Consider the following 119,444-nt stretch of genomic DNA (forward strand, 5'->3'; position numbering starts at 1 on the left):
ACTACGTTATTTTCTCATGTATTAATTTAAAATTCGAAGTCGTATAAGATATCGGGAAATTGTAAAATGGGTTCCAATAAAACCAAAATTGACCTTAGAACCAGACCCAAAAAATGTAATAAGTCGGGTATAGGATTCAATATAAACAAGGTTGAGTATAAGATCCAAAAAATAGGAATCGTTATAACAAGGTCGAATACAAGATTCAAGTCTAGACTCTATCCACCCTAGACCCAATCACCTCTATTGAATGAAGGTGCATGATTTAGGATTTGCTTTTAGCCTTTTATATTTTTCACTTTACTTTTGAACAGTTACTAAATGTATTCTTTTATTCAAAAATTATTCTCAAGAAAAAAAAAAAAAAACCTAAATTATTCCGAGAATACAAGTGTTACCAAACCTATCCTTAACCGGCAATAGTCCTATGAAGCCAAAAAGGGAATTGATTCCATTATCAGATTTCGTGTGGTTAAGTCGGGTTTTAGCTTTCGTGCAGAGTATCCACCCACTCACAAACATTCCCAAAGCAGCAGCACGAAATGAAAAAGTACCATCAGGACCAAAAGAAATTATTTCATTTCAAAGACAATCAATTTCCTTTTCCAATTTTATAGACGGCAAGAGATTAAGGGAAGACCAGCTCTGATCTTAGGTTCCCGCGAAACATTTGGTCAGCTTGGCCGAGCAGCTTTCTTAACGCCGACAGGAAGGCAACGGGCTTTTCTCTGAACGCCCTACAAATCTAACTATCTAGCACCTTCAAAATGTACGTCCTTTGTAAACCTTTGGTCGCTACACTTAAGACTTCCGAAGCTTTAGACCTAGACGGCTTCCACATAAACAAGCCACTTCCGGGCACGCTGCTAGACCGATAGAAAGCAAGTTTCAAGCCACAATTTTCTCAAAGCCTACATGATTCCTGCAATTAGCCAGGGACCCTTAAAAAAGTACCGTCATTGGCCATTAATTCCAAAATGCACTCTCAGAAGCTCGAAAACTTCCAGGCAAAGATGATGTGATTAAGCTGAGCTTTTTCTTTCATCATGCCATATACATAGAAAGCTGTCTTGATCAACATTGCCTGAACCGCCTGTTTTAAATTGAATAAAGATGTAGAGCTGAGCCTAGGAATCATCATCAGCCATGCGCTGGTGTGGTCAAAAAGAAATTGCAGGAGAAACCGACTGCTAAATTCATGAACTCAAAATTGAACACACTAAGGGAGTACGATGTCATGCACATACCTACCAAGTTGTTAGACGACCAATAAGCTTGATGGAAAAGCAAGGTAATCATTCAAAACTATCCTTAACAAAGTATGGAATGTGCCTATCGAGCTTTAGCTGACATCCCTCTCAGATACACAACAGCATTAATTGGACAACCCCGCTTAATACCCATAGTTGGCCCCATAGACCGAGCCATAAGCTCCACCATGTGCAGTGTGTCCTTGGTTCGATGCCGGAGATGCATAAACAGAACCGTGAGCTCCATAAGAATTATAACCTTGGTCCATGTGCCCAGCCGCTGGTGCCTGTGATTGTGTGGCTGCTGCTGCCTCCGCCATAAAATTCTGCAAAATGGATTTTTTTTGGCGTTAAAAGTGCAGAAGCCTACATCAAATGGTCATAAGGAAATGCAGCAACATCGACCATCTCTCCTCAGTTGAACCACTATTATAACTGTCTACCAAAAGATAGAATGTACACGGCAGTTGAGGCACTTTATATATGGGCATGCCATTACACCAACTTAACTACTTGAAACTAGAGCCAAATGGTAGCCGAGCCATTAACACCTGGAACATTTGAAAAGATATGCAAGGCTCTTTACCTGTATTAATTGCTGTGCAGTCTGAACTTGCGAAGCAGTTCCACTAATCTCGACCGTCATTTCTCCAGGAACGCCCCTAGTTTCTTGAATGGTAACAGTAGCTCCGCTGGTTCGTCGAATGTAGCTTATACTGGAACCAGCTGACCCAATGACAGCATCAGCATAAGAAAGCGGAATTTGCATCTGCTGTGTGATCTGCAAAATTAAAATGGCAGCAATGTTAGCAAAGCATCAAACGACCAAAGTTCAGCAAGCAAGATTGAGAGAGAGCCAGCCAAAGATTCTAAAAGAAATTTAAATTTAACAGTTGCCAATATCATGACAAGATGAAGGACAGACAAAACACAGGAATTACCTGCTTGATCATGGATGGTGCCGATTGGGCATTGGACGGTGCATGCATTCCCACTGGTACATCTCTTCCATAAGCAGATATGCCCTGATGAGACTGTGGTTCCACAGGAGGTGGCAATTCAGGAGGTGGATAGTAACTGTCAAGCTGCCGCGGAGGGGGCATATATTGAGAATTATGTCCAAAACCAGGACCCCCACCAGCATTCGGAGGAAGACCAGGTGGTGGACCCCAGGACTGGTGTGGTGGCATATGCTCCATTGGAGGATTCTTTGACATTTGCATCTGATTTGAAATTTTGTGTAAGGCCCTCACATGTCTTTTACTATTACATTAAACATACAAATCATTGCCAAGGGAAGGACAGGACTTACATGCATCTCAAACAATGGGATGATACTGCGGTCAACCAAAAATTTCCTCAAATGAGATGCAATTAGCTCCACAGCTTTGTGAACCCCTGTTGGCTCTCCAACAACCTCAACAACTCTATCATCTTGAAGAGCAAACACTGGCAGTTCTTCTGCACCATTTAGTTGAAGTACAATATGTTAAAGGACAAACAAACACAAATACTAAAATTACACCAAAAATACTAAACCTTTTGTACAAAATGTAATCAAGAACTAAATCTTTTTAATTTATGCAATGTAGTCTCAATCCTAAACCATTTTGAGGGGTTTCATTGCACTCATCTCATAGTGTCCCCAATGGTGATTACACGGTACTTGTCACATGAAGCCAGAGAGGGAAAATGGGGGACAAATGATTGAAAGACTACTTTGCACTCTTTCTAAAATTTAAGGACTTAATACGATATCCAAATTAAAATATTGGAGAGGTCCAACGAAATTCTCCTGATGCAGAAAGGGAGAATGTAAACCCACTGCACATGCATGATAGAGCATGCCTGCACAAGTTCGCTCATGATGCACCACAATAGCTAAGACTCATGCTCGAAATAAACACCAAATCCATAATGGATAGGAACAAACTCCACAATTTAGTGAACCCAAGTTTATACGCCCACAGACTACAGCTAAATTTCGATGATCTTAAAAACTAATAGAATGTCGATATTAAGCGCATAAGCCATATGATTGCATGACTGGATCATTGGGAAAAGAAGCTAATCATTTGGCATCTGAATTCGCGAAAATGCTAACTGCAAATGGAACCTTGGAGTAATATAGAACCAAATTAACACAAAAATGCAGTGTCAGACTAGCTTAGCAAACAAAGATGCACTAGCATTACTCTACTGCAGCATGCAATTGCAACTGGAAAAGGAAATAAGTTGTATATAGGAACCTGTGCCGAGAACTCTAACAATACAGTTTGATTCTTCCTGAATGGATTTTACTGTTCCTCCTTGTTTTCCGATTAAGCTTCCTGCCTGTGAGGCCGCCACCAGTAGCCTCGTTGAGATCTTTCCAGCTGTGCCGGAGGGAGGATTAGAGTCACCATCCAAACCATCAACAATGCGCTTGTGAACTCTCAAAAGGCCATCCACAGCAGGAGGAAGAGAAGAATCAGGCTCCTCCTTCGCAGACACCATTACCTTCAATAGATTACAGGCAGAGGCATCAGTTTTAGCAGTACATTGACTGGATCTTGCCAGCAAAAGATCATTCCTACATAGATTACTAGTCATCTGGCATATGATTCAAAAAAGGTCAGATTATGAAAGTTATTTAGCACAGCTAACTACGCACTACCAAAAGTCATACTGGATACCATTCAAGACTCAAATACAAGTTGAAAGAAATGGGCGCCAAAAAATAATATATTCTTAGCTCCTAATGTATTGATGGAGAGGAGACCCATAATCTTCTTCCCTACCATAAACAACAACAAAAATCCGATGATTGCCATCCATTGATTATATCTACTTGATAGCTCATATAAACAATTCAAGCTCCTTTAGCGAATCTCGATACGTCAACCAAAATTCCCAGATGAACAACTTGCTAAAATAAAAACATTTACTATGGTTATACTACATCTCTAATGACTCGGCATATATGGATGGCCAGAGCTACCAGAATTCATGAGATGACAATTGTCTTTCCATGTTTGGATCAGGTACATTTTGTCCTTAGCTTCTGAAGTAATCAAAGAAATGAGTCCAGAAACGTCCAAAGCAAACAAAAGACCAAGTTCTCAGGGTGTTACATATTCTTGATCAGCCATATTGCAAGTACACCATAACCTTTCCTTTAATTAACCCACCACTTCATCTTTTTTTAACTAATTCACGCTCTTCCTCTTGAAAGAGACAACACAGAGTCCAAGATTTGTATAATCCTACTCGTTCTAACTTCTAGTGGCGGTGCTGTACATTAACTAGTATAAAATGCATTTCCCAGTTGCTGCTCTCGTCATTGCATGGGGACAAGAGGGAGCAAGTGAACTTGCGGACTACAAAGGTACGTTCATATTTTTGTCAAAACTTAAGATTGCATTGTTGCTACTTTTCCTAAGGATTAGATGTCACTTTCCTATAAGATGCCCAATCATAAGAGTTAATATTTAACAATGAACAGGGCATCAAAGCATGCGCTATAGAAGTCCATACGACATTACTCTCACGACATTATAGAAGTCCATACAACGTTAATCTCACAACATTCTTTATTGACATTAGTGTGACGTTAGAAGTATTGTTAGCATTTTGTAAGTATCTCATAAGCACTCTACATCTAATGCTGCTTTTTATATCTTCACATGCTGATTAATAAGATAAGGCTCCCCCCCGCAGTGTTTAACACCTGCAGCAAATCAATCATCCAGGCTCTGAAGTTACCCGATAGCACGCAGGGCTTCTTGGTACAGTCGTTCGTACATGAGGTGACTGAAATTAATCAGGCCAGCTTATCAGCACTTTGTAATGCTCAAAGCTGATCCCTGCAATCTGGAACTTTGTTTCTGCATATTGGGGTCTTATTGAGGATAGATTCGTGGCCTTAAATTTGCCGATGGAACCTGCACAGATCCATTTTGGTTACTGAAGTAAAGGAAGTGCATTTCATATTCCATATTTCTTTCAGGGTTTCTTCCTTTTCACCTTCTTTTATGTATTCAGTTCGTATTATGAGTGCACTCCTAATGTCGAGCATCAATTAAGTCACTACTTTTCATTTCTCTTTATATAATGTGCTCTCAGTTTTCACAAATTTCAAATGACTATTTTTAGGATACAACTCCCATTACTTCAAACATTTTTGCCACGTTTTTACTTCATGAAGGACCAAATTCGTACTATATTATATCTACACCATCAACCCGGAGTTATTCATAGTTCCACTCATCTATATAGTGGTTATTAGGTTTTACCCCTCCACAAACCACAAAGAGTAGCATATCCTAGTTTGCACTGTTGGCTGCTAAATGTTGGAACCTTTCATATAATTAACCATTAGATTACTGCTGATATAATGGATTTTATGCCAACATTACTTTTAGTCTCCTTCTTGGCACCAAGCCACAGTTAGAAAGGATAAGCTACCTGGCCGTTCTGCATTAGCGCCAGTCCTGTCAATGGACTATGACAAGCCATTGTACTTGCCCCACGTAGAGAGAGCAGAACGCCAGAAATAACAAGCATATCAGAAATTCTAACAAAATTAGCCCACAGATTGTGTGATCATCTTGAACAAAAGTTCCTCCAGAACCACTTTGCAGCATTCTCCCTAATACGTTGTTTACAGAAACACGTGTAATAACAGATATACCATATATCCATTGAGCTGTTGGTTATTCTCCATATTGGAGTGAGCTTAATACTAAGATCTAATCCAAATCAGAATCTAGTAAAGATCATTAACTTTGAAAATTCATTTTCCAGTCAGCAAATATGTCCCACGAGAACTCCAAGACAGACCGAATGAGTAAGCCTCGAAAACAGCAAGCCATCAGAAAAGCGGGAAAGAGGACTCACAGCTCTTTCGGCAGTTCCAGGAGGACCGTCGAGAATCTTAATCCGAGCTCTCGTCTCTTCGACGATTTTCTTTATGAACTCCCCTTTGCGCCCGATGATACTGCCCACCTTCTGTGCCGGGACCAACATCCGGAAGACGCTATCCCCGGGCCATCCGGGCCACCTCTTCTCGGCGGCAGCAGCAGCTCCTCCGGCGGCGGCCGGAGGGCTCTCCTCCTGCGGCTTCTCCTCGGGCAGCTCCTCCGCCTCCTCCTCCACTTCCTCCTCCTCCTCCTCCTCGGGGGTCGGCTGGAGAGTCTCCTCCTCGATGGCCTGCTCGAGTGCCGTCTGCTCCTCGGGGCTCTGCTCGGCCTCGGCGGCCACGTCGTTCTGCTCCTCGAGGCTGTGCTCCTCGAGGTTCAGCTCCACTTCAGCCATGAGTCCTGCACGAAAGCGGAAAAAGCACATGAAACCCGCCCCCATCTCCACAGCAACTAGACGGGCAGCCGCCAATCTCTTCATCGACGAATCCAACACACGCAAAATCGCAACTTTCTCATCCGACGAAACGAAACGAAGAAACCCAAAACCCTAATCGACGCGAAACATCGATAGGGCACGTCGCGCGAAAAAACAGCACGCCCCCCCACCAACACGGGAAGAACGAAGAACGGCGCAAACAGAAGCGGGAGCTAACGCTACCGAGCTCGCCGGAGCAATTGGGGACGGCGGCCGGAACGATCCCTAATCGGGAACGATCGAAGCGACGGAACCCGAGAGAACGTGAACGGACGGTGAGCCCTAGACGGAGATTGATGATGCTCACCTGAGGGGGTGGAAAGGGGGGAATCTTGCTTCTAGGTTTTCGCTCGCAGAAGAGAGAGAAAGAGAGAAGATAGAGAGAGAGAGAGAGAGAGAAGGAGAAGGGGAGAGTAGATGGTGGTATCTGCGATGAGGTGCGGGGGAATTCGCGTTTTGTGGACGGAGATGATAAAGCTCGTAATTTCGCGTGGAGCCACCCCCGTTTTTGTTTGCCCAATGAAATGACGAAAATGGCCCTCCCGACCCGATTGATTTTTCTCTTTTGTTTTTTTGGGGGTGGGGGGCTTTGGGGAAATGCCATTTGAAGGGCGTTAGCTGTACAACTTTGGAAATACGGATATTCTTTATATTTTAAAGCACGCGAATCTTCGAAAATGCGTGGTTGGTCCGTCTTTATTAAATTATTACCGTTTTCGGCGATCTTAACAAATCTTCGAGGCACCGCTCGTTAACCAGTCGTTCGTAGAATTCAAAATTCAATTCATAAATTGGAAATGTTCGATTTGTTACCATTACGAAAGTTCACAAAATTTACATGTCTCCAGTCCCTGGGAGGGGAAGGGGGAGGATTTCCACCTCCATTTTTCTGGGCCTCCTTTGTAGCACTTTGAAGATTGTCGGGGACAAGTTTATCGACGAGGGCTAGCTTGCAGGCCTAGCAATGTTCTTGGGGGTAAAACCCCATCTAGAATAGTAAAGAAAGAAAATTTGTCTAAATTACGCAACAATCAATTTAATTATAATTGTGCAAATTTAATCATAAATCTTTTAACAATTTGTCAATATAATCATTTCAGCTAATTATCCAAATAATAGGTTTAGAACTAGACTGACAAAACTCAAAAGTTTTATAACTAAATTGGCAAATTACCAAACGATTTAAGACTAAATTAGCACATATCAGATTGCGTTTAGTTATATGGATTTATAATCATGATAGAATTGAATATGATATAATATGAATTTAGAGAGTATTGTTGTATCATATCCACTATTTAATGATTATAGTGATAAAGTTTAATATATTCACATGGTATCATATATATTGTTTGGTTAAAAGGTCAAATCAATATAAATTAACCATAAATTTTGCGAGATAAAGATAGTAAAAATCTATTGTCAATTTTATTTTTATTTTTTATTTCCCTTTCTTTTTCAATTAATTTTTATATTTCTTTATTCCCCTTCCATAATTCTCTAATGAAATTTTATTAATAAAAAGCGTACTAATATACCTAAAATAAGTAATAAATATAAAAAATTTAAAATTATTTTTTTATTTTGAATTCTTATATTAGAATGATATTATTTTTATTGAAAAACATAAATTTGTTAATTTAAGCATGTTTTTATTTGAGAAAAAAAAACTTTCATTTTATGAATATTATAAATCTCATCCCCTTTTTATCGCATCTCTCACGTGAGATAATTTTATCCAACTTACTTTATATTCAATTTTATCTTATCTTATGCATGCACCAAATGCAGAATAGGATAAATTTTATCTTGATCATCAAACTCATCTTAAAGGTTTAAACCTGAATTAGCCGTCGTACAATAGGTATAGGACTTTTTGAATGATTACCCCACATTTTCTTCCTTCCAAAGCTTGCCCCATTTTCAACATAAGTCCTCATCTAACGTAGTAATATTGAGGGAAGGGGGAGGGAGATATATAAAAATACAAATAAAAAAGATGTAGATAAAGGGGAAGATGCTGAGAAGGGGCCCAACATGGAAAGGAGGTTGGAGATGTACGTTGAGCCATTTATGGTGAATGGAGGTCAGGATGGGCTGCGACCGAGAACATATAGTTATTACTACATGCAGAAGGTCTTGCCGATGGGGAAGGGCAACAAAAGGTAGGAGAGGAGATTGAAAATGGGTGCAAAAACCAATGTGATGAGGACGGCAGGTGAAGATGGAAATTCATGGACTGATGGAGACTTATTTGGGGGGAACAGTGGCCATAAATGAAGGTGAAAAATATGTCATCTTAAGAGGTAAGGAGCACTCAGAGGGCGACATCTAACCCTAAATTCTAACCTTCATTATAAAAAAAGAAGAAAAAACATTGATTTTATACTTGATTTATATCGTATTTGAAAACTCGGGCGCCTATAAAAGGCCCAGAACTTTTCGACGACCAATTTGTCTAGGACGAGGTGATAATGATTCCTCCGACTTTTCAGGAGTGCTTTCCTTAGTTTCATTCCAAACATTGCTCCTACTTTTGCCGCTCATTTGACAATGTATCGTCGTAAGCTGGAAGCCATCTTCTGGCATCGTTTGATTATCGAGAGAGAGAGATGATGGGATGAGTTTTGCACACGACAGAACTATGCACGCCCAGAAAATAATATCAAGCCTCTAAAAAAGTACCTGCTTTGGATGTTCTGATGGATAGAAAAGGGGAGAGGATAGAAATTAGGAAAGTCAAAAGCAGAATACCCTTCAAACGTCCAGCACGTCAGCCAAAAAGCCAGGATTGAATTAGCAAAACTTTGTCAAACGGTACTTTACAACCCTGCATGCCGGGAAACGTACAACTGCAACTTCCCCTATTAACTTTATCATCCGTTACATGTTTCTTTTTTTCCATTCTTTTCAGCTTCACACACGATACCCAAATCCATCTTTGGTTCTGCAATTAAAAACGAAAACACTAGCCACAGAGTTGCTCCAGTAAAGGCGGGCAATGCCTAAATAGATTTTAGAAAGAATGACCTTATCGAGTAGAGATCGAAATTGACGTGACCCATCCTAATCGTCACTTCTTTTCATCGTCAGCTGTGGCGGCGGTGGGTTCTTTAGCTGAATCAGTCGTCGCCTTTTCTGTGTCTGTATCAGCTGTGGTTGGTTCTGTGCTTGTATCAGCCGCCTCTGGGGGGCTTTCGGCCTTATCAGATTTCTCTAGCACGATCTCGATCTAATGTCAAAATGGAGAAGGGTCAATAGCCTACAAGGATTCAAACTATTTCTAGATGGATTGCTATTGCAAAAAGAGAGGCGAAAAGAAAATGAAACCTTGGCCTTTTGGATCATCCGCCCCCTGTTCTCGTCCTTCATTCCAACCGATGATGTCAAAACCTCTGTTCCATCACAGGTAAATGAATGAAAGATATCAAACGGGATTGGTTAATGTCAAGCAACAAAAGTACTGCAAGAGGAGGCAAAGGCATACTCTTTTCGGTGGCAATGCCATTGTTCTTGAGTATCTCAGCGATTGTGACAACGGTCGTAATTGCTGCGATTATATGCACATCAGGTATTAGAATACTTTTAACGACTTGCGGTATCCAAAAATTAAGCGAGATGAGTAATTTGTTCACTCTTCCAATAGTTATGTGCTAACTTTAGGTGTGGCATAAAAGCTTTGTTCAACACAGACTTAAAATATCGACATTTCGCCATCCAAGTTTTATGCGGTCGTATGACGAGATTCAAATGGATATGCAAACAAATAATCGATTCCAAACGACAGGAAGTGGGAAAGTAAAATGAGAGAGCTGAAGATTACCCATGCCCAAAGCAGAAAGCTCAACCTCATTATGTTGTTGTATGTACCTCTGCATCGCAAAGACAGAAACTTTAGAACTTAGGAAAACTGCACACCCCGTCGGTAACTACTACTTTTCATCTTGCAACATTGCATCCATATGAAACCCAACTCGAGTCTTGATGCGGCATTAACTAGTAGATCTATAATTGAATGGAATCAGCTCATACTGCGCCAGATAAAGGAGAAAGCGACACACCTTGGCAAGGTTGACATAGAAAAAGAGGGGCTTCTTGGTATTGGACACCTGAATCCTGTTCTTCTTCGGGGCTAGAACATTCTCCGACGACGCCACGAGTGTCTCCACAGCCATTGTCATACAAATCTTCGAGTTCTCTCTTTATCTGTTTTATCACTTAATGGATCCGGCAAACGAAAACGAAGAAAGTTCCCCCATTATATATAAATATAGAGGTCATCCAGAGCCTAGAATGGTGGGAGTTTGCCAAGAAAAGGGAGTGACGACTTGTGTGGGGAAATCCGTTTTGGGATTGATGGCTGGGAGTGAAAATAGCGAAAGAGAAGGGAAAGAGCATTGATTTTGTGAGAGAAAACCGTGAGGCGACCCTTTGTTTGAGAATGCATGACCAAGTATTTAGTGATTATTGCACACCCTGAGATGGCCCGGTTTCAGGGTTGAGCAAGACCTGATTGTGGATTCTTCTAAACCAGACACCAGCGAGATATGTTCATCTGAAAACTTGACCAGAAAATGAGATGGACCCAGAAATGGGCCCTCCATGGACTTCTATGGGCCTGAGAGGTGTGCCCTATTTTGGTGTGGTCCATTTGCCCACCCCTTCCTCCTCTTTGTTGCTAGAAGATAAAGGTCTTGGCAAAGGGTGCTTGTTGAAGTAGGGAATAAGCAAGAATGAGCTATAAAGACTCATGAAATCTATTTCTTTAAGTTTATAGTAGACCCGATCACGAGCTCAGAGCCGGTTGGGTCTGTCGAGACACGCATGAGCCGACACTGTCTTAATTGCAAATCGGGCAAACCTAGGCAAGCAATTTTGGCCACATAGGCCCACCTAAACCCAATAATTTTGCGAGAAATTTACTGCCCTTTTAAATCATAGAGGGGTCCGGGTAAAGACCTTTAGACAGGATTGGACCCAACTTGTCCATTGATGTTCTGGAGCGAGGAAAAGGCAAGAAAAAGAGAAACTGAACTCATTGTGCAGTTCTTCAAAGCTTAAAAAACTCTTGGTTTAAGTTGCTACGCGCCTCATTGTCGTGACAGTAAATTGGGACATGGAATGCTGAAGCTCTTTCGCAAGGAAGGAAAACAGGACAAACGTAAAATGATTAAAACGAGAGACAAGCTGAACCGACAAATCGGAAACCCCACTGAAATGCTTTGGGCTCTGGTAAAAGGGGGAAGGGGATGGCATCCGGGAGTCTCAATCAGGAGCAACCCCTCTGATTAAGAACTGTGCCTCTGTATCCATCACCAGTAATTGCATCTAACAAATTAAAGTTGTCCTCCATTTGGCCTCTGCCCCTCTCTCTCTCTCTCTCTCTCTCTGTGTCTGAAAATGATTGGATTGCAGTGCTGCGCACTAATGGTGAGCAAACAGATCCGACTTGATGTGAGGGTGACAGTGCACTTAGAGAGAGGACTTTGTAAGCTTCAATTACGTGGAACGAGACCAAACGAAGATTATTGGGATACTCTCCCTTGCGAATGGTCCCATTCCAAGGGAAACTTCCTCCCTTGAATTTTCACTAACCGTGACACGAAAAGAGCACATCTTTTACCCCCTCTCGCCGGGCCAACATAAGTAACAATGATGGAACTTATGTAGCCACAATTGAGAGCTCCACACCTAATAGCAAGAGAGAAAGTCGCGCAATTAAAACAGCTTAACCTAACGCCATCTCTTCCTTTTTACAGGACTTGAAGATGCAGATCTAAATCCGCGATTTTCTCATAATGCATTTCCTTCGTTGGCCAGCGTGCCTTCCTTAGATCTGACCAACTCTCGTTTGATCCCTGTCTATTTACTACATTCATCCTGAAAGCACTGTGGAATTACAGAAAGTCGGATGATTGTTCACCCGAATCTCTCCCTCAGTCAAAAAAATAAAATTGGACACTTTCACGGAGGGGTCAAAGCCAGGAGCACGATGCTGCATCTGATGAGCAGGCCATCCCAACCAGCTCTGCCTTTTCTTCAACCGACATGACCATACGCCATGGCATCTCCAGAGGGTTCTTCCCAGTTCAGATCGGTCAACCTGCACCAAACAATTCTCGGGTGTTTTGTCCAATCAGTGTTCCTCCTTTTTAGGGGAGGCAGGAGAGGATAAGAGTAGGGAGAGGCTCCCGATTCATGGCCGCCGAGGGGTGCTTTAGGGACGGATTGGTCGGTGATTAAGATTTGCAAAATAGACCCAACAGGGGATGGGCCATGACTGTGTGTGTGCATACACATACAGCTTTTCATGCAGAATATGACGCGTTGGATTTAGACAAAAGGGCTTTTCGGTTCAATCCGGAGAGATTCCCACCCGTGCAAGGAAAAGCATAAAAATATTGTAGAAAAATGGGGAGGAAAAATTGATTTCGAGCATGCCCCAGATCTTAAATTCCATTGAAAATGGGCCCTGTAATGCAGTGGAACCTATGCTATTTTATTTTTATGCATGGAAACTTCGTGGGTGTCGTGTGCGCTTTCCACGCCCGCTTTGTCGTTCTGAGTCTTTTTTTGGGTATATGGAACTCAGCTCAGCAAGATCCGCAGGTCGGCAGATTCTTTCTTCGTTCGCTTTTTCTTTCTAGGATGCACGGATAGGTAGCATCCTAAAACATCCTAAACTAGCTTTTTCTTTCTAGGATGCACGGCACTTACGTCCCCGATCAAGATCACCGTCTTGCCGACCGAGTAAACGAACCAATATTGACAAATTTGAGGGAAACTACTCAAAAAGTCTTAAACGGATTTTATTTTTGTCAATTTAGTTCTAAACATTTTAATTTAGCCAATTTAGTCCTAAATCTTTTTGTTGAGGCTAAAATTTATAATTTCTTCAAGCACAATCCTCTTACTAATGTGAGCTCTCTTGGATCAAATAAGGTTGCAAAACCGCTGGACTTTACAAGTTCAATCTTAGAAGGATGTTGGGGAGAATACAAAATCCCTTCCTTCATTAAGATCAAGAAACATAATAATTTAGATTAGAGGTGAGTGGTTTCAAGTTCTACTTAGAATCTACCTATTGAAACAGGTTCATTATTTTTTAGAACTTATGACCTACCATACATACATTAGAACCTAGCACCTATCATGTCACGGGTTTTAGGGTCAATTAAAAATTTTACCCAAGTTCAATCTATAATGTTAATTGAACAATTATAGGTCATCATCTTTAATGACCGTCAACTGATGTTATAATCTGCTAACCACGAGTTATATCGGACACTATGATATACTGTAGTATTGTGCAAAAATATAAATCAAGAAAATCTCAAAACTTGTTTAAGGTTCCAAGTTCCAAGTTCACCTATCTAGACCCTAGAATCTACTTATCAAAATAGGTTATTTAATTTTTTGAATTTGAAACTTATCCTACATGCCTTTGAACATAGAATCAAACATGTTATCACAAATCCAATTATTCTATTTCAAGTTCTACTCTATAACTATGCTCACCCCTAATTTGGGTGAGACATGATGTACTAAGAAAGATACGCGAAAGTTATCCTCCACCAACCCTAAATAATCTTAATTTTTTCATACATTCAATGTCAAACAAGAAAGCCGATGAATCACACGAAATCTTAATAAAGTGTAGATTCACAGACCCACATGGCAGTAGATCTAAAATATCGAGATGAGATGCATCCTCTCTAATTGCCTTCACATGAAACTCAAAGTGACAATAAAGCTAGCACAGGCATTTTGGGAAGGGCGGGTCCAACATGGGGTTCTTGAACACGGCAAACCAAATTTGATTTCCCTTTTGTTTTGTCAAGACTTGCCGCCAATTTGCTACTTTCACAAATAGACTCTTTATGTTCAACTTCTACACTTACTTTTTGCTTTTTGTTCTCTTCATTTTATATTTTTTTCGGCGAAAGAATTCTTCTTTTTTAATTAATGCGGGGGAAGTATGGTGTCGAAGGAGGCAGGTGTGAGGCTGACATAAAGAAGTGTCCCCAGTACAAGACAAAGATCTAGAATTTACAGCACGAAGGGACCATCTTTGATCTCCCTTGAAGCCCCGGTGAGTCAGGCGGAAATTTCAAAAAGGTCATCGACTTAATAAAAACAGAGAGAGTCACCCAACTTTTACCAATATCACCTACTTCCAATTTGGGTCTCGTGTTTTGAGAGTCACTCCAACCTCAACACGTATATTATCTTACTATACTGATGAGAAAGATAACTACCTTTCGTGTTAGAAGAAAATTATTCTGACCAATGGGGTTCACATTAATGAATTTTCACCCTAAATAGGAAATTTGTAAAAGGGAAAATTTATGTAATTCCGTACACATTAAAGATATAGGAGATTCTTGAATGATATGCTACGGGCCTACATCATCAATTACAGTCAATCAGAAATGTGCATAATCAAGGGAAATATGTGTATGTAGAATCAAGGGTGAGATGTAAATCTCCAAAATAAATCTCTTAACAGCCGGCGAGCTCTATATACCAATTATACGAGTAAAAATTTCACAATTTTTTAATGCTGAGGTTGAGCCAGCTGCTAAAGAAAATGAAATCCGGGGTTGAATTTCGTCCCTCTGACTTTCTCCACCCCCAGCGTGGAGTGCGATGATGGCCCCTAACCATAGGATATATGGGAGTTTATGCAATGATTGTGGTGTGCCAATACAAGGAAAGCTTGAACGAAGCTCATCTTATCCCTTTGAATCTTTATTTAAAGAATGTTAAATTTTCAATAAACATGATGGAAGCTTTTTGACCGGCGCAAAATATTAGTTTTTGGGAGAAGTCACAAGTGGGAATAGTCAAAAGGCGGGGGGACATGGTGGGCACAAAGTCCACTGATTTTGAAAAGGGCGGTTCCTCAATTCTCCATCCATCATTCACTTTCTGCCTCTATGGCTACTCCAGCCGTGAAGGACGGTCAATGAACACCACCCCCAGACATTCACACACAGCCACACATTTCATTGACATTTACACATCTCCTAGGAAAGAAGGCAACATGGGAGGGCAGGTAGAATTTAAAAACACATTGATACAGGTTTTTAAGTGGACCTATCGATATCGATCATAAACTTATTTCTCAACCCATATTTAATGAACTGGATTGTTATGTGGATCAATTATATTCAACAAATGAATTTAGACCCAACTCTATAAATTGTAAACGGATTATATATGAGTGTAAAATAGATTCATATCTTATTTAGACAAAATCCATTTATATGACTCTCTCCTCTCTATGGTTCTCCATCTTGTACCCACTCACTTCATGTTTTCACCTTAGTTTAATTATGAGCTTTCTTAAATCGAGTTAGATATAAAAGTGTTTTAACAATAAGGGTCGAGTCGGATCGAATCAAGTATAGTGTTTATATAAAGGAAGGTTAATTTGGATCAAACCATTTTCAATTTGACTTAATATGGGTCGGGTCAAATCGAATCAAGTATATATCGTTAGATTTGTGTTGTATGAAATGAGGTCAATTCGAGTAAGATAATTTTCAACTTCACCTAATCTGATCTATCCGTTAGATAGGTCCTTTTCTAATGTCCTCACGGTTAATTGCAGTTGGGTCTGTTGCATTAGGTACGCAGAGATTTATGAGGTTCAGCTTCAGAACAGTGAAAGCATTCCCACCTCCCCCTAATTTTCACACTGGTCCTGTGCCTGACTTCGTAGTCTTCGCCAATCTTTTCAAACTTCTCTCCTTTTATTTCTTTTTCCCTATCTTATTTTAGAAAGGGTCCATTATGCCCAATAATCATTTTACAGCATGTATAACCTGTCATCATAAAAAGCTATTGTCTAATTAACACAATACTGAAGCCCCGCTTTTGTCTATTTCACATCAAATTATAATACAAACCCTTGTTTTTGTTTAGTCCTGAAAAATAGAAAAGAAAAAAAAGGAAAGAAAAAAAAGATGTCTAACTCATTCGCAATTGACTATGATCGACTTTGAAGCTAATAACCCGGCGTGAGAACCGTGATAGACATCATAGGAATAAATGAAAATTTCCAACTAAGCACGTACTATGCTTTCCTGTGAACATTAAATAGAATAGGAGAGAATACCTCCCATTAATTGTGCTTCTAATTCCTGTTCCTCTAAGTCCGCATATCAGAGATCTCATTCTATGTAAACTTCAACAACTCGAACAGCTCCAACTCATTCTTATCACCCGCGTCTCAATCCAGAGTTTAAAATTTTCGGTCCGATATAAAAATAAATCCCAAACTTGAATTGTGACTTTAAGGAACTGCTACAGCTGGGGGGCTTCAGGACTTCGTGTCCTGGTCTCTGAAAATGTTTCTAATTTGAAGGGGCCAAAACAAAGAATGTCTCCTGGTCTCATGTTGGACAGTTCACTGAAATTCTTGTCCAAAGTTCACTGAAATTCTTGTCCAAAGTCACTTGACTCTTCAGTCTCCAGTCTTGCCCACAACATCCTGGACCATGCCTTATTGTTCAAACTCTCACCAAGAAAGAAAAAAAAAAGAAAAAAAAGAGATCAAAAACACAGCCTTTGTAGCTAAGACTTTAGTGTTGTCACAGATATTGTCTGCACCGAGTGGAATCTTTCTTGAAGTTGAGTCATGGATGAGCTTCAAAAGAGCTGCAGATCTCATAACTGAGATAAGCATGTGAGGAGGAAAAAGACAGTGCCTCTCCCCTCCTTGGTCCCCAATGGATACAGAAGCACCAAATTTTGAAATGTATGCTGGTTGTTTAGAAAGGGTATCCAATCTAGAGTGTCCTAAAAGCCCAAAAAAATATAAATTAAAAACTAGTAGTAGAAATTGTAGAGCCACAGAGAAAAAAGTCAAGTGAAATTTCAAATTGGAGAAGCGGGTAAAGGAATAGTGAAGGGGGTAGTTATGCACTATATGTAAATTTTTTGTTTCGTGGGGGGTGCAAAGTTTAAAAATGGACAAAGCAGGGGGCTTTTTTAAGTACGGACGAGCACAAAAAAGCAAATTCCGCCTTTAGCAGATTGGGTGGATCGTTTGCATGCGCATTGGCTATTTAAGCTGTGACATTCAGCAATTTCATCTTTCTGAAGAAACAATTGAATGTGGCGAGCATTTTTGTGTTTATCATTGACTCATTAGCTTTGATTTTTTGCTTTCTTTTCGGATTTTTCGAGATTTGGTTGGACTGATATTTGCTTTCGAATTTTTATTTATTTTCCAAATCTTTCAGTGAGTGCATTATGATTTTTTTTAAAATTTTAAATCTTTAACATATAAATTTAGCATATATATATATATGTATGTATGTTGACATGCATGTCCTGGTATGCTCTTTCGTTCATTTTTTTTCAAAACTTTAAAAATATTTTAGACTCTAGTGAGAAATCAAAAGGTCACTTTAAACTTTCTTTTTAAGTTGCGACAAGCACGCTAGTTTCTTAAAAACTAACTATTATTGACTAAGATGCTCGAAATTTTTCAAAATGTAAGAATTCCAAAATATGGAATCATCTATAGTGTTTCGTGAATTTTTTAGAGTTAATTTTAAGTTCTATTGAGAAAATCAATAAATAATTTTTTAGAAAAAATGACATAATAGGTCATTAAATTTTGACCCAATATGTAATGTTATAATTTGGGAACCATATTATATATGTACAAAAAAATTATGAATTACATTAAATAAATTAAAATATCAAGGAAGACATTGCATATTATAATATTATTCAAATATTACATTGAGTATAATTGGAACTTTATTAATCACATTGTATATTACGTCAAAGTTTAAAGATTATTTATGTAATTACCCTCCTTTTTATGTAGAATAAGTTAAGTTAAATAATCCTTAAAGTAAAAAAAGTGCATTAGACTTTAAGAGCAATCATTGGTAAAGCAGGAAATTTTTTTTTACTGAATCGTTGAAAAAAATAAGAATAAAAAGAAAACAGGAGCAGGAAGCTTCCCTAGCAATTGGGTTGAAAAGGCACAGCAAGAACAGTAGACTGGACAAATCTTTCCCATCCTGTCTCGCTTGATCCAAGATTTTGGGGTCCCCAATATGATAACAAGGTCAATACGTGTAGTCCATAGATTTGATTAAATTGCGAGTGTTTTAAGCTCAAGATTTACGACCAACGAAAAGGCTCGGAGATTAGGACGCATTAGGTGGGCATAGCCTTTTCGGACATAGATGTTTTCTTGCTTATCGTTGAGTTAGTTTTCCATCACTATCCCTTAATTAAGATTGATGGGGCAACACTCACAAATAAATTATCGTTCATAATTCGTGGCTAATAATACCCTAATGACATTGTTGTTTGAGTTTCTCCGTAACGCTACTCCAATGACAACTTGAAAAATGCGCATTCGGGAAAGGTGGCACACCATGTGATTTAGAAGGTTTTCGATGGTTTTGAAGTAGATTATGAGGAAATTGCGAACGGATTAAATTTGGGCGTTTGGCCTATGCAAATGGCCCTAACCATGGGTGATCAACTCCCTAGTCTATAAAACTGAGAACCAAACATGTCCACTTTATAAGCTGACAAGTTATTCTTGATTCCAAAGTTTTGAAATAAAAAATCAAACAAAATCTCGTGAGAACCACCCAAATCTCACAAATGTAATTTGATTCTCAGGTTGGACTAGGACCAATGCGATTTGATTCTCTAGCCATAATCAATGATAGTTTGCATATAATTGATGGAATTTGAATGGATAATCTCTAGTTTTAGTGCTGGAAATAATCTCATGCCCCAACCAGCTAGGACAACCTGGAGAATAAAACTTTATGCCATATTTAGGGATATATAATCTCAATTACCAAAATGAAGAGAAGTTATGACTAATTTAATAAATTAAGGCATCTTTATAACGTGTGAGATATGACTCGGTGGAACATGGAATTAACAAGTTGCATTACATAAATCAAGTTGCCCAATTTGGATTATGCACGGGGAACAATGGTTAGATGAGGAGTCCATTATTGAGTTGGTTACACTTGCACAGAATCTGTCTGTTCTAAAAAAAATAAAAATAAAAACAAACACTTGCACAGAATCTTAAAACTAATTTAGTAAAAAATATGTCGGGGAGGCCATGATTGGAGACAACAACCAAATTAAAACTAACTTTCGCATGATTACAAAAGCCCAAAAATACAAATAAATAAATAAACGTGGAATGAAATTTCCCCCCTTTTTATACATTTTTCTGTTAATTATTTTTTTATGACTAATTATTCGCATTTGGCCGAGGCGTGCATCATGAGGAGCATTACCTACAATTTCGTTGAATGGACGTCATGAGAAGAAAAGGCCAGACAATGATGATTTGTGGGGGAAATTGCAAATCAATTTATAATGTGGGCCTTAATTTAGTGATTAACTGCTCAGCGATATGGACTTCACATTCGCGGCCATAGAATCTTCTCTTAATTATTCCCATTTAGACTAAAGTCATCGAAATTCCAAATAAAGTTTAAATAGATAGACATTTGAACGGCTATGAATTCACTTGATAAGTAATATCTTTTTCTCCAAATAATCTTAACATATAAATAATATAACTAAAAAAGGACCCTACTAAAGAGTAACTTTTATTTTCCTCGGCGGGCATTGGCCTACTTTTTTTTTTATAATTAATAAAAAATGAATAAATTTTATGACTCGTCAGACAAGATAGGCGACGTCGGCCGATAGCTTATTATTTTAAATTATTGTAAGCAAAGGTAATGTCATTACTGAGCAGATTCAGCTAAGACCCAAACTACAAATCAACTACCAAACACTTTCACATAATTAATTAATTATTTGTTTTTGTCGTTAATGCCGCTAAACCAAAATCTGTAAAAAGGGGTTATAGAGAAATGGCCGAATCTACAAATTAAAAAAAAAAAAAAAAAAAGCCCACGAGGAGTCCCTGACGTGGGACCTCGAAGAGGACAAAAATCGGTGAAAGGAAGACACGTCTCTGTGTCTGGCGTTCCGGAGAGGATCAAAATAAAAATAATACTACTAATTATAATAACGATAATAACAATGATAATAATGATGGTGATGATATAATAATACAGAAAAAATAAAATTAACCCAAAGCCACGTCTCGCTCGTCAGCCGACGGAGTCCCAACTTCAACTCTAAACGCCGGGAATCGTAATCTGCTGCTTTTTCGTTAATCCAACTTTTGCCTGCTAATTAATTGAAAAATTAGGAAGGTTTAACCGTCGACATGACGTGACTTGTAGTGTATTCTACGGAATTCATTTACTTAAGTTTGGTCTTTTCCTTTTTTTTTCAACCTCTTCTTTCTTGCAGCGTGCCCGGCGGTCGAAGCTTTTTCCACTACGGACAAGGAATGGATGTGGGGAAGTCTTAAAGACGTGATGGAGCAGGACCAGACGATGGACGATGATGATGACGATGATTAGGGCTTTTTTTCTCGAGATGTCTTTTCGCTAAATGCAAAGAGCTCAAAAGAGAGTAGGACAAGAAGAAAGGGCGTGGGGATTGAATACGCTCTCCCAACCGCTGATTTGGGAGATCCATGCTTGATCGTGAAGCAAAAGTAATTTATGATGAGTCGTTCAGATTGTGGAATGAATCCGATTCTTCGGTTAATTGGGAGATCGATTGATTTGATTCCAAGGAAGTTTTTGGGTCTAGCGAATTCAGTTTTATGGAATTGAGAGCTAACATTCCGAAACTGACCTATTTTGAAACTAATTAACTTTAGTGACACTTCACCGAATGTCACTTATTTATTTATTTTCTTTAAGAGGCCTCTTCAGCATTTTCAAATCCAAAAGACTAACCTAAAGTTGATTTTAAATCTATAGAGATGCTAAAACTAAGACCCTGAAAAATAATTCGGGTAAAAGAATAGTTAGATACTTTGAAAAATTGATTAGAAAAAAAAAGTTTTGAGAATGATTTCGAGGCTATAGAAGGCAGAATCTTTCGACTTGAATCAAATATGAAAGTAAAAGTAATAACAGTTGACTTGGTGTTCAATTGAACTCTAATAAACAAACAAATTTCCTCCAGTTGAGGTCTCCCCCTCAAGTGGTGGGTTAACAATTGTCAATTGTCAACTCTAATAAACAATTCTAATGGTAAGGACTGGGAATCAAATTGATCCTCCATGGTGGAAACTAACTAATCCAATTAGTAGGTCTCCCCCCTCGAGTATGAAAGTAATCGAGTGATGAATTTAACATTTGAGTTGGCCTGGTTGGTCCTACTGTCAACTCTAATAAACAATTCTAATGGTAAGGATTAGGAATCAAATTGATCCTCCATGGTGGAAACTAACTAATCCAATTAGTAGGTCTCCCCCCCTCAAGTATGAAAGTAATTGAGTGATGAATTTAACATTTGAGTTGGCCTGGTCGGTTCAATTGTCAACTCCAATAAACAATTCTAATGGTAAGCATTGGGAATCAAATTGATGCTCCATGATGGAAACTAACTAATCCAATCACTAGGTCTCCCCCCTCCAAAAAATAGTAGGTCTATACTAAGAAAAATGAATAATGACACAAAGCTCATAAAATTTTGTCCGATATGCAATTTGATTTATAAACTTTTAATCTATTAAATGTTGTCCATAAACTTTTGTCTAATATGCAATTTGATTTATAAAATTTAATCTATTCAATGTAGTCAATAAAATTTTGTCTAATATGTAATTTGATTTATGAACTTTTAAATTGTTCTACGTAGTTGTTGAATTTTTGGTATATGTCAAAGACAGACCTGAACCATATGAAAATACTCAACGTAGTCATTAGTCTTGAATAAATGAAAGGACTACATTAAAACATTTCATATAATACAGGAATTGTATCGAATATATACAAAAATTTGGGATTATATTGCACATCAGATTATAATTCACAGACTATCTGCGTCATTATCCAAAAAAAAGTATAGACTACCACTGTTACTTAACATTTCATCCTCACTAGTACAAATTTCAACAACAAATATGGTATCCTCCAATGGTTCATCCTCGGGGGAGGAGATGGATTCGAGATCATCATTGTCAAGATAAATCTCAATTATTTTCAAGAGTTTTCGAATCATATTTCCATGTACTTATTTCTTTCGACTCGCCTCGATACAGATAACCAAAACCCGCACTCGCCCTCTCCCGTTCAAAAAGTACAAACCCTCCGCGAGCACAAGAGTTTTTAACTCTCAATAAAATCAGTCCCTCCAAAAATTTGAATCCCACCAGTCACTTTTCCTGCGTGAGCGAAATGAAAGAAGAAGGAGCCAAACCAATTCAAAAAAGCCCGGACAGGGTCGAAAACGAAAAGAGACACCCGACCATTAATACCAAAAGGACCCCCTCTTCCCCCTTCCTCGCGCCGTTAATTCCGGCAAACGCCGTCAACCCCCGTCCGCACACCCGAAATTCTCCTTCTCCCCCACAGGATAGATAGAATCGAACTCGACAACGAGGTCAGCTAAAATTTAAATCTTTATTTAAAAAGAAAAGAAAGAAAGAGAGAGCAAATTACACCTACTGGAAAAAACCGCACTATATATAACCACCACCAACAGAGACAACGTTAAAAAAAAAAACTGTTTTTTTCTTTTCCCCTGTCTCTCTCTCTCTCTCTCTCTCTCTCTCCTTGGCTTGAGAAAAACCACAAAAAAAAAAAAAAAATGGAAATGCGTTCTTGTTAGTTTTCTGAGGAAAGAGAGGAGAAGAGGAGGAAAGGGTCGAAGGGTCGTCGGGAGATCTTGTCAGATCGGGGCGGGAGCCGGAGGGAATCGCCTGCATTCCATCCCTTTCAGGTCCTCATGAGGTTCTTGTTTCGGATTCGTGTCTAGTTCTTGCAATGCGGGTCAATCTCTTCCGCCTTGCCCCTCTTTTTGCTTCTCTTCTTCTGGTTCGGTTTTTTTGCGAAAGCTGTGGTCTTTTTCTAGTTTTTAATGAGATGGGGTGTTGGGTTTTCTGCCTTGTCATGAGTGGTTTGATTAGTGCATGCGAAATGTGCTCGAAAATGAGATTTTCTTGGTGTTCTTTCTCTATCTAAGCCTTCTGGGGTTTCTTTCAGTTAGATCCTCCAACGCTCAAACTTATTTTTTTTATTTGTTTCGCTCCATTTCTGTCCTGGGTCCTGCTGATTTTGCTTGCTTAAGTTTTTTCATGAATCAAGAATTTGTTTTTTTGGGGCCAATTTTTCTGCTTGTGTTGGTGCATCTTCTGCTTTTTGGTTTGTCCCTTTCTGCTGTTCAAGCAGAGAAAACGCTGAGAAGTCTAATCTGCGCGTCTTTATTAATGGTCTGGCATTTCTAGTTTTCCCCCAGTTCCCCCGAAATCTGTCCCTGTTTCTAACATCTTTTTCTGGTCCCGAAACTTGATTCTTGATCCTACTCAGGAACAACCGCCGTGCTGTTGCTTTTTCTGCTTTGTTGCTTTTGTTGCTTGAGTTAAACACGGAATTACCAGGTGATATTTGCACATGCTTAAGATTTTTGTGGTGGGGTGGGTTGCGAACTGAAATTGTCTGGCTAAGGTCGAGGCTCAGTCAACGTTGCGAGAGGAATTTTCAACGCTTCGCTTTTGAACTAGCTTTGTGGTGTGAAAAGGACATTCGGCCATTTTAAGTAGAATGGGCAATTAGCACGTCTCTCTGGGTTTGTCTTCCCTCGTGCAAGTGCTGGTTTTCCTTTTTCGTTTGCGTGCTTTGCAAATATTGTTTGGCCCTTCGGGAGCTTCATCACCACCTTTTCCAGCGATAGATTTGCAGTGATCCACGGTTTAAAGAGAGCTGTTAGGGGGAAAAGTATTAAGGGTTTTCTTCTTTTTGGCTTTGTCTTCGTGGGCTTTGACCGTAACTTGTGAAGGGAGAAAAGGTGTTCAGGGTTAGCTTCTCTTATGGAAGGATTAGCTTTGCTTGTGGAAGGAACTAGGTAAACACGATCAAGAACGGTTTAAATACCTGGGATGTAACTTGTTATAGAGCATGACCGGCAAAGTTGTTCTTCTGGGCTGGTTTCTTTCTTTGCCCTTTGCTGTTCTTTATTTCTGGGTTGTTTTGGGAGATATGTCGTGTGTAATTTTAGTCTGATGCATATGAGTAGATCGAATGAATTCGTTTACCTTTTGCTGGTTGCTATATGTTGCCTTTCCTTTTCTTAACTTTCTCATCTGCCGTTTTCAATTTTACCATGCAGTACCATGGGGAGGGAACTCAAAGATGTGGAGTTGGACAAGAAGGTTAATGGCCTTGCCATGATTGCAAATGGCGCTTCTTTTGAGAAAGTCCATGTTGCCCCCAGAATCCCAGAAGACAGCGTTGATAAGGAGTATGAGGTGAAGGAGTGCACAATAGAAAGTTCGGCGCTCGAAGAATGTCAAGAGAAGCAAGAGGTGCTGGGGGTTAAGAGCACGAACTTTGACGGTGATGTGGCTGATGAAAAGAACGAGAGGCTAGAGGATCAGAAGCTGAGCAACAATAGAAAGTCGAATCCTTCGGTGACGAAATCCAGTGCCAACGGCCGCACAAATCATACCGTTCCCCACCCATTCACGCTGGCTACTGAAAAGCGGAATAACTGTGTAACACGACATGTCGGAGCTGAATCTCCTGTCAGCATGAACTCACTGAATGCTAATAATATGAATTCACCTTTCAGAAGTCCCCAGGTAATTCCCGAGCGATCTTATATGCTTTTCATCTCTGCTCTGTAGAAGCAACTTATGGTTTGCCAGTAGTAAGGCAGTCTTTCATGTTAAAGGTAGGTATAAAGAACAATGATCCGAGCTTTACAAAAGTTCCAAGACACCCTTCGTAGTCCAAGTAGATAATATGGAGGAAATACCAGTGAAAAGGACTCTTTTTAAACTTATATTCCTGATAGATGACAATTTATTTTGTTCATGCCTGGAATGAAGAGATTGTGTCTGTGTTGATCGAGCACTAAAAGTTTGCTTAGTTTGGCATCATTCGATCCACTTAGTAAGCATCGTCGTTTTCCTTGCAAGCACGGATATACGCTTTTGTTGACAAATCCTGAATTTTTGTAGAACTACTTGATCTAACGAATATTCCTTCTTCTTTGGGTCATCCAGCCAAGCACACCTCCAATTTCAAGGAAGCCGCTGCAATCTAGTAATAAGAAGCATCAAGATGACGACGACAATTGGTCTGTCGCTTCCTCGTATCCTTTATGAACAGTATACTGATCGTCCAGTATGAGGAATGGCTAATATTTATTATATTAGTATAAACTCTGTTGTCCTTAACTTTGCATAGAGCTGCTGCATCTGTGCGAACAGTAAAATCAGTTAAATCCAAGATAACTGTTGGTTCAGCTCCGACATTTAGGTCCAGTGAACGTGCTGACAGAAGGAAGGAGGTAAGTTTCATGACACCTGTAATTTCCCTTTCATTGGCATCTATTGCCACATCCATTTTTTTTTTCCACCTATTCATTGCGTGTTTCTTCATATAGTTTTACATGAAATTGGAAGAAAAACACCGGGCTCTGGAGGCAGAGAAAAGTCAATGTGAAGCAAGGAACAAGGTATGTTCTTTTTCCGTACCTCTTGCTTTTGCTTGTGCATTTGTTCTGACTTTGCTCATGTCCTCTTCATTCTGACGATTAACTTCAATTTGAACTTTTTAAGAAATGGTTGATCAACTACTCTGATTTGTCCTTTGTATGATGAGTTTTTCAGGAAGAGCAAGAGGCTGCTATCAAGCAGCTCAGGAAGAACATGGTTGTTAAAGCGAAACCAGTGCCAAACTTCTATTATGAAGGGCCTCCTCCAAAAACTGAGCTTAAGAAGGTAATATTGATGGGTACTTATTGCACTCAGTATGGGAGAACTGTTGTGTCAAAAGTTGTGATTCTGGTAGGCATAGACTGTCAGGGATGTTAACCAGATATTCCTGTTTCTGTACTAGTTCTACATCTGGTAGGCGTGTAACAGGACTCCCGATACTTGAGCCTAGCCAGATATAAAATAGTTTGAATCTCTCTCTCTCTCCCTCTCCCTCTCAACACACACACACACACACATGCTGGTTAGTTGATTATGAAAAATTAGGATAAGAAGCCTGTTCAAGGGAATATCTTATATACTCTTAAGAGTACCACGGGACTTTTCATTTACTTATGAAAATCAACCAGCCCATGTACTGTTTGCGTCTCATTACTTCTTCACTGTCTAGTTTGAGTCATTATTAAATGAATTTCTCTGCTCTGGACTTTGACTTGAGGTGGGTCCTGTTATTTAAATTGATTCTACAACTACTATTTGAGCTTTTCTTGTGCCAGCTCTAATGAAAAGGATGGTTATACGTATTACAGCTGCCACTCACTCGGCCAAAGTCGCCAAAATTTGGCCGAAGAAAGAGCTGCAGCGATGCAGTCAACTCTGCACCAGAGGAAAAGGGCAAAGCCTGTGGCCGGGCACTCCGCCACAGCATTGGCAGTTGCAAACAAGAACCCAGCTCGGTCAATAGTCCCAAAACTCCAAAAACTAAGAATCAAGCGGGGATTCGATATGGTAACACCACGGCTAAAGTAAGAGAGCAGCCACATGAAGAAGAGACGGTGAACCCAACTTCTGCTCCTTGTAATATCCCGGAGCAAACAATTACCGATGTCGCAGTCCAATCGTGAGTGAAGCGTTTTCTCTCTCTTACATCTAACTTCAGTTGGGAAAATGAAGCAGACTACTCTCGAGTGTCTCGGTGCTGTTTAGGGCTCTTGCAAGGAAAATAGCCTGTTTTCTTGTCATCCGAAGACAGCTTATTTGTTGTGGTGAATTGTATATGTTTATTTAACTCTGTCGCATCGATGATGTTGTTGAGGGAAAAAGGAACTTGTTATATCATTACATATTCGGAGAGTTGGTGCCTTCCGTTGTGAACTGTACTAGTACTAGTGTTTCTGGGGAAGAAGAGTGACTATTTGTGTAGTTATAGAAACTATATAATCTTGGTCCTTTCCTTTTGATGCAAACTTCATGTTACATGTCGTGTTTGGAATGTCGAGGGAAGAGAAACGAAGCTTCTTCTGTGGCTGTCGTGATATGAACAAGTTGCCTGTAATGAAATGCCCTGTACAATGCTTTCCTCTAAGGTGAGAGGAAAGCTCAGCAGTGCCTTGTAGAAGCACTTGGGAGCAAGAGAAAAGGCTGGAAAGGATGAGCATATATAAGCAGGCGTTTGCCAGCGGGATAAGACGTGGACAACTCAATCGGCTCCAGTGTGGATGAAAATGTTTCCATCTAAGATTATATATCGAAGTCTGTTAGAATGAAAAGAATTTCCTTTTATCTTTCTAAGAAGCATACAATAGCGCCATCGCCATCTTGCTCTGGCTCTCCTCTTGTTAGAGACCACCGTAGCGGGGGTCGCCTGGACATCGGTGCTCTCCCTTTGTGCAGCATTGATGACTGGCAGGATAAACACAATAACCACGATGGTGGTCGACAATCATGATACGTGGCTGACTAACCTATAGTTCATCGGGTTTCGAAATTCGGTGTTATTTGTGTGATTTCTGCAACTTTTATTCATTGTTTTTTGAATCTATTCAGCGGTTTAAGCTAGAACTTGGTAAAAGGAGAAGAGTTTTGATGGCCGTCAATGCAACCTCGACTAAATTGGTAGTGAAAAATGGCAGTTAGAAAAGAAGGATATATAAAATAATGGGATAATAATGCAAATAATTCCTAAGTTTTGATTCAATGTATGATGTGATTTATGAACTTCTAAATTATTGAATATAATTTTTGAATTTTAGCCCAATGTTTAATGTAATTCTTGAACTTTTAATGCGTTCAATATAATTTGTAGACTTTTGATATGCATTTAACTTAGTTCTTGAATTATATAAAATTGTTGAATGTTATCTTTATTTAATTCAATTTCAGGAGCAATATTAAACGTTTTCATATAATTCAGGGTTTAAGTTGAATATATATTAAAAATTTATAAATCATATTAAACAAATTAAATATTCAAAAATTACATTATGCATTAAATTAAAAAATTAAAGTTTCAAAATCACCACACACATTCAAAGTTCATGCATCATTCATATCATTTTCCTAAAATCATTTGTCTGACAATTGCCTCTTGAAGGGTGGTGAGGTCTATCAAAGTGGGTCAAATAACCAGTTTTTTTCTCTCATTTGATGCTTAAAACATGCTAAAAAGTGGGTCAATTTACTGAAGTTTGGAGGGCAAAAGGGACCGGTTCTTCCTCTTCCCGCAATCGACCCTGCAAAAACCAGCATCCGAGAAAGGCAGAGAACTCTGGAAGATAAGCATCAAGCTCGGTTAAACTTTCCTCTCCAAGAGTCATGGCCACCACCACACTCTTTCCTTTCATCGCCTCCACTCCGTTCCTCCTCCAACCCCTCAAGGCTCGCCAAACCCACAAGCCACTCCCTCTCCTTCCAAGCCTTTCATACTCTGCACTTCCCAGAACAGACCCGGTTCAAGTTCCAAGAAGCATTCCATGAACGGCGGCAGACCCACCTCCAAGAACCGCAGAAGATCGTCTTACGGGACGTCCAGGAGGTCCATCCTCAAGAAAACGTTCAACCAGGAGCAGGTGGATTTCACTGCTCCAATCCCTGACGACCCTATCGTCGGAATCATTGGAGGAGGCATGTCTGGCTTGATTTGTGCCCTGAATTTGGAGAAGAGAGGGATCAAGTCCACGGTTTTCGACACGGTTGGTTAGTTTTTTCCCTCGCTCCTCGGAGTTTCGTCCTAATCTTGGGCAGCAACAAGCTGAAGTTCCGTACTTTCGTATTGCCTGAAGTTTCTGTGCTATATATCGTTTTACTCTTGCAACTCAACGATGAAATTTAAGTTTCAAACGCTTGACTCTGCTTAAGAAAACACGTTTGGTCGGAGAAGGATGTAACCGTGGATGACAACTTTCGGTGGGATACATTGTTTAGAGGTTTATTGTAGTGTTGTTGGTCTAGGGAATTCATGGTCTGGGAGGAAGGATGGGAACAAGAGTGATAGAACCTCAGCAGCTGGTATTTGACCATGCGGCGCAGTTTTTTATGGTGAGCGATGCTCGTTTTGCCGAGATTGTTAATGATTGGCGGGAAAAAGGCCTGGTTGAAGAGTGGCAGGGTACCGTTGGAGAGCTTGAAGCTGGTGGTCAGTTTGTTCCGCTACCTTCTTCTCCACCAAGGTACATTGGTGTGAATGGAATGCGGCCTCTAGCTGACTCATTGTTGATGGAGGTAACTCATGTGACATCAGGCATATGCTTGTGTCCTCTCTCCTCTTCCGCTGTTGTTGATGCTTTGTTAAAAATCTCACCTTGTTAAGAACATGATTGTGGACTAAGATGTCATGGTGCAATCTAGGGAAAAATTGAGAGCTATTTGTCAGAACTAATTGAATTTGACCTTGGCAAGTGCTTCAATTAGGCTATGCACGTTGTTATATTATGATGGTAGTTAACAATGCTCTAGTGATATTTCGAGAGTGGTTTTGCTAAGATATTGAGAAATGAGTTCTCATGATCTGCTAAGTGCTTTCTGGACAGTCAACCCTGCAGTCTCATTGGATAATATTTTGTGGAAGATATAACTCGATTTTCTTATTATTTTGGATGAACTCTATTGGCCATTTTTCTGGCCTTTTCCTTTCTTTTTGGGTTTTCTGGTGCTAACCAGCTAAAGTTTGAAACTTTATGCAGACATCTATGGTAAATGTGGTGAGACCTTGCTGGATAAGCAAACTGGAGCCATTTAATGGAATGTGGCATTTGAGTGAGAATGGAAAGCATTGTGGGCAGTTTGATGCTATTGTTATAGCACATAATGGTAAGCTTCAGTATCTCTTCAAATAGCCAATTTCTTATGGAATTAGTTAGTTAGTAACAATTCTGAGTTGATTTTCAAGATCCAGCTAAAATATAATGTGTTGATTTTCAAGATCCAGCTAAAATATAATGTGCACTTTCTTGGTCAGCAATAATTCCCACTTTGTATTTCAATTGATTTTGTTATTCATTATCCCCGTCTTGAGGACTGGTATATAATCGAATTCGTTCCTATTGTCGATGTTATGTTATGTATCTGGAGGGCTATCTGTGAAATGATGATGCATAGTTTTACTTTTTTTTTGCTCCACTTTGATGGCCATTGTCTCTTGGGTTCACCAAATTGTGTAGAGGAAGATACACCTGACTCTACACATTATGAGATTGCATATGCTGTACTCTTGAAACTGCTCATGTGCATGTTATAGAGTTTCAATTGAAGTGTTTGGAAGGAATTGGGGTACTTTATCTTGCTTATGGTGATGCATTCTCTGACAAACAGGCAAATGTGCGAATCGCCTCCTAGCTTCCTCAGGGTTGCCATTAATTGCTAGGCAAATGAAGGTACTTGAGTCTAATCATGTTATGAAATAGAGATTCTTGAGCTCTTATACTTAATGAGATGGCTGGTCCATTAACTGCAGAGACTGGAACTTAGTTCTATATGGGCTCTCCTTGCAGCATTTGAGGATCCACTTCCTCTTCCAAGTAACACAGTGACTCCACCTTTTGAAGGGGCCTTTGTGAAAGGTGTTGACTCTATCTCATGGATGGCCAATAATTCGAGAAAACTTCTGAAGTCTCCGGATAATGGCCCATACTGTTGGACCTTTTTCAGCACATCAGCTTATGGAAAACGAAACAAGGTCCCACAGGTTGGTTATGGCTTGTATATCTGAGTAGAGGGAAATTATCATGTCTTAAATAGTCAAGCTGTGCCACTTTATATTTTGCTTACTGCTGGTCCAAACAACTGTTGGCCGTGCTTGTTCCATAGAGAATGTACTGGCCATTAATCGATACCATAGAAAATGATTGGGATGCCAGTGCCAGAAATACTTGTCAATTGACTCCCAGTTATCGAATTGCTACTGAACATTCTGCCTGAAAAAATTAATGTGGGTTTGATATTAAACTGCATTGCTTCATCTATTAAGGATGCATGTTTGACTCGACGTGTATCACATAGGAAAATATTCCAGTTGCCACAGCTGAGAAGGTGAAAGCAGGTATGCTGGCGGGTGTCGAAATGGCTCTTGGACTGCCAGAAGGATTGCTTCCGAAACCAATTTATACACGTGTCCAGCTCTGGTGAGTAAATTACTTGCTCTTTCAACTTCGATTCACAATTCTGTTGAATGAAGATCAATATGAGGGCAAAAGGACACTGACCTGTATACCTGGTTAAACTACACGTTGTCCCGTCTTTTCAAGAACCTGAATTTCCGACAATAACACCATTGGACCTGTATCACCTAGCACTTCTCTAGAGATGGAGATAGTTTCGTTCCATCAATCGTAAAAGTTCCATGATTGATCCATCAAAATGAGAACCTGGCATGATCATGACTTGGTTTCTAGATACTTTTATGCAGTACAGATAGCTTTAGAAGCAAGATAATCAGATATACAGGCTAGCCTTCATCTCGTTTCTTTTAAGCTTCTACTTATATTGGTGATGCTTTTCAATAGCATATATAATCTGGTACAGGGGTGCCGCACTGCCTATGAACAGCCCCGGGATCCCCTGCATCTTTGACCCTCGTGGAAGAGCTGGGATATGTGGTGATTGGCTACTGGGTTCTAGCCTAGAGTCAGCAGCTTTAAGTGGCATTGCTCTTGCCAATCAGGTACGTGTTTTAGTGTCCCGCTTTTACCTTTTAACTTCACTGAAATTTTCTATCACTGGATACTAGATTTCCAGTTCTAGTATACATTTATTTAACTGTGTGCTGTAAAGAGAATTATCTCTATTTTGCTAGTCTATAGGATTTGTTTAGTCTTCCAATAGAAATAAAATTTTAATAATGTATGAATAATGTTAATTGCTATACTTTGAGATGCAGGTTGCTGACTACTTTCAAGGCGGTGGAGCTCGGCCCGAGGAGTTTGCTGTTGGGTTACACCAGGAGTTTCAACCACTGAAAGGCCATGACATCGGACAATTTCCTGGATTGGACTCAGAAACGCAAAAAGATGGAGTTCAGAATTATCAGTTTACTACATGAAGATGGGGCTCAGATGTGGTGAGTCTTAACTGCTGTCTTTGCACTCATGATCCCAGAAGCCGAACTTACTTGCAGATGCTGTCCGATGTCTAATCCGCGCTTGGCTCATGCATCGAGTGAACATCGTCAGATGTCACAAATTCAGTAAATTCTTGTGCAGTTGTACTGCTCAAGAATGGTTAGCCGACATTAATGAAAGTTGATAGTCAAGGGCCAAAATTTGATATCCACTGTAGCCAATGCATTGGCTCTTTGTAACGTGCGCGCACGACTTGGCAAGGGTCATTTTGTGTTTTCGTGCTCTCTATATTGAATGCAACAATGATTCAAAAAGGCCAAGTGGCTAACTGACGTGCTCTCTATGCTGGTTTCATCTTGAACCTATGCTTGTGTATAACTTGCATCATTCTTGTCTCGAGTCAGGTTGTTCGGTAGTAGGAAGAATGATACCGCGCTGGCGTGACTTCAAACATCTTACAAGGATATGTACTTCCTTAGACACCATTATCCTGCCAAAAACAATGAGTTGCTAAATATTAATTCAGACCGTGGTCCGTCCTTTGTTCCGCTTTGCAGGGATTGATTTGCTCGAGATTGATCAAATATGGTAGCAAATATGTACTAGGAAACCATACACAATCAGTGGTGCAAAGTCTACGCCATTCGGGCGTAAACAAATTGTCGTGCTAGAGCCGGCCTCGGTTGCGTGGAACACGCGCTCATCACCCGTCAGAAAACGAAGGCAATTCAGTTGACTCTGTGGGGAACTTGAATTCCAATCTTTCACTTTTGAAAAGAAAAATGACATCTCAATGTCCAAGACATCGAGTAATATATATATTTCTCTTCAGTGCCACGTTACCTGCTTGAACGAAAAACCCAAATGAAAACAATGCAGAATCACCATAAATCAGCAGTTCCTCCCGCGACCCATTCCAAGCTCTTGGCGGTTTTCGAATTTTTGAAAACGTAACCTTAGAGAGCTTCGAAGGGGAGATTGTACTTTCAGAAAAGCAAATCTGGCTCCAGTTAAGTTCAAAAAAGTTACTCATTTTTCCCCCCGTTTTTTCTCCGCTGCAAAATTTGGATGCGAAAGCGATAATTCCTTGTTTTCTATGGCTGGGAAAACTGCTGCAAACGAGAGCTGCAGAGAGCATCGATACGGACGAACCACATGGGGGACCCACTTTCGTACGGTCCACTAGAGACCACTACCCATCTCGACTTTTTCATCGGAATCCTTACGTAAGACTAATCAATGCCTCTGCTCATTCTGCATCGCTGAGAATGGCTGGAACACTTTCGCTTTCGGTGAGAAAGAAATGGAACGACGCCGGAACCAGAAGAAGAAGAAACCTCCATTAGAGCGCCCCGAAGTCAGAGCTTTTTCGATTCCCTCACTATCAAACACAAACCCATCTACTAATAATCATCTCTCCTAGAAAAGCTTACATAGAATAGAAACATGGGGCTAACAAGAATAGAGTTAGCACGATTCGAAAACCAAAAGGAAAAAGAAAGGAAGAAAGAAAAGGGCTGCTGCTATGTCAACTGTCGCCAAACCATCTTCTTCTATACACAACCAAATCCTCAACTCTAAAATCCCGTCCCCTACGCTAGAGTAAAGAACAGAGCGCCAGCGGCTCACTTCTTCGCCTTCTTCACCGGCGTCTTCACGCTCTTGGGCTTCTTCACGGGCGTCTTCTTCGGCTTCGCCGCGGCCACCTTCTTCACGGCCTTCTTCGTCGGCGTCGCCTTCGCGGAGGTCTTCGCCGCCTTGGCCACGGGCTTCAACTTCGGCTTCTCGGCCGCCTTCCTCTTCGCACCCGCCGCGGCTTTCGGCTTCGCGGCTGCCTTGGGCTTGGCAGCGGCGGCTTTCGCCTTGGGAGCAGCCGCCTTCGGCTTCGCGACGGTCTTCGGCTTGGACTTGGGCTTGGCAGCAGCAGCAGCAGCCGGCTTCGCCTTGGGCTTGGCCACGGCGGCGGCGGGGGCCGCCTTGGCAGCGGCGGGGGGCAGCTTGAACGAGTTCTTGACCTTGACGAGCTTCCCGGAGGCGACCTGCCGCCGCAGCTGGACCAGCAGGAGCTTCCTGAAGTTGGCCGGCAGCTTCTTGTGCTTCTCCTCCACGAACTTCTGGATGGCGTACTGGCTCGACCCGGTGCGCTCCTTCAGCGTCACGATGGCGTCCGTTATCATCTGCAAAACGACACCAATAAGCAATAACCCACCAAATCAAGACCCGCGAATTGGCCACGAAATGCGCGGAAAAATCAGGACTTGCTAGCGACCCAGAATTCCGCATACCTCGAAGAATGGAGGGTGCGAGGACGGGGATCGAGACTTCTTCGCAGCCACGGCAGCCATTGGAGAGAGCTTGCGTTTGCGTGAGACGATGTTCGGAGAGGTAGAGAGAGAGAGAAGGCGCTGGCGAGTTATGAGAGAGAAGGCGCTGGCGAGCTGGGAGTTTATATAGCAGGAGAGAGAATGGAGCGGAGAGTTCTGATTGGACGACGCGAGGGCGACGAGGATCGAGGCGGTTTGGGGGTTTGAATGCGGGCCGTCGGATGAGCTGGGGTATCTAAGGTGGGGAGGACGCCACTTGGCGGTTAGGCTTTCGGATTAGTGCGGCTTGCCTCCGTTTTGGATAGTGGCAAAAGTTTGGGGGGAGGCGGTGAGGCTTAGGAAGGAGGGGGTGTGCTTTTGGGTTTGATTTGGGATGAAAGAGGGTGGAGATGGAGTGGATGGAATTTAATGGGATTTGATGGGGGGATAGACTGAGATGTGTGCTTTGCAATGGTGGTTTTTGCATGGTGAATTTGGTTGGGTGGGATGGGAGAAATCGATCGGGAATACGGTGAGGTTCGCAGGAGCTGAGCGTGGTTTTTTTCGTAGTAAGTTTTTTTTTTCTCTCGAGGAGTTGGTGTGATTTTTGAAGGAGACGACGCCGTGGCTGTTCGGGAAGTTGGGAATGGTGATCTGGGCGGACATGATAGGATTTGAGAATTTATGACTAGTCACGTTAAAGATGTATCGAGAATATTTGGTTGCCGATCTATCATATTCACAATTATTAGGGATAAAATTGAATGGGATGCCGTGAATACTTTTGATGTTTATTGAAAGACACTTTATTTCTTGTATATGATTAAAAAAAGGGTTAAACGGTTTACATTTTTGAATCGAGAAAAAAACGACAACTTCAAAATGGTTATTATTGATGAAAATCATGTCTCTAATACTTGGAACTATTGGGAATGAAGTCAAGTGAGATATTATGGACACTTTTGGCATTTCTTGAACGACGCTTTACTTGTTTATGATTAACAACTTATATTTCAAGATTAAGAAAATATGATGACGCTTAAATGGTTATTATTAATCAAAATCGAGTATTTGCTCCAAATTTAATGGGATGTTATGAAACTGATGAGCATTGTTGCTATAAAAAAACCCCTTTGAATGCCTCGAAGAAGGAATCTCTCTTTGGAGATCTGCATAATTGGATGTGATTGGAATGTCGACGGTTTATTGAACGTTTTGTTTATTTCCATAAAATCAAACATTGACTTTCCAAATCAAGAAGCAACAGCGATGTATGGAAAACGCTCGTTGCAGAAAGAAAATCAACTTCGCCATCAAATCATGCGATATCAAGAAATCTTTTCGAGCAACTGTTTTAGGTTACGAGAAAATCTAAATTACTTTCATCGAGGGAAGAGTTTATTCCCAGTGAGTGTGTTTGTTTCCTTGATTTATTTACCTTTACGACTACGGATGATTGTGACAATATCGATTCGCTTGATAGGCAAAGAAAAGAATCACTTCCACGTGAAATTCCTGCCATCATAGTAGCATGTTTAGAAGGAAAAAAGGACCTCGAATAATGGATACCGTTCATGAAACATGCTATCGGCCAATCGAATCTAGCTTAAATAGATGGAAAATGCACCACGGATGTAGTATGTCATGAGACGAACGAATTAGATAAATCAAAGATGATCAAAAAGCCTTCGATTTGTTGTAACAATTGTTTGTTTTCAAAGAGTTGACTGTTAGCTTTTTCGAATCAAGAAAACATGACCATTTTGAAGCACTAGTCCCGAAGAGAATAATTAAAACCTTATGTAATGAATCCAATCGAAATTTAAGTCTTTGTCAAATAAGTGCAGTCAAATCATATTGATTTTGATTATTTAGGCATATGCCGATCAATACAAACATGAGAAATGAATCTAACTTATCATGGTCAGACACCAGTTGAAATGTTGCTATGTAGTTGATCTCCGATCTTCTCTAAATGTTTGAATTTGAGAGCTCATCATGCCTCGCCACGAAAGATAAATATGTTTGTTTCTTTGAAAATTTCATGATGAAGAAATATATATTTCAAGAAAATCAATTTTTTTAAAAATGATTAATTTTTATTTGTTTAGTGGTTCACGGAAAATGATTTCCTTCTCGTTAGAAGGGAAGTTGTTTTCCTTAATCTAAGTATGTTAATTTTAGACCATGGAAAATGTTTGTTTAAATCAATTAGATTTTCATTATCCAAACATTGGAAAATAGGAAACAATATTTTGAAAACAATTTCCACAAATTTTTTTGTTAAAAGCATTCTCCTCATTTTTCAATGTTTGGATTGCTTGGGGAAACAAGTCAATAGAATTTTTTCGTGATCAACAAAAAAATTTGTGTTTAATTTCAAGATTATGATTTCCTTTTTTAAAAATTAGAAATCATTTCTCAAAATATGACTAAATATTGACATTTGGATTAAAGACCTCAACACTCGAGCATGGTCCATGATGCTCATGCATGGGTCCTTGACAATCGACCTTAGGCCCAAAGGCTAGGCTTGAGACCTTGATGCCTATGCCTGAGTCATCGACACTCATGCTCAAGTAACTAGCTCTTGGGCTCGGGTTAATTGAGGTTGTATTTAGTTCCTTAACAGTTGGGCCCAAGTCCACAAAAAGGTTGAGCCTAAATTCCTAAAGGCTAGGCCCAAGACCTTGATGCTCATGCTTGTGATCATGATTGTGTTTGGGTACCTGACTCCTACATCAAGTCATTGATGCTTGAGCTTATGTCCATAGAGACCAAGGCCAAAACCCCCAATGCTCGTGCTCGTCTCCATAGAGGTTGACTATAGGACCCTAGTGCCTATACCTAGGTCTTAGGAGTCCATGTTTGGGTACCTAACTCCTGCACCCAAGTTATTGGCGCTTGGGCCCAAGTCTCACAAGCCATGTATGGGTGTTTGACTCTTGTCCTCGAGTCATTGACACCTTGACTTGAGTCTCTTGAGGCTAGGCTTGGGATCCTCATCCAGTGTTTTTGTTCACGTTCCCAACTCTTGTGCTCGAGTCTCTGGTGCTTGTATTTGAGTCATTAGTGCTCATACCTAGGTCCTTGATAGGCATACATAGGTATCGGACTTTTGCACTTGATTTTTCACTAAAAATTGCGCTCAAGTCTCTTGAGGCCAGGCTGGGGATCTTGATGCCTGTGCTAGAGTCCTTAATTGACATGCTCAAATACTAGTTCTCGCGTCTAAGACATCAACTCCCATGCTCAAGTCTTGGGGGCTTGTATTTGAGTCATTAGGGCTCATACCTTGGTCCTCAATACGCATGCATGGGTACAAGACTTTTGCGCTCGATTCAATTGCACTTGAGTCTCTTGAGGGTAGGCTCGGGATCTTGATGCCCATGCTAGAGTCCTCAACCGAGGTGCTCAAATACCCAATTATAGACATCAACACCCAGCCTAGGTCCATAGACATTGGGCTTCAGACTCTTGAGATTAGGCTTGGGACCACAATACTCATGCTTGAGTCCTCAGTGGCTATGCTTGAGTACTTGACTCCCATGCCCAAGTCAAGACCCTAGTAAGGGGACGTAGTGCTTGTGCTTGGGTGCCTAGTGGCCATGCTTAGGTAGCTAGCTACTGTACCCAAGTCATTAGTGCTCGCTCAAGACTAGTTCCTTGGTGACTAGGTGCAAGTCCATAGAGGTTGGACTCAAGTCTCTTGAGGTCGTGCCCTAGACCTCAACGGTTGTGCTTGGATACCCAACTTTCACACCCAAGTCATCGGCATCTCGGCCTAGGTCCACCAAGGTAAGGGAATCAAGTCCCTGGTGCCCATGCCTAGGATCCCATGTTAAGATTTGAGAAACCTCAGCTCCTATGATGGAGCTTAGGAGCTCCCAGCGGCTGGGCATCTCTTATATTGCACGAATGGTGCAATTCTCCTTAAAAAATAGAAACAAGTTTTTCTTTCCAAAATAAGGAGCCATTGAGATATACTCTCGCTCGATCAACAAAGCCACATAATATTTGACCAAGTCATAATAAAAATTCAAAATAAAGAGGACAACATCAGCATTAGCAAACAAGAAATGATCGAGATCCTCGAAAAACCAAAATCGAAAACTAATAAAGAAAAACGTAAAAATTAAACACAGTGGCCGGGCCGTGGGCGGAGGCCCGACGAGGATCCGACCGGAATAACGATTCAGGCCCCGGAACTCGACCAAAACCGACCCGAACCGGATCCGCGTAGCCGAGGACCCCATATAAAAGCTCGCTAACGGGAAAAATCGACGGCCATCTCGTCTCCGAAAAAAAACCCTAATCTCTCCACAGTCAGCTGCACCACCGCCAGCTTGCTCGCTCGACCGCGGCTCTCTGCATCGAACATGGTGAATTCTCGCTCCGGCCGCCGCCGCCTCCTCCTCTTCTCGATTTCTCCGATTCCGGCGGGGTCTTGACCGGAAAAGTTTGGTCTTTTAACCTTCGTCTCATGGCGCCTCTTTTGGGTTTTCGCAGGCGGACGTGGAGGTAGAAGTTGCGGCGGGGCAGCCGAAGAAGAGGACGTTCAAGAAGTTCAGCTTCAAGGGCGTCGACCTCGACGCGCTCCTCGACATGTCCACCGACGAGCTCGTCAAGCTCTTCGGCGCCCGCGCTCGCAGAAGGTATGCCTGGGCGCGAAGCGTCTGCTTTCGCATTCGGTGTCGTTTTCTTATTTTTCTCGTGCGCTCTGGAAATGATTTGGGCTGAGGTCGGGTTTTGGTTTTGTTTTGCGGAATTGGGTAGGTTTCAGAGAGGCTTGAAGCGAAAGCCGATGGCTTTGATCAAGAAGCTGCGCAAGGCGGTAAGATCTGTTCTTTTTTATTTCTATTTTTATTTTTATAATCTCTTTTGGATGTATGCAATGCTATGTGATGTGATTTTATAGAATTGGTTTATGTGGAATTGAAGATCTCTGAGATTTGGAAAACATGGGTTCGGTTAGTATGGTCGATTAGGCTGTGTAAGGTGATCAGCTCAGATGGACTTTTCTCTCTCTTGGTTATTGAAATAGCTGTCAAAACTCACCCTGCTGATTTTGGCGGTCATTGGATGTGCATTTGTGTTATGGCTAGTAAAGCTTTGGCTTGGATTTAAGGGATGATATCATGGCTTCAAAGGAATTCCATCGGTGTACATCTTCGAATGGCAAAAAGAAGTCTTGTTGAACTGATATAAGACCTGCTTGCGATGGCTAGGACCCCGCAATATTTTATTGCCATGACTATCGAGCTGTGCTGGCATCGCTCCTCCTCACCCTCGACTGCCGTGGGCCATGCCATGGCGTGACTGTATATCGTCTTATTTTGTGAATAATATAACCTTCTGTGATCTTCTGATCCTGATTGCTGTGTTGGTCTGATGTTGCATCTGTTGAAAAGTTTTTAGGTAAGTGAGTTTTTTATGGCTAGCAGTTGAGTAGGTTCAACTTACTTTTGCAATGGCATTTGCCCTACACTTAGTTCCCGAGTTTTGAGGTCCGATGTATTTCATGACCAGATATTGTTAGTTGTGATGAAAAGCTTGGTTCTTTCATTGATTTTATACATTTGAATGAGCTGATAGACATTCACGTTTCTTTGCATTGTGCTTCTATCAATGCTGTTACTTAGTATGCCATTAATTTGGTTCTTTCTTTGAACCTTGTTACAGAAACGGGAGGCTCCTGCTGGTGAGAAGCCTGAACCAGTAAGGACCCACCTGCGGAACATGATCATCGTTCCCGAGATGATTGGAAGCATCATCGGAGTTTACAATGGCAAGACTTTCAATCAAGTTGAGATCAAACCTGAGATGATTGGCCACTATCTTGCTGAGTTCTCCATCTCGTATAAACCCGTCAAGCATGGAAGACCCGGTATTGGTGCTACCCATTCCTCTCGCTTCATTCCCCTCAAGTAAAAACACACTGTGTTCCGTGACATTTTTTCTTATTGTCCGTCCTTTTTGAAGCAGTTGTTGGAGACACTAGATTTTGATACTCAATTTTGATGTCCTTCTAGTTAAGTTTGCAGTGCTTTTATTGCCAGCGAACCTGAAATTTAAATTTTGAACTTCACCGAGTTTCCTGGTTTACATCTACTACCTTATATGTAGTTTTTCGTTGGATGCTTTGGGAGTAATTGAGCAAGGAAATGGAAAGGTGGGGGAAAAGAGAGGCTGCAAATGTTTAGGTTTGTTAATGTCGATCGGATAGCAACCGTTCGTTTTTCCAAGGTTGTTACCTTACGATCTTACAGTATGTCGTAAGGCCCGATACAATCTTATGGAATATGTTATGTTACAATCTCGGTTGCCACCCTCACAGCCCTAGAGCTGGGGTCGCCCAATGGTCGGGCTCGTGTTTGGCGTCAGCCATGGCTAAAGGTAGAGGTTGTGACCACAAACTAGCGATAGTTGAAACTGCAGTCCAATGCTTGGAGGTCGCCACCACGAACTAGCGTTCGTTGATACTAGAGTCCGTGACCAACGCTTGGAGGTGGCCTGAGGGTGGGCCTCCTCGGATCAGTCATGTCGGTGGCCTTGACGATGTTCCCCTTGCTGAGAAACGCTGGAACTTATAGCTCCAGTTAGCATAGAGGAAAGATCAGTAAAATGGTAATTGAGCGCGCCTATATTCGTGTTTTATCTGGTACCTGTCAAACCTTGTATAAGGTAATATTGAATTCTGTTGCTATCTTATTCTATCTTTATCTTATCCGATTTTATTCTATCCGACAAAAGATTCTGTATGACGGAACGTAGCCTAGATGTGCGGGATCAAGTGGTAGATGAGATAAGTACTAGCTAGTCTCGAATATCTGGGGGAATAAACCACGCATATTGGCGATGGAGCGGTCTTGACTTTGCTGGATCTCCGTTACGTAAGCTCACCGGAGAATATGAGTTGACAAAGCTTGGATGTCATAGGTCGACGGATGATCCGAGAGGGTGAGAACACAAAAAGTATTAGCGGTAATAAGTAATGCCAATTTATAGATTATTTTGCAAGAAAAACCCCCCAACAATTGTCAATTCAGTCTGAACGTCACAAGTACAGATGCAGCTTCACCTGGTGTTACCTTCAACATGCATCCCACTTAATGTTACTATAAGAAAAACCAGAAAATAAAGTCAGAATCATCTAGGTAAATTGGCGAATCGGGATGGTAACGGCGTCCTTATCGGCCTTTCTGATTGACTATCTGTGAGAAAATAGCGTTCGGGTCGTCCGAATCTTGGGTCAGCTCGTGCTCGCTGCCGATGCTCAGGCTGTTCACGTCCAGTCGTGGAGCGACTTCTTCGGAAACATTGCTTCCTGCTCGGCGAGAGGAATGGCTAGAACCATCCGCGTTCTCCTGCAACTGGAGAGCGAATTCGAGATTCCACAGCACGTCGCCCATGGTAGGACGCTCAAGTCCGTGCTCGCACAAGCACTTCTCAGCGGTCTCCGCGAACTTCTTCAAGCACTCGGGGTTGATCTTGCCCTTGAGCTGAGCATCAATGATCTCCTCGAGGATTCCCCTTCTTTGACAGTTCAGAGCCCAATCTGCAAGACTGACTTGCTCCTTTGGGAGGCTAGGGTTCAATGCAGGTCTTGCACACAAAACTTCAAACAAGACGACCCCGAAGGAGTAGACGTCGGATTTCTCGGTCAGCTGTTGCCGGCGGAAGTACTCGGGATCCAAGTACCCAAAGCTTCCTTTCACCACAGTGCTAACATGGCCTTTATCCATGTTAGGACCGGTCTTTGAGAGCCCGAAATCTGAAACCTTCGCTACCCAGTTCTCGTCCAGGAGAATGTTGGTGGTCTTGACATCCCTGTGAATGATGGTGTACCTTGCCCCTGTATGAAGGTAGTGAAGTCCTCTCGCTGCGCCGATACAGATCTCCAACCTCTGCTTCCAGGAGAGCGGAGTGTTGTTTCCTTTGTAGATGTGTTCCCTCATCGTTCCGCGCGCCATGTAGTCGTAAACCAAGCACATCTCGTTTTCTTCCTCGCAGTATCCGATCAGCGACACCAAGTGCTTATGTCTCAACTTGGAAAGCATCTCCACTTCAGTCTGGAACTCATTGACTCCCTGTTCTGAGGAAGGGTTTGACCTCTTGATGGCCACCTTCATGGTCTTATCAAGGACTCCTTTGTAGACCTTGCCGAAGCCTCCGACCCCAATGACATAAGACTCGTCGAAGTTCCTCGTCGCCTGTTTGATTTCAGCTAACGAGAAACGTCGGCTGAGACACTGAGCCTCTGACGAGAGGTGGCTAGCAGCAGAGGCATGCGATTTGCTTCCCGCCGTATGGGAGAAACCCGAGATAGGCAACCAGCTAGTTGTATGCGATTCGGTTCCGAGGACTCTCTTCTTTTTAACGTAGACTGTGATGCATATTGCTGCCAAGGCACCAAATACAGCGGCTCCTCCAGCCGCCCCGCTGATCAACTTGACATTGCTTGTTGATGAAGTGAAAGCCTTTGCTTCACTAGCCTTAGCCGCGGCCTCGGCCTCAGCCTTGACTAGCATCTCCGATGGCTCCGGGTTGGGACCCGCCAAGTTTCCGGTCGCATCGCTTATCTTAAATATCTCCAGCCCATTTAGGAGAGCGTCGTAGTACTCCGGGGGAGGATCTGCAGTGACAGAGGGTTGCATCATTATCGAGATTTGCTCATCCCCCTTCCCGTCGCTGACAAAAATCGCATAATCCTTATAGACCGGCACCCCCTCCGCACTTGCCCATCCGATCACGTCGGCCGCTTCCTGGGCAATCTGATTGTTGATGTAGATAGTGAAAACTCTCTGGTTGACCTTAGTGCAGAAGTAATCACAGAAGTGCATCCTCACAAGGTAGGTGAAATTTGCATCCACCTGGAACTGCCAAGTCAGATTATAGTTCTTGTTTAAATTCTTATCGTACCCCATGGATCTTGCGGTTCTGTAAACATCAACCGGCGCAACATAGTCAGGCAAATCATTGTACTGGATCTTGACTTTTTTGTCGGCCTCGTTTGTGACTCCCGCCACTGCTCCATACAAATAAGGCGTATCATCGTACCATGTTCGAGTGAGCGAACCGGAGTCATTGCTCGGAGGAATGTACTGCCCTCCAACATTTAACCTATACATCGTCTGTAGATTTGCAGCCTTGGCATCGACAGGTTGGTCTGAGAACCCGACCATCTGTGCCGAGTCGAACAAGTCCGGGATCGGAATCAGCTCAATGCCATTCACAAAGGCAAATGCTCCACTGTGCTTATCTGAAGGCGTGAAAGTGATGTTCACAAAATCCGAGTCCGAGGGCACCAGAGAATATTCCTTCACGAGGTAGGCCTGTGTGAGAGCTTGAGCCGTGACCGAGGCGCTGAAATTCTTCAAGAGGGTGACGCTGCCGGCGACCACCGAGAAGTATGCGTCTGCAGGATCAAGGGATCCATATGAGGACGGGTAAAAGTGGAGCCTGACCCAGTAGCGGTTGCCGGATTTCACGGGCAGCTGATATGTCCCTACGGAGGTGAAGATCCGGGCGGACATGTATGGGACATCGGAGGGGAGCGAGGGGTCTTGAAACATGGCTTTCTCCGACGTTGAGTTGTTGGAAGTGAAGTACTTAGAATCCGAATCCCATTTTTGCCCGTCGGCATCCTTCCCGCCGCCAGTCGACCCACAGCTAAGGATCAACGGAGCCGGGTCCGCACTTGACGCGTAGAGGCAATTGAAAAGAACGGATACAGATATAATAGAAAGCAAAATCTGGATGTTTTTGTACATGTTTACTCAACAAAGAGAGGACCTTGGCGTACAGGAAAGCAATTCAGGATTGGGTTAATCAGTCGTAATTCATTCAAAGAAAGGGAAAGGAAAGAGAGGGACTCCTGTACGCCAAACCGAACGATTAGCGGATTCTGGGTTCTCTCTCTTCTGTTCTAGAGATCATGGCGAACGTCTTTAATCAGCCATGGAAGCTCAAAACATGCTTTGCCCTCACCTGGAGCGGAACCAGGCAAGAAAACACGGCAGGGTTTTCTTGGTTTGCTTTTGTATGATGAATGGAACACCTCTCTCTCTCTCTCTCTCCCTCCTTCTCTCTCTGCTTGCTCCTATTTTCTGCTACCCATTTTTGGGGGTTCACCCGATGATCGATCCGAAGGTCGGAGTCGGTTAAGAATCGATGAAGGCGAGGGACATCCGACACATTGTTTTGTCGCGCGAAGGCAGGTACTTTTCCTGGAAGAGGGATCCAGAAAAAAAAACTAGAAGCCTAAATTTAGCAGTGCCCTCCCGAAAACTCTCCAGGGATAGAACAGAACACAGTTGCACAAGGTTGTTGGCATAACTGAAGTACGTGCAAGAATAGAATCGAACTCAAAAGCATCGGATCTTCTCGAAAGGCCCTTTAAAATGCTGTTGAAGGTATCCTGAGATCGAGTTCTGTCATTCTACAACAACCCACCGGACGTGCATAAAACATTTATTACATCTTTAACTGATGAATCCGAGCGGTTACCCATAATAATTAGAAGTCCTCTGCTTAAACCCTCTAAAATCTCTCCACTAAGCAGATTCGGAAGATGGTTTCTAACTTCAAAGTTTTCTTGATAAAACCATAAAAACCACCGTCGTGAATTATAATAGCATAATATCACATCAGGGGGCAAATAATCATAAATCAAAATTAAACTGAACTAAGGGTGTATTTATTTCGAAGAAAGTTTCATGACAAAGGAAAATATTTTCCTGGAAATTATCTTTCAAGAAAATGCTTTCCCTTTTTTAGGGTAAGGATTCCATTTTCTGAACTTTAAGCATGTCGTAAATGGTTTTCCTTTAACTAGTCACTTTTGGCAAGCCAAATGTGCGAAAAGTCCAATTTACTAATTTGTGGAAAACTCTTTTGCTCGTATAAATACGCCATAGCTCCTCAATTCTTTTAAGTCTCGTTCGAAGCGTGAGATCCGTTAAGATTGTCAAGTTGCGGACATGACTCATCCAAAGCGGCCATTTCTAGGTTTCGTTGTTAACTGGTCACGACCGGGGAAAAGATTAATCAAACATGTTCTTGTTAATCACCGGGGAGAAGATTCTGATGCCACCATCTTTCACCATTTTTTTTTCATATTTAACCCCTGAAATGTAGCATTCCATAGACTGTTCTCTTTCTGGTTACAGATGGACGGTGCCAGAATGACGCAAACCTTCTGATGGATGGGCGCGACTGGCGCCTCTTCCTAACCATTTTTAGGTTTTACACTGTTGTCCTCCATTAAAGCTCTCTTCATCACCTTCTTCTCGTTCTGAGCTGGTCGGGCTGGTGCTGTATCGTCGAATTCAGCCCGATAATAACAGAAAATAACATCGTCCTCTCTTCTTCTGAGTACAAATTAGTTTTAACCCGCATTTTCGACTCACCGCCACTCCCCGATATCCCACCCCTGGCGGTGGTGGCCCATGCTGTTCCAGGCCTCAACATGTGCAGTACGGAAGAGGTAAACACGTTACAGCAGCAGCAGCAGCCTCTCGGCATGGAGGACGCCGACCAAGGTAATGAAGAGAAGCAGGCCTTGCCCTTGTCTTCCAGCTCGTCGACGGACCGGTCCTCGTCGTCGCGGTCCCCGCACAGCTCGTCTGACCTGGAGGAGCTGCAGCGCATGCCGCTGGTGCCGCCACGGTGGAAGAACCGGAAGCGGCTGACGAAGCAGCTGTCCATGTGCGAGACCCCCCGCGACATCGCGTGGGAGAAGCGACGGCGCCAGATCCTCAGGAAGAGCGGCCTCGGCGACATCACGGATGAGGACCTGAACGAGCTCAAGGGGAGCATCGAGCTTGGGTTCGGCTTCAAGGAGGAGGACGGGCAGAAGCTGTGCAACACGCTGCCGGCTCTCGACCTCTACTTTGCGGTGAACCGGCAGCTCTCCCTGAGCCCCGTGTCGACGCCGCAGAGCCAAGGGCTGTCATCGCCAACCTCGCCCGGCGGGCGGTCCTCGTCCTTTGATAGCCCCATGAGCGACCCCGACGCTTGGAAGATCTGTAACCCAGGCAAGACTTTCGAAGATGCATGTATTCATTGATTGAATACATGTCATAGTTAGAAATTATTCTCATGAAAATGCTTTCGTTTTGCAAAAAATATGAGAAAAATGATTCATCTACAAAACTTTATAAATGGCGAGCACCTTCATCGAAACCTTTGACATTCCATTCATCAACTACTACAATCTAATCTCTGTCATCTTCTTCAATGGTCTTGAACAATTTCAATTCATTTGCATTCCAAAAGCTTTCAAAATTAGCCCACATGCCCAAGCCAGAGATCAACCTACTATATTAATGTAACAAATTCAACCCATTACTATACATGACAAAACACACACGTTGTTTCTTGTTATCTTTGCATTTTGGTCAAAGTCATTTCATTATATGAATATTAATGTGAAGTACTTTGCTGTTTTTGAACTACAGGTGATGATCCTCAGCATGTGAAGACCAAACTGAGGCACTGGGCTCAAGCCGTGGCGTGCTCTCTAATGCAATCATCCTGAGAAATCGATTTGGGTGTGTGTGGTGCGTGGGACTACTAGCTTGTACAGGAAACGAAAAGAAGAAGAAGGAAGGAAAAAAAAAAAAAACCGAGGAGGAACGAGAGAAAGGGAGAGAAGCTTTTAACTGAAAAAAAAATTAGGGTTTCGTTTGATGATCCGTGAAGCAGCCAGAACGAGGGCTGATGGATAATGATGGCTTTTGATCTTTGTATAAATGCAGAGCCAATATAAACCGAGAAGACAGATGTCTTCTTAACCTTCTCAATGACTCGTCGCTCCAAGACAACATATTTTGCTCTTTTTTCTCTTTGCTTCCAGCCCCTGCTTCATGAGTAATTTTGCGTTACTTGATTTAGAAGATGGCGAAAAGGGTTTTGACTTTCGATCGACTAGCTTTACAACTGCTAAACGTAATTCTTCGTGGCGAATGTTATATTGAGGTTTTAGATTATACATTAAAGTTAATAATCGAATTGGGCCTTATCGAAACAGTTTGAGTGATGAATTGACTAATTAGAAAGAATTTGTGGGATTTTGGGAAAATTATCGATCCTGCCTAGATTATCAAGAAAACTTATTGCTCACATGACTCAACTAAGTAGTCTCAATATAAGTGAGGACGAATCATCGGAGGAGTTGTGAGAATAAGCTTGAATTGAATGTGATGATTTGTTATTTAAAAGTTATGCTTTTGAATTACTAAAGTAGAAGAATGTCGTTACCATCAGCAGAGAACGTGCAACGTTTTTGAGCTGTCGTTAAAGGCATTCAATTTCCATTCCTCAAACTTGTTAGCGACGGCATGTTCCCTAGTGCGGCGTTTTGCCTTTTAAAGTTAATGACGGAAAAAAAGGATTGATCAAATTCTGTTGCTGTGTTTGGCTCCATAGATTGTATTTGCTTCTTTTCTTCTTCCTTTACTAGGCAATAATTAAAGTTCTTATTATACTCGCACATTGCTTTAAGACTAAATTTATTCAGAATGGAATATCAAATAAGCCCATATGATTTTCGACATAAATATGATCAACATAAATAAAAAAATTGATAATTTCTTGTTGGGGTCGAGCCATGATCTGTAATTAGACTTATTATGGCAGATAATTAGGCATGGCCACTTTAATAGTTTGGGTAATCACAGGCAGATTATTTGAATTTGGGATCATTAAGTTCGATTAAATTACAAAAAGCAGACTCCAAAAGGAAAAGCCTAGCGTTTCCTTTACCCAAACCCGACCCGGTCCGGCCGAAGGGGATTCCGGCTCAGCCCGAGCCGGACCGCCCTCGAACCGGAATCAACTCGGATTCGCTGACCCGAGTTGACTCACCGCACGGAGGGGTTGTCTCTGTCGTGTAACCTGAAACCCGGAAGAGTCCTCGCATTCTTTATTGCTCCAGAAGCGTGCGCAGAGACCCACCTGCGAACTGTCGAGCAAGCTCGAATTTTTCGTCCTTCGTTGCAAGAAGCAGGCCGAGACTGGTCGGATTTCCGCAGCTGCCGCGGGTTAATCGACCATGGCTCCCGATGCATCTGATGCCCTCGCAGGTCTCTGTCTCTGTCTCTCTCTGAATGGGCGCGTCTTGCGGATGAAGAAATGCTCTTTTTCTTTCATATGTCATGCTGGGTAACTTCGTTCATGTGCTGATGATTGCAGTGAGGCAGAAAGTTCAGCTTTTTCTGAATGCCGCCCAAACTGGGAATCTTGATTTGCTCAAGAGTACGTCTTGGCAACTTCTGTTGTTTTGGGTTTTTTTTTTTTCTCTGTGTTGTGCACTGCATCTTGTTTTTGAATTGCTGGGTTTATGGGGCGCAGAGCTAGCGTCGCAGCTCGATGATGGGAAAGGGATGGCGACGACAATAGCGGATGTTAAGGACGCGAACAAGCGCGGCGCGCTGCATTTCGCCGCGAGAGAGGGCAAGACTGAGGTGTGCAGGTACTTGCTGGAGGAATTGAAGCTCGACGTCGATACGAAGGACGATGATGGTATCCTGTTTTTAGCTGTTTGTTATTTGTTTATCTGTTTTTGACTATTTATGACCTTGTTGATTTCGGGCGGCGGTGCGTGTAATGGTTAATCTCTCTAGCTGTGTGAGGTTCATGATATTTGCTGGAGCTGAGCCTGAAATTTGTTATGGCTAGTAGCTACTGCATGTTGTGTCTATGTACTGAATTCGTTGAGTTTCTTGTACTAAGACATTGGCATTCTGATGTTGTAGAATTTAAGTTTGCAATGAAAATTTTTGAGTCTCTTTGAGCGTCTATTTGATCACAAATCTTTTCTCGCATCTGGTCGGCCTTGGTTATACTGGCTAATAGTTCAGTATCTGTTTCAGGAAAAAGCTTATCAATTTACTGGAATCTTTTTTTCCATTGTAGGCGAGACTCCTCTTATTCATGCGGCTCGCCAAGGGCATACTGATACTGCCAAATATTTACTAGAGCGAGGTGCCAATCCTGATATTCCTAGTGACTTAGGTGTGACAGCGCTACACCATTCTGCTGGAATAGGTAAGTTGGTTTCTGTATCTTTGGAGACTGCTATGTTTGAGCATGTATGGTTCCTCACACAATCTTGTTATGTTATCTTTTGAGGATAGATATGCTTATCTGTGCTTACTTGATTTCAGGTGACATTGAATTGCTGAAGTTTATACTTTCTAAAGGTGTTGATATTGATTCTCAAAGTGATGCTGGCACCCCTCTAATTTGGGCTGCTGGTCATGCTCAACCAGATGCTGTAAAGGTTCTCTTGGAACATCATGCTAATGTAAGCTTGTTGAAGTTGTTACTTCTTATACTTATATCTCTTTTTTAAAAAAAAAGGTACTTTCAGAAGAGAGGGAGGAGGATTTAGTCTGGCATTTGCCTGTAGAGTTACTAGACAGAAGTATTGTGATGTGGCGTGATTATTTTGTATTTAACTTTGATATCTTGTTTTGCAGCCCAATGCTGAAACTGATGATAACATCACTCCACTCTTGTCATCTGTGGCTGCCGGTTCTGTTGAATGCTTGAAGCTGTTGATTCAGGTTTTAGAGTTTCTTGGCCTTTAAGATTTAAGTCATGTCTTGGATATACTGTTGTTGTTGCTCTTTTATTTATTTATTTTAAAATAAAATTCAGTTTTCATGGAGGCTTTTCTCTCCTTATCTATGTGTGTAAGACCTTTGACATTTTACTGCTATATTCAAGGTTCAATCAGAACCTTCCATTGAAACTTCCTTGATACTTGTCTTTCCTTTTTTCTTTTTATCTCCCTTGTTAGTTCTGTAAACTATGCTATTATTGCTTATTTCTTGTGCTAACACTGGTTACATTTTCTCTTATCTTTGTTTAACTAGCAGATGAAGAAATCAACGTCCATTTTCTTGCAAAATTTTCATCATAAACTTTGTTTAATTCTGGATATTTAACTAGGACTTCCATCTGAATGCTTCTTTTGATTTTTGGAAACTACAGTTTATACTCATCTGAAGTTGATGCTGTGGATGCCATGAATCTTTTTTCCTTTTGTATTTGTGCTTGCTTTTATGGGCATATATTTCCACTACTACCCAGAAGTAACTTAAGTTTATCTCTTGTAATGATTCTTGTGATTTTGCCTTCCATTCAGGCTGGTGCTAGTGTGAATATTAGTGCTGGAGGAGCGACACCTTTGCACATTGCTGCTGATAATGGGAACCCAGAAATCATAAACTGCTTATTAGATGCTGGAGCTGATCCCAATATCATGGAGGAGGTTGAGAACTTTAAAAGGCTTTAATTTGCTAAAAATGTTTGTATCTAATGTTAGCATTTTATCGATTTGCATTTTCTTAAAGCTTGCTTGTTTTGTATATCATTAAATTAAGTTAAGATGGTTGATAAAGAGTTCCTTTTATATTAAAGATGGGAAAGAGATGTTTATGATTGCTTAGAGTTTTGCTTGGTTTGGTGCCTTATCATAAAAATAAGGTCATATCTGAATAAATTTTTACTTTTTGCTTGATCTAAATCTTGCGACAGATGCAGTTTGATTTTTTTCTTTTTTTTTGAAACCCAGATGCCTGAAGCTATCACAATATACAAATGTTGACATGTAGGTTCTCATTTTTTTTTTCAATAATTCTCTCAATTTCAATAACATTTTAAATTTTGTCAGGAAAAAAATTCCTTTTACTTAAACTTAATTCTAAACATACAGGTCCAAGATTTATTTTACTTAACCAATAATGCTGAAGGCATTAACCACAATAGGTCTCGGGATGAATTTCTGAAGCAGTAGTATGATTTCACTTTCACAGGGTTGTCATTGAAAATGGTTTATGATACAGCATGCAAGTGTAATTTTGCTTCTCGTCATCACAGGATGGGCTGAAGCCTATACAGGTTGCAGCATTAAGAGGCAATCGTGCAGCTGTGGAGATTCTTTTTTCAAAGACTACCCAAGTTCACAGTATTCCCAAATGGAGTGTGGATGGAATCATTGAGTATATGCAGACTGAAGCTGGTAATGCACAGGTAGGTGCTGTGACTTAAATCGTTTGTTTTTGGTGTTTTTTTCCTCAATTGCTTCACTGGACTAGACGGAGTTGCCCAGAAAAGATCACATGTCAAATGCTTTGCATTTACTTGTGCTTTTGCTTGATCACATAATTTAGATGTTCATTGTAATTAAGGGGGAATTTTGGAAGAGAATATGCTAATCAAACATGAAGATATTTCATTTAATATTCTTTTATTCTGACCTTAAGAAAGAGCCTTTTCGTACAATCTCCTTTTCAATTTCTAATTGTTGTACTAAGGCATCCACAAGTTCATCATCTGGAGTGAGTCCTTCAGTTGGAACGAACGTTTATTGATGATAGCGCAGATTTTCTAGCATTTATCTGATATGAAATCAGATTCTTGTGATTCTTGTATTGTGTTCTAGCTCAAAAGTACAATCTGCAGGAAGAAGTCAAGGCAACTGGTGGAGAGAAGGATACCGCAACGAAAATCCGAAACCTTCCCGAGGTGATGCTTCATTGGACTTTTCACTTCTCGTTGATCGTGTTCTCTTTTATCTTATAGTAGTCTATTTATAGTTTGTGATTTCCTTCTTCTATTGGTCAGGTGTACTAGATGATTTTTGATTTGCTTATCTTGTAATGATGTTTTCTTTCTTGATGCATTTAAATGGATAGTTAATGAAAATACAAGCAGTTTTTATTATCACTCTGCCATTCATTTGCAAGTAACTCATGGAGGAAGAAATTTTGATAGCATAATGAATTGAAGAGGAAATTCTAGGTGGGCGATTAACAATACCTGATGTTATTTGTAAAAGTTTGCCTATGGTTGTTGAGATTGTGGAAAGTTCGTTGAAAGTTTAATAATGGACTAATTGTCTTCTTGTTTTCTATGAAATTATTAGTGTTAGGGGTGAGCGGTTACAAGTTTCATCTAAGTTCCTCCATTTTTTAGAATCTAAAACCTACCTTGGAATCTAAAAGCTAAAACCTAACTTGTCACAGGTTCCGGGGTCTACTTGAGAACTGCCCAATTTTTTTTTTTTCGTTTTATTTTTAGTTAGCCTAATTTATCCTTTTATTTTTTTATTTTTGTTTTTGTTTTTTTGATTTTGACATGAAAAATGGTTTGAAATTACCTCGTTTTGTAGACTTTTTAAGTGCGCCACAACTAAAGAGGACTCGGTGGCTATATCCAGCTGTTGATAGTCCATAGCTTTGCTTTGGCTTTGGCAAACCAATTCAGGTTTAAGTAGCAAAAAAATACTTGTAAATAGGGGTGAGCGGTTCCACGTTCTGTCCAAGTTTCAAATGAAACCTAGAACCTACCCATCGGAATAAGTTCCTCATTTTGGAACTTGGAACATATCTTCTACACACCCTAGAACCTGGAACCATGCTCACCTCTAATTGGTGTTATAGCTTTCACTCACCAATTTACGCCTTTGGATGTGGATATACCTGTGATCCATCACATTTATGCTTGTAGCTCACTCACCTTAGGTGTGATGTTTGATTTGGACATGTTGCATGCACAAATTTCTATCAATTTAATCTTGTGATATATTTGCTTTCTCAGGTAAGTGGAGAAGCAAAACAGAAAGCTGCAGAAGCAAAATCAAGGGGAGATGATGCTTTTCGAAGACAAGACTATCAAGCAGCTTTAGACGCTTACACACAAGTATTCCTTCCAAATGCATTGTCATTTAGTCAACTTGTGTCTCCAGTATAACAAAGATCGAAACTTTTTTTGGCTAATATATGAAATGTGGATCTAAATGTGATGTGCTCTCAATCCGACTCAAATGAAACACTCTTTTGGTTTGGTTATTACAGGCAATAGACTTTGATCCAAATGATGCGACTTTGCTTTCCAACCGAAGTCTTTGTTGGATTCGCTTGGGACAAGCTGAACATGCTCTTGTTGATGCAAAGGCCTGTAGGGAACTTAGACCAGACTGGCCCAAAGCCTGCTATAGGGAAGGCGCAGCATTAAGTCTTTTGCAGGCATGTGTTCTCTTAATCTCTAGTCCATTAGTCCATCATCGGCATTAGTGTTTGTGCCTTTGTGCACCTATATATGACTGGGAAATCTACTGCAGAGGTTTGACGAAGCAGCTAATTCTTTCTATGAGGGTGTCCAGCTTGACCCTGAAAATAAGGAGCTTGTAAACGCTTTCAGGTTAGGCTGAGAAGACTTATCCAATCTGAATTACGACATACTAGATTTTTGTTTTGGTATTGTCTGTGACTAAAGAAAAGGTTGAAGCTAAAAGTTTGGGTGTGCCTAACGCTAAAGCCTCTGAAAACTGGCTGTAATTGTGAGATAGAGTAATAGTGTCAAAGAGTTGAGGGACACTACCATATCCTGCTTCTTCTGTCCGTGGAGAAGATTTCATGGTCTAAAATGCAAAGTATCTGTTCCTGTTAAGTGCATTTTCAGCTGTTGCTTTTCACATAAGTAGAATTTGCATGAAATATGAGTTTAGCCTTTTGACATGTTTTCTGGTCTTTGCAGAGAAGCTGTCGAAGCTGGAAGGAAGTTCCATGGTACGGACAAAAAGAGTTCATGACTTGAAATGCTTGAGATGCTGTGAGAAAAAAACTTGATGCTCGAGTTGAGGGGACATTGCTTGTGATAGCCATGCGCCATTTTTCCCGAGAAAGACTATATGCCCGTGCCAAATTTTGCTGTAAAATCAGTAAAAGAAGAATTGTAGCATGTGAGGGGAGGCCATTTGAGTGAGAATGACGGCATTAACCTTTTTTTTTTTGGGTTTTCCTTTTTGAGCTTGTTCGAATTTTGTCCATCAGTTGCATATCATGTTCTTGGTAACGAGCTTTATGCATTTTTGTCCGAGTGAGGCCTGCTGTTGTAAAGATTTCGCCATCCACCGAGAATGGTATGCTCGGCCTTGGTTGTTGAGCTGTGTGACTGATCTGTTCGGTCTTGGCTCGTTGATGGACCGAAAAAAGAAATGATCTTGTTTCGACCATCATAGTTGAAGTTTTCCATTTCTTCTCCGATGGTCTCTTGAGTCAAAACCAGATTAATTTGATCTTTTTCCCTTTTCAGCAAAGCCATGACTAAAAAGAGAATGCTCATCCACTTCCATGCAGACACTCATCTGTTGTTTCATAATTTATCAGACAACGTCAACAAGGAAACTGGAGTCTCCATCTGATGATATTTCATCGTTCATTTAATTCCATTTCTGTTTTACATGGGCCATTTCATTTCATTACTAAATCAGGTCGTGTAAGGCAATTCGGTGTTTATCTATCTCTTTTGTTGTTTGGCCACAGGTGTGTTATCTAGTTTTGATTGCGCCTTTTAGCATTTTGATTTTGCGTTTTGCTCAGCTTAACTTACTGATTATAAATATCTTATTTAATGACAGAAATATAATCGCTCGAAGTATTCTCAATTTCGAATATATTAAATTCTATTTTTTAAGTGAAAAATTGAAGTGTGGTTTTTGACAAAGTGAATTGTAAGCCAAGAGCAGCCAAAAACACCAAATCCGCCTGAAATATAAACGAATGACACCACAAGTCCTAAATCTTGTGAGAAATCGTGTATGTTGTAAATAGAAAAACCATTTGATCGTTTTGCTTAAGTCATAAATCTTTATCAAAAAGTATAGTCGAGTTCTAAACTTATGTTACAAAGTGCAATTTCAAGCCTTTGCATAGGTAATTTTTGGATGTCGCGTGCGCTGATTTAGGAGCCATTTGCTAAAACAACTCGATTGTACTTTTTTTTATAATAAAAAAAGAAATCAAATGCTTGATTGCGCTCCGTACGTATAAGTCTTAAGACTTTCAATGTACTTTTGCTCCGTGGAATTCAGTTAAGTACCGAACAAACTCAAGTCAGCAACGTCTAACTGTCAACTACCACAACTGTCACTTACCAGCATAACCGCTCTTCGCACTGAGATTTTGCGCGGGGTTTGGCCATGCGGAACCGTTAAAAGGCATGCCCCTTTCAAGATTCTGCCACACCTGATCTACCAATCATACTTCGTCCTCTTTGAGCTCTGTGAAAGCTTTGGCCATGGCGTCTCCTGCGTCCACTCCCCTCAAAGGTCTCTCTCTCTCTCTCTCTCTCTCTGTATGTGCATTTGTAATGGCGGGGAGAAAGAGGAGTACGTATCATCACCGTTTGAACGGGAAATCGAGTACATTTTCACCATTTCAGTTTGCAGTGATTCTAAGCGTGCTTCTTGATGATGATCCGATGTTCTTAACTTCATTCTTGAACCGAACTTTGCAGTGTGCCCGAAAGTCCTGAGTTTTCTGAATGCAGTTCGTGCCGGAATCTCGGCTTACTCAAGGGTACATCTTGGCTTCTTCTTCTTCTCGCATCTTTTTCTTGGTCCGAGTTCGATTTCTTTCCTTTGGATTTCTGCATAATGAGATGCATCTGTCGGATAACGTGGTGAAACAGAGGTGGCTTCGCAACTCGATGATGGGAGAGGGATGGCGAGAACCATTGCGGATGCTAAGGACCATGACGGACGTGGGGCGCTTCATTTAGCCGCGATACAGGGCGAAATTGAAGTGTGCAAGTACTTGTTGGAGGAGTTGAAGCTTGATGTGGACCCAAAGGATGTTGCGGGTATCCCCGCTTTTAGCCATATCTATTTTGCCCTGTTATTTCTTTAGATTTTTGTCAAAGTGTGGAAGCCTGGTTTTGCGAAACTTGAGTCTTTTCGGGCTACTGCTTTCATGGGGTTGTGGCTACCCTGCTATGGTTCACTATCAGTAATTACCTGCAAGTAGGAGACGCATAATCTTCCGAAAAAAATTGTTTCTTTTTCAGGTGAGACTCCTCTTCATCTTGCTGCCGGAGCGAAGCATTTGAAACAACGAAGTATCTAATAGATCGAGGTGCCGATTCTGCTATACCCAATGATGATGGTCTGACAGTATTGCATTACGCAGCTGGGTCCGGTAAGTCATTTCTGTAACTTTGGTAAGCATCTCCGTTTACCAATTGCCGCAATTGCTTTCCAAGATAAAGCTAACCTTTATGATTTTTCATACTAAGTTAGCGATCTCTCTCTCTCTCTGTCACACACACACACACACACAAACACACGCAAAAACATGAGCGCATGCACATTGCATCTTGTCCTGATCAACTGAAGATGGACATGCTTCTCTGTGCTTATTTCTTTGCAGGGAACATCGAATTGATGGACTTTCTACTTTCTAAAGGGGCCGACGTTGAGTGTCAAAGCTCTCTTGGCAGCCCTTTATATTTTGCTGCTGGCTGTGCTCAGCAAGATGCTGTGAAATTTCTCTTGGAACATCATGCTAACGTAAGCTTGATAAATACGTAATCTCTTAATTTTCTCTCTTTCATTGCAGACTTTTGTGACTTTGAATATCTGTATCCATATATATATATATATATATATATATATATAGAGAGAGAGAGAGAGAGAGAGAGAGAGAGAGAGAGTTGCAACTTCGTGCATATGCCTTCTGCAAGTGCACTTTTCTTCATGAGCAAAATGCAAGAAATATATTCCTCTATAATCAATGATAGAGAGACAGAGAAAGGTGGAAATGGTTGCCTGGTTGGAGGAATTTAGCTGTTCTGTGATGATGCTATAGTAGTAAGCATGTGGAACCGCGCAATGTATGGGGTTAACTTTTATGTTCTAATTTCACTGCATGTATTAAAATTATCTAGTTCAGGTATTTTTTATATGCGCTAACATTCAAAATGCATTGCCATTGTATATATGTTTGGTTGGTAGTTGTTGTAGTGGCTTTTCATTAGTAGATGTATTTCCATTGTCAAGTTCCCTACAGATTATGGTGGATTCTCCTTAATTTGTTTGATGATAGGGAAAAATCTGAGAATTGTTTAATCAACTTTGAGCATGTGCTGTATTCCAAGTAAAGTCTTATTGACAAACATATTTTCATCGTGGACGCATCCTCATCTTTGGATGCATTAACGACGAAGTGGATGGGTGGATTGAAAGTTGAGGTATTACATTATGATTGCTATGGTACTGCTGGAGTAGTTTCAACAAGACCTTGAAAATTGGACGTAATTGATGATTTTAACAAACAGACACCCATGACAGCACTGTGATTTGAGATGGCAAGGTGCATACATTTTTGGCAACGAAAGAGAGAAAACAATGGCGGAACATTTGAGAATCATTTATTTGTTGGCCTACCACATTGTTAAATTGCTATTTCATGTCTCTTCTCCATTTATATCAGCGTCGTGCTGAGATTATTCCATAAGCAGTGACAGAAAAGGAGTTTTGGGATGTGGTGGAGCAGTTGGCATTTAATTTTGTTTTTTCTGTTTTGCAGCCTAATGCGGAAACTATTGATCATTCAACTCCGCTCTTTGCATCTGTCACTATCGGTTCGCTTGAATGCTTAAAGCTGTTAATTCAGGTTTGTATAATTTTTAGACATTTAGGAGTTAATATCATCCTGAATATACAGTTGTTTGATTACTTTCATTTTCTTGTACTCCAAGCTGTCTTTCTGTCTCCATCATACCCATTTATCTTTTAACAATTTGCATAGGTTAGTTGACGCTATAATGCTTTACTCAAGTTTTGGTCAGTCAGAGTCTCCACTGTCATTTATGCTTGCTTATTTGTATCCTTTAGTCGTGCCTTCTTAAATGCCGTGTGCTATTCTCTGAATAAAACTCTGATAATAGAGTAGCGCATAGTGTAATCAGCATTCCTTGCTTGCTAACATTCAAGTTCCATGGGAGACTCAATTTAATCACGAAGATTTACAGGAGGGTTATGCTTGTTTACCACTTTTTATTGTTTAGAAGTATCATTTATACTCGATTTGAAAAAAAGTACTGTGGCTGCTTGGAACTCCGACTAATGCTCTTGCTTGCTTTTACGTGCTTATGTATAGCGTTATATCTCTCATGTGCACATAATTTTAATGTCCATACAGTGGGGTGCAAAGGTGAATGTTTCTTTTCCTGGAGGAGGAACACCTCTGCATGTTGCTGCTTACATCGGGAACCTCGATGTCATAAATTGCTTACTCGAAGCTGAAGCCGATCCCAATGTCAGAGATGAGGTCGAACTTTAAACCTTTAGTGCTCCCTAATTTTTAATTTCATGTTCATAGAACTTCTTTCTCTGCCCCCTTCTTCTGAAGCTTGTTTAATTGCAAATGCAGTAACTTGCAGAGAAAAAGGAACAGTTCCTTTGATTGATGATTGCTTCATATTTTTGCATGGTCCACGCTCCATCACAAATTATTAACGTGTTATTTGTTTGAACTAAAAACAATCACATTATGCTTTCACCTCAAAATCTGAAAATCAAACACATTTAAAATCTAAAGATTATGAAAAATTTCTAAATGACTAAACTTCATACGTTTGGGAAAGGGCTTTGACATTGAACGAAGGTAGAATTCAAACAATACAAAAAAGGAAAAAGAAATTCACTCTAAACACTTAACTTAAATTCCTAATCGCTGATCTTGTTTATTATTGTCTTCGCCTTCATTGAAATAGATTCATGGAAGGTCTTTCGGGGACTTCAAGATTATTTTGTTGCTCTTACTTGCAGTGGATCATTCATTAAAGATCATGATTTGTTCCTGTCATCACAGGCTGGCAAAACACCCATACAACTTGCAGCACAAAAAGGCAATCTTGCAGCCGTGGAGATTCTTTTTTCAAAGACTTCAAAAATCAAAACTATTCCGTGGAGTATGGATGGTATCATGGTGCATATGCAGGCTGAATGTGGTGATAAGCAGGTAATGAGGTCTCTGCTGTATGTGGCTTTTTCTTATTTCATCTTGCTTCATGTGAATGTTGTTCAAATTTCCAAATTTTGATGGATTTGTTAGTCTCTGTTTTTGGTGTCTCTTGCTTTTATCTGATATAAAAATTGGAATATTTGTGCGCCTTCTATTGTGTTCTTGCTCAAAAGTCAAATTTACAGGAAGAAGCCGGGGAAGCAGAGGAAACACGGAAGGAGGAGGACAACTTGTTGACAAAGCAAAAGCTCTCTGAGGTAAAGGTCCCCTGTAGTTTTACTTAATTTTCATCATCTTCTTTTCCTTAACATAATCTACATTTGTCAGTTCATTGAAAATATGCTGCTTATCTTGTATGTTCCCTTATTCTCTTTTATAAGAAGACTAGTTGATCTTTGAATTTCTGACCTTTTTAAATTAGTCCATCTGAAGGGAGTCTCCAGTTGGGATATAATATTTGGTAGTAAATTCACAAGTGTTCTCGCATTGTTTGCTTTGAACGTGGCCTCCTAGTGCTTCTTTACTGTGTTCTAGCTCAAAAGTTCGATTTGCAGGAAGAAATTGGCAAAGCAAAGGAAACTCGTGAGGAGGACATCTTATCGACAAAGGAAAAGCTTTCTGAGGTAACAGTTCGTTGTAGTTTTATATGAAATGCAGAGGGAGAGTAAGAATTAATAGAATGGTTTGCGTATAGTCTCTATAGATGTGGAGATAATGTCTGTCATGGTCTTGTAAGAAATTGTTTGGAGGTTTCTCAAAGAGAACGGAGCAGTGTTGGCTATATGCAAGCGACAAAGGATATGTGTGATGATGTTGATGCTTCATTAGGAGATATGGAGGAGAAACAGATAGTCTCCTATAACCATAGGGTTGCACCAATGGTCTTCCTTTGTCTTTCATTCCTTCTTCCTTGATGACATATCGTCCACTCTGCATTTTAGACACTCTGAACCTTAGCAAATATCAGTTGGGGATATAGCTACTTTTTGTCTCAATGGTCATTCAACCATATTGTGGGTGAAGCGCATCGAAAACAGGAAACACTTCGAATGTGGATATGTACATTGATCCATGATGTGACCAATTTGTAAGGGATTGCAGATTGCTCAACTCCTGTGAATACACTGATGTGGAGATATTGAATGCATAAGTTTCCACTGTTTTGTGTTGTGACATCCTCACTTTCTCAGGAAAGTGAAGAAGCAAAACAGAAAGCTGCAGAAGCCAAATTAAGAGGAGATGCAGCGGTTAAAAGAAATGACTATCATGCAGCTTTAAATGCTTATACGCAAGTAAATTCTTCTGTCATCAGTTCTTCTTGACATTGTCCATGATAACTTTTTTCACCAATGAAGATATCAGACCTTGTCTTAAAAAGGTTCACCAAGAAAACCTGATTTAGGTACTCTCGATCTGACTGGACTAAACTACTCGTCTGGTTTGGAAATTACAGGCAAGAGGCTTTGACCCAAACGACCCAGGTCTGCTTTTCAATAGAAGTCTTTGCTGGATTTGCTTGGGGGAAGCAGAACATGCTCTAGTTGATGTAAGGGCCTGTAGAGCACTAAGACCAGATTGGGCAGAAGCTTGCTGTCGGGAAGGTGCAGCTCTGCAATTACTGCAGGCATGCTTTCACTTCTTCTGTGGTCCATTGCTATCGGGAAGGTTTAATTAACTACTGACCGTATAGACTCTGAAACGTGCTGCAGAGGTTTGATGAAGCTGCGGATTCTTTCTTTGAGGCCGTCAAACTTGACCCTGAGAGTTGGGAATTCGTAAATGCTTTCAGGTTAGGCTGAACTCTTTCCAGTTTGCTATTAAAAACTAATATGTAGCTATCTCGTTCTTATGTCATCATCCTTAACTTCTCTGGTCTTCTGTCAAGTCCTAGTTGTGGATTTAACTAGAAAGACATCGTGAGTCTTTGATACCAACGATGGAAGTTTTTCTCTCCAGCTAAATAATGGGGCTAGGTTCTGTGAAATAATGAAAGGCTTTTGGAGAAAAGAGCGCAAAGATTAAAACTAGAAGCTAAACATTTTTTGGGGAACTCAGCATCAGATTTGCCTGATCAAAGATGTAGAATTTGAATATCGCACCCTGCTTTCATAGAGCAATTAACCTAGAACATATGGTCTTGCACATTTGACTTTAAGATGCTAAATAAATCATATCTTGCATGGAATTCGAGTTTTACACCCTTTCTTCATATGTGCTTTGTCGTCTTCGTAGAGAAGCTTTCAAAGATTCAACAAAGTTTGGCGGTAAGGACCAAAAGAGTTTGACTTCGAGCAAGGTGAAGACTGATGATCTCGATGCTTGAGCTGGAGAGAAGGCACTTGGGATGGCCATGCACCACTGCCCGAGAGAAAGAGAACACAAGCCTCATGGTGACTTTCCGCTGGAAAATCAGGAAAGGAGTGAAGAACATCATTAAAGCTAAAAACAGGAGACATCATGGCTCTTTCTTGTAGGTTTCATGGATTCTGCATTCCGGTACCTATCATATTTTGATGTGAGCCTGCACTGTTCTTTGCTGTTTCATATGTTTTGTTCATGGACCAAAACAAGAATTTTTTCTTTTCAGTCAGTGTTGAAATCCACGGACACTCCTATAGTCAATCTCTTTGTGTCTTCTGATCCTTTACTGCGAACATTGAACGTCGTGGTACATTGTGCAGCAACCCAAGACGAGGATAGTGCGATCCTCTCCAATGCTGCCAGCCACGACTCCTCAATCTTCCTCCTAACCCCAATGCATTCACCATATATAGGTCATGCATGGCCGCCAGACAAAGCTTAGAGAATGTTTAGATATCTGTGTAGTAGCCTGACTTGGGGTCGGCTTGGTGTAATGGTGACAGTATCGCTGGTTTGAAAGGCTAAACTATTCCCGAACCTGAACCTGAACCTGAACCGAACTCAACCATCGTTGTTGATTATCCTGATTGAAACTCGAGTGGAAGTGATGTCAAAATGCACCTGGATTGCAGTATTCATGTTCCTATACTCGTTTAAGATGGTAGCTAAAATGAGCCTCTAACGGTCAAAACCCATTCCCTGGTCTAACAAATTTTGGCTAAAATGGAGAAGGCCAATCTTCTCTATGATCTTGACCAGCAAAAGTTCTGGCGAATCGGGTACCGGATTTAACCGACGCGGTTGCCTTCCCTCCTGGGTCCAGTTGACCGGTATGGTGCCAATGATCGAACACTCGGCCCAGCCCGGCCCGCTCCGCTCGCACGAAATGCGCGGGAGTTTCCCTGCATGGCGGAAAGCCGGAAAGACGTGGCCCTTCTTTTCCAAGTTCTCTGCAGCGTCATTTATTTCGTTCTTCATCGTCTCGAAGCAAGACTCTTGCGGTTTGCGGTTCACGGACCTCTCGGTCATGGGCCCTCGGGGCTTCTCGTCTTTCTCTCTCCATCTCTCTCAGTAGTAATGGATGAAGATAGGTTACCATCAGATCACTCGGCTGGAGCCAAGGATCCTTGTATATTACGTGCTATTTGTTGTCAAAAGCTTTTCTATATCTACGCTTGCGTGCCCATTTGCAGTGAGGAGAGTAGTTCTGCGTCTTCTAATTGCAGCCTGTACTAGGAATCTTCATCTGCTCGAGGGTATGTCTTGGCGTCTTTCTTCTTTTTTTTTGTCCTTTTCATTTGGGTGCTTTAAATCCTATTTGTTGGCTTTTCTGGCCTTTTGGGTTCCTGCATTATGCACGGGCCAGGGACGGCGGTAAGGACTTCAGAAATTGCGGGGCGCTTCGCTTTGCTGCGCTGCCGGGGAAAATTGAAGTGTGCAAGTACTTGTTGGAGGAATTAGAGCTTGATGTTGACCCGATCGATATGGATGGTACCACACTTAAAGCCATTTATTGCTTTGTCGATTTTGAGGTGTGAATGATTCTTAGTCTCTGAATGTGTGGAGTTTATGCATCTTGATTTGTCAATTCTAAAATGTAGATTATGGTCGAAACATATGTCATAAAAAACAAGAAGAAGAAGCAGCAGCAAGTAAAGCTTTAACATTGAGAGCCAAACTCGGTTTTGACACAAACGAGGCTACTTCACTAGGATATGATGGTTTTTGCACAAAGCTAGATCCTCGAGACTAATTCCAAGACCCAATTTTAGCAAAGTACTCGCAAAATATTTACACAACTTTTGCTCTCTCTCCATTATATGCTTTTTTCAATTAATTTAGCACGAGCATCCTTTATTGTTTTACGTAGCTCTTTCAGAAGCTCTAAGACTGCTGTGTTTTGAATATTAACGGTATCTTTACCCGATAATATCATTGTGCCGATCACATCTATCTAATTTCTTCTTATATTTCGATCACTCGATTAAGATTTTATCAGAGTTGATGTTTCTCAGAATTTTAAGGAGAATCTAGCGGAAAAAAAGATTTTTTCAGATACGTGAAAAAATTCTTTCCCGAAAGTCCACATTGGAGAGGTTTCTCTTTGCTCCGATTGCAAGCAAAAATAGTTAATAGCCCTAACGTTCAGGTGTCCATTCCAATTTATATATAATTATTATATATAAATTAAGAAAATATATATTATTCAATTGTTCCTGTTAGGCTTTATGAGGTTTCTTCACACGGGTTGTTGATTTGAGGGCTTGGATTTTGAGAGTGGGTGTAGGTAATTTTTTGTATCTATGCTGTTTCGTAGATGGATCTTGATGGGATTCATGCTTTGAGAAGAGAAGAGGACAGGCTTCATTGCTGGTAGGATGTGGTTGGGAAACTTTGATTTAGATTTGTTGGATTGCTTCGGTTGGAGAATAAGGTTGATCCTGCAAAATGACTTTGTGATTTGGTTTAACAATGACTCGGATATATGCATGTGTATGTTATGGGTCAATTGATCGATGTAGCGTTTTTTAACTTGTACGGTTTTAATTTCTCCCAATATATTGATCTAGAACCTCTATGGTCTTAGCATTTTTCCCAAGTCAACCTTATTTGTACTTGACTCACAAGGATACAAGAGAGAAAAGATAAAGAAGTTCGTTAGTGTATTTTGGCTTGTGAATGAGATAATATAATTTAGGGGATGGAGTTATATGATTAATCATATATCTCCTCTTTATAAGACTAATCATGACTAATCATGACATAAATCTCCTCTATGATTTAGGGGAAGGAATCTCTTTTATATATATATAAAAGTACATGACTAATTATAACCGTAAATCTCATCTTTGATTTAAGGGAATGAATCCCTTATATATATAAGTACAAGATTAATTATAACTGTAAATCTCATCTTTGATCTAACGGTAGAATTTAAATCTCCTGCAATCATTACGTAAATGTATAATTACCACATTACCCCTTTTATAGGAATATTCTAGAACACCTTAAAGAAAACCCCTTCACTTTAGAAAGTTGTAGGGTCACTTGCTCATGGATAGGTCCATGACCCTTTCAGAACGCATTAATATATTGAGTTGTAGGGTCACTTGCTCATGAATAGGCCATGACTCTTTTGGAACGCATCAATATATTGGGCCGTGACATTTACCCAAGACTATTCAAATTCAGCTGGCACAAAATTGATATGGTATAATGATTTCAGCAAAAATTAGATCTTGATTGGGATGGTACTGGCTTTCCTAGTTTTGTTTCATAGGGTCCTATTTGTACGGCTCATTAGTGCAGCTTAAAAATTTTCTAGTGTAGGTGTAGTTTTGTATGAATGATTTTGTTTAAACTTATTATACAATCAAGTCTGTGAAAATTGCTTTTTAAAGAGTGAAATCATTGTGGAGTCTGTAAAATCAAAGTAGAAGATTGAATTTTGAACTCATGATGCATCAACTGAAATTAAAATCTACAAAATAGGTCACGTCCAGCATCTTTTTATCAAATTCTAGATGTAGATTATGGTTGAAATATATATCACAAAAAAGAATGAGGAGAAGCAAGCAAAGCTTTAATATGGAGAGCCAAACTCGTTTTTGACATGAAGGAGGCTTCTCCACTTCGATCTGATGGTTTTTACACAAAGCCAGATCCCTTAGACAAATTCCAAGACGTAGTTTTAGCTAACTACTCGCAAAAACTTGTCACCCTTTGTATTTCACACCACTATTTCTCTCTTTCATTCATTTCTTTTCCTCCTCAATTATATGCTTGTTTTCATTAATTTGGCTCGAATATTCTTTATTATTTTATATAGCTCTTTCGAAAATTCTAAAACCAGCCAATTTTGAAAAAAGATTATGGGTTTAGGATATCGACAAGTTTCGTTATGTCAATCAAACTTATCTAACTTTCCGATGTTATGATTGAGATATTTCGATCGCTCAATTAAGATTTCATTGGATGTCGACGGCTTCTTAGAATTTCGAGGAGAAATTAGCGGAAAAGTCATGATTTTTTTAAGTAATGTGTGTGAACAGATGCTTTCCCCACAGTCCACAGGTTGCTCTTTGCTCCAATTGCAAGCAAAAATAGTTAATAGCCGTCACGTTCATGGGTTGGATCCAATCTCTATATAATTATTCATTTCAATTCTTTTATACGAAAAAGGGGTCGAAATGGAATACAAAAATTACTTATTATATCAATCAATTAATAAAATTATTATAATTTTTAATCTACAAAAAAAAGTTAAAAATAGCAAAAAGAACAACTTTCCTCTCCATGTTTCCCTCTCTCTTTAGATCTGTCAACTGCGTTCCCTTCTTCTCCTCTCTCTTCTCTCTCTCTCTTCCGTCGACGATGAAGCCGCCGGCGGTCCCCAACTACGGCACCGCCACGACGACGACCACCGCCTCCCCGCCTCCTCCGCCACCTCCGCCAGGCCGTCCGCCGCGCTCTTCTACACGTCGCGGGCCACCACCGCCTTCCCCACGCGCCGCCCCTGGCGGGAGTTCCTCGACCTCTCCTCCTTCTCCCTCCCCTACAGCCTCGCCGACGCCGCCTCCCGCGTGGCCAAGAACGTCAGCCACTTCCGCCTGAACTACGCGGTCTTGACGCTCTTCGTCCTCTTCCTCAGCCTCCTGTGGCACCCGATCGCGCTCATCGTCCTCACCGCCGCCCTCTTCGCTTGGTACGGCCTCTACTTCTCAGTCGACCAGCCCCTCGTGGTGCTTGGCCGCAGCTTCGACGACAGGGTCGTGCTCGCGGGGCTGAGCGTGGTGACCGCAGTCGCGCTGGTCTTGACCGGGGTGGGGTTGAACGTCTTGATCTCGCTGGCGATTGGGGCGGTCGTGGTCGGATTGCATGCCGTGTTCAGGAATTCGGAGGATTTGTATGTGGATGAAGAAGAGAGCGGGCTCTTCTCCGTTGTTAGCAACCAGTCATTGAGACCCACTTCTTATTCTCGGACGTGAAGCTTTGTTTGTGATTCGGATGGGGAATTTCGGAATTGGAAGGTTTAGTAAAGTTGGTATCTTTTTGGTGTTGGAAGTTGGAGGTGTCCTTCGTTTTTAGTAGTGTGTTCTTGCTCCTTTTTTCTGATAGATTATATGAGGTTTCTTCACACGGGTTGTCGATTTGAGTAGCTTGGATTTTGAAAGTGGGTGTAGGTAATTTTTTGGATCTGATCCGTTGATGGATCTTGATTGGATATATGGTCATGCTTTGAGAAGTGAAGAGAAGAGAAGAGAAGAGGACAGGCTTCATTGCTGCTAGAATGTAGTTGGGAAACTTTGGTTTAGGTTCATTGGATTGCTTTAGTTGGTATATGGTTCATCCTGCGAAATGACTATTGTGTTTTGGTTTAGCATTGACTCGAATTTGGGGATAATTTGCCCCGAGTGGCGAGAGTAGATGACCTTGGTCGGATCATTCAGTTTAGCCATGACTTCTATTGTTTCGATTGTGCTGAGACAGTGCATCCTTCTCTCTTTCTCTCTCTGGTCAGACATTCTTCTTGCCTGCTGCGGTAAATGCAAGCTGAAGACCTTGCAAGCTGGGAACAGTGCCGAAGTTGGCGACCGTACTTGGCTTTTCATCGTCTCAGCTAATGTCCATATATTACATCTCTTGGCCACCACAATTCAGAACCAGCTTATATTGCCAGAAGTACAGGTCTTGGTCAAGTTCAATATGAAGGACCGATTGCATATTTGAAGAGGGTCGGGCTATGTCTTGAGTGACACCTTCCTCAAATCCTTTCTTTGAATCAACCATTCTTTCGCTTTTCATCTAAAATGCTGTAGATATTTGTAATTCCTATCTCTCTCAATACTTGAACATTTGGAAATTTACGCCTTTGAATAGATGTTTCAATACTTGTCATGGTTTAATTATGATAGTCCTGAATGTTAGAAGACTGCTTGCATATCCTTCTGTCGGATATTTGAAGTGCCTCATGAGTGCCCCTTCATCCGTTAACCATCAAAAGTTCTTTCCTGCCTTTTCTACATGTGAAAAGGGTGCGGCGTGTGAAGATGGTTCTGTTACAGCTACTAAGATCTTGAAAATTTTGCTGTATCGAAATGCTCCGATTTAGAAAATTGGTTCTATTCCAGCTACTAAGATCTTGAAAATTTTGCTATAAGGAAATGCTCTGATTGAAAAAAGCACTTCGTTTCTTTCTTTTGTTAATTCAAAACAAACATGATCGAAATTGAAAGGCTTGAACTGTGACAGGGTGAAGCCCACACGAATCATTCAATGAACTCTCTCATCGCACGTTCATGAGTCGTGTCTTAATCCTCTCCTCACTTCCCACCTTGCTGATTTGTTTCTTTAAAGGAAATATGTCGTTCAAAAACTACAACTACAGTACCAATTTAATTTCGTATCGAGCTTGATACTCCTATGCTGCACATTGCGACGCTACATAACTGTCGGAGTATGCGTTTGGAAAGAAAGATTAGGGGGAATAACATTCGCAAGAAAGAGGAAAGCCCAGAAATATAGAAAACAGTCTAATGCCGCAGCTTTAGATTAAAAGGTAGAATGACAAATTCAGGTGATTGTAATCAGGAAGGGGACCAAGTAAGCCTTAAGAACATAAAAACCATAATAGCAGCTGGCAGATCACAGACCAGGCAATTGTATTGATCTTACAGCAGGCATTCTAAATTTCCTAAAGCCGGCAAGACTAATGAGAAATGATTCAATCAACAGAAACCAAAAGAAACCAGCATTACGGCTACGTTAATCCTCTTCCAAATTGATGGAATCCCTGAACTTCCCATACAAAATCTTCTTCAACTCGGCCATCTGCGCAAGCACAGAATCTTTCTCCTCTTCCAATTTCTCCAAGTTTTTCGTAGTTACTTCTTTCATATCTTCGATTCGGCTCTCCACTTCATCCTTTGGCACGTGAGCAAAAACCTCCCCTATCTGGAAGCGCACTACCTCCTCATCAGTAAGAATTAACTCATTGCTCGCGTCCTCAAGATTGTCGTTTGTTTCCTGAAAAAAGTTGAGTATTGAGAGGAGATAAGCAGGTGATATGGGCTAGATGGATACGGGGTGAGAAGAGTCAGTTGTAACTTCTTCAATCCTTCTAGCACATGGTTAGATCTAAATCAGCTCACAGAAAGGAAAAAGAGAACTCATAAGCCTCTTTCCCAAAATAGGTGTTCTGAAGAAGCCAAGTAAATACTAGAGAGCAAGAAAAGTAAACACTTGCGAGAAGCCACAAACTCAAGCACCCACAAGTTCACCAGAAAGTAGCATCATGGAAATATCCATTGGCTGGTCATAGAAGATAGATCGATATGCTTCCATGACTGCAGCATGATTTTAACCAGCATAGAAATATCCCAAATTCTTAATATGTTACGGATCTGTTTGTATCGTAAGTTCAAAGACATGAAATCAGAACTCCCGTTCATCCAGTAATGCCATCAAATGTGTACATACTACCATTCTCTAATAAGACATCCATCCATCTCTCAGATTTGCTAGTTAATTTATTTGCCAAAGAAAATAAAAAGTCATTAGCAAACAGCATAATCAGTTCACTAACCCCAGTGCATGAAAAGGTCAGATGTCAAATATGCTCACTCACTCAACCTTCTACCAAATGTGGATAAAAGATGAAGGCCCTTAAAAATTTGAATCCCAAAATTTTGGAGTGTTCCAAATATAAGGATTTGCCAATTCCATTTCCCAAGGGCCTACCAAAAAACCACTTATCGCACATTGCTGTAAACAGGTAGAGGCTAAGCAGAACTCACACAGAAATCATCAAAACCAGCTTCTTGGTCAAGCATTTTCATCGTATAACAAAAGATTCATAAAAAATGCTCCCCCATTAATTACCCAATCCCATGAGTAACAGGTTTTAATCTCGTCCAAAATCCCAAAAACAGATATTTCACACTCTACTTCAAGAAAGCCGCTTTTTGAATCCCGTCTTCAACGATATAACAATTTCTAATGCCGGATTTTGCTAAGCTGAAGCTGACAAAAAGCTCATCAAGAAACAAAGAACGCAGACTTAACTGGAGCATCGAATCCAACCCCAGCAACACTATCAGCTTACTTTCGATTTCTACTAAAAGATTAACCCCCGATCAACAACAACCACCGCCAATTTTCAGCAGCAAATCATCTCAACCGAAGGAGAATAACATCCAACGAAAAAAATTGGAGCAACCCATCTAACCCATCAACAGAAAAACAGACAGACGAAAGATCGACTGAAGACCAGCTTTCTTCATCGACGGCACGGGAAAAAGGCGGTACCTTGGCGATCCTGATCTCGTCCTCGAGCTCGTGGAACCGGTTGTTGAGCTTGGAGAACCTGTTGATGTTCTGCTGGTCCTCCCAGGTGACCTCCGTCTCCGATCCCCCGCTCTCCATGAATCAAAAGTTTCCGAGCATCGTTAGGAAGAATTCAAATTCTAGGGTTTCGAAATCGATCGATTTAGCTTGGAAGACGATTTTTACCTGTTGCATGGTGGATCGATGGGGGCAATTGCAGTAGAAAAAACAGGGCTTCTCCTCAAGGTGTTTAGGGCTTCAGCAGAGAGGGATTGGTTTCCTTTCATACTTTTGAAGTCCCATTTCCTTTTCTTTTCTTATTTTTTTTAATTGTGCTCTCTATTGGAATTTTTTTTTAATCCTTACATGTTTAATTGATATTTGGGTGAGATTGCAAGTTACATAAAATATGATAACACTAATTCATAAGATTATTATTGGATATGTGATGGATTGTAAGTAACCATTGATCTTGTGTTAGTTTTGTTTATAATTTAGATTGATAGGTGAAAAATGAACCCATCAAAATATTTTTATATTTGAATCATTAATTATATTTTCCTCGTGACATAACCCTCAAAAGGGTTTGGATAGGATTAGATTATTTGCACATTTCCACGATTTAGCACTTGCTAGTCCCCTTTTATAATGGATTTGAATTTTTATCTTACGGAGATAGGTTTTTCATTTTAAAGAAACGTGATAACAAATGAAAAAAAATGATTGAACAAACAACTTGAAAATTAAAAATGCCAACGACGAGTCATTTAGCAATTAAATGGAGAAAATTATTGGAAAATCATGAATATTATTGTCCTCCGATTAACAAAACTATGTATCTTCGACTTTTCAATTTAGACTACACTTTATACTCTCAGAATTTTAAATTTTTTAAGAAAACACCCTAGGTGTGTTTATTTAAATGAAGAATTTTCCACAATTTAATTTTCTGAATCTTCACAAATTTAGCTTGCTAAAAATCATCTGTTAATGACAATTATTTACAGCCAAAAGAAATAAACTTACATAAAGTTAGGAAAATAAATTCTTTAACTTGACAATAAAAAAAATTCCAAAATATAATTTCTCAAAAACATTTTCATTATAATGAAATTTATCCGAAAACAAACACATCCACCAGCGTCCTTTGCTTTTCATAACCTCTGACAATCCGAAAACAAACCCAAAACTATATTTTCCAAGATTGCTCTATGCTTCCACAAAATGAGCTGCAATATTTATTCCAATGGAAGCTTTCACTCGTTTTGATTAGGAAAACACTATAGTGTCAACAAAACTTGTGATTTTATCAAAAGAGCTTAGTCATATGAAAAGTTCTTTACATGTGTGATTCGATAGACACGTGTCGTGTGTTAAATGAAGTATCTTATTGCTAAATTAACAATACCATCTACTTAATATTTTCTCCGAATTCATGGCAGAAAAAGCAAAGGAACACTATTTTAGGTTTTGTTGATCAAAAGTACTTGTTTTTATTTGTATTACTGGCACTAAGTCCACCCGTCGATTGGCTTCGTCTGCGCCATTGACAGTTAAAATGACAAAACAACCCAAGCCGTGGCCGCGAGTTCCACGGTCCCCGGAGCCCCCGCTTCTTCGATGCTCGCCATCCTTGTCATCCTTGGCATGATCACCCTGTCGGGACGTGGTACGTGGTCACGAGCAGTAGGGCCGAGCGTCGCCAGCATCACCCTCGTCATCCTGTTGCTCGGCTTCTTCGCTTTAACTTACGTGTGGCCATGGTGATTAGAGAGAAACTGGGACTGGAGAGCTCTCAGCTTCTGAGCTATGGCGGCTGATGCTGCTGCATCTTCTTGCTTCAGCCGTGCATTGTTTCCAATGGGGGGGGGGAGGGGGGGAGAGAGAGAGAGAGACAAAGTTTGAAATTTGGACGAAGTACGGATTAAGGAAGCTGTTAAACTTGAATCTGATTCTATTGACTAGACAAAAGTGAGGGAGACTCGGAGGGTGTGAATGAAATCGTTGAACTTGAAAGAAGTGGGGCTGCCGGGACGGTGGAACTCGCGGTTTCAGTTGTCTAGTCATTTTAAGGGAGTAGATAAGCCAATGAAGGGGTGGATCTAGCGCCGCCCTCATCATCATCATCATGCGGTACACAGATTGCAAGAACTCTTGAAATGGTTGGGTTCTGCATGAGCTTTCAGCAAGCGACAAACCGATAGTTCACAACAAGATGGCCCTAAGCGTTGCCATTCCCGTCGGTGTCCAACCTGCGAAAAACGCCCGCATCCAGATCCAACCCTCCGTTGCTGCACTGGTCGATGATCCTCGCGGTTGCCTGAGCTCCGGTCCTCGTGTTGGTCACCTGTGCATGCCAAAGACATGAACCTTTACGTAAGCAGTTTGCTACGAAGTGCGCATATGATTGCATCATCCTCGTGCATCTTTAGGGGTCCTTAGTTCTTACCCTTAAGCACCGGCCGCAAGAGGCCTGCCCGCGAGGCCCGACTGGGCCGTAGAAAGAGGTCCAGCCGTACTTCTTGCGCCATGCAAGGGGCTTATTCGCATCCCAGGTCGAGCAATAAGCACGTTGGGGTTCAAGTCCCAGCCGCTCTGCTCGGGGTAGTAGTAATGGTACGTTGCCTTGACATTGGAAGCGCTATGAGCAAGAGCGGCGCCATGGCAGAAACTGAAACTACCATGAAAGTGCCGATAAGCCTCCCCATGTCATATGATGTTTTTCTGATGTGTTCTTGTGTAAGATTGTGCTTCAAGAGGAGGTTTGATTTATAGGGGACGAGAGAGAGAGAGAGAGAGAGCTCCTGAGCGGTAAACATGAACATATGTCTATGCATTTATCTCGACTGGATGCCGTTGCCTTCGGTATTATCGTGCTATGAATGTTGATGGGAGATCCAGGTTAAACCGAAACAATAAGGACATTCACAAGCATATGCGCAAGTAGCACCATGGCATGAAACAAACTAAGCAATCTATTGGTTGCGTAGCCAAAACAAGGCACACCAAGGTTTTTGTCCATTGTAGCTGTATTGTACTCCAGACTATCCTCATATGAAAAGATTCTTTCCCAGTCCATTAGGACTGACTATCATCGCCCCTGCATGAAATTGCATCCGAGCTTAACGGTGCCAATGTCAGCACCACCACTTTCTAAGTATTTTTAAGATCGTTAAGCGAGTCAGTAAGGTTAGCTCAAAACTTCTTGTGTTACTGCAACATTGAGCTATGAATCCTACAGCCATTTCATTTTCTCTATTCTTGATGATACATTTTCATGTCAAGTCTCCACTATATTTTCATGAATGGATGTGGGTTAATTCCAACATGTCTTATTTTTATTTGTGTGAGATTGCATGGTGTATAACACATACTAAAACTAATTCATAAAATTGATTATCAAATGTGTAACTAGACCATAATTAAACATCAATTCGGCGAATCAATCTAGCTATACCTTCCATCCGTAGGTGAAAAACCAATCTATCAAAATCCTCTTATCTTTTTAAATCATGAATTATGTCTCTCTTGCGAGCTAGCACAGGTGTTGGACAGGGTTGAATTATCTGTACAGTTTCAAGACTTAGAACCTACCAATATATTTAAGGGAAATTATTTTTTCCCTAGACAAGATTGATTTTTCATCCAAAGAAGTATGATAATAAATGACACAATGATTGAACATTTAAAATGACAATAATAATAGTAAATTAGGGCATGTTTGGTAAAAACTATTTCTATTTTCTGGAACAACTATTTCTCTTCTTTTGCTCCAATGAATGAAAAAAGAATAGAAATGTGTTTGGTAAAGTTTTTGTTCTTTGGAATAGTTTTGGAAAAGAAATAAGGAGTAGAAAAAAGTAACTTATTGTTTCTGGGAACATTTTTTCTTTTTTCTTCTTTTCTCTTCTCTTTTCTTAGATTTTCTCTTTCCTTTCATTCTTCTTCCTTTTGGTGGGTCGTCGGCCTCGGCTATGGCCGGCGATTGGCCGACGAGGACCACATACCTCGTTGGAGAGGCTTTGGCGAGCTTGCTGGCCCTCGCCCTGGCCTAGCGAGGCTCGATGAGCTCGTTGGACCTTGCCCAGCTGGTCGCCGGGCCCGCCTTGTTGTGGTTGGCGACTAGCCATAAAGGAGGAAGGAGAGAAAAAAAAGAAAAAAATTAAAAGAAAAGAAAAGTTATAATAAAAATATTAAAAAATTAAAAGAAACGACAAAATTATATAATACTACCAAATGTATTTCTATCCCAAAAATAGAAATTTGGTGCAATTACCAATCACATTTTTATAGTCAGAAATTGTTTCCGGAAATAGAAATAAAAAAAAACCATTTTTGATAAAAAATTGTTCATTGGGACAAAATCATTAACAAACGCGCTCTTAACAACTAATTGAGAAAATTATTGGAGCTGTCGTGAAAACCATTGTAAACGTTGTCTCAATTGCACAATGCATCTTCGATTTTTAAATCTATTATGAGACTCTCTAGTCTCAAAATTTGATATTTTGCACCGTCTATTTGGAAAAAAAAAAAAACAACTTAACCTAGTGTTGTTCACTATTTATATTTCTTGCATTCGAAGTATAGTTTCAAAAAAGCCCAATATTGTGAAATGTATATTTTCGGGCGAGGTCGCACAGTTTTAAGAAGTTGTTCACTATTTATATTTCTTGCATTCGAAGTATAGCTTTAAAAAAAGCCCAATATTGTGAAATGTATATTTTCGGGCGAGGTCACACAGTTTAAAGAAAATTGAAGAAATTTTCTAATGTTTCTATTAAGCTGTTGACTTTTACAAAAGATTCTTTTGAGATTATTCCACATTTCCACCAATGAGTTGTGGCATTTATTCCAATTTTTTACTAAGGAACGCAGGACAAAATCAACGACACGTTTGGTCTTGCTAAATGAAGATTAGGAATCGGTTTTGCTCATTAAGAGCTCTTGTAATTATTGTTATTGTTGCTGTTATGATCTTCATCACGTACACATACTATACACTTCTTGTATTTCACATGCGTTTCTAGCAAGTGACAAACTGATAGGTCACAGTAAGATGGCCCACACCGTTCCTAGGTTATATGTATATGGATGTATATTTTTTTTGGATATTTCTACTCTTTCTACATCACTTGGATCCAAGTTTACAAAGGGTGCGAATCCCAATGGTTTGGATCCAAGTTTACAAATGTGCATATGGTTACATCATCCTCGTGCATTTTTTAAGGGTACTTAGTCTTACCCTTAACCACCGGCCGCAAGAGGCCTGCTCGTGACGCCTGATAGGGCCACAAAAGGCGGTCCAACCGTCCTTCTTGCGCCAGGCGAGGGGCTTATTCGCATCCCACGTTGAGCAAAAAGTGTGGTTGGCGTTCAAGTCCCACCCGTTCGTTCTGCTCGGAATTGTAGTAATTGTACGTTGCCCTGACATGGGATGCGCTTTGAGCAAGAGCAGCGGCCGTGACAGAAGCTAAAACTATCATGAAAATGCTAATATGCCTCCCCATATCATGTGATGTTTTTTATGCGTTCTTCTGTAAGGTCGTCGTTCAAGAGGAGGGTTGGTACACGGGACACGAGAGAGAGAGAGAGAGAGAGAGAGAGAGAGAGCTCCTCAGAAACTATCAGAAAGTTGACTTCTTGAAAGAATTCTCAGCACCCATATGAATACGTCTATGTCTTTTTTATTTATTTATTGATAAAAGGTAATCATATTAAGCTAATAAATATTTACAACAAAAACGGCACCAAAACATACACTCATAATGAGGCATAGTGAGTGGAAGGACGCCGAAGGGAGAAGAAAAGGGAAGCCAACAAGGCACAAAATGTGGATAAGCCGCACAACTACGGCCACATTGAAAAGACGGACCAAACAAAAGAAGGCGACCAATTGGCCAAACAATGGCAACCCAAGCTAAAACCAAACAAAATGTCATTACCCAAATGGAAAGGACGAGACTACCAGCAGGAATCAAGGCTAGCATCGAAAGCAGACCCTCCTGCACCACCACTCCAATCTGGAAAAATTACGGATGTGCTAGAGTAAAAGAAAAGATGTAGGGGTCTATCCCCCAGCTACGTTGAAATCTCCTGTTTCTTGGGTTATCTTCAACATTCGAGAAGGTTAGAGCCTTATCTTTAACCACTTTAATACGTTTATGTCTTTAACTTGACTGGATACATTTTCCTAAGATATTATCGACCTGATCACGATGATTGGAACTCCAGTGGCTACACTGATACGATAACGACATTCAAAAGTGAACGTGCAAACACAACGACATGAAACAAGTTAAGTGCTCTGGATATTCCAGTTGTTTCCGCTCGTTGGGAGGTTACTTGCCAAACATAGCAGACTAGGGTTTCGTCCATTGTAGCCGGATTGTACGCCAGACGATGCTCATATAGACAAATTCTTTCGAAGTTCATTAGGATTGACAATCATCGCGCCCGCATAAAATTGCATACAAGCTTAACTGGGTCAATTCAGTACCACTAGACTTCTAGTCTTTTTAAAATCGAGTGTTTAGGCTCAATCTTCTTGTGTTGCTGCCACATCGAGCTATGAAAAATTTGGTTCTGGGCAACAAATATCGGATGTTCTTCGAAATAGATCAATGTTAAGATTATAATCGATGAGCCCTTTAAATAAATGCTAGGCAATCAAATACGGTCAATTTGCAGCTATAAACTAATTTTCTCATGTCAACATGGTAAACTTAACATCAAGTTAACAAAAATTATGGCCACGTGAGCTAATGATAATGGAATTTTTAGCGGAAGGACTGCATTGATTGGACTTGGAAAATACAAGGGTTAAATTAAATGCGAAAAGTTCAATCGCTACATTCAACATTGAAGAAAAGTTTGAGGATTACCTCATGTTATCTCTTTATAAAAATAAAGTGTATTGAAGAGTAGGGGAGGGAATCAACAAGAAGAATGAGCACGAGAGATCATTATAAATGATGAGACGTATAAGTGGTCTTCGACTCTTTGAGGAATCAATCCATCGTCATAACTAATTATATTTAAGTGTACCGTGTCGTATATTTTACACCAAATGTTGCTACACATAGATAATTAACTAGTTTTCAACGAATGGGTAAGATTTGTTAATTTGCAATCTAGCGATGATCAATTTCTCTAGTAACAATTTCCTAACGAACTGAATCGAAGCCCTCGGTAATAACCGGTTTCTCTGGTATCTTGTTTTTATGTCATCCGATCATAAAGCTGGCCCATCACAAATTAATTACAATTCGAGGAAAACGAAATCCAAGTAATTTTAGTTTTGATGTCGAAAGATCAAACGTTTTACTGAAAAAAGGACCATGTATTTCGTGGAAAAGAACAAAATATTCCCAAGATATTCCCATGGCATCATATCATAACCGCATCAACAATTATTTTCCACGTGATATAAAAGATCGAGGCATTTTTCAAGGAAAGAGATTAGTGGTAGGTTTTGCTGATTAAAAGCACTTATTGGTGTTATTATCATTGCGATCTTCATGCGGTACACATACTATAAAGAACTTTTGAGATGGTTGCATTTTGCATGTGCTTTTAGCAAGTGACAAACTGATAGTCCACGATAAGATGGTCTTGAGCGTTGCCACTTCCGTCGGTGTCCAACGCTTGAAACACACCGGCGTCCAGGTCCAATCCTCCATTGCTGCACTGGTCGATGATCCTCACTGTCGCCTGAGCTCCGGTCCTCGTGTTGGTCACCTGTGCATGCCGAAGACATATATCTATGCTTAAAAAGTCCGTTAAATATGGTTTTCTAGAATACTAATATATGCATCAGACACTTGGATCGAAGTTACAGATGTGCAAATGATTGCATCATCCCGGTGGATCTTTAAGGCTTCCTAGTTCTTACGCTTAAGCACTGGCCACAAGAGGCCTCTCCGTGAGGCCCAACCGGGCCACAGAAGGCGGTCCAACCGTATTCCTCGCGCCACGCGAGGGGCATGCTCGCATCCCAAGTCGAGCAAAAAGCATGGACCGCGTTTAAGTCCCAGTGGTTCTGCTCGGGATTGTAGTCATTGTAAGTTGCCAGGACATTGGAAGCGCTCTGAGCAAGAGCAGCGGCCTTGACAGAGACCAAAACTATCATGAAAATGCTGATGAACCTCCCCATATCTTCTGATGTTTCTGTTGTGTTCTTGTTTGAGATCTTTGTTCAGGAGAAGGGTTGATAAATAGGGGACGAGAGAGAGAGAGAGAGAGAGAGAGAGAGAGAGAGAGAGAGAACTCTTCAGAAACTACCAAATAGTTGACCTCTTGAAAGAATTCGAAGCAGCCGTATGAAAATATGTCTATGTCTTTATCTTGACCTGGATACATTTTCTTCGATATTATCGTGCTGATCACAATGATCGGAACTCCATTGGCTAAATTGATGCGATAACGACATTCAAAAGTGCACGTGCAAATAGCACCAAGACATGAAACAAATTAAGTGCTCCGGATACTCCAGTAGTTTCCGCTCATTGGTTGTTTACTTAGCCAAACAAAGCATCCTAGGTATTTGTCCATCGTAGCCGGATGGTACTCCAGACAATGCTCATATAGACAAATTCTTTCGAAGATCATTAGGATTGACAATCATCGCTGCAGCATGAAGTTGCATACGAGCTCAACCGGGTCAATGTCTGCACCAGTAGCCCTGCAAAAGTAGCCTCCAAGTCTTTTTAGCAATCGACATGTTTAGCTCGTACTTCTTGTGTTGCTGCAACATTGAGCTATGAACACTTGGTTCTGGGAAAATATAGCATGTTCTACCAAATAGATCGATGTTGAGATTTTTCTCAATGAGCGCTTCAGATAATCGCTAAGCAATTAAATTGGGTCAGTTTGCAGATTTTAATACACTACTTTTCCCATGTGATTTGAAAACAGAAACATTTTCTATCATGTGTATGCTACTCACAGGTACATTGAGAGCAATACACATGTAAGCCACGTGGATGCCTACGTGGTAAATCTAATGTCAAGTTAACAAAAACTATAGCCACATCCGCTAACAATGTTGCGAATTTTAGCGGTGGGCTACATCGATTGAATTTGGAAAGTTTAAAAATTCGATTGAACAAGAAAATTCTACAATGTAGTCCTTTCCTTTGCTTAGACAGCAAAATAGATGTTATTTTAATGACATGAATTATTATATACTGAGTTGAAAGTCAAAATATCCATCATATTATTTATCTTCTCTAGACAAGGCAAAATAAATTAGGCATTAACGTGTCTAACGTTATTTGATAACATGGACTATTATTTTCATGATTTGAGGTGAATAACTTATATGGAAAATCCATGTATAATATTCACCGTTTGAACATAATTGATTAGAAGCCACATCAGCAGATTTCGTTAATTTGAATTAAAAGAAGAATGGCATTGAATATTTTCGTATAGTTCATGGAATACAAATTATTTAGTAATCACATTGAATAAATTAAAAATTAAGAAATCATAATTTACATTGGATCAAAATTCATGGATCTTTCGTGTAATTTTCCATCTAAAGTCCTATAGAAAATGTCATGGTACTGACAAAGGCATCCTGTTGTTTTGTCATCTCATCTGATCATAAGGCTTGCCCCTCGCAAATTAATGACTATTTTAGGAAAAAGGAGTCCAAATAATTTTATTTTACTGTCCAAGATCAAATATGATAAGAGGAAAGGGACTCGTCTGTCTATTTCGTGGGAAAGAACAAAATATTCCCAAGATATTCCCATAGGATCATATCATAAGCAACATCAACATCTTCTGGTATAAAAAATGGAAATATTTTTCAAGGGAAGAGATTAGCAGCAGGTTTTGCCTATTGAAAGCACTTATTGTCATTATTATCATTATGATCTCCATGCGGTACACACATTATGGAGAACTCTCGAAATGGTTGCACTTTGCGAGTGCTCTTAGCAACTGATGAACTGATAGTCTCCGATAAGATGGCCCTGAGCGTTAGCCACTTCCGTCCGTGTCCAAACTTTGGAACACGCCAGTGTCCAAATCCAACCCTCCGTTGCTGCACCGGTCGATGATCCTCACTGTCGCCTGAGCTCCGGTCCTTGTGTTGGTCACCTGCGCCATGCCAAATGAATAAATCTTTAACCTAAAAGGTCTGTTAAATATCTTTCTAGAATTCTAGGACTGCATATATGGATCAAACGCTTGGATCGTAGTTATAGACGGGCAAATGATTGCATCATCCCCGTGCATCTTTAAGGCTTCTTAGTTCTTACCCTTAAGCACTGGCCGCAAGAGGCCTGCCCGCAAGGCCCGACCGGGCCACAGAAGGCGGTCCAACCATACTCCCTGTTACGAAATCGCACGTCGATTCCAGAAAAAATAGTGCTCGCAAACAATTCACCGGACAGAATATAGTAATAAAAGAGCAGAATCAGATGAACACGCCAGAAAATTTGTTATCGAAGTTCACCCAAACTTGAGCTACGTCTCCGCGCAGAGGCACTCGCGAATCCACTAGACTTCGAAAAGTTGGAATACAACAACGATCTTCTCTCAAGATCGGGCACAAAGAGATTGAGAACTCTCATCAAGAAAAACTCACTTTTTTCTTCTCTCTTTTTCTTGCCTCTCTATTTCATTTTTCAGTGTCTTGACGGTTAGGGTTTTGTCATCACTAATATATAGGTACCACTTTTAACCTAAAAGGAAATCTAATAGAAAAGACAAAAAAGCCCCTAAAAACAAATATTTGGCTTTATCTATAACAATCTCCCACTTGAAGACAAATATACCCAAGCACCAAGCAACTTTGCATTTATCTTCTTCAAAAAATAGTAGTTGAAAAACTTGTGCCTCTGTGATACTCCTCATCAGTCAACATGGAGTAATATCAATGGTAGTAGTACAGAAAATATGCTTCTCTTTGTCTACTACCTTGGTCATCATGTCAGCTGGATTCTTCGAGCCATCAATCTTTTGTAACTTTAATTCATTATCTTTCAATGCTGACCTGATAAAGTGATAACGCTTCTTGATATGTCTAGTTCTTGAGTGATAAGCTACATTCTTTGCTAAGTGCACTGCACTTTGACTATCACTCCACAAGATATCGATTGTTTGTTTTTCGATGTAACTCCTCCATATAATCTTGTAACCACATGATTTCCTTGGAGGCTTCAATCGCTACATATTCTGCCTCCGTCGTCGATAAAGTCATTATCTTTTGTAGTTGAGATACCCAACTCACTGCTGTACCTGCAACTGTAAAGACATATCCAATGCTACTCTTACCACTATCTCGATCACCCGAATGACCTGCATCTACATAACCCTGCAACTCTAGAGATGTACCACCATAACAAAGTGAGTAATTGGAAGTACCTGCTAGATATCTCAATATCCATTTAATTGCATTCCAATGCTCTCTGCCTGGGTTCTGCATATATTGACTCACAACTCCCACTGCTTGTGCAATGTCTGGTCTCGTGCTCACCATGGCATACGTCAAACTCCCCACTGTTGATGCATATGGAACTACCGCCATCTCATCTTTCAAAAGTTGAGTGTTTGGACACATATCCTTGGAAAGTTTGAAGTGACTCGCTAGAGGATTTGCAACCGGTTTTGCCTTGTCCATGTTAAATCTCTTTAACACCTTGTTCACATAGTCTTCCTACGACAACCATAATTTCTTATTTTCCCTGTCTTGCCTAAAATATTCTTGGCCTCTCCCAAGTCTTTCATAGCAAACTGTGATGATAACATCTTCTTCACTTCTACGATTCTCTTCATATTGGAACTAGCCACAAGCATGTCATCCACATATAAAGATAGATACACAATATCACCATCATCATATTTGCGAAAATAAACACAGTGATCAGACTCACGGTGTGCAAATCCTTTTTCTTGCATGAAACCATCAAATTTTAGGTACCATTGCCGTGGAGCTTGTTTCAAGCCATACAAGCTTTTTTTCAAGCGACATACCATGTGCTCCTTACCTTTAACTTCAAAACCCTTAGGTTGTGCCATGTATAATTCTTCATCTAAGTCACCATGTAAAAACGCTATTTTTACGTCTAACTGCTCAAGATGAAGATCCTCCACTGCAACTATACTTAGCAGAACTCTAATTGATGTCATTTTCACTACAGGTGAAAATATCTCGGAGTAGTCGATCCCTTCTTTTTGAGAAAAGCCCTTGACTACAAGTCTCGCCTTGTATCTAATACTACCATCTGCTTCATTCTTAACCCTGTACACCCATTTGTTTAATAAAGCTTTTTTACCTGTGGGCAACTTGGTAAACTCCCAAGTTTTGTTATGAAGTAACGAGTTCATCTCGTCTTTCATAGCACACTCCCACTGCAAGTGAGACGTGTCTGCCTTTACCTCATCATAAGTCTCCGATTCCCCGAATCGTATATAAGACATGGCTCGTAAAGTATTAGCTGATGGATCAAAAAATTACCTTTGGCTTTCTCACACGTGTAGATCTTCTTAAGACAGGTACTTCGGGGTCATTCGTTTTGCTCCGAATCACTACGTTCTTCTTGAACTACCTCTTCACTGATAATAGGCTCATCTTGAACCTCTCTTTCAGGTGAACTTTGATCTACTGGAAACATCTTCACGGGCATTATGTCTAATTCAACATACTCTGGTTGTACTACCTTCTCATGCTCTGTCTCTGTCTGACGATCCTTGTACATCTTTTCTTCATGGAATACCACATTGCGACTGCGGATGACTTTGTTATTCTCATAATCCCAAAGTCTATAGCCATACTCGTCGCCACCGTATCCGATAAAGACGCACTTCTGGGACTTAGCATCAAGCTTTTTTCTATCCTCCCTGTCAATTAAAGCATATGCAATACAACCAAACACCTTTAGATGTGAATAATTAATCTTCTTACCTGACCATCGCTCTTGTGGTATTTCTCCATCCAACGCACTAGATGGACTTCTGTTGATAAGATAAACAGCTGCATCAATTGTAGCGGCCCATAAGTGTAGCGGGAGACCCGCGTGTAGTCTCATGCATCTCGCACGTTCTAGAATAGTTTTGTTCATTCTTTCAGCTACACCGTTCTCTTGAGGAGTTCTAGGAACAGTTTTTAGCCCGTGTATGCCTTCTCGGCTCAAATAATTTGCAAATTCTTTACTTGTGTATTCACCACCATTATCAGATTTCAAAGCTTTAATCGATAACCCGTTTCTTTTTCTACCATGGTCTTCCACATTCGAACATCCCGAATACTTCTAATTTTTCTTTAAGAGCATAGACCCAAGTCTTTCTTGTTGCATCATCGATGAATGTGACAAAATATCTCTTACCACCATAAGAGAGTTCTTGAGCAGGTCCCCATACATCAGTATGAACCAACTCTAGCTTCTGGCCTTTATTTTGTCGCCCATTCAATTGAAAACTAACAGCCTTTTGTTTTCCATAAATGCAACTCTCACAAAAATCTAACTCAACTTTTTGTAGACCTGGAAGTAATTTTCTCGAGTGTAATTGCTTTACACCTTTTTCACCAAGATGTCCTAAACGATAATGCCAAAGAGTAGATAAATTACCTGTAGCCATTGTAGTTGCAACCATATCAGCGATATTGTCTCCTTGGAGAAGGTAAAGTGTACCCGTACGCTTTCCCTTTGCTACTACTCTTACCCCTGAGGTTATCTTCCACTCTCCGCAGTCAAAGGTTATTACCAAACCTTCTTGGTCAAGTTTACTGGTTGAAATCATATTTTTCTTTAATTCCGGAATATGCCTAGTTTCACGCAAAACTAGACGTCCTCCACCGAGATGCTCACAAAGCCACGGTTCCTTTCCCAACAATTGGACACATGTGGCCGTTTCCACAACCACTTGTCCAAAATCTCCATTAGCATAATCATCAAATATGTCTCTTTGCGAGGTGCAATGAAAAGAAGCGCTAGAATCAATAAACCATTTATCTGTTGTCAAGTCAAACCCTGTAGACAAACACAAGTTATCTAGTAAAGATTTATCGCTAACTACATTAGCACCTTGATTCTCATCTTGCTGCTTCTTTTTGTAGGCTTCACACTGAAACCTCTGGTGTTCGGTTTTGTGACAAAACCGACACTCATCTTTTGCAACCTGTCTCTTATCCCTTGATTGTGATCTGCCACGACCACTGAAATTTCCTCTACTTTTACTTCTTCCACGGTTCTCCACTGCAAGTGCCGTTGAAGATGTAGATGCAGAAAAATTATCTCCACCTGAGACTTTCCTTCGCATCTCTTCATCCATGATACTACTCACAGCATCATCAAGAGTTAAATCATCCTTCATGGTGCTCGAAATTCCGCACCGCGGTATTGTAGCTCGGAAGAGAACATAAAAATAATAAAGCTTGAAGTTTCATATCTAAATTTATGCCTGCGGATTCCAATTGACCCGTGACTGCGTGAAACTATTAATATGCTCTACCACAGAACCTCTATCGATAACTTCATATTAACCAATTTCTTCAGAAAATACCTGATTTGATGTGGATGGCTTCTCAAAAATATTCGTTAGAATATCCATGGCTTTTTTGCAGTTTTGCTTTCTCGATGTGATACCCCGTCTTTTTCGTCAACCCTAGACGAATCGCACCTAACGCCTTTCGATCAAGAATTTTCCATCTAGCTTCTGCTGTCGGATCCACTTTCGCCATCTCGGGTTTCCAACCCTCAAGTGGTGCATTGAGATCTTTTTGATAAAGATAATCCTCTATTTGTAATTTCCACCATCCGAAATCCTCTCCATTGAACTTATCGATTCTGATTTTATCTTCGCCATCCTGTTTGCTTTCAATCGAACGTCATCGAAAAACCTCGATGTTCTCGATTAGCCAACCTAGGCTCGATACCGCTTGTTCCGAAATCGCACGTCGATTCTAGAAAATAGTGGTCGCAAACAATTCACTGTACATAATATAGTAATAAAAGAGCGTAATCGATGAACACGCTAGAAAATTTGTTATCGGTTCACCCAAACTTGGGCTACGTCTCCTCGCAGAGGCACTTTGCGAATCCACTAGACTTCGAAAAAGTTGGAATACAACGACGATCTTCTCTCAAGATCGGGCGCAAAGAGATTGAGAACTCTCATCAAGAAAAAAAAAAACTCACTTTTCTTCTCTCTTTTTCTTGCCTCTCTATTTCATTTTCAGCGTGCCTTGACGGCTAGGGTTTTGCCATTGCTAATATATATGTACCACTTTTTTAACCTAAAAGGAAATCTAATAGAAAAGACAAAAAAGCCCCTAAAAACAAATATTTGGCTTTATCTATAACAACTCCTTGCGCCATGCAAGGCTCATTCGTGTCCCAAGTCGAACAATAAGCGTGGACCGCATTCGAGTCCCACCCGTTCTGCTCGGGATTGTAGTCATTGTAAGTTGCCAAGACATTGGAAGCGCTATGAGCAAGAACAGCGGCCACGACAAAAACCAGGAATATTAATACGCGGAAACGATAAGATTTTTTAATTTACGTCAACGCGAAATTACTAAAGAAATAAATGCGAAATAATAAGGACATCAGAAATTTACGTGATTCAATTCGAATATTGGTACCTACGTCACGAATATCGGTACCTACGTCCACGAGAAGAGCTAGCGGCAAATAATCCACTATAATTGAAGAATCAGAGTTTACAATTGTTTATAAGCTCGAGTGTTTTCCGCACCTAAATTTAACCACAAACCCAAAGTGTTCATAAATAAATAACTCACTTGGACATAAACTCACTGCACAAATCACCACGCGTTCAAACTTACAACAGAAACGCTCTACGTACGCCAAAATCAAAAACTTCAACGTCACCAAAATCAGGAACTTCAGTGTTCGTCTTTGGTCCACGTATGTAGGTCTTCACGTTCCTTTTCCAAGCTTCGCGTGGCTTCAAGGACTTGCGGCTTCAGAAATCTCACGGATCGTGGACATGTAGAGGAGACCACTTTCTTTCTTTCGTAGTTTTTATATTGTGTGTGCCACGAAGATAACATCTTTCAGCTTCTGCAGGCTTCCGTAGATATATATGAAGAAACTTTGCTCCCTTTTTTTATTTTATTTTATTTCCTCTTTTGTAATCCTTCATGGAGTCTAACGAAATCTCCTTCTGTTAACTCAAGACATTCAAGACCCAGAAAAAAAAAATTCAAATTTCTTTTCTTGTGCGTAATCTTGAATATTATTTAATCGGAAAAATATCGTTATGATCAAATAATACAAATTTTATCCAAGCGAATCGTGTTTTGCAAACGCTCAAATTCGAGATATAATTTAACAAAAATCATGAATATTATCTTTATCGGAAAAATATCTTCACGATCAAATAATAAAAATTTTATCCAAGCGAATCGCGTTTTGTAAACGCTCAAACTCGAGATATAATTTAACAAAAATCATTAAAATGCTAATAAGCCTACCCATATCATGTGATGTTTTTTATGTGTTATTCTGTGAAATCGTTGTTCAAGAGGAGAATTAATATATATAGAGCACGAGAGGGGAGAGAGAGAGAGAGAGAGAGAGAGAGAGATCTTCAGAAACTCCCAAATGGTTGACTTCTTGAAAGAATTCTCACCAACCATGCGATTATATCTCGATGACTTCATCTTGACCTGGACACATTTTCCTTAGATATCATCGTGCTGATCACAATGATTGGAAATGCAGTGGCTGCACTGATACGACAAACTCGTGGAAATAGCACGACGACATAAAACAAGTTAAATAATCTGGATACTCCAGCTGTTTGCGCTCGTTGGTTGGTTACATGTCAAACAAAGCACCCTAGGGTTTTTGTCCGTTGTAGCTTGATTGTACTCCAGACAATCATCGCCTCCGGATGGAATTGCAGACGAGCTTAACCGTGTCAGTGTCTGCACCACCAGCCCCTCAGTATTTTTAAAGACGATCAGGGAGTCAACTGAAGTTTAGCTCAAATTTCTTGTGTTGCTGCAAGATTGAACAATGGAAAATTGATTCTGGGCAGCAAATATAGCATGTTGCACAGGATAGACCATTGTTAAGATTTTCATTACGAGCGCCTTTAGGATGATCATCAAGCAGTAAAATAAGGTCAGTTTGCAACTTTTAATGCACGAATTTGCTCGGGTCATTTCAAAATAGAAACATTTTCTATCATGTGTATGCTACTAACAGGAGGATCAATACACTTATCAACGAAATTATGAGAGAGCTATACACATATGAGCCAAGTGAATACCTACACGGTAAATCTAAAGTCAAGTTAACAAAAACAATGGTCTCGTCGGTTGACAATGTTGGAACTTTTAGCGGAAGGACTATATTGATTGCATCTAGAAAGTTAGAATTATGTTGAACAAGAAAAGTTCAATGGTTACATTGAACAGTGAAGAAAAATTCAAGTATTAACCCATGTCATTATCCATTAGAGGTGTCAAACTGGGTTAAAGGCCCATCATAAACCCATTTATGATAGGTTGCGTCATATATGAGTTAGCTAAATTTTTTTAATTGAGTTGGTATTGATTTTAATAAAATCCGATAAAAATGTGGGTTTTTAATAGGTCTAAAGCCCAACCCACTTGTAGTCCCTCTTCACTTGTCTTCGTGTTCGGGTTTGGGGTTTTCAAGTGGGGGCAACTCTAGTTTTATCTTCTACTTATGATCTTCCTTTTTTATTTTTGAAATAAATGTACTAGAAGTCCCAAAACTTGTCATAAAAGTGCAATTAAGTTTTAAAACTTTCAAAAGTATAATTAAGTTCTAAAACTTATTAAATTGGTTCAATCTAAAATCCGTCAACTCCATCCAATTAGACTAATGGAAAATGCGAAAATATCTTATTTTATTACTTTTTAAGACACGTGGCGACGATGTGGTGCTCACCAAGCGGCACATCAGAATAAAGTTTTTAAAAAAAAAAAAACATACATTGTAAAAAGTAATTTTTGACACTCAAAAATACCTTAGAAATCACATGCTGGTCATGAGGGTAGAAACCTTAAAATCACCCTTGTGACCACATGTAGACTGTGATTTACATCGGTCCAACCCATAATGATCATAAAAATGAAGGTTAGCCAAGGATTTTGAGAATCCTTAGGCTAGATTTCGATGGACCTACAAGTGAAGATACATAATTTTATGATGAAGCAGTTGGTTGCCACATGTCGAAGCCACGAGACGCTGTTGAAGACATAACATTAACGGCAAATTTATGTGGGAATGGTTAAAAGGGTGCCAAACTCAAGAAGAGTAGTTAATACTTGTTGGGCAAACCATGCGAGTATTGTTGAACAAGTCAAAAAGTAACCATATGTGGATAAAGCGGTTTAGCATAGAATGTGAAGCGACTGTTGAGGAGGAAGCAACCGGCCATTGATAGTTACCAAATTAACCTATAAATGCCGTAGGCAATCCAATAGAGGAACCCTCCCTCCCCCTCCCGAACAGCATATAAAAGTACTTTATCTTACTTTTATCCCTGCTTAGTCTAGCTTAGTTGTAGTTTAATATTCCCATCATAGATTCAATTCTAGCAAGCCTTTACATCCCGAACAATATTGTTAATTAGATTTTAGTGCTAACCCATTGTCCATCATCATCAATTAGATTCCAATGTTGTGTTCTCATACTCATCTAGGAGCGGTGTCTGCTAGGTGTTGCTACCACTATCTAGCGTCATCGATTAGATTATAATATTGTGTCCTTGTACTCATCTAGGAGTAGTGTGTATTAGGTTTTGTTACCACTGTCTAGCGTCGTTGATTAGATTCCAACGTTATGTTCTCATATCCATCTAGGAACAATGTCTACTAGGTGTTATTCTTATTGTCTAGCGTCGTCAATTAGATTCTAACCTTGTATCCTTGAACTTATTAGATGGTAATGCTTTCCGGACGCTTTTGTTCATATCCAGTGTTGTAGAATCATTTTCGATATTGTATAAATTTCTTTAATTTTAACAAGCTTTCATTATTATGTTGAAGTGAGTTTAGATGACACCATTAATTAGATTTTGACATTGATTATCGTTGGTATTAAGTTGGTGTTAAGTGTATTAAGTGACCTCTTTAGATTTGGGATTATATAATATAGTCTCGTTTGCATTTGACCCTCTCTATCTAAAGTTAACACAGAACCCAAGTCTCCTTTAATAAAAATCAAAATATAACACTTAGTGAAAGATATTTTGTTGTGGGATCTAAAACCAGCGAAACAGTAATAAAATAAGATATTTTCGCATTTTTCCGACATTATTATTTTTATGTCATCTAATCATAAAACTAGCCCATCACAAATCAATGAATATTCGAGGAAAAACATTCAAAATAATAATAACTTTAATGTTGAAAGATCAAATGTTTTATCAGGAAAGGACTCTTCTATTTCGTGGAAAAGAACAAAACATTCCCATTGCATCATATTATAATGGACATCAACATTTATTTTCACATGATATAAAAGATGGAAGTAATTTTCAAGGGAGGAGATTATTACGTTTGCTAATTAAAACCACTTATTGTTGCTATTATTATTGCGATCTTCATGCGGTAAATGTACTTTAGAGAACTTTTGAGATGGTTGCATTTTGCATGTGCTTTTAGCAAGCGACGAACTGATAGTTCACGATGAGATGGCCTTGAGCGTTGCCACTTCCGTCGGTGTCCAACCTTTGAAACACGCCGGCATCCAAATCCAACCCTCCGTTGCTGCACTGGTCGATGATCCTCACCGTCGCCTGAGCTCCGGTCCCCGTGTTGGTTACCTGTGCATGCCAACGAATAAATCTTTACATAAGAAGTCCGTTAAATAGGATTTTCTCGAATATTAAGACTATATGTATATGGATCATACACTCGGACCAAACTTATAAATGTGCATATGATTTCATCATCCTTGTGCATTTTTAAGGATACTTAGTCTTACCCTTAAGCACTGGCCGCAAGAGGCCTGCCCGCAAGGCCCGGCCAGGCCAGACAAGGCGGTTCAACCGTACTTCTTGCACCATGCAAGGCGCTTGTTCGCGTCCCAGGTCGCGCAGTAAGCGCTGGCCGCGTTCAAGTCCCACCCGATCTGCTCGGGGTTGTAGTAATTGTATGTTGCCCAGACATGGGAAGCGCTGTGAACAATAGCACTGGCCACAACAGAAACCAGAGCTCCCATGAACAAGCTAAAAAGCCTCCCCATGCCATGGGGTGTTTCTGATGTTTCTGATGCATTCTTGTGTGAGATTGTGCTTCAAGAAAGAGGGAGCTCTTTCGAAATCACCAAGTCGCCCGTCGGTAGAATTTCTGAGCAAGCCGTATGGACGTGTGTGCCTGTTCTTTATCTTGACTGGAAGCAGTTTTTTCTCAGTGGACATGCTCTCATGGAGTCCACCATAACCAAGATTGGTGGGAGAAGCAGACATATTCAACATGCGAAGACTGATTCAGTTGGATTAACTCGGTCATACTTTTCAAGGAAAGTCCCCCCACGCACAGTTTCCCCACATTAATCTTATGTATGACCGATTTTGTTTAACAATTATCTAGAAATATAAGTGACCGTTCGACAAAGCCAGGTTCAAGATTCAGGTCTGATGTATTGTCCAGTGAGTCTACCCATAGCATAGAAATGTGTATATAAGCGTTCGGGCTGGCCTGATTCAGGGTCAGGCAAGCTGAGTTTTCTCATGTAAAGACATTGCCCAAACTCACCCATTTACCTTTCGGGTCGCGAGGGCTGCCCAGTGCGAGGCCGCCCTCGCGACCACTAGTGAGGTGGCCAGCGAGGTCCGGCGAGGTTGGCCTCGTCGGTCGTTGCCTCTGGCCGGTCGCTTAGGTCCAGTGACTGGTTGGAGGAGGGGAAGGAAAAAAGAAAAAAGAAAAAAAGAAAAAATTCTAAAATATAAAAATATTATTAAAAGTTGTCAATGTTAGCATCGATTAGGCCACGTCAACCGATCGGCATCCAGTAAGAAAATCCGGCCAAAATTGACCGAAAAAAAGACCTGAATCGACACTAAATAAAAAGAATACAACGAAAATTATTATTGAAATTCAACTAAACTAGCGTTACAACACCCTGCGAATTCATTAAATTTTGAAGAAAGCAAGAATACAATGATAATTTTCTCTTAAGATCATGATACAAAAATATTGAGAATACTTACAAAGAAAAAAATTATTTTTCTTTTTCTCTTTACTACACTCATTCGCGTTTTTTCCTCCTTTTGGCAGTCACAGCCTCTCCTTTTCTTTTCTCTCTACTTTCTTCTCAGCCAATTCGCTGTTGCTGCCGCTCTCTAAAGTTGATATGTGAGGTGTAACTCTTAATATAAAAGCAAAAGTAAAAGAAGAGATTTTAAAAACCCTCAATAAAAAAGTGCGGCTTCCCCCCTAGACCAACAAATGAAATGACCATCAGTTTAAAGGGCACCAGATCTGCAAAGACGAAACAGAGCTGGCCCCATCACCAATCGATATCGTCTTTTCCAGTCATGCCATGGAAAGGGGCTCGTGCATATCGTGGAAAATGGACCGAATATCCCTAATATATTCCCATGGCATCACATCATAACCAGCATCCACATTTTCTACATAATAAGAAAGACGGAAATATCGGGAATCCCGAGGCTCAATCTGGAGTTCAAATTTTGAAGAGAAGTAGTAAATCGAATGGAACTAATTTTACTAGAAAAAATGCAAGTCATCGAGTAGTGTACACAGCAAAAAGAGTTACCGGGCCGAGCAAACTATCAAGGATTACCGTAACCTAAAAATCTCATCTCGAAACCCTAATTCTTAATAATACGTCGGACCTCGCAAAAGCTCGGATAAATTTAAGTAATAAATCATATCCGCACGAGAATGTGGATAACGTATTTAAAGATAACATCCCTAATGTCATAGGAAGGAAAAGAAAAATCATACTTGAGCATTATTATAATGGACAAACCAGGCAAGCTTCCGAAAAATCGCTTTCACATGAATAATGCTACTTTCCTGAACCATGTCGACTCCACCATCTAGTAGAATCGTACGATGGCTCTATTTATTTACCGCGTGAACTTTATCTTTTCTCACCATCAATAATGCAACTTCATCTTTCCAGACGGCCAATGATGCACTTGCACGTACCATACTTTTTTGTTTTGATTGGTAACTTTGGGAACAATAATGCACTTCAGTACAATTATTTGTACCCCAGTCATCTCAATTCGATCTCCACAAAACCATTAGACACAGCTTCAATGGGAAAAGAGTTACCTAGAAGACGCTAAGAAAAGCGCCCATCTTTTTATTACAAGATCAGTCGACGATCGTAAGTAAGTACACGCAAGGCATAGCAACTAGAACTCTCTATCGATCACACACTGATTCGGATTACGAAAATCCCCTAAATCAGCAGGTCACGAACACGTAGTTAACCGTAATATAGCCCGCATGATATCCTTCCTTCGTCGTGTCTAGCATTCGGAACACCTTGGCGTCCAATTTCAGCCCTCCGTCGCTACAAGTGTCGACGATCCGCACCGTCGCTTTGGACCCGGTTTTCGCATTCGTCACCTGCGGATATGATGGAACACAATGAATAATCGCATTTCAGGAAAGGATTTTACTAGAGAAGAGGAACTTCTATTTGGCATGAGGGTCTGAAATCGGACTAAACGAAAAGATTAGTTGGGGGCGTTTCTCACGTTCAAGCATTTGCCGCAAGCATCTTGCCCGGTCGGCCCGGCCGGGCCGCAGAACCCGGTCCACCCCCACTTCTGGAGCCACGCCATCGACTGGTTCGCGTACCATGGGGCGCAGTACGCGTGCACGGCGTTCAAGTCCCAGTTGTTCTCCACGGGGTTGTAGTAGTGGTACCTCGCCTTGACGCTGGAAGCGCTCTGAGCAATCGAGACTCCGACAACGCAAGCCAAAGCCACCAAGAAGAGCCGAAACTTGTGATCACCCTCCATCTCCTTCTCTCTCTTTCTGCCCTTTGATACTTCTTTGAGATTTCGCGAGCAGGAGGAATGGAGATTTATATAGGAGGGGACAAGAAGTGGAAGATTACCAGGTTGCCCTCGTGATCAGGAACATTTTAGGGCCGCCAGACGTGGGGGTAACTTCGATTTTGATGGCGACAACCTAGGCGGTTTCTTGGGTTCGTGCAACTTTACCAAAAGGAAATAGCTTTGGACTCCTTTTTTACTTTCACACGACGCGACATTCAGACACGCGCGTGAAGGAAGGGATTGACTTGGGTTCGTTGGGTGTGCTTGAATCGTGGGCACGCGATTCAATGGATCGGACGGCTCCTCGGTTTGATCTTCGTGCACGAATGTCTTGAGCATAGTGTGGATGATTCGGGGGGGTTCTTGAATTCTCCACACATTACGCAAGCAGTGATATGACAAGGTGAAGAAGTCAAAAAAACGATGGGGAGCATCCCATTTTCGTCGGTCTTTGATTCTTCTGGGAAAAGGAATTGGTACGAGGTGGGAAATATACAAATACATCAAGGAGATTTCTCGTCGAAAACTTAGGTCATGTGATCATACTTGAAAGTTGATTAATTTAAAAAAAAAAGGGAGTAAAGGAGTAAAGTTAAGTGCATCCCAATTACGTAGTGCCATAGAAAAGGAGAAAGATTGGGATCGGAGGTCCTTTGTTCACAACGATTGGATAGCGGCTAATACATGGAGCATAACAAAGGGTTATCTTAAAAGCCAAATTTGGTACATTTGGGAGAAAATTTAGGGCAACATACGCGCGTATCATCATAACTTGACTAGGATCTTCTAGCTAACATTAGAGAGGTTTGAGCCCAGCTACCAAGTGTAGGTCTAACGGAGAATTCAAGATCGAGGAATCACTTCTTTGAATATAATCCAGGCGTGTCGGATCGAGCCCATTTCAATTGTCGATCATGCAAGGTCAATGTAGATTTTTTTTTTTTTCCTTTTGTCCCAAAATTGATAATAACTGGCTAGCTTCAATCACAACTCGTGGAACACCGTAAGTAGCTAGCCAGTCAAACTTCGCACAATATGATTATTGGAGAAAAAAGGAAAGAGTGTTTTGCACTAATTAAATCACTTATGACGGCTAAGGTACAATAGTAGCTTTTGGACTAATTACGAATTTAATTCTCAATCTTGCAATATAACTTTTTTTCTCGATTAAGTTAGATGAGAAGAGTTAATAGATAATTCAAGAATGAAAGATCATTTATAGTATTCGATTACAAGCTTCAAATTGTCTAAATTACTAGTGAATGTGACTTTAAGGGGGGAGAAAAGTGCCGTTTTGTCCATCAACGGATAAAACTCTCAGATGTTATCTCTTTTGAATTCAACATGTCAGGTTTCCATAACTCTTATGCCCCAACAAAACATCACGCGTTATTTGAGTGGGTTCGTCTTACAATCGCATCTATTTAGTAAAAATTTGTAAGTATCAAAATGGGAAAAATAAGAAAAAATTTCTTGCGAGGCCAGTGGTACATAATAGGATTCTTGATACATGTGCACGAAATCGCTTGTCCACACAATCCAATTGGAACAAGGTAAGATAAGCTGTCTGATGAAGAGAAGACTCATGTCTGCAAGCTCTGCGACCTCCAACAAGCACGTGACGATTATACGCTTCAGATAAACCGACAGCTATTCATTGATTAACATTTTATGATATGTCATGCAAAGACAAGCTGCCAGGTTTGCTTTTCCAGCATATTTCGTAGCGTTTCTTTTTCGGAAAACAGTTTATGACTATTCTCGGAACAGAAACAAGTTGGATACGACCCGAAATATTTTTATGACTTAGAATCTCTTTTAAAGTTATTAATAATTTTATTATATATATATATATTTTTTTTTCCTTTTCTTCTCCTTTCTCTAATCGGTCGTCAACCTTGGGGAGCCTCACCAGCCACGACGAGGTCCCCCGAGCCTCGCTCAGCCACGGTGAGATCAACCTTGCCCACCTAGGCGACGCCGACCTTGCAATGGTTGGGCAAGGCTCGGCCTTGCTAGATTTGAGCTAAGTCGAGCCTCACCCAACCATTGCAAGGCTCGTGGGGCCTCGTCGATGGTCGGCCATCGCCTAGGCTGGCGACTAGTTAGGGAAGAAAAAGGAAGAGAAAAAGAAAGAAAAGAAAGGGAAGAAAGGAAGAGAAAGAAAAACTTGTTTCTTGAATTGTTCTTGAAAACAAGAAACAATTTTTTTTTCTTGTTCTTGTTGTCAATCTATTAAAAAAATTACCAAACGCGTTTCTATTTTATTTTTGTTCCGGAGAATAAAACAATAGAAACAAGTGTTCCCAAATCATTACCAAACAACACCTAAACTGACTTGATCTATTTTACTTTAGCTCGAGTGGATTACGGGCCAAAACAAGAAAAAAAAAACATTAAAAAAGAGGTCAAGGGGATTGTTTCATTTCTTCTAAATTTGATTTAGGTGGATTTTAAAAGCATGAAATAGAGCTCTACATATCATTGGTAAGTTGTATTTATATTTCAAGTAATCTATGGTTTTATTATATGGCTACATGGATTGAATTTCCTTTTTTTCTTTCGTATAATTTTCTTTACTGCATTTAGTGGAAATTTGGTGACAAAAGCAATGTTTTGGAGCATATATATTCCATAGAAGTCTAGGAGAGAAGCTAAATTTATCTTTAAAAGACAAAAGACATGTGTGTGTATATGCATATCGACATACATGTGTGTGGAAATCGAAACGAAAATATGTTTTACCTGCAATGATACAACTTATTTATAATATGTTCATGGCTTAAACAAAACAGTTTATGATTTGACTTAGTTATTAGAAGAGGACTAGCATGTACCGGCATAGGTTCCACTCTTCATGCAGCCAAATGCAAATGGTTTCGTATTTGGCCACCGACCCAATTTTTAACTCACTTCTTACTTGATTCACGAGGTTAGTAGAGTGCTTTCCGTGCACAAAATTGGTGGCCCTTCTCATTATTAGGAAAAACAGATCTATTATATTTAATTTGTTCAATTTTCGAAGATGACAGACGTACGAATAAAAATATTATTAACGTTCTTTTTTGGAATTATCAACGTTCGTGAAAGTAGCTTCTGATATCGAACTAGAAACAGTAGGAGTTCACATGAGCGACTGTTTATGGAGTTCTATGTCAAGAAACGACGTGCATTCCTCGAACGATGTGGCTTTATCAAAGTATATGGGTGGAGTTCTTATCTTGGAGCGACGCTTCTGGACTTATTTTCCTGATCTCTGCCGTCGTTCGCGGCATGGTTTCTTATGTTGCAGATCCCGAACGTTGGCGAGGAAACAGAAGCATGCAGATCGAGTTGGAGGTGTGAATTCATCGAGTTTCGTTTGCGTGGCCGTCGGTTCCGATTCTGCCGCGTTCCATCCGTGATGCTTGGGCAAAGAAGGTGACCATAATCGAATAAAAAGCACACGCCAAACATCAAACCTTGCGCGTCCGATGAATATGGGCAAAGCATAAAATAGGCTAATGATGATGATTTTCCGATTGATGACTGCAAGGAAATGATTTTTTGGCTCCATCTCATACTTCGATTAAACTTTACTTAATGAATGAAGATATATGATCATGCGCCGTCCGGTCATCACCAACACCTGATGACCCATGGTCGCCCTTGCCGGTCCTTGCGGCCCTCTCCAGCAGCTTGATGGTCTTATGTCTTTCTTTAAAAATATTTATTTATTTATTTATAAATGGTTAATGAAATGCAATTCGCTAAATGCAATGGATGCAAAATTAGATAAATTTAATACTTTTTTTCAAGGATCAAGCTTTTGTCGCAACCATAAATCTTGAGCCCAAAGTGATTTTCTTTATATATGTAAGCTTACTGGTTGGCGAAATTCAGGTGTCAACAAGCGTCACATTAATACTTAGTGCCAACGGAAGAACTTAATTGCACAAATTTGATAAATTTTAAATCTTGATTACGTTTTTTAAATTTTAGAATTTAATTACACCTTCTTGATAAAATTTAGAAATTTTAGTGTACCTACCCTTAAAAAATAAAAATCAAACGAAGCGATAAACAAGAACCCTAAATACGCATTCAATTTTCTGGCTTTCTAATTAAGATATGATTTGATTGAATAAAATACAAAATTCAGGGATTTTATTATATTATGTTCACTGTTTGGTGAATCACAATAATAAAATCGAATATTTTCATATATAAAGATATAGAGAAGAATGAGATGGAGAAAGTAGATCTTTTTATTATTATTATTTTATAAATTTCATTGCCCCTCTCTCTTTGATAATAAAGAGATCCTTTTTAAGTTTGAATTTGTTCATATGAATTATAGGTTATTCTACTTCATTTTCATTTACTTATTTTCATTGTGAATTTTAACATCTCTTTTATTACTATTTTTATTCCATTCCATCATCCTTGATAAAAAGTTTCATCAAATAGGTGTGCATGGTTGTGTTCTTTTTTCTTCTTTTTTTTTGTCTGTTTATAAACAAATATTCTGTTTTTTGTTTTCGAGAAAAAAAAAGAACAGAAACGCGTTTGTTTGTGTTTTTGTTCCAACTCTTTTTTTGTTCCCGAAACACATTTGAAATAGAAGCAAGAAACAAAAAAAAAAAAAACTTATTTCTTGTTTGGAACAATTTTTAAGAACAAATTTTCTCCCTCCTATCCATTTCTTCTCTTTTTTTCTTCTTTTCTTCTTCCTTTTTCTTTGGTTCTTGGCCTCGGCCATGGCTGGCAATCGGCCATCGAGGGCTAGTGACACCATCGAGAGCCGGTGACCTCGCTGGAGCGTCGTCGGCCCCCAGTGATGCTCGGCCTCACCCAGATCCGGCAGTGAGCTCGCCCAACCACCGGCAATGCTCGGCCTCGCCGAGCCACCGCTAGACGACTCGTGGTTGGGCGTGCTCGGTCTCGCCGGATGCAGGTGAGCTCGAGCTCGCCCGGCCAAGGCGAGCCGCCGGCCAAAAGAAGAAAAAAAGAAAAAAGAAAAAAAGAAATAAAAATATTAAAAAATTAAAAAGAAACAAAAAAAAGAACATAAATTTACCAAACGTGTTTCGGTTTTTTTTTTTATTTAAGGAACAAGTTTACTAAATGCATTTTCTAGTAAAAAATTATTTCCGAGGAAATGAAATAGTTTTTATTTCTATTTCTAGAACAATTTTTGAACGAAACACAAACTAACGCACCCAAATTTACCAAATGTGTTTCGGTTCTTTTTTTTTTAATTTCCGGAACAAGTTTACCAAATACATTTTTTTGGTCAAAAATTGTTCCCCCGAACAGAAATAGTTTTTTCTATTTCTGTTTCCTAGAATAATTTTTAAACAGAAATATAAACAAACGCACCCATAATAAACTAAACCATTATACCTAAATTGACTAGAGCAAGGGTGGCAAGCACCAACAACACATGTAAATGAAAATATGTCCTTCAATCCCCAAATTCCCCAAAATCACAAACAATTGTTTAAATTACACAATTTTTGGAGCAAATCTAAAAACCATATCTTTTGAGGCGAAGGTGGAGGCAGCGGTGTGGTACGAAGCATTATGGAGGCGCATGGTTCATCATATGATAGAGATGACGAGAACAAGGTAAGTCCAGCGAGAGAATTGCAGAAAAAAAAGAAAAAAAAACCTTCAAAATGAGACTCATTTAACAAGATAAGAACATTGCAATTTGACGAGAGACATAATACATGCAAGGTCCATGTTTCAAAATAAACCTAAGATTATAAATCGAATGCAAAAATTACACGGTTTTTGAAGTAAATCTAAGAAAATCGCAAATGCGGTGCGGTTCGTGTGAGACGACGGAGAGAGGGCGAGAATAGAGGGAGGAGAGAGTGGGACGGAGAGAACATAGCGAGTCGTGAGAGAGACGCCGACGGCATCGTTCGGCGTGGTTCTTTGGAGGAAGGAGAAAACGACGAAGAGAAGGAAGGGAGAAAGCGACGAGGAGAAGTTGCTGAAAAGGAATGATGCGAAGAATGGTGAAATTCCCCTCTCCTCTTCTTCCTCCTCTCCTTCGACCACCGTCTGGTAATCCCACTCTCACTCCTCCTTTCTTTGCATCGCCTCTTCCTCTTCTTCTTCCTCGCGTTGTCGATCCCTCTCCCTCCCGTCGCTTTCGCACTTCACGCTCCACTTCTGGACTGACCGATTCCATGAGTCGATCCCAAATTTTGGGCTTTGTCATGAACCTGTGCAAAAAAGGCGGGTTGGCCAAAGCCGAGGATGCTTTGCATTATTTCAAGGTTATGATTCGGCTGAACCCTTTGCCTTCCACTCCCTGTTTCACCCAACTCCTGGGAGCTGCGGTGAGGATGAAGCATTATGCTGCCGCCGTCCACATGATCGAGCGAATGGATTCCATGGGCATATCTCGCGACATTTACGTTCTCAGCATTCTGATCAATTGCCTCTGCCGCTTGGAAAGGTCCGACCTTGGATTTTCCGTTTTGACCAAAATGTTCAAGCTTGGGCTTGAACCGGATGTGGTGACCTTGACCACTTTGCTCAACGGGCTCTGTGAAGAGGGTAAGATCGCACGAGCCTTGAAATTGGTGGAGGATATGCGGGGCAAGGGGTTTAAGGCCAATGTATTTACATACAGTGTCATCGTGAAGGGATTGTGCAGAACCGGTACTACTTCTAAAGCCGTCCAGTTAATAAGGAATCTGGAAGAAAGGGGTTGCGAACTAAATTTGGTCGCGTACAACACGATCATCGATGGTTATTGCAAGGAAGGACCGGTGGAAGAGGCATTTGGCTTCTTTAATTGTACGAGCCACTGCCTTCTTAAGCCGGATATCCTCACTTACAATACCTTGATTTGCGGCTTAGGCTGCATAGGCGGATGGAAACAAGCAAAGGCCTTGTTAGAGAAGATGATTCATGATGGAATCCACCCAAATGTTATCACTTATAATTCCTTCATCCACGGTCTGTGCCTTTGTAGCCAATGGGAAGAGGTTCGAGTCCACTTGAGTGAGATGGTGCGGGGAGGAATAAGGCCAGATCATCAAACCTTCAATATTATCTTGGATGCACTCAGCAAACAGGGCATGACCAATGAGGCGAAGTGCATATTTGACCTGATGATTGAGATGGACATTGAGCCAGATGCAGTTACTTATAACTCCTTGATAAATGGTTACTGCCTTCAAAATCAAATGGATGATGCCGCAATTACATTTTGTTTGATGACTGCAAGGAAGTGCAATCCTAATGTGGTGACCTATAGCACATTGATTAACGGGTATTTTGCGGTTAAAAGAGTGGATAAGGCAATGAGTCTCCTTCCGCAAATGTTGGAGAAAGGATTAGTCCCTGATGTTGCCACCTATGGTTGTCTCATGAATGGCTTTTTCCTTGCTGGTTACCCCAGGGTTGCACATCAGCTGTTTTACAAAATGCTGGCTTGCAATCATATAAATCAACAAATTTGTGCCATCATGTTAGATGGCCTTTGTAAGTATCGACAAGTCGACAAGGCAATGGCATTGTTTCGACAAATGGAAGATGGCATGGGTGATGTTAATATACTCCACTGCACCATCGTTGTTAATGGCTTGTGTGAGGCTGGGGAACTTGGTAATGCAATGGACCTCTTCAATTCGTTGGATGCCAGAGGGTTGCGACCTAATGCTGTGACATTTCGTGCCATCATAAAAGGACTATGTAAAGCTGGCCAAATACGTGAAGCGTGCGAGCTACTTCATAATATGAAAGAGAAGGGATGTCCTCCAAATGGTGTCGTGTATAACATTATTGTCCTAGCACTCCTCGAAGATGGTGAGAATGCGAAGGCAATGCTCTTTCTAGGGGAGATGGTTGAGAAAGGCTTCTCACCAAATGCTGCATCCACGGCTAAAATTTTGGGTGCATCAGCTAACACCACATTAGAATCCCGAAAATCTGCACTAGGGACGTAAGCTCTTTCTTTCTTTTTTGCGTCAGAGACGTACGCTCTCTTGAATTGCGATTGTGTGCATATAGTAAGTAGCCAACTTTTATCTCTATGGGAGAAGATTGGGCTTGCATCATCTAACACTAGTTAGTTCTGTATAGTCTGAGATTAATTTATCATGAGGAAGAAAACATGGTGATGTACAGAAAGTTATCCGCATTTTGATGACTTCTGCTTCTTCGGCCATACCAAGGTAGTTTCTTGCGGGGACCTTTCTGTACAGTTACAATTGACTGCTCTTGGTTCTTGTCTCCTTCATCAGTAAGCACATCATACTAAAGCAGCTTCTTGAGAGTAGTTTCCGGTATGTCATCAGATGAATTCTCTTCCTTTTTCCTCTTTCCAATTTACTGATGGTACGTGATATTGAACTAAAAACAGAAGCAGTTCACACGAGTGGCTGATTATGTAGTTCTATATTGAGCAATGTTATGCTTTCTTAGAGTGATGTGAAGTATATGGTGAAGTTTTTATCATGGAGCAATGCTCCTGGTTTTCTTTCCATGTTCTTTGCTGTTGTTTTTAGAATGCAGAGCGGGCTCATCGAGCCTTTTTGTTTACAGCATAGTTCCTTACGTTGCAGATTATGAATGTTGGCAAGGAAACATAAGCATGCAGATTGAGCTACGGTTGCTTGTTTTTTCGGTTCTGTTTCTGCCTAAATATATTGGTGATGCTTGGGCTAAGAAGGTATCCTCTACACATGCCGTTGATGTGTCTTGGAGTTCTTGAAATAGATTTAAAAAGAGAGAGAGAGACATGAACCATAATCGTTTGTAAAGCACATGTCGAACGTTGGCTATTTTATGTGTTTAGCTTGTTGATTGTCTGCCTCAAAGTCTTGTCTCCTATTGAGTTTATACTTGAAAAGAAGAATCAAGGGAAGTATTGTTAAAAGCGGTTTCCTGAATATATTCCTTGATGATACATTTTTTTTTTTAATCAAATGACATGATATAGAAAAGAAAAGATACTTTTAATAACTCATAGCTTATTCCAATCAAATTTATTTACGCTTCTTGCTCTCAGTTACAAGGAAATTAAACAGAATAAATAAATGATGGTACTCTTATGAAGTGATTGACATTTATCTTGAGATTGAACAATCCCTCATCTAGAAATTTAATGTTGGTAAAAGATGAAGATGAATTATCATGTCAAATTAGAAAATAAGAATTTATTAGAAAATGGTACTATTCAACTAGCCCCCTCTCTTTTCTAATGTAGATATAGTTATGAATTGTGATGAGGGAAATCGAATTGATGCATAAAGAGAAGTTTAGGACATCGCATCTTTTATGTTATTAAAGACAAGAATGGAAAGGGCCTCGGGCGTGCTTCACTTGAAACTGTATGGCCAAAAAGGATTTGAAAAATAAAAATCCTCTCTATACAGCACGACTAGCCTTATATTTTCACTCGAGACGCCAAAAGCTCCGGTGTGTTTAAGCTGAGGTGACAATGACAATCTCAAAGTGATGCGGCTCTGGTCCTACTGTAATGTCCCTGTTTGATGCGACGCCTGCTGCAGCTTTCTCGAGTCCTTGTTGCAGCCTGTTTTTGCAGCCGATACAGCTTCCATTTTAGGCTTTATTTTGCAGTCCATTGTTCCGCCGAGAAATGGGCAGCTGCAAGTCCACCGGTTTTGCCTCCAATTGCCTCTCTAACTCTAGTTCATTTCTTGTTCAAGTTTCCTAGTTCCATTGGGACTGGACTGTGGCTAGCTTAGGGTCTTAATTATGTGCAAAGGAGGGGGAAAGAATCAAGCTTAATGTCCATTCGATCCGGGAGCTCCGGTGCTCTCGACAATTGAAATTTTAGCCATTCGCATGTCCTTGTTTACTAAGTACAAAACAAACCTAACGAAAATCAACGAAGAATGATGGAAACGACAATATTTTTGGTCAAATGTTGAATTTCTTAATTTGATTGAAAAAGTCAACCTTTTGCTTTTGCAAGAAAATTTCGAAATTTAACCTCTTAAATATATATGTAATGATGAAAGGGAATCTCTATATGTAATGCAGTACAGTGATATATAATATTTTGCTTTTGATTTGTAATGGATGCAAAATTTGACAAATTGACTATTTTTTTGTTCAGGGATTGAGCTTTGTTGCAGCCATAAATCTCAAGCCCAAAGTGATGTTCTTTGCAAAAATATGCTTACTTGTTCGTGAAATTTGAGTTTCAACAGGCGCCACATTGATGCTAAGTACCAATGGACAAACTTAATTGCACCAATTTGATAAATTTTAAATCTTGATTGTGTTTTAAAGTTTTAGAATGTAATTACACCTTCTTGATACAATTTAGAATTTTGAGTAAAGAATTATATTCCAAGTGTCCAAACTTAGCATGGGTAAACACATAAATGCCAAAACTTTTAATAGATACACTTAAGTGCCATTTAATCAAGATATGATTGGATATGATAGGATATGGAATTAAGGGATTTTGCTATATCAAATTCATTATTTGGTGAATCGCAATAATAAAACTAGATATTTTCATATCCTATCAAGTTCATTGTTAGGTATTTACGATATATCAATGTAAATGAATATGAAAACACACAAATATAGATAGTAAAAATTTTAATAAAAATTCATTGCCAGGTATAGTAAGAGAGAAAGAAAATATGATCCTTAGCTTTTTTATTATAAAAAATACAATACTTTTACTCTTCTTTGCTTTCACAAAACTTCAATGTGAACCACAAAGTTATGGAGGAGGAGGAACTTGACTTCGCTATTTTCGTGGAGCTTTGACTTAAACTAAAAAGCTATGGAGCAGTCATGAAGTTTCAACATAAACCAGAGATACAGAGAAGAATGAGATGGGGAATGTAGGTTTTTTTTTTTTTTTTTTTAATATATAAATTTCATTGCTTCTCTCTCTCTTCAAGAATTAAAGAGATCCTTTTAAGTTTGAATTTGTTTATTTAAATTATGAGTTCTTCAACTTCATTTTTATTTACTTATTTTTATTGTTTTTTTTTCCATCTCTTTTGTTTTGTTTTTATTCCATTCTATCATTCCTTAGTAAAAAATTTATCAAATAATGAACTAAACTATTATACCTAAATTGACCAGAATAAGGAGGCAAGCACCAACAACATACAAAAAACGAAAATATATCCTTTAATCTCCCAACTTCCTAGAATCACAAACGAATGCAAAGATTATACAATTTACGAAGTAAATCTAAGAAAAAACTGTACCTTTTGAGCAGAGGTGTCGGTATGGTACAAAGCACAGCGGAGGTGATGATGTGATTCATCAAACAGCGAAGATGGCAAGAACGAGCAATTCGAGAGAGAATTGTAAAGAGAAAAAAAAAGCTTTCAAAATGAGACCCATTTAACAAAACAAGAACACTGCAATTCGGCAAGAAACATGATGTCCAAGTCTATACTTCAAAATAAAATCCTAAAATTACAAATTGAATGCAAAAATTACACAATTTTTGGAGTTTAAGGAAATCTATACCTTTCGAGGCGGAGGTAGAGGTAGAGGTGGCAGCCACGTGGTTTGTCGGATAAAGGTGGGAACAGAGTGAGTTGAGAGTGAAACGGAAAGAACAGAGCGAATCTAGAGAGAGATGGCGTGGTTTGGCGTGGTCGAACGATGGAGGCAACGGACGAGACAGCGGCGTGGTGCGTCGGAGGAGAGCTTAGTCGTGAGTCAGAAAGATTGCGTGAGTGGGAGGGAAAAGGAGCAGAGCGTGAAATGAGAGAGAGAGAGAGAGAGAGAGAGAGAGAGAGAGAGAGAGAGAGCATGAGGAACGAAGTGTAGAGATAGAATGCTGTCCATTTAAAATTGAAATTTGGAGGGCTTTTGACACCATGAGATTGAGCGAAAGCGGCGATGAGAAGTTGCTGAAACGGAATGACGCGAAGAATGGTGAAATTCTTATGAGGCTATGCAATTTCCTATCCATATTCAAAAAGTTGATTGGTGTCGAACGCTCATCAGTCGAAATTAGGAAGGTTCCATCAAGGAAACCCTTCTTATCCTTCATGACTAGGGCTTGTCGAAATTCTTGAGTCCATGTTGAGTAATTTTCGGGATCAGACAATTGCCAAGTGATGAGCCGCAGCTCTAGCCATCGGTCCTAGAGTTGTACGATGGATGTCTAGGCTCTAGAGATAACAAACGTTTTCATGAACAATAAAAATATTTTTTATTTATTCAATTTTATAAGTAAAACAATAGATTTTTTTAGAAAAATATTTTCTAAATTATTCATTTTCAGTAAAACAAACGGAAGAATATAATGCGATACTTGAGCTTACCCCAAACCGACCCGGACTGGCCCGGGTCATTTCGGTTCGAGCCCACTCTTCGAGCCAAAAGTTTAGGCCCGGAATGTTCGGGGCGGGCTTGTGTGCAAGCTAAATCCCAGCCCGCCCGGCCCGAATCTCTGCACAATGACAAGGATGTCCTCCTTTTTCGAAGGTCGCAGGTATAGTTCCCTAGAATTGCTCCTTGGTGTGGCGGATATTTTGGTGGCGGGTGTGTCGGAGACTTGTTGAAAATTATATCCAGAGAAAGCACACTGTTTATTGTAATCAGAACATCAATGTAAAGAAGACGATAATAGCTATATAATATTATTCTTTTTATGTAAACTTACAACTCTTGAAGAAGAAGAAAATAAGATATCATTGAAAAATAACATAAAATTGGAGGTGAGGTATGGATGACTGAATCTCCTTAAGGCGATTAGTTCCTGCCAATGGTGCTCCGCAGATTCACGAACTATGCCTCCCAAGATACAACACCTCGAACCTGTTTGGATTAGCACTATGCAAACAGGACTCTGTCGAACCGTTCAATTGAACCAGCACACTCAGAAAAATTAGAAGAGTAAAAAAGTATATCAAAGTCTTTTTGGAATGGATTCAGAAAAACCAAAACCAAAAACCAAAAACCAAAAACCCCCCATGAAGCTCTATGTTCCTATCTATATATAAAGATTTTTAGTTCATGTACTAAAGAGATACATGAATTAAATACACGCGTATCCACGAGATTTATGAATAAAGAGATACGTGAATCCAAGAGATTCATGTATCCAAAGATACGTGAATTCAAGAGATTCATGAACTCAATAAATACATGAACTAAACGATACATGAATCTAGGAAATTCATGAATTCAATAGATACGTGAACATAAAAGTATAGGAAATTCATGAATCCAAAAAGAGATACGTGAACAGAAAAAAACGTATCTTAATTTATTGGCTTCCGTTGATCCATTAACCATAATTATAACCATAATTACAACAATCCTCCACATTAATGGATCAACAAAACATTTTTGACTCGAAGGAACCTGAGCATGCTTGTTGAAATAAACCGCATCAAGATAGGTAGCTTTCGCTTTGAACCTTCTTTAGTGAAAGCTTATTAGACTTACTTAATTAGTCGATGGACTAAGCCTTGAATCCCAGTTGTTTGTGTAAGCCTAGACAATAAACCTCACACGGAGTATTTCCAATTCAAGATTGGTTCTCAGTTGTGTTCGTTCTTTCGGCCCTGAACCTCTTGGGATTCATGCGTGCTTTAGAAAATCCAGCCTTTAAAGATTTTCATAGAGTCGGCTTGCTCCACGCATATAGGTGCATCCTATTAAAGATATCCTATCATATCTCACTTGGATGTTATATTCCAAGTTATAGGAATCATTAAACGCATAGCGTACCCTTAATAACGCTATAGGAAAGCACTGTTGCATCATAGGAATGGGAGGCGGTGCTTGCACTAGAGTTTCCAAAATTTGCGTTGTCCTATTGAACCTAGTCCATGGGATCTCCAATTGCATAGGTTAGGTTTTCACCCTGGAATCTCTTTATTGGGTTAAGGCTTTTAAACCCATTCCCCTCGATGCGCAGTTTATATGCTCTATTGACAAACCTTTTGTCAGCGGATCCGCAATATTTTCCTTTGACTTTACAAAGTAAAAAGAAATGATTTCATTTGAGAGCAACTGCCTTACGGTATTGTGTCTACGACAAATGTGTCTAGACTTATTGTTATAGATCACATTATGCACCCCCACACTTTTAGAAAATTGTAGGATGTCAACTTTCCATTCCATAACTCGTATGGAGTTTTACCTGTCTTTTTGTGGGGTATTTTATTAAGAATAAAATTTGCAGTTAAAACTGCCTCCCCCACAAGTTCTGAGGTAAACCTGAACTCAAAAGTATGGTGTTAGCCATCTCCTTTAATGTTCTGTTCAATCATTCAGCAACTCCATTTTGTTGTAGAGTATAAGGTACAGTCATTTGGAGAATTATTTTTAAACTAGCACAAAACTCTTTCAAATTGATTGAACTGTATTCTCCTCCTCTATCAGATCTAAGCACTTTGATTCGTTTATTAAGTTGGTTTTCAACTTCATTTTTATACTTGACAAACATGCTCATAGTCTCATCTTTGCTAGTTAGTAAATAAACATAGCAAAATCTAGTACAATCATCCACAAATGTGATGAAGTTCTTCTTTCCACCTCTACTTTCTACAAACTTTAAATCACATAGATCACTATGGATTAATTGTAGAGGTTCACTTGTTCTTTCAATGGATTTGAAAGGTTTCTTGGAAAATTTGGCCTCAACACAAGTCTCACACTTATAACAAGCATCCAACTCAAATCTTGGAATTAACCCCAAGTTTGCTATTCTCTTCATTGTACCATAGTTTACATGTCCTAATCTACCATGCCATAGATAAGGAGACACAACAGTGTAAACTGAAGACTTTTCTTTATTAATAGTCTTTGGGTACACATACTTTGAGTTTATATCAATGACAGTCACATTGGCCTTAAACAGGTCATTACACAAGTACCCTTTCCCCACATACATCCCTCATTTTGAAAGTACAAACTTGTCAGATTCAAATATAACTTTGAAACAACTTTGAAACCCTTCTTGACAAGTATGGGGCCAGAAATTAGGTTTTTCCGAATCTCCGGTACATGCAGCACATTCAGCAGGGCGACCTCCTTGCCAGATGTAAACTTCAGGATCACCTTTCCTCTTCTGGCAATCTTTGCTGATGCAAAGTGAGCCATATAAAGCTTCTCGTCTTCTTCAGCCTTCTCATAAGATGAGAACATGTGTTTATTTACACAGATGTGATTCGTGGCACCTGTATCTAGCCACCAGCCACTAGTGTTCGACACTAGAGATGCTTCGGATATCACCACAGTAGACAATCTCTCATTAGCTATAACTGGAGGTGTTGCCATCACAGTAGGCAAGGTTCGTTGAACCTTCCCTCCAGAAATAGAGCCAAAAGCCATTTGGCCTATACTGTTATGAAAAACAGTCCCGGGCATACTAGTCGTATGACTTGTACCCGCACCACCAAAATTGGTGTTAGTCCAAGGGCCCGTAGCATTGGCTACTACAAATTCAGACCTTGAGGGTTGAACATCTTCCATAGCAACGGTCGAATCGACCATAGGAACATCTCCCGAAACATTTAGGACATTGAAAGGCACTTGGTTGTTTTTAGCCATCTCAATAATCTGACAAGAACAACAAACAGTGAGTAACATAATCGCCTTAAGATTGTTGGAAATTATATCCAGAGAAAGCACACTGTTTATTGTAATCAGAACATCAATGTAAAGAAGACGATAATAGCTATATAATATTCTTCTTTTTATGTAAACTTACAACTCTTGAAGAAGAAGAAAATAAAATAACATTGAAAAATAACATAAAATTGGAGGTGAGGTATGGATAACCGAATCTCCTTAAGGCGATTAGTTCTTGCCAATGGTGCTCCGCAGATTCACGAACTATGCCTCCCAAGATACAACACCTCGAACCTGTTTGGATTAGCACTATGCAAACGGGACTCGTCGAACCGTTCAATTGAACCAGCACACTCAGAAAAATCAGAAGAGTAAAAAGTATATCAAAGTCTTTTGGAATGGATTCAGAAAAACCAAAACCAAAAACCAAAACCAAAAACCCCCATGAAGCTCTATGTTCCTATCTATATATAGAGATTTTTAGTTCATGTACTAAAGAGATACATGAATTAAATAGACACGTGTATCCACGAGATTCATGAATAAAGAGATACGTGAATCCAAGAGATACGTGTATCCAAAGATACGTAAATTCAAGAGATTCATGAACTCAATAAATACATGAACTAAACGATACATGAATCTAGGAAATTCATGAATTCAATAGATACGTGAACATAAAAGTATAAGAAATTCATGAATCCAAAAAGAGATACGTGAACAGAAAAAAACGTATCTTAATTTATTGGCTTCCGTTGATCCATTAACCATAATTATAACCATAATTACAACAAGACTTTCGTTGTCAGCCAGAAAGCCAAACCAAGCAAATATTTGGTAAGCAAAGCGTCAAACGCAGCGAACCCACCGAGAGAATCCTCACTCGCTCACTTCACACCTCACTCCACTCCTCGAAAGCGTCAAACGCAGGGAGCCTTGACCTTGGTGGAGGAAATGCGGGGCAAGGGGTTTTAGGCCGATGTATTTAGATACATTGTCATCGTGAAGCGATTGTGCAGAACCGGTAATACTTCTAAAGCCGTCCAGTTAATAAGGAATTTGGAAGAAAGGGGTTGCGAGCTTGATTTTGTCACGTACAACACGATCATCGATGGTTATTGCAAGGACGGACTGGTGGAAGAGGCATTTGGCTTCTTTAACTGTTTGAGTCACCCCCGAATTAAGCCAGATACCCTCACTTCCAGTACCTTGATTTATGGCTTAGGCTGCATAGGCAAATGGAAACAAGCCAAGATCTTGTTAGAGAGGATGATTGATGATGGAATCCACCCAGATATTATCACTTATGGCACCGTCATCCATGGTCTATGCCTTTGTTGCCAATGGGAAGAGGTTCGAGTCCAGTTGCGTGAGATGATTCGGGGAGGAACATGGCCAAATTAACAAACCTTCACTATTATCTTGGATGCACTCAGCAAACAGGACATGACTGATGAGGCGAAGTGCATATTTGATCTGATGATCGAGATGGGTGTTGAGCCAAATGTAGTTACTTACAACTTGTTGATAATTGGTTACTGGCTTCAAAATCAAATGGATGATGCGGCAGTTACATTTTGTTTGATGACTGCAAGGAAGTGTAATCCTGATGTAGTGACCTATAACACATTGATTAAGGGGTATTTTGCAGTTAAAAGAGTCGATGAGGCAATCAGTCTCCTTCGGCAAATGTTGGAGAGGATTAGTTCCTGACGTTGCCACCTATGGTTGTCTCATGGATGGCTTTTTCCTTGCTGAAAGCCCCAGGGTTGCACTGTTTCGACACATGGAAGATGGCATGGATAATGTCAATATGGTCCACTGCAACATCCTTATCAAGGGCTTGTGTGAGGTGGGGGAACTTGGACCTGCAATGAACCTCTTCAAAGTAGGATGCCAAAGGGTTGCGACCTGATGCCATGACATTTCGTGCCATCATAAAAGGACTATGTAAAGCTGGCCACATACCTGAAGCTTGCAGGCTACTTCACAATATGAAAGAGAATGGATGTCCTCTAGGTGGTGTCTTGTATAACATTATTGTCCGAGGAGTTGTCCGAGCACTCCTCGAAGATGGTCAGAAAGCGAAGGGAATGCTTCTTCTAGGGGAGATGGTTGAGAAAGGCCTCTCACCAAATGCTGCATCAACGGCTAAAAATTTGGATGCGTCAGCTCACAATACATTAGAATCCTGAAAATTTGCACTGGGGACGTAAGCTTTCTCTTTCCTTTTTTGCCGAGAAGTAAGCTCTCTTGAATTGTGATTGTGTGCATATAGTAAGTAGCCAACTTTTATTTCGATGAGAGAAGATTGAGCTTGCATCATCTAATGCTAGTTAGTTTTGTATAGTCTCAGCTTAAGTTGTCGCGAGGAAGAAAATATGGCGGTGTATGGAAAGTTATCCGCATTTTGATGACTTCTGCTTCTTCGGCCATTCCAAGGTAGTTTCTTGCAGGGACCTTTCTGTACAGTTACAATTAACTTCAAGATGAACCTAGTCCTCTCCCATACTGAGTTTTCGTGAAACTTATTGCCACAATGGCGTTGTTTGTGACATGAAAGTGAAATATCGCGGAAACTTGGTTGGCTAAAATTGAAGGGGCTGCTGGAGAGTAGTTTCCTTAGTGTAAGGGGAGAGGTTATGTTCTATCTTCAATTTGTTGTTCGTGTTGTTCTAAGTGATTTATTGAGCACACAATGTTAAAATTGTGGTTAGACCGGGGGCAAACAATGTAGTAATTAGACTCGTGATCCATGTGCACGGAATCACTCATCCACACAATGCAACTTATTAAAATATAAAATTCTCTGTCATAAAAAGCACAATCACGACTATAAGCTCGTGACCTCCGAGGACTGGAAAATCATATGTTTCAAATCCATCAATATACGAATCCTTCATTTTCTTATCTTTTCTTTGTGTGGTTTCAATTTTATGGAATGTTTCCAAAGAGACTTTTGATCTTGCTTTCATTTCTCAATTATATGTCAAGTTTGCTTGTCCATGGGTGACTAAACTGACCTGATCCATTGTACTGATTACGATCAACAGAGAGAAGGTGAAGTGGGTTAGTTCATTTCATCTAATTTCGATTTGGGTGGATTTTAAAAGCGTGAAATAGGATTTTGCATATCATAGTAACCTGTACAGTTTTCTTTGCTTTATTTAGTGAGATTTATGTGATGAAATGAGCTATGTTCGGTGTTATATATATATATATATCCCGTAGAAGTCTAGACGAGCAGCTATATTTAGCTTTAAATGATATAAGAGGTATGCATATTTACATATGTTTATCTATCTATATAAATCTTCAGTCCTTATACATATAATAGCTTAAACAAAATCATTTGGGTTTGACTTGGTGATTAGTAGCGGGCTTGTAAGGGTGGATTAGGTACACGACATGAGTTCGATTCTCCATGTCAACTGCAAGTGTTTCGTTGTTTGGCCCAGCCACTTGGGCTTTAATTCTCGTCTTACTTGGGCCATGAGTTTAATGGGCCCAAAGTTGGTGGACCTCGTCATTATAAAAAAGGAGCTTAAGCAAGATACATGTTTGATTCGTTCATCTAAGTTTTTCTAACGAAGTGGATTTATTCATCAGGTACTTTATCAATTGATTTGAATTGGGCAAATAGATGAGATATATTTTTTCTTTAAGGAAATACTTCATGAGTCATGGTTAAAGTAGTTTAAAATTTGATGAAGAGATATTTTAAATTATTGTTTTTTGTTATTTAGAGCAGATAATGAAAACAAAAATTCATCGAGAAACTACGTGACTAATGTCTTTCAACCAAGTGAAAATTGTCATTGATATGATGTGGGAAGATCTTACACGTCTTCTTTCGTGGAATCACAATTGTGATTTAGTTTCTTTGTGCCTTTTCAATTGCTCTCGGTTCGTCTCCTTCCTTGCTATGCACATCATATTGAATCAGCTTCTTGAGAGTAATTTCCGGTATGTCATCGGATGAATTCTCTTTCGTTTTCCTCTTTCCAATTTACTAATAGTACATGCTATTGAACTAAAAACAGTAGAAGCCAACTAGTTTGGTAACTCTTTCATTTGGTAATGCTTCTGATTTTTCTTTTTTGTTCTCTAAAATAAAAATAGAACGGAAATCCATTTTTATAAGTTTTTGTTCGCAGGAACAAATTTCTTTCTAGGACTAAATTTAAAACAAAATCAAGAAGTAGAAAAAAATTACTTCTTTGTTCTCAAAAACATCTTAAGAATCAAGTTTAAAACATTTTTCTCTTTTCTTTTCTTTCTTTTCCTCTTCCTCCTCTTCTTCCCCTAAATGGTCATAGTTGATAACCTCACCGAAGCCTCGCTGACTCTCGGCGAGACCAAGCCTCATTGATGGCTAGGCAAGGCTAGGTTGGTGTCTCCTAGCTGAGTGAGGCCAACCTCACGGTGGCTAGGTAAGGCTCGAGGCTTCGGTGGCTCTCATTTGGCTGGTCGCCGGCTAGCCATGGTCGATATCGATGACTGGCTAGAGGAAGAAGAAGAAAAGAAAAAAAGAAAAAATAATAAAATTAAAAAAAAATTCTAAGTTACAAAATAATTTGGGATTCTTACAAAACGCATTTCTATTTCGGGAATAGAAAGTTTGTGTAGTTACTAAACATGTTCTTTTGCTCAGAAACTTGTTTAGGGAACATAAATAGAAAAAAATTATTTCCAAAAAAAAAAATTTCTCGAGAACAAAAGTGTTATCATATGCATCCTGATTATTTAGGTCTATGTTGAGCAATGATATGCTTTCTTAGAGTGATTTGAAGTGCATTGTGAAGTTTTTATCTTGGAGCAATGCCTCTGAATTTCTTTCCTTGATCTTTGCTGCCGTTTTAGAATGCACAATCGAGCTCTTCCAGCCTTTTCGTCTATGGCATAGTTCCTTATGTTGCAGCTCATGAATGTTGGTGAGGAAACATAAGCAAGCAGATTAATCTACGATTGCTTGTTATTTGGTTCCGTTTCTGCCTAAGTATGTCGATGATGCTTGGGTTAATAAGGTATACTCTAAAAAGAAGAAGAGATCAACTATAATCGCATGTAAAGCGCATGTCAAACATAAAACTTTGCACATCCAATTAGAAGGGCAAAAAATAAATCAGGTTATATTTTTTTATGATACAAATATTTTTTTCTTTAATCAAGTCACATGATATGGGAAAGAAAATGTACTTTTAATAACTCGTAGCTTATTCCAATGAAATTTATTTCACTTCTTGCTCTCAGTTACAAGGAAATTAAACAGAATAAATAAATCATGGTACTCATACAAAGTAACTAATATTTATCTTGAGATTACGATTGAGTCTTTAATAAAATTTTTGAGAAACTCAACTTATTAAAACATAGAGTATTTTATTTTATGTTTTTAGTTTTATTTCCTGCCATTGGGATGCACTTATGTCTAACAATATAGCTTTCATCAATTCAACAAATCCACTTAATATAGTTTAATAAAATTGAACTTTCAAGTTATTGGGACTAGGGAAGTGCTAAGGAATTAAAAAAAAAAATAATCTTTAGACTAGGTAACTCGTGAGTAAGTAAGTTATATCATTTGTTCTCTTTACTATTTTTACTATAAAAAGAGAAACTGTTATAGATAATATTCTCAATAAAGTTGTAGTCCATCATTTTTTCAGTTTATGTTATTTTTTAATTTATTGCAACTTTATTTCAAAATGTTTAATTTATTACTTTTAATGGTGGTTAGGTTGTTTTTGCCTAACTCAAATCACTTGAAGTTTTTGGTCATTAATTTAGGAGAAATGATGCCGAAGTTGCTCCTTTATTTTGGGATTGGGTAGCGGTTGAGAGAGCAATAATGAGGAGTTGCTAAAAGGGAATGATGCGAAGAATGGCGAAATTGCCCTCTACTCTTCTTTCTCTGCCCGTTCGACCACCATATGGTAATCTCACTCTCGCTCCTCCTATATTTGCATCGATCCTTGTCTTCTTCCTCGCAATGTGATGAGTTGAGAATAATTGAGGATTTGTCATTTGGTCAAGGCAATTATTAAGTGTGATTGAAGATGAACTATTATGTCAAATTAGAAAATAGGATATCATTAAAAAAAAATGCTACTATTCAACTACCCAAAAAAGAAAAAGAACTACCCCTCTCTCTTTTTCAGTATAGATATATGTTATGAAACGTGATGTGGGAAATCGAATTGATGCATAAAGAGAAGTTTAGGATATGGCATCTTTTATGTTACTAGAGAGAAGAGTAGAGGGGGATTCAGGCGTGCTTCATTTGAAACTATATGGCCAAAGAGGATTTAAAAAATTAAAAACTGCCGCTACCCTCCATTGGCTCCTCTCTATTTGCAGCAATCGTTTTTTTCTGCAATTTTAAGCTCATTGCAACAAGTTTTTAACCCCGATTGGTCTTCTCATTGAGCTGCAATATTTAGCCCCCTGTTGTACAATTTAAGCTCCCTTCCTCTCTTCAATTCAGCTCCAACCCTACTGTAAGCAGCTGCTGTAACCTTCTCGTATCCTGGCTGCAGCCTACTTTGTCCAGCTTTTGCAGCCAAGACAGGTTCCATTTTAGGCTTTATTTTGCAGTCCCATCCCAGCTGGCCTCCACCGAGAAATGGGCAGCTGCAAGTCCCCCGGTTTTGCCTCCAAATCCTCTCTAACTCTAGTTCATTTCCTGTTCAAGTTTCTTAGTTCCATCGGGACTAGATTGTGGCTAGTTTAGGGGCTTAATTATGTGCGTAGGTGTGAGAAAGAATCAAGCTTAATGTGCATTCAGATAATTAATCCAGGAGCTCTGGTGCTCTCAGCGATTGAAATTTTCATAATCGGGTCCAATATCCTAAAATTATCATACCCCGGTTACTAAGTACAAAACAAACCTGACGAAAACTAACATAAGATGATGACAAATCCTGTTTTCAGTTGAAGCTTGAATTTTTCGATTTGACCAAAAAATTCAACCTTTGATTTATACAAGAAAATTTTGAAATTAAACACTTAAATTTATATGTAACAATAAAAGGGACATTCACACGCAATGCAATACTATGATATATGATATATTTGCTTTCAATTAAAGGTTGACCTTTTAGTTTGACTGAAAAGTCACCAAAAAGTAATTTTTTATTTATTTATCTATAAATGATACATAAATGTTAATGAAATGCAATTCTCTAAATGCAAAGGATGCAGAATTTGATAATTCGAATTTTTTTTTCTTTTTGGGATCGGGCTTTGTCGCAACCATAAATCTCGAGCCCAAAGTGATTTTCTTTACGGATATACGCTCACTTTTTGGTGAAATTGGAGTGTTAACAGTCGCCATATTGATACTAAGTGCCAACGATAGAACTTAATTATACCAATTAGATAAATTTTATATCTCGATCGTGTTTTAAAATTTTAAAATTTAATTACATCTTCTTGATAAAATTTAGAATTTTTAGTGCACATATCCTTAAAAAATAAAATTGAAACAGAGGGATAAACAAAAACCTTAAAGCTGCGTTCCATTGTTTGGTGAATCGTAATAATAATATCAGATATTTTTATATCCTATCATGTTCATTGTAAAGTATTCACGATACCGACGTAAATGAACTTGATTATACACAACGAAGATAATAAAAACTTTCATAAAAAAGTTAATTATTTATTTATTTATTTATAAATGGTACATAAAGGTTAATGAAATGCAATTCTCTAAATGCAATGGATGCAAAATTAGATATATTTACTATTTTTTTTTAGGATCTAGCTTTTGTCACAACCATAAATCTTGAGCCCAAAGTGATTTTCTTTATAAATGTAAGCTTACTTGTTGGTTAAATTCAGGTGTCAAGAGGCGCCACATTGATACTCAGTGCCAACAGAAGAACTTAATTGCACAAATTTGATAAATTTGGAGGCGGAGGCAAATGCGGTGTGATTCGTGTGAGACGACGAAGAGAGGGCGAGAATATAGAGGGAGTAGAGAGTGGGACGGAGAGAACATTAGCGAGTCGTGAGAGAGACGCCGACGGCATCGTTCGGCGTGGTTTTTCGAGGAAGGAGAAAACAACGAAGAGAAGGAAGGGAGAAAGCGACGAGGAGAAGTTGCTGAAAAGGAATGATGCGAAGAATGCTGAAATTCCCCTCTCCTCTTCTTCCTCGCGTTGTCGATTCCTCTCCCTCCCGTCGCTTTCGCACTTCACGCTCCACTTCTGGACTGAGCGATTCCATGAGTCGATCCCAAGTTTTGGAGTTTGTCATGAACCTGTGCAAAGAAGGCAGGTTGGCAAAAGCCGAGGATGCCTTGCATTTCTTCAAGGTTATGATTCGGCTGAACCCTTTGCCTTCAACTCCTTGTTTCGTCCAACTCTTGGGAGCTGCGGTGAGGATGAAGCATTATGCTGTCGTCATCCACATGACCGAGCGAATGGATTCCATGGGCATATCTCGCAACGTTCACGTTCTCAGCATTCTGATCAATTGCCTCTGCCGCTTGGAAAGGTCCGATCTTGGATTTTCCGTTTTGACCAAAATGTTCAAGCTTGGGCTTGAACCGGATGTGGTGACCTCCAACACATCCGGTCAACGGGCTCTGTGAAGAGGGTAAGATCGCACGAGCCTTGACCTTGGTGGAGGAAATGCGGGGCAAGGGGTTTAAGGCCGATGTCTTTATATACAATGTCATCGTGAAGGGATTGTGCAGAACCGGTAAAACTTCTAAAGCCGTCCAGTTAATAAGGAATTTGGAAGAAAGGGGTTGCGAACTGAATTTGGTCACGTACAACACGATCGTCGATGGTTATTGCAAGGAAGGACTGATGGAAGAGGCATTTGGCTTCTTTAACTGTATGAGCCACTGCCTCATTAAACCGGATATCCTCACTTACAATACCTTGATTTGCAGCTTAGGCTGCATAGGCAAATGGAAACAAGGAAAGGCCTTGAAGTTATTGAAGATCTGGCGATATTCACTCAACTTCTTCAACAAAAAAGTGGCTCCAAAATCTGTTTTGTTGAGTTTTGAATTCAAAACTTTTTAAAAAAAATTTCCCGCTAATCAAAGATTATCTTCTATTTCTATTTTCTAAATTTAAATTAGGTGTCAACAGGTGTATATTTACTTCTTCGCAAAATGAGGATATGTGTTAGAGATATGCATTCTAGGAAGCCTCAGCTTTACCGAACTCACATAAATGACGAGCTTTGGGAATCAAAGCCAGAATCCCATTCTAGCTATACCATTGATAGAATATTTGTTGGATGAAGTGAAAGATCTGAACATCGATAGAATCCCTATACAATCTGTGCATCCAGATGTCAAAGTCATGGTTTTCATCTGCCTCAATCTTCTTTTGCTAATTGTATGCTTATGTAAATTTTGTTCATGGAACCCGATTGGAGTAACTTCAGTTTCTTCCTTTTTCTCGGGATGAGCAATATGATGGTTTCACTCACAATCAAAAGAGCAATTCCGCTAATGCTTCTCTTCTGGCTTTTAATACTTTGGCTTACCTTTCCTTTTTGTCATGCTTAATGTTCTCTCTACTGCAGATGGAGGACTTAATGGCAAAAGTTGATACTAGTTTTAAAGAAGTAGCATACCATGCTTGGCTTTGGCTACTATGACTCGATCAGGGAGATTGGGAGGGACAAAACAACACTTGTGGAGCTAGCCAACTGATTTCGCAAGTCCATTGGTTTGAAAAATCCTCTTGTGCTATTCCGAAAGACAGCACTGAAAATGGGTTTGGAGGATATTCCTAGCATCCGAATCTGCAGGCAATCCTTGTTTTGGTGACGTCTGAGCCTTGGATAAATATGAAATGGCTTTTTCATGTTGGTTCAACGCTTATTCAATTAACTCTGTTATGAGAGAATAGTGCTCGTCATTAATAAAGAAGAAAGTGATCAACCAAGGATAATCAATCAGGAGACATGGTGTTCCCGATGTCTTGCTTCTTCTCTACTTCCATGGTCATTATCTTCAAGCTCCCGGTTTCATTTGTCCTGCCAATGTGGCATAGATTTCCCGAACCTATGGTTGAGCTTCTAAGTGTGGAGTTACTAGATTTAAGAGCTCTCTTGCAGATTTATGAAGTGTTTAACCTAATATCAATTCCCTTATTAAATCAATACACAAGACTTGATGTAATCAACGATTTTGTTCATAATGTGTTTATTAAGTCCCGTTGTAACTTGGCACTTTGAATTTAGAATTACACATCGATGCCGCTCACTTCTTTGTGCAAATTTGACTTTTTCCTTGAGTGAAAGATGGGTAAACTGTGAGAACAACATATGACAGAGATCGACTCTTCAAATTGCACTTTGAATTTATAATTTGTTCCCTT

General features: G+C 40.0%; 15 protein-coding genes and 3 pseudogenes across 19 annotated transcripts; 8 read left to right on the forward strand and 10 right to left on the reverse strand.

Moving 5' to 3' along the window:
• Nucleotides 1-1,171: 1,171 nt before the first annotated feature.
• On the reverse strand, nt 1,172-7,089 carry LOC104415417 (flowering locus K homology domain). The gene is made up of 7 exons (XM_010026697.3): nt 6,934-7,089; nt 6,129-6,550; nt 3,500-3,749; nt 2,563-2,711; nt 2,192-2,473; nt 1,837-2,031; nt 1,172-1,576 (listed from the first exon to the last, which is right to left on the reverse strand). Exons 2-7 carry the CDS (start codon nt 6,543-6,545, stop codon nt 1,394-1,396), a joined length of 1,476 nt encoding a protein of 491 aa, XP_010024999.2. The 5' UTR covers nt 6,546-6,550; nt 6,934-7,089; the 3' UTR covers nt 1,172-1,393.
• Nucleotides 7,090-9,415: 2,326 nt separating this feature from the next.
• LOC104417634 (uncharacterized protein At2g34160) lies at nt 9,416-11,066 on the reverse strand. Its single transcript, XM_010028877.3, has 5 exons — nt 10,688-11,066; nt 10,450-10,498; nt 10,114-10,176; nt 9,957-10,021; nt 9,416-9,858 (listed from the first exon to the last, which is right to left on the reverse strand). Exons 1-5 carry the CDS (start codon nt 10,805-10,807, stop codon nt 9,700-9,702), a joined length of 456 nt encoding a protein of 151 aa, XP_010027179.3. The 5' UTR covers nt 10,808-11,066; the 3' UTR covers nt 9,416-9,699.
• Nucleotides 11,067-23,253: 12,187 nt separating this feature from the next.
• Nucleotides 23,254-27,702, forward strand: LOC104415419 (protein WVD2-like 2). 4 transcript variants are annotated; one of them, XM_010026702.3, is made up of 7 exons: nt 23,254-23,506; nt 24,843-25,314; nt 25,741-25,829; nt 25,925-26,027; nt 26,124-26,195; nt 26,350-26,460; nt 26,985-27,702. In XM_010026702.3, exons 2-7 carry the CDS (start codon nt 24,847-24,849, stop codon nt 27,297-27,299), a joined length of 1,158 nt encoding a protein of 385 aa, XP_010025004.1. In that variant the 5' UTR covers nt 23,254-23,506; nt 24,843-24,846; the 3' UTR covers nt 27,300-27,702. The 4 variants fall into 4 exon arrangements, with proteins under 4 accessions (XP_010025004.1, XP_010025002.1, XP_010025003.1 ...); XM_010026700.3 differs by having other exon boundaries at nt 23,254-23,467; XM_010026701.3 differs by having other exon boundaries at nt 23,255-23,456.
• A 1,182-nt stretch (nt 27,703-28,884) lies between these two features.
• On the forward strand, nt 28,885-33,057 carry LOC104415418. 2 transcript variants are annotated; one of them, XM_010026698.3, is made up of 8 exons: nt 28,885-29,366; nt 29,626-29,895; nt 30,357-30,483; nt 30,985-31,046; nt 31,127-31,357; nt 31,672-31,793; nt 32,194-32,332; nt 32,549-33,057. In XM_010026698.3, the coding sequence occupies exons 1-8, from the start codon at nt 29,148-29,150 to the stop codon at nt 32,708-32,710; spliced, it is 1,332 nt and encodes a 443-aa protein (XP_010025000.2). In that variant the 5' UTR covers nt 28,885-29,147; the 3' UTR covers nt 32,711-33,057. The 2 variants fall into 2 exon arrangements, with proteins under 2 accessions (XP_010025000.2, XP_039155019.1); XM_039299085.1 differs by having other exon boundaries at nt 29,228-29,370.
• A 989-nt stretch (nt 33,058-34,046) lies between these two features.
• LOC104415421 (histone H1) lies at nt 34,047-35,147 on the reverse strand. Its single transcript, XM_010026705.3, has 2 exons — nt 35,015-35,147; nt 34,047-34,906 (listed from the first exon to the last, which is right to left on the reverse strand). The coding sequence occupies exons 1-2, from the start codon at nt 35,072-35,074 to the stop codon at nt 34,355-34,357; spliced, it is 612 nt and encodes a 203-aa protein (XP_010025007.2). The 5' UTR covers nt 35,075-35,147; the 3' UTR covers nt 34,047-34,354.
• Nucleotides 35,148-39,295: 4,148 nt separating this feature from the next.
• On the forward strand, nt 39,296-41,170 carry LOC104415422 (40S ribosomal protein S15-4). Its single transcript, XM_010026706.3, has 4 exons — nt 39,296-39,414; nt 39,542-39,687; nt 39,809-39,866; nt 40,715-41,170. The coding sequence occupies exons 1-4, from the start codon at nt 39,412-39,414 to the stop codon at nt 40,961-40,963; spliced, it is 456 nt and encodes a 151-aa protein (XP_010025008.1). The 5' UTR covers nt 39,296-39,411; the 3' UTR covers nt 40,964-41,170.
• A 1,052-nt stretch (nt 41,171-42,222) lies between these two features.
• LOC104415423 (receptor-like protein kinase ANXUR1) lies at nt 42,223-44,805 on the reverse strand. Its single transcript, XM_010026707.2, has one exon. The coding sequence runs from the start codon at nt 44,803-44,805 to the stop codon at nt 42,223-42,225; it is 2,583 nt and encodes an 860-aa protein (XP_010025009.2).
• A 1,697-nt stretch (nt 44,806-46,502) lies between these two features.
• LOC104417635 lies at nt 46,503-47,573 on the forward strand. Its single transcript, XM_010028878.2, has 2 exons — nt 46,503-47,070; nt 47,494-47,573. Exons 1-2 carry the CDS (start codon nt 46,503-46,505, stop codon nt 47,571-47,573), a joined length of 648 nt encoding a protein of 215 aa, XP_010027180.2.
• Nucleotides 47,574-48,942: 1,369 nt separating this feature from the next.
• On the forward strand, nt 48,943-55,128 carry LOC104415424 (putative ankyrin repeat protein RF_0381). The gene is made up of 13 exons (XM_010026708.3): nt 48,943-49,119; nt 49,229-49,291; nt 49,388-49,558; nt 49,952-50,083; nt 50,203-50,342; nt 50,518-50,604; nt 51,189-51,314; nt 51,923-52,075; nt 52,508-52,570; nt 53,645-53,746; nt 53,902-54,072; nt 54,168-54,247; nt 54,584-55,128. Exons 1-13 carry the CDS (start codon nt 49,089-49,091, stop codon nt 54,636-54,638), a joined length of 1,374 nt encoding a protein of 457 aa, XP_010025010.1. The 5' UTR covers nt 48,943-49,088; the 3' UTR covers nt 54,639-55,128.
• A 997-nt stretch (nt 55,129-56,125) lies between these two features.
• On the forward strand, nt 56,126-62,176 carry LOC104417637 (annotated as a pseudogene).
• A 4,342-nt stretch (nt 62,177-66,518) lies between these two features.
• LOC104415426 lies at nt 66,519-68,144 on the forward strand (annotated as a pseudogene).
• A 592-nt stretch (nt 68,145-68,736) lies between these two features.
• LOC104415427 (probable prefoldin subunit 4) lies at nt 68,737-70,856 on the reverse strand. Its single transcript, XM_010026710.3, has 3 exons — nt 70,726-70,856; nt 70,522-70,632; nt 68,737-69,240 (listed from the first exon to the last, which is right to left on the reverse strand). Exons 1-3 carry the CDS (start codon nt 70,732-70,734, stop codon nt 68,980-68,982), a joined length of 381 nt encoding a protein of 126 aa, XP_010025012.1. The 5' UTR covers nt 70,735-70,856; the 3' UTR covers nt 68,737-68,979.
• Nucleotides 70,857-72,721: 1,865 nt separating this feature from the next.
• Nucleotides 72,722-77,428, reverse strand: LOC104417638 (wound-induced protein WIN1). The gene is given in 4 exon segments (XM_010028880.3): nt 72,722-72,886; nt 72,989-73,113; nt 73,116-73,216; nt 77,424-77,428. Coding segments are annotated over 4 exon segments (396 nt in total).
• Nucleotides 77,429-78,114: 686 nt separating this feature from the next.
• LOC104417639 (pathogenesis-related protein PR-4) lies at nt 78,115-78,694 on the reverse strand. The gene is made up of 2 exons (XM_010028881.2): nt 78,434-78,694; nt 78,115-78,279 (listed from the first exon to the last, which is right to left on the reverse strand). The coding sequence occupies exons 1-2, from the start codon at nt 78,692-78,694 to the stop codon at nt 78,115-78,117; spliced, it is 426 nt and encodes a 141-aa protein (XP_010027183.2).
• A 1,789-nt stretch (nt 78,695-80,483) lies between these two features.
• Nucleotides 80,484-86,024, reverse strand: LOC104417640 (annotated as a pseudogene).
• Nucleotides 86,025-90,159: 4,135 nt separating this feature from the next.
• On the reverse strand, nt 90,160-90,746 carry LOC104417641 (pathogenesis-related protein PR-4). The gene is given in 2 exon segments (XM_010028883.3): nt 90,160-90,324; nt 90,486-90,746. Coding segments are annotated over 2 exon segments (426 nt in total).
• A 2,043-nt stretch (nt 90,747-92,789) lies between these two features.
• On the reverse strand, nt 92,790-93,558 carry LOC104415428 (pathogenesis-related protein PR-4). Its single transcript, XM_010026711.2, has 2 exons — nt 93,241-93,558; nt 92,790-93,109 (listed from the first exon to the last, which is right to left on the reverse strand). Exons 1-2 carry the CDS (start codon nt 93,505-93,507, stop codon nt 92,945-92,947), a joined length of 432 nt encoding a protein of 143 aa, XP_010025013.1. The 5' UTR covers nt 93,508-93,558; the 3' UTR covers nt 92,790-92,944.
• A 5,945-nt stretch (nt 93,559-99,503) lies between these two features.
• LOC104417643 (pentatricopeptide repeat-containing protein At1g63330) lies at nt 99,504-102,093 on the forward strand. Its single transcript, XM_010028885.3, has one exon. It carries the CDS (start codon nt 99,540-99,542, stop codon nt 101,496-101,498), a length of 1,959 nt encoding a protein of 652 aa, XP_010027187.2. The 5' UTR covers nt 99,504-99,539; the 3' UTR covers nt 101,499-102,093.
• Nucleotides 102,094-119,444: the final 17,351 nt, after the last annotated feature.

Source organism: Eucalyptus grandis, chromosome 8 (genome assembly GCF_016545825.1).
Source record: "Eucalyptus grandis isolate ANBG69807.140 chromosome 8, ASM1654582v1, whole genome shotgun sequence".
Lineage (NCBI taxonomy): Eukaryota > Viridiplantae > Streptophyta > Magnoliopsida > Myrtales > Myrtaceae > Eucalyptus > Eucalyptus grandis.

Bases quoted from the DNA above. Each gene is read 5' to 3' on its own strand.
- LOC104415419 (XM_010026699.3), top strand. From the start codon at position 24,544: ATGGAAGGATTAGCTTTGCTTGTGGAAGGAACTAG. The intron at 25,315-25,740 runs GTAATTCCCGAG...TGGGTCATCCAG, and splicing joins CACCTTTCAGAAGTCCCCAG to CCAAGCACACCTCCAATTTC. The intron at 25,830-25,924 runs GTATCCTTTATG...AACTTTGCATAG, and splicing joins AATTGGTCTGTCGCTTCCTC to AGCTGCTGCATCTGTGCGAA.
- LOC104415418 (XM_010026698.3), top strand. From the start codon at position 29,148: ATGAACGGCGGCAGACCCACCTCCAAGAACCGCAGAAGATCGTCTTAC. The intron at 31,358-31,671 runs GTTGGTTATGGC...TGTATCACATAG, and splicing joins AACGAAACAAGGTCCCACAG to GAAAATATTCCAGTTGCCAC. The intron at 32,333-32,548 runs GTACGTGTTTTA...TTTGAGATGCAG, and splicing joins GCATTGCTCTTGCCAATCAG to GTTGCTGACTACTTTCAAGG.
- LOC104415423 (XM_010026707.2), bottom strand. From the start codon at position 44,805: ATGTACAAAAACATCCAGATTTTGCTTTCTATTATATCTGTATCCGTT.
- LOC104417643 (XM_010028885.3), top strand. From the start codon at position 99,540: ATGATGCGAAGAATGGTGAAATTCCCCTCTCCTCTTCTTCCTCCTCTC.
- LOC104415422 (XM_010026706.3), top strand. The intron at 39,688-39,808 runs GTATGCCTGGGC...GGAATTGGGTAG, and splicing joins GGCGCCCGCGCTCGCAGAAG to GTTTCAGAGAGGCTTGAAGC. The intron at 39,867-40,714 runs GTAAGATCTGTT...ACCTTGTTACAG, and splicing joins TCAAGAAGCTGCGCAAGGCG to AAACGGGAGGCTCCTGCTGG.
- LOC104415417 (XM_010026697.3), bottom strand. From the start codon at position 6,545: ATGGCTGAAGTGGAGCTGAACCTCGAGGAGCACAGCCTCGAGGAGCAG. The intron at 2,712-3,499 runs GTTCCTATATAC...TAAATGGTGCAG, and splicing joins TGTTAGAGTTCTCGGCACAG to AAGAACTGCCAGTGTTTGCT. The intron at 2,032-2,191 runs GTAATTCCTGTG...TTAATTTTGCAG, and splicing joins CACCATCCATGATCAAGCAG to ATCACACAGCAGATGCAAAT.
- LOC104417634 (XM_010028877.3), bottom strand. From the start codon at position 10,807: ATGACAATGGCTGTGGAGACACTCGTGGCGTCGTCGGAGAATGTTCTA. The intron at 10,499-10,687 runs GTGTGTCGCTTT...TTTGCGATGCAG, and splicing joins TCTATGTCAACCTTGCCAAG to AGGTACATACAACAACATAA. The intron at 10,022-10,113 runs GTATGCCTTTGC...GTGATGGAACAG, and splicing joins TGGCATTGCCACCGAAAAGA to AGGTTTTGACATCATCGGTT.
- LOC104415428 (XM_010026711.2), bottom strand. From the start codon at position 93,507: ATGGAGGGTGATCACAAGTTTCGGCTCTTCTTGGTGGCTTTGGCTTGC. The intron at 93,110-93,240 runs GTGAGAAACGCC...TCATATCCGCAG, and splicing joins CTTGCGGCAAATGCTTGAAC to GTGACGAATGCGAAAACCGG.
- LOC104415424 (XM_010026708.3), top strand. From the start codon at position 49,089: ATGGCTCCCGATGCATCTGATGCCCTCGCAG. The intron at 50,084-50,202 runs GTAAGTTGGTTT...ACTTGATTTCAG, and splicing joins ACACCATTCTGCTGGAATAG to GTGACATTGAATTGCTGAAG. The intron at 52,076-52,507 runs GTAGGTGCTGTG...TACAATCTGCAG, and splicing joins CTGAAGCTGGTAATGCACAG to GAAGAAGTCAAGGCAACTGG.
- LOC104417635 (XM_010028878.2), top strand. From the start codon at position 46,503: ATGTGCAGTACGGAAGAGGTAAACACGTTACAGCAGCAGCAGCAGCCT. The intron at 47,071-47,493 runs GCAAGACTTTCG...TTTGAACTACAG, and splicing joins TTGGAAGATCTGTAACCCAG to GTGATGATCCTCAGCATGTG.
- LOC104417639 (XM_010028881.2), bottom strand. From the start codon at position 78,694: ATGGGGAGGTTCATCAGCATTTTCATGATAGTTTTGGTCTCTGTCAAG. The intron at 78,280-78,433 runs GTAAGAACTAGG...CGGCATGCACAG, and splicing joins CTTGTGGCCAGTGCTTAAGC to GTGACCAACACGAGGACCGG.
- LOC104415421 (XM_010026705.3), bottom strand. From the start codon at position 35,074: ATGGCTGCCGTGGCTGCGAAGAAGTCTCGATCCCCGTCCTCGCACCCT. The intron at 34,907-35,014 runs GTATGCGGAATT...GTCGTTTTGCAG, and splicing joins CGCACCCTCCATTCTTCGAG to ATGATAACGGACGCCATCGT.
- LOC104415427 (XM_010026710.3), bottom strand. The intron at 69,241-70,521 runs GTACCGCCTTTT...AACTTTTTTCAG, and splicing joins ACGAGATCAGGATCGCCAAG to GAAACAAACGACAATCTTGA.